General features: G+C 41.2%; 4 protein-coding genes across 6 annotated transcripts; 1 reads left to right on the top strand and 3 right to left on the bottom strand.

The window, feature by feature from the left end:
- Positions 1-65168: 65168 nt before the first annotated feature.
- On the bottom strand, positions 65169-72219 carry treh (trehalase (brush-border membrane glycoprotein)). The gene is given in 16 exon segments (XM_083985357.1): positions 65169-65772; positions 66114-66167; positions 66277-66312; positions 66316-66389; positions 67177-67288; positions 68455-68633; positions 68739-68772; positions 68775-68941; positions 69688-69722; positions 69829-69951; positions 70499-70591; positions 70757-70857; positions 71115-71202; positions 71292-71439; positions 71516-71613; positions 72113-72219. Coding segments are annotated over 16 exon segments (1566 nt in total). The 5' UTR covers positions 72199-72219; the 3' UTR covers positions 65169-65634.
- A 124-nt stretch (positions 72220-72343) lies between these two features.
- On the bottom strand, positions 72344-90178 carry ddx6 (DEAD (Asp-Glu-Ala-Asp) box helicase 6). The gene is made up of 14 exons (XM_083985216.1): positions 90061-90178; positions 88705-89291; positions 88533-88596; positions 87967-88071; positions 86957-87086; positions 85941-86087; positions 84446-84540; positions 84189-84311; positions 83933-84061; positions 83543-83659; positions 82959-83022; positions 78619-78720; positions 78332-78511; positions 72344-75636 (listed from the first exon to the last, which is right to left on the bottom strand). The coding sequence occupies exons 2-13, from the start codon at positions 88899-88901 to the stop codon at positions 78336-78338; spliced, it is 1449 nt and encodes a 482-aa protein (XP_083841342.1). The 5' UTR covers positions 88902-89291; positions 90061-90178; the 3' UTR covers positions 72344-75636; positions 78332-78335.
- A 4461-nt stretch (positions 90179-94639) lies between these two features.
- Positions 94640-97152, top strand: cxcr5 (chemokine (C-X-C motif) receptor 5; the record flags this gene model as incomplete). The annotated part of the gene is made up of 2 exons (XM_083984840.1): positions 94640-94710; positions 96070-97152. Exons 1-2 carry the CDS (start codon positions 94690-94692, stop codon positions 97150-97152), a joined length of 1104 nt encoding a protein of 367 aa, XP_083840966.1. The 5' UTR covers positions 94640-94689.
- A 157-nt stretch (positions 97153-97309) lies between these two features.
- On the bottom strand, positions 97310-123284 carry bcl9l (bcl9 like). 3 transcript variants are annotated; one of them, XM_083985458.1, is made up of 9 exons: positions 122919-123284; positions 107336-107409; positions 106592-107004; positions 103877-103999; positions 103313-103490; positions 103064-103148; positions 100267-102646; positions 99896-100150; positions 97310-99347 (listed from the first exon to the last, which is right to left on the bottom strand). In XM_083985458.1, exons 3-9 carry the CDS (start codon positions 106914-106916, stop codon positions 98155-98157), a joined length of 4539 nt encoding a protein of 1512 aa, XP_083841584.1. In that variant the 5' UTR covers positions 106917-107004; positions 107336-107409; positions 122919-123284; the 3' UTR covers positions 97310-98154. The 3 variants fall into 3 exon arrangements, with proteins under 3 accessions (XP_083841584.1, XP_083841585.1, XP_083841586.1); XM_083985459.1 differs by lacking the exon at positions 122919-123284 and adding an exon at positions 108547-108653; XM_083985460.1 differs by lacking the exons at positions 103877-103999; positions 106592-107004; positions 107336-107409; positions 122919-123284 and having other exon boundaries at positions 103064-103179; positions 103313-103414.
- Between the last annotated feature and the right edge of the window lie 20895 nt (positions 123285-144179).

The following is a 144179-nucleotide window of genomic DNA, read 5'->3' as shown; positions in this document are numbered from 1 at the left end:
TTCCCACTCTAATGATACAGTAAAGTCCCTTGTTTAAATAAGAACCACAGTGAATTCACCATCTTTAGCTGAGAACCTAGGACCTGTTTTATTTTATTGGGTGTAACCACAGTGTAGATTATAAACACTAAGGGAAAAAGGGGTTACATTAGTGGATCTGGTGACTTCTATTTTGAAACTATTACAGTCCATTCACATTTGAATAGAAAATACCTTAAGCTAGTGAGGTAACTGAAGCTAAAATTACTAAGACATGAATATATGTTCATTACATATTCAAGTGTTCTCCATTCCAGTTTTACAGATTTGATTGGAAAAAGTTATCCCATAAGTTTGTGCAGCAAGTTATTATGACCCATAGTTGTATTTTGTTGCTAAGTGACATAGTAACTGTAGTAATTACAGGAGCAGAGGGAGAGGCGCAGTAATGTGGTATAAAGAAAGACAAAGTCCCTGTCAGGAGGGGGTTGTGGTGGATGTGTGGGTCAATAGGATAGGTATGGCATAGTAGTTCAATTCCTATGTGAAAGCAGCAGTTTATTTCCATTAGCCAAAGTTTAACATATTATTTTTTTTAACCATGGCAACAGAGACAGAGAGTGTTTATTTTAACCCAAATCACTATCTTTACCTAAATCTAACAAGCTATTTTTTGTGCCAAAACCTAACCAAGCCTTGATAGTTACAGTATGAGTAACCTTAGCAACAAAGGATGGTAGCCTATGCTACTCTCAGTATAGTCTGCAAGTTGAATGTAACAATGACAACCAATATCTGCTATGTCTGCCACCAAAGGGACAATATTTAATAGGCGCTCATTCACCAGTAGGCCTACTCTCTGCTACCAACTACTGACCGCTCATCCAACCAATAAGATTATTTCTGACACCATTTCTAATCTGGCGCATCAAATACTGGTACAGAATTGTCCTAATTAAAGTAAAGACTGCAAACTTTGATGCACTGGCAAAAAAAAGGGTGACCAACAACTCTGCTCCTTAGGTAATGGCTTTTACATGTAATTTATATTAGTTCACACAAACACTCTCCATCCATCTGATACTGGCTCAGCCCGCCCATCAAATTTTAAAACTCATTGTGGCCTGTGAGCCAAAACGTTTGCCCACCCCTGGATTATAGCAACAGTTGGCTATGTACAGTGTCTTTTATATGGTTATTTATCAGTTTGTGTAACCAATAGTTCAGTCTGATCATTCAATGTACATAAGGCCAAAGTAGGCTATGTTTTTTGACTGTTCATCACTATTAAAGGTGAAGGTAATTTCTTGAAGAACTTACTCAGTTTGAACAGCAGCCCACATTCTTAATATATTCAATTTTATTTAAAAAAAGAAAAGAAAAAACAAACAATAAAATTTGCTGACATTTGCGTTTTGCTCTTAGCGCTATTTTACCCAAACACAGCCTCATTACTCATAGCTGTGTGTATGTGTGTAGATTCTTAGAAATCACTGATTTATAAATTTGGAGGATTAATCAATTCATTTTATGTCTTTTTAAGTCGATTAACTTTCTATTGATCAATTAATAGACCAGTTGGTTCATCACTAATCCTGCGTCTGTCAGAGTCCATAAGCTTTATTTGACAGGACTTAGGGTGTCTGTCACCAGTTGAAAGTATCATTTCAGGGGACACACATTTCTGAGCAAGTTTGTGAGAAGCGAGAAAAGCCAGTTCTGCCAAAGGGATGAAGACTCACTCAGGGTAGTGGTGAAGAAAACGATGTTGCAGTCTGTTATTATGGACAATGTCCTCCACCCTCTCGATGACAAAATGTCAATGCAATGGAGCACTTTCAGTCGGCGGCTGAGGCGTGCCAAGAAGCACTTTAGGAGTCCGTCTGACTGCCCTCCACTACAATGCCGCCTCCCTCGACAACATCAGCTGCTAGCCCCTCGTTTCCCTTTATCTACTTGCCTGCAGTCTGTCATTTACTTATTTCTCCAGTGAGTTGCATTGTGATTTCACCTTGTCACACACACACACAAGTGCACACACATGCAAGCAGCAACACAAAGCTTCACCATCCCCATCACAAACTCTGTCCCCATCTTTTGGACTTTGTGATGCTGTTGCTCTTGTTTGCCCCTTTCTTATTATTGTTTTGTTTTTTTTGAAGCAGAGCCCCTTGTGGATCCATAAAGTAATCGACTCACATAATCGTTCATTTAGTCACTCCTTCACCCCAACACACACAAACAATTAGTCACTCTGCCCCCTAGTGTCCATTAGCAAGCATATGGCACATCGACAGACAAACACACTGAACCCACATCGTTCACTCCCTCTTATCCAGCCGGGAGGTTGTTAACTGTTTGGTCTTGTACACGTAGCCCATCTCTGTCTCTGTTATTCCTCGGGTGAGGAGGAGCTGTGTGCCGTCTGTCTGCAGCTTCAATCAGCTGCTAATCTGGACTGCTCTGAATGCCACTGTGAGTTAGACGGTACGGTGGCCTGGAGGTGCAAACCAACATCACAAAATGTGAAACACTTTCACAAAACCTGAGACAAATTTACATTTTGGAAACCATTTTTATTATCTTGAAACAAAATGACATTACCATGTGTTGAGCTTTGCAGCTTTTACTCACACTGAACTCGGAGAATAAGCTGACGGAGGCAGAGATATTCTTTAGCTTCTTCAAGGATGTTTATTTGAGACTAGCACACACTCACACATTTCTTGTGTCATGGCGGAATTCACTTCCAGCTCCCCAGAACAGAAAACAACACACTGGGCGTGGCTTAAACAAAATGTGATGACATAGCATGAGCTTCTGGCCTTTACACTTACGACTCACATTAAAAAAAAAAAAAAAAAAAACTTACGACTCACATTATTACAGTCTTATGTGTGTGTATCATAACCACTGAGTACACTAAATAAAAGAATGTCCCTTAACACCCCCACTTGTACTCAGGTTACTGAAATCCAGAACAAAAATTTACACACAATATGACTATGTCTGATCTCTTACACCCTTTAGACACCAAACATAATACATTTAATAACTTTTTCAGTTTTGATCCAATGACAGGTTTTGTCATGACGTCTGCGACCATATCTTCAGTAGTGCAATATACCAGGGTTACTTTTCCCTTGTTCACAATGGATCTTATAAAATGATATTTAATATCCACATGCCTGCACCTCTGTCTGCTTACAGGGTTTTTGGCTATAGCGATTGTCCCCTGGTTATCCTACTGTTATGAAACTAATGAACTGTTCTCACTTAGGCCCCGTCCAGACGAATCCGTTTTTTTCGAATCCGGATAAATACTTTATCGGATTGGCCTCGCGTCCACACGAATCCGGCGTTTTTGGGGGGTGAAAACGGTATTTTTTGAAAACGGGTCCCAGAGTGGGAAAATTTGAAAACGCCGCCCCAGCGTTTTCGTCTGGACGGCCAATACGGCTTTTTTCTGAAACGATGATGTCATGCCCCCCGCCGCTCTACCTGTAACCTGAGACACACACACACACACACACACACACCGCTGCAGCAGCAGCTGCACACTGACAGTCTCGGCCGACTACCGTCAGGTCGCTCAGACGCTGCGGCTGAATCGCGCCTGTTTAATCATCACTGATCGTCATATTTACTCTGACACGACTCCCTGTCAACATTTAATCCCATGTTTGAGTTTGAATACAGCGGGGAACTTCTTCTATTGAATTACAGCGGGGACTTCCCGTCTTCTTCAGCTGTCTTAAGTGTTTATGTGTGGCAAGCAGCGCTGCAGCGCCACACACGCTCCACACACACGCCTGCAGTATGTAGGTACTACAGCGTTTTGGGTCGTTTTCAGGTGATGCGTGTGGACGCAGATATTTCTGAAAACGATGCCGTGTTTACGGAGATTTTTTTCAAAACGATTAAGAAAAAGATCGGATTCGGTGAAGCCGCGTATTCGTCTTATTCGCCTTAGGCTTACACAGTAACCTGTGGTGCTGCGTCTGTCAGTAGTATCAGCAGCCCAGTCTGCGTCACTACTGTATAAGCTTAGGCCTAACTTCTTACTGTCATTTTTTCTGAAACACAACTCTCTGTTTGTTGTACCTCTGGGGTATCTTAATACCTGCTTCACAGTTACCCACTGTTCCTCTGTTGGTTCACAAAAATATTGTGATAACTTGCTTACCACAAAACTTAAGTCTGGACGTGTACATGTTGTTAAATATACAGTATAAGGCTGCCTACTGCCACTCTATACATTTTAACATCAAACATCTTAACAGCATCTTCTGTATAACACAGTTTTTGATCACAAGGAGTTTCCCTGGGTTTACAGTTTTGCATGTTAAACCTTTCCAATATAGCCTTTCCAAAAATAGACTTCCATTCATCGTAATAGCGCTGTTTCCTATTTTTTCTAAAGACCCTGCTATTCCAAAAAGGCTATTGGGGAATACCCTCCATTCAGAAACCCCCCCACTCCAAACGGACAGACGGATGCAATCAGAAAGGAAACGGAGGCTGCACATTGATCCTTTTTTCCTTTTTGGGATCAAACGGAACATGTGCATAATTAACTGCAAAACCAGCACTTCATATGCTTCTAGTCTGTCTAGCTTCTACCTGGTCTTTTTTTAGTAAACATAACCAACTCCTTTCTTCATTGCCTAAACCCAACCAAAGCGAAATTGATTTATTATTTCTTCCTCAGTCTGCTGTCAGCAGGAGCGGTGGCTGTGGGTGCATTTATTTTGCTCTGTGGGAGGGATTATCAGTCTACGTCACTGACGTTCTACTGCGTATGTCGCCTGCAGAAAGATCATGTCTTAATGTGCTGTTGGTTGCACTAATTGTTTTGATAAAAATACCAAAACACGCAAATTTTAGAGAATACCGTAAATTACTTCATGACTTTATTTTACAGGATAGCACCCCTTGCCTTTAAAGGCAAACGAGAAAACAGTACATTGGAGATTAATTTCGAGCAATATAATGGGCCCTAGTTTGGTGGCGCAGCGCAGGTGGCGCAAGGTAGCGCAGCTGGTCTAATGCAAGTTTCGACCAGCGCAGCCTAGCGCAAAGTCAGATTGGCAGATTTGTAGATCGCGCTGCGCTGAGATAGGCGTGGCCGCGCAGCAGGGGGAGGTGTCACAGATTCAGCTTGGTGCAGTGGAAGTTTCGTGCGAAAATGTCTCGCCGAGGTTGCGCTGAAAGCTCGCCACCTCAAACCAGGGCGGAGCGCAGCAGGTGCAGTGGAAGTTTGGCTGACTGACGTGCAGTGCACACACATCACCAAGACCTCACAGGCAGATTTCCACAGTTCCAGGCATATTTCAATGCAATAAATATCCACAATAACCACTATTTAATGCAACTAATGGAATCAACACGTGAATTTATATCTATATAGATTGTCCCGTCACATCTGACGTCAGATCAAAGCAGAGATCAAAGGCTGTTGGCACGCGTAATGGAAACTCCACCTGAATTAACACAGCAGGGACGAACTGGCACTGAAAAGCAGCTGTGGATGTCCCAAAAGCAGGACTGAAGGTGGATGACTGCATTTTGCTGCCGTGTTGAGACTACGCACTGTGCCCTTGTGATGATCCCCTTTATTTATTTATTTACTTATTCATCTATTAGAGGGCGAGCGACTGCGTCGTCACGCGGCCGTAATGAAAAACAAAACACAAATCATCATCTCTCTTAGCCCACCACAACAGCCTCGGTATCAGATAGTCAGTATATAGCCTACTACAGTATACTCAGCATCTCTCATCACAGAGAAAAAAGAGAGGAGGACAGAGAGAGGGAGAGAGAGAGAGAGAGAGCGTCCTTTACGCTGATTTCATCCCGCATGGTGTTTGTTTATGTTGTGATTAAATGTGAGTTTCTTTATTAGTTTATTAGTTGTTGTTTTTTACACTGGGCAGTGGTTCTCAGTGTATCAAATCAAACCTGATTAAGGATGTTAGTAAACTCATTATTCGGCCACTCTGAGCTCGGACCTCCGGACCAAAACAGCTGTTTCCTCCTGGGAGAGGTTCAGCCTCTGGCGTCGCTGTCTCCTCCGTCCATGTCCAAGTATAAAATGACAAACTTGCAGTGCGCATCGCCCGTGGCGCAATTAAAGGTGAGGAGAGGAGCTCATTTGATTGGTGAAGATCCGAATCGGCTGTGTTAATCCCACTTCTCCTCCTCCTGTCTCCCTCCCGCCCTGTCTCCTCCCCCTTTGCCGTTTGCGCCGGTAGGAGGGACGAAGGGCGGGCTTGTGCTGGCGTAAGTCGGACTGCGCTGCCCACCAAACTTGTGAAATGGACCTGGACACGCCTAGTTGGCGTGGCGAAGCTGCGCTGCACTTAGACTTCGCCCGGTCTAGGAAACTAGGGCCCAATGTGTTAGACACGTTGGCTTGAATGGTGAGAAAGCAAGATATGCCTGAAAAGGATACATACTAATGTAAAGCAAGCTAAGATTAATTAATTACGTACTCAGCCATGCAGGTGCAGTTTGCGGCCAGGATGCAGGTGGAGGTGTTTCGGAATGGAGGGCTGTCCCTGTGTGTGTGTGTGTGTGTGTGTGTGTGTGTGTGTGTGTGTGTGTGTGTGATCTCAGCAGATCATACGCACAATTTTACCAGGAGCACGGAATTTAGCGCCCCTTATCTGGGATCTTAGTAAATCAGGCCCTTTGAGTATAGAGTCATGGTACACCCAAGTGAAGTCTGTGGGAAACAGTGATAGACCATCCAAACCACAGATGTTAACCCCAGTAATGGTAGAGTCATTGGATCACTAAAGTCTATTTGATTCATCCTCTGTTAAATATTTCAGAAATCTAATTTAATGATTTCAGAAATCATCAAACCAACCAAAAGCTGTTGAAATATTAAACAATCAATGAAAGCAGAGCTATACCAGTTTCATGCCTATAATAATTAATTACTGGCAAACATACTACTATCATACATGCATGCAATGTCCACATAACCGTTAATTTTTAGTGTAATAAGAATGACATGCAGTTTAACTCGGGTCTTTCCCTCAGTACCTCAGATTACTCAGTAGGGCTCCTGGCAGTTTGTTTTCCACAGTCCTCTTCATATCCGGCCTGTTCTCAGATGTGACTATTGTAAAGTATCATTCACATCTTTGTCTGTAACAACAGAGTGATGTTTTGATTTCTGTAGAAAAAAAATATGATTCACAGACTTGAGTTGTCCCAAACAACATGGGCTTGACTGCTGCCTGTTTGACATTAGGATACCTGGCTGTCGGTGGGCACAGTTTTCCAAAACCATGCAATCTCTCACAACATATTTAAGTCTGTCATCCTCAGAAAGTTCAGTCATCTCCAACTGGAACACCGCCTCATCTGCCACCAAAGGGGCTTTCAAACAATCCCAGTGAGCAGCAAAAGCGTTGATGAGGAATCTGATCTCTGGTTGTTTTTGCTGCAGTTTGCAGAATCTGTCCTCAAAACTCTGCAGCAGATTTTCAACCAGTGTTACACAGTTTATAACGTTATTTTTCGAGACCTCAGCTGCTTCTCTTCCCTTTAACAAGAAAGGAAAATGTGTGAGCTCTCCCTGGGGAATGGAAGATGGGTATGGAAGAGTTTGAGTTGTTTGACGAATATGAAGACACTTTTGATCAGGTCAGGCAGTATTTTCAACTCCCCTCACAGAGCTAGATTTAGTTTGTTCAGATAATGCAGCATGTGGACCAGAAACCCCAAATCTGAAATCTGAAATCCACTGAAGGTCATGAAGCTCAGGACAACTCTTAGGTTTCTCTTGCAGAAACAGCTTCAATTGGTTCAATGGATTAAAAAAAAGAAAAGGTTATTACCTCTTGAAAAACATCTCACAATGCAGTGAAGAGGCAGGCCAGTGGGAAGTTTTTCGTCAAGTTCCTCAGCTATAAGGTGATGGAGAGCAACTGAAATTCACAGACAGTTTTCATGTGAATTTCTGGACACCAGCAGATGGATGATACAATGAAATCCAAAAATCTGGGAGACAGCTGTGGGCTTTACACAGCTCCAGAAGCCAATGTATCTTAGTTGTTTTAATAATTACAATGGATATCTTAAAGCCCCTACAAGGAACTTTCATTTTGTGTTGATTTTGCTGACCCCTTTGGACAAAAGCGGTAGTGTTTTTGCGGTAGTGGCTTGCACGTCAGGGCTCCAGACTAACTTTTTTGTGAGCAGTTTTAGGCAAATTACTTTGGAAAAGCATTTAAAATACTTTAGAACAGCCTCTAGCAGGACAGGACGGGTGTTCAAGAGCCGGTCGTGTTGTCTCACGACAGACGGGGCATCACGGCCAGTGGTGCACCAGGACTGCTGAGGTTAATGTGAGACCGAGCTGCCCTGCCTGCCTCGGCTGTCTCCAGTGCAGAGGAGCTTTTCACTTTGTGGCTTGCAGTTGTGGCAGGACACGGTAGTCTGCAGGAGTCTCCTGCTGCAAGAAGTTGCGCACCGTCTGTGTAGTGACAGTGATATGCGCATTTTCATTTTCCAAAAAGGTCTTTGTCCCGATGTGCCCCTGGCAGAGGTGGCAAAAGTACTCATATTCTGTACTTAAGTAGAAGTACAGATACATGTGTAAAAAATTACTCTGGTAAAAGTAGAAGTACTGATTCAACTCCTTTACTCAAGTAAAAGTAAGAAAGTACAGGCTCTGAAATGTACTTTCAAAGTAAAAGTAAAAAGTAAAAATGAATTTTTGCCGTTAATGAAACCTACAGGCTCTGAAATGTACTTTCAAAGTAAAAGTAAAAAGTAAAAATGAATTTTTGCCGTTAATGAAACCTACATCATTTGATAATTTTGTTGAACAAAAAAAGTTCAGACAGAATAATCAAGATTGAAGTGACCAGAGGCAGTGTTTCCCAACGTTTGGGCCGCCACAGACCTCACAAAATAATAATAATAATTTTTAAACAGCGTTTCACCACCTCTCATCTGCCAGTCAGTCCACCTGCCGTCTCTCTCGTGTGCGGTCGCACCCACGTACAAGTACGCGCACATACACGCACACGCGCGCGCACGTACACACAGACACGGGCACATGGACAGGTTGCTTTTGCCCCTCGTAAACGGTAAATGCGCTGATTGTACAGTGTTCAAACCCCCCCCCCCCCCCCCCCCCCGTCAGATAGTCCGACCACCATCGCTTCCTTCCTCCATGCAAGCTGTCTCCATGTTGCAGTATACAAGTTGGTAACTCGGTTCTCTCTCTACCGCCCCTCCTCCCTCCTCCGTCCTCCGTCCCTCTTCTTCTCCCTCTTTCCCTCTCTAGTTCACGTATTTTACCGGTGCTTTTACGTCGTGTCAAAAAAAAAAAGTAACGAGCCTGTTTTTGCAATGTAAGGAGTAGAAAGTACATATTTTTGCATATAAATGTAGGGAGTAAAAGTAAAAAGTCGTCAGAAAAATAAATACTCAAGTAAAGTACAGATACCTGAAAAATCTACTTAAGTACAGTAACGAAGTATTTGTACTTGCCACCTCTGGCCCCTGGGGTTATTGATTATCATCCTAAATACATATTCTTACGTCCCCAGGAGGACGGGATGGTCTTGAGCCCTGCCACGCGTGCCGCCTCCGGTATGAGTGCCATAAATTGTTTCGTCCGTGGACTGACCCGATTTCCCGGTTTCACTATTTGGAAATAGCTTATCTTCACACCGATGGGCTCATTTGCTGTTGCAGGTCACACAGCGACATCATCAGAAACCAGAGACTTTGGCATATCCAGTTAAACTTTCCTTGTAGTGGCTTTAACAACCATTTGACATTTCCTCCTTATTCATGCCATTTTCTGACGGAGATTGTACAAAAATTGTAACTGTGGCTTTTCTTGCATAGTTTGCACAATAGCACAAAACAACACTGACGTTCATCAAGATCTGTACCTACAGTAACTTTGTTTTCGATTGAGTAGTCATTTTCTGATTTTGTCTGTTTACCAGTGTGCAGTGACAGCTACACAGAACACTTCAAATAGTCATTTTCAGGAGTAAGAACACCAATAATATCTCTGAGGCATTCCCCTTCACTGCGTCTCTGACTGATGTTCCAACACATTTTATTTTATTTACCTTGTGCTTGCAGATTCAGGGCCTTTGGGAAGTTCCTGGGCCATGTTAGCATGAAGTGAGGTGAGATGGCTCTTAAGGTTTGAGGCATCAAAATGCAACTGTAAATCAAGCAGAAAGGTTAACCATTTAGTTCCACAATGAATATTTCCTCCCATTCAGGTAAGATTGTGCTTTGCTGCTTTTTATATTTCACTTTGGGCTGCATGATTTGTTGGAAAGTCCAATCAATAAAATGACGACAGAATTAGTTTTTGCTTTCAAAATATTGGCAGGTCTAGCCATGCAGTATCTGAGTGGATTTTTATTCAGTTCTACCAGCCTGTTGCATCTTAAACCAAGTGCCGGACCATTGTGCCAAAAGCTTGCAGCACAAATGGCAAGTGACAGAGTGCAACAGACTCTTGGAGATCACCAGTTTCAACCAGATGGAGGTTATGCAGAGATATGAATATGGTATGCATTAGAAATGTATGATTTGTGGAAACATTTTGTGCCAACACATGCAGTAGTGTGAAATTCATATTTTGTGGTAAATGAATGGAGGCTGTGACATTTGGGGTGGGAGATGGTTGCGCAGTTTTCAGCAGCAGAGAATGTTTTATTAATAGTCAGTATTGGCATTTTTTTTATTTACTATGGAAGTGTATTGCTGCCACACTGAGAAAAAAAGTTTATTGTTATAACATTATCTTTTCCCCGTTTTAACAATATCATATTCACATTGAAACGTTAAAGTACCACGTTATTTCGAAATATGATATTTTCATGTTATAACGTGAAAATGTACAGTGTGGTCCTGTGGAATATGAGACCACTTTTATTATAATAGCCTACCGTTAACCACAAAAATCCCTTGTAAGACTGTAGGCCTACACCCAGACTGTAAAAAATATGGACGTAGCATCCGTGACGTCACCCATTGGTTTTGGGGAGTCGTTTTTGTGACTCAAATATGGCGGCCTGAACAGCGCCATGTTGGATTGGCCGGCCGAGAACCCGCCCACTGGCCTCGAAGCAGCCTGTCTCCGGACCGCTCCGGACCTGTCACTCAATGTTTCCGTGCCCTAATTGGCCAGAGTTTTAACCTAATAATAGTAAAATGATAGAGTTAAAAAAAAATTTGATTGAGACCAAAAAACGTTCTGACACCAGGCTTTGATCATGTTTATTGAGGATGTAAAGTCGGCGATTTTAACATGAGGGTCTATGGAGAATGCTGCTTTCTGACACCAGCCCCCAGAGGAAGCCGAGGGGATTGCAGTTTTTTGAACGCAGAAGTGAGCTTCACTTCTCAGACCGACAACTGCCCCCTTGGTCCTGACATGACACTGAGGAAGGCACTCATGGAAGAAGAGTTGATACCTGTCTCTAAGAGAAATATTCATCTGTGTTCAGAGCATGTTTTGTTGTGGCCAGCTGGCCACGGGCAGTTGAACTAATGGCGGTGTCTCTCTCCAGTTCATTGATTTTGGCCTTTCCCTTCCCAAGTCCTGGCCCTGCATGTTTTGGCAGCGTTTCAGCCCTCGTCCCACAACGTTACACTTCTCAAATTAACATTTTATATGATGGCAACATAGTGTGGGTGTGTGATAAAGCTTGCCAGCACAGAAATGAAGCAAGCTGGCACTGAATGCACTGTTAGCTCTCTCCCTCTCGTTCCCGCTCTCTTGTTCTGTCCCGCTGCAACAACCTTGAACCAGTTTGTTAGCATCCCAAATGAACAACAACGGTGTTGAGATTTGAAAAGCATAAATAAATGAACGAGCAAACAAACCAGCACAAGGCCGACGCCGCTCTAGTGGCAATCTAGGGCTTGCACTCCCTGTGTAATGATCTGCAAATAGCTGGCTGCTGAGATAAAATTCAATTGAAACTACAAACTGCCACTGATGGCCACATGGCAAATAGGCTGTTATAATTTCAACCAAGAGATTTGCCATGCACCTGGTAAAATCCAAACACTTCAAGTCAATAGGGCTGCTGGGTAACATCATAACAAGACCACATGTTGCCACGTATTTTGCCTCCCTGCTACAGTCTTCAGAAGAAGCTAACAAGTCTATTTCCACAGCTATAGAGTACGAAGGAGTAGAAGTGGGACTGATGTAGAGATATTTATGCCATGGGAATTTCAATACAAGCCATTTTACATAGTGAAGTGGAAATTATTGTAAATGCACATGACACGCAACCTTTAAATTGTCTTGACTGATTAATTTGATTTAGCTCTTTGCACCCTGGGCTGTTTGTGTTTGTTTTTATCTCCTCCTACAGACTTACTGTAATCAGGAGGCGGTGCTTGCTTTAGCACTGGACTTTTATTAGGAGAGTCACGAGAGAGGCCAATTTACAGCAGTTTAAAGTTATAAAGTAGTGTTTGCATTTGCATTCATTGGCTGTGGGAAAACAATTCAAAGTAATGGTCTGGAGCTTTCATCTGCATTGCTTTGTTCATTATGTTGAGAGTAACATCAAACAGGTACAGTACATGGCTCCATACAGTAGCTTCAATATGGGCCACCTCAAAAGACTCTCAGTCATCTTCTTATTTCTAGTAGTACACCCACTGTCACCCACTGTTTTCTATCACAGTGACTGGGGCAAGGTTAATACAGTGACCACCCTGATTAGTCTCATATTCAGCAATAAATAAAGATGGACCTTCATATTACAAGGTATGAAAGAATGCAAACACGGGGAATGCAGGGGAATATAATTAAAGCAAGACATGACAATCACAGAAAAATAATCCATCTAGTAGAAATCAAAAGGGACACCCATTAAAGCTATGGTCTACAATTTGAAAGAGGATGAGAAAAATTTGAAAAAAGCACCTCTCACACACACCCGCCCCTCCCCTCCGAGCTCGTATGGCCCGCCCCTCGGGGCCTCCTCGCGACACGCCTCCCCCCCTCCCCTCACAGAGCAGAGCGGAGCAAGCAGCAAGCCTGCTGCCTGCAGAAACCAAACGAGGCTTTGAATGCGGAGTAAAAGGTCATATTCACAGTCACAACTTCCACAATAAAACCAAAGATTACCTGTTCAACATAAACTCAGCACCGCCGCTGCAGCCTGAGCGGGTCTGCGCCGCGGAGCTGCAGGCCCCGACTCTTCCTGCTCCTCTCCCCCACACACAGGACCCTGTCCTGGGTCACCCAGCGCGAAGAGTCTCCGTGTAGCTCGGCTGTGCTAGGCGCTAGCCTACTAATAGCGGCGGCGCCAGTCCCGGTGCCGCCGCTGCTTCCAGCTGCCGGTAATGAGGCGGTGCCAGTTGCCGTCGTCGCCGTCCCCAGCAACGGGACCGCGGCGACCGCTGGTACGAGCAGCGCCGCCATTAGCACAGCCTCATGCTACAGGGAGACTCCTCGCGCTGGGTGACCGGCCACAGGGTGCTGTGTCTGGGGGAGAGGAGCAGAAAGACCGGGGCCTGGAGCTCCGCGGCGCCGCAGTGCAGACTGCAGAGAGACCTGCTCAGGCTGCGGCTGGGAGCAGCTGTGTGTCGGGGAGAGGAGGAAGACAAGGCTAGCTCAGCAGGGCCGCGGTGTGCAGGGTGCAGAGCACCCCGGTCAGGCTGCGGCTGCGGCTGGAAGCGGCTGTGTGTCGGGGAGAGGATCAGGAAGACTCGACGCGGCACCAGTACCAGTAATAAGGGCAGCAACACATTCTGTGCTTCTGTACTGTTCTTCTCTGAATCCTAGTGGGGCTTTTTTTCGGCAGACCGACCGGGGGTGGGGGGCAGCAGGCGCTGAATTGGTGGGTTCATGTGTCTGTGGCTGAGCAGCGCAGAGCGGTTACAACTACTTGTAGTTTCTAAGCGGAAGGGGACGAGGCGGGTCGAGGAGGAGCAGGCGAGATGAGGGGATTGGACGGAGGGTACGAGCCAAGGGCGCATGACGTCTGTCCGACTACCCATTTCTCCGACCATACATTTCTTTATTTTTGCGTCCATTAGTCCGACCTCCCACTTCTCCGACTTAAGTAGCCCTAACCCTTAACCTTACCCTAAACCTAACCGCAACACTGTAGAATGGGTAGTCGGAGAAATGAGCCGTCGGACTTTTGGGCAGTCGGACTGACGTATGCTCCCCACGAGCCAATGGGAGCCGGACGGGGCACGCGGCGCCCATTGGTCAATTTCTATGCAGGCCCACGGCTGATAGACTGAATGGATTTTTTATTTTTTTTTGCTATTTATATTGTGTATATCGGACCACAGGACCATAATCGCTGTATAAACGATGTTAATAATAATTACCAATGCTCCAAATCGTAGACCATAGCTTTAATCTTACATCAGGCATAAATGCTTAAATTGTGCTGATTTACAGCAGTGTGTTTATCTGTGTCTATTGATTTCAGCCTGAATAAAAGACAAGCACGCCACATTTATTCTTAATACCAGCCATTATACAGTGTGTTGCGCTATAAAAGTGACCCTCACAACACTGCCTGCTTAACATGGCAATCATTGGTTCTGACTGCATCCTTAGACTCCACAGGTTTCTAACCTTGTGATTCATAGAGAAAACACCAAGGTCAATGTGTGAGTGAATGTCATTCCTGAGGGAAGACCTGACTAAAGGTGATGCTGAAACAATGTGATCTTTTGGGGTGATAAAATACCATAATTTCAGCTGCAACCCCAAATAAATTATCAAAAAGGAGGGGTGCTCTTGCGCTTCAGCCGGTGAATCGGTGCTCTCAGACAGGACTGGTAATAGAAAGGTGCAATTGGGTCACTTCAACGAGGACTAAACCCAAAAGAAACAACTGGAGCACTTGATATAATGCAGAAGTTTAATGAACCTTCATTAAACTTCTGCATTATATCGAGTGCTCCAGTTGTTTAGCCCTCGTTGAAGTGACCCAATTGCACCTTTCCCAAATAAATTATGTTAGGTCAAAGTCTGCAAGGAGTAATGGTAGCTTAGGCAGAACAACACACATATCAAACCTTAAAGAGAACCTAGAGATTTGGGGAAATACACATATACACATACACAAAAAAACGGGCAATAAGGATGGCAAACTATGAAAAAATAATTAAGTAATATACAAAAAATGTTTAAGGAAAGAAATTGGCGATATGAACACGAGACATGCCAGACAACAAGACGAGGCTGTTGTTCACTTATGATGGACCAATATGGGCACATGTACAGACACAGGAATTGGACTGCAGCTCTGTAGCCTACTACTATCTGCTGTATCATGTTATGTTGGACTGTCAAAAAAGAAAAAGAGAAATAAATAAATAAATACATTTGATGAAGAGTAATGTATTCTGAGGGTACCGGGGGCGGGACTAGATAAGCTTTTGCTTCTCCCGCTGTCCCTTTTGGCCATGTTGCTGTATTACTTAAACTGAGATGATGTGTGATGAAGTCTGATTTAAAGCAGAAGTAAGCGATCCGGTCGTTTTGGCCAACTTCTTGTCAGCCGATGGAGTTAGCAGTCCCCGCCCTCGTCATGGATCTATTGGTCCTCGTCCCTACGTCATCACATTCACGCACATCCCTTGGCTGCACACATAGAGAGGACCGCCCCTTTATGCCGTTCTCTCTCCTCATTGGATAAAGGTTGTAGGATAGGAAAGTTTTCTCCTCGGCTTACAGCAGAGCAGAGTGACTGACAGACCCGTGTTTCGGACCAAACACTCTATATAAGTGATTGCTGTCGGAAGATATAACTATTTAAGACTTATATTAACACAAACATTCCGCTTACTTCTGCTTTAACTAACATGTCCGAAATGAATGAATACAAAAAAAAGAATAACGCCACTGAATCGCCCGTTTATGGTCAGAACTACGGCGGTATGTGATCGTCTTCGAACCTCTGACTTAAATTCTTGATGAATGAAAACATGAGTCTGTCTTGCGCCGGTCAGAGAATTTCACGGTGCGCGCGGAGGCTCATAAATGTAGTGTGAAAACGCTTCGCTTTTCCAAAACTCCTCGTTGTCCCTTTAAACAACCAAGCTTTCATACTACGCTAAATACTAATAGCTTCAGCCTTCTCTTTTTTTGATCTAAGAAATAATATGAATTATGTTATGAATGAATTGCCGATTGATTGATTGATTGATTGATTGATTGATTGATTGATTGATTGATTGATTGATTGATTGATTGATTGATTGATTGATGCATGATGATTGCCTTGCAGTTTTCTGAGCACATTGCATTTCAATTATAAAAAGGTGGTAGTACATACAGGAGTGTTGTAAAAATAATACAGCATTGTTGTGGCTTCTGTTTTTTTTTTTTTTTTTGTACCAGAATATAAATTATTTTATTCTTCTTTTCCTCCCCAGTCTTTCTTTTGCTGTTTTTTTATGTATTTGTTTGCCATCCTATTTGTGTCTACAATGCAGCAGAGAAAATAAACATGATTTCATTTCCCTCAAAGTAAAAAACCAAAGGACGTAGAGACAAAAATGGTAATGAATGTTTGGCACTGGGAATCTAACTATAAATGAAAAATCTGTGAATTTCAAGCCTCTCTCCCTCACCCCCTCACTCTCTCGCTCTGCCTGATGACAGATTACAAATTATCCTCCCAAACAGGCTCTGTCATTATCTGCTGCTTGTGACTCATCACTTTCCCAATGACATAGTGCTGTGAAAGGATTTCCCTTTTGCAGCTGAGCGCTCAGAAGATGACTTATAGAGGCAGGAGTACCATCAGCAGCTTTAGATTGACATCCAGTGTTTAGAGCACATAATGGGCTCTTAACGGGTCTCATGGTATAGGACATTTTCTGAGGTTGTGTTATTTATTCAGAGGAGAAACGAAGGGAAATCTAAGACATAAAGAACAAGAATCAGTAGATTTATTCCCAAAATGAAAAGAAATATAGCCTACCTGAATTACTATCCAGAGCATGTACTGTAGGCTATTTGATAGGATGTAGATTATTATCTTTTATACCCTATGCTTCCCCCTTCAGTAGATGTCTCGGTTATTTCTCATTTTATGCTAGCTGCAGTATACCTGTTCCACCCCCAAATTAAAGTAAACGTCCATACGTACTACCCATCAGGGTCACATGGGGCCTGGAGCCAATCCCAGCTGACACTGGGTGAGGGCGGGGTACACCGCATAAGTCTATCACAGCCAGGGCTGACATACAGAGACAAATTACTTCACACACTCAGCCCACTGAGTAGTGTTTGAGTTTACTGAAATTGACTAAAAGGGTTTGAGTGTAATTGAGTAACTTGAAGGTATTTTTTGCCACTTAAAGGGGTATTCCTAAACTTTAAGAGTAGTTTATTGAAACTTAAAGGAGTGCTCTATATATTTTGGGAAACTTAAAAGTGTTCTATTCAACTGAAAAGGTAGACTACTCTCTGGTACATTGGTTAATTTAATAACTGACAGTGAGTCAGATCCTTTCATGGTTTATTTGACACATAATTTCAGTAAAAGTGTATTGCTGTGTGTTTGAATACATTTGAAATTCATAGTAAATCATTGATTTGTTTATTTTCTAAAAAAGAGTCTTGTGCTATTTCTTTGTCAGAGTAAAAAAGTTAAAGCAGATATCAGCTTCACGGCCGTTTCGGCTAATGCTGCGTTCAAGGCAGGCTTTTGAAACCGTAAGTTACAGCTTCAAGTCACAACTACGACTTGGTAGCGTTCCAGGTAACCCGTAGCTCGTGTTTTTACCATCCTGTTGTCTGTGAAAGTTCCCTATAACGGCCACTCGTAACTTCCGACCCGTGAACTCGTACCAGATCGAACTGGTATGACTTCACAGGAAGGAAAAACACAAAGTACGAGTTTCTTTGAACGCACCATGAGTTAGCAGCCCCCGCCCTTGTCAGGCATCAATTGGTCCTCGTGCTACGTCACCACATTCACGCGCATCCCTTGGCTGCACACACAGCCCTTCATGCCGTTCTCTCTCCTCATTGGATAACACTTGTATCCCACAAGGAAAATTTTCTCCTCGGGTTACAGCAGAGCAGAGTGACGGAGAGACTCGTGTTTAGGCTGAAATACTTCATGTAAGTGATTGCTGACGGAAAATAGGACTATTTAGGACTTATATTAACAAAAACATTCCACTGATATCTGCTTTAATTCATATAGGTGTATAAATTGAGTGTGCATTAAAAACTGAAATCCAACTTGCCTTTAAAAAATTACTTTTAAATCAGGGTTAAAATTAGAACACATGAACCCAGAAGCCTGCCCTTAGTAAAAGGTCTATTGAGGGGAGTGCTACAATATTATTATCCCTAATCTCATTTTCTCTGGAAAAACATCCCCAAATATGAGGTTGTCTTGTCATATAGGACCTGGGGCCCTGAATAATCTTAAAGGGATACTTTACCCAAAATCAAGAATTCACCAATTTTCTACTCACTGTCATGCCAATGAAGGGTTTGGAGAACTTTCTGAGTTATCAAAAACACTTTTGGAGTTCCAGGGGGGGTCCGGCTGGCAACAGATTTTCATATAATGGCGGCGGATAGAGTTCACTTTTGAATCGTCCAAACACACACTATGAAGCATCCAAATACCTCCACTGCTCATCTGTACTGACCCAAGTGTCCTGAAGCCACGGCATTGAAAAGTTGTTTGGAAAAAATTAATTTGATCTCTGTTTGTAGTAGTATGACCCAGTGGCTCTGTTGATGTTTGTGTGCATGTGCGAGATTTGCTACGAGATTCATTCGTCGTTGTAAACCATTGGATGTATGATGTAAACACGGAAGAACATCTCCCAGCAAATCTTGTGCATCTCGCGCAGCCACTGATGAAGCCAGAGAACCCACAGACACATGGGAGAGAACATGGGACCAAGGTTTGAACCCAGAACCTTTATTGTGGTGACCACTGCATCAAAATATATGAGTGAAATAAATGAGAAAAAAAATCAAAATCAATCACAAAGCTGACTAAAGTAGGTTCATCTCATTTCGCTCATCTCTCTCATCAGCTCCATTATCTCACTCAACCCATTTTATCCCTTTTCTTTCTCTCTCTCCATCTGCTCTCCCTCTCTTCTCCTTTTAAATCAGAGATAAAAACATGGGCTGTCATTATTGTATATGTATGTGTATTTTCACAGTTCATAATGTCAGGTGCAAATGAGGTGTAGGTGAAGTTTTTAGACAGAACTCACTCCACAGCTGAACCAAGGCAGTCAAGAGTTTGTTAGTGTGTCGGCAGAGAAACTGGTGTTTACTTACCCATTTGAGGTATGATCTCACACCCTGGCGACCGTGTAAAGACACAAAAGCATTTTTGTTAAAACTGCAACAAATCCTGAAAATAACAACAAATCTAATTATTCTGTGAAAAAACAGACTATCTATTGAACTCCAGCACATTCACGTTTTTCATTAGAGAAACTTCTTGCTGGGTCATGTGTACGTTTCTAATATACCCCTGTGTGAATTTAGTGGAGACTGAGAGATTAAATCTTAATAAAACAGGATACGATTACATTTTATTGAACTGTGTGGAGAATTTGAATCACTGCAGAACAAGTGAGAGGATTCAGCCTCAAATTGAACAAATAGTGACGTTAACAATTACCGCAACAAATAGTGAGGATAACAATTGGAAATATAAAAGACATAATGAAAACCATCCAAGCTGTGCTTTCCAAGTTTCTGAGACCATCAAATAGCATCAGACCATCACTTGGTTACATTAAAAAAAAGGAGAAGCTGGTTTACAACCTGTCTGATTGTGTGACTCTGATGTGTTTCTCACCACATCTAACTTTATTGTGGCGACGAGCATATTCCCAGACCTCAGAAGGAGTTACTGCTGTGAATAAAGTGATGCCATAACTGATGGAAACAAAAAATTAATGAATCCAGAATTGTCCGTTCAGCATCTATTTACACTAAAAACACATGCAAATGGATTACTAAGATACAAGACTGTGTGGAGATGTGGAGGTTGATTCAGTCTGTGTGTTTAGTTCAGCTTGAATGTCACAACCACTACATGATTACCTTCTGCTCCCTGGAAAATGAATAATACCCTACTTGCCAAACAAATGGTATTTGCTCTCCCTCAAGCTAATTAGACAATTATAACACACTAAGATGGTGAACATAGCACAACTGGAAATATAACAGCAGCAAGATAACAGCGTGGCAAATGAACACTGATGTTTTAGCAGTGGACATCTGTTACAGTTCTGAACTTGTGAGAGTTTCAGAGACATTGTCTTTTATAGTTAAAGCATTCCTCCTTATCATCTAAACCTGTTGTCTAATGCAACTTAACTGCTAGCAGATCAGGTTCAAGGCCATTATGCTAGCAACAGCTAATGTAGCCTTGAGGTCTTGCTTTCTAATAGATTTTTGTCAATGCCAGTGTAGCAGTGTAAAACAGCTCCTTTCTATACAGTACAACTCGTTTTACTTATGTAGCAGTAGTAGCAATGATGTGTAAAATCTGTGCATTTCCCACAGTCCCTGAGAGCATGCCGGCATGGTTGTACCTATTATTTTTTTGTTAAATTGTTTCTTTATTTATAGGTTGCTAATATGCATGTTCTGAAATTACAATTATGACATCTGAAATGTCATAAATATTTGATCAATATGACCAAAGAAATGCAAAAACACTATTCAAGGTATCAGTTCAAGTAGCCACATTGTTCTATTGTACAGCCTTGTGAAAAGCTCCAATCATCTTACTCTGATGTGTTAGACATTCAAGTCTGACATTTTTTTTCTGTCTCACTTAATCTTAATCAACATAAAGCCGTCTGTCATTAATCCTCTTTTTCTTCACTCACTCAGATCAATGTTTCCTTTTCCAGAGCAAAGATAGTAATTAATCCCGAGTCCAACAGAGCCTTCAGGCATGACTATTCGTCAAAGACTCTAATCAATGCCTCTGCCTATTCTTCTACTTTCTGAAAATGAGTAGCCTTTTTTTTTCTTCTTTGGATCATGTTTTACATTCCATTGGGGGGAATCAATAATCTTATAAGAGCCGAATAATTAATGCTTGAGCACAATCCTGCAAGAAAAGCTGAACTCCGGCAGAACGCTTTTGGTTTTAAGCCTTTCGACCCTGGAGCTCATAAAACAGTGTTTGGATGGGGTTTGAATTGAAGCACTTCCTATTGTGCCTGTTAGAATTATTTCAACGGTAAATGGTCTATACTTTTCACTTCATTGCTCCCTCGTTGCCTCTCTATTAATGACAGATGTGAAGAAAGATGAATAATAGATGTTATTACTGATGAAACTTATCTGGAAGGGGTGAAACTTGGAGGAGTGGAGCAGGCTAAAGACTGGTAATGCCAGAGTGGCCTGGCCACAACAGATAGGAAAGGGACTGAAGGAACGAGGGGGCCACTGCCTATTTATCAAGAGTAAGGTGCATGAAATTGGCTCTTAACCTCACAGTTAGAAGGTTTAATTAGAAATCATGCTTTTGCCACAGGAAGGGGGGAGGAATGGGTGAGTTTTCCAAACAGGGTGATAAATGGCTTGTGGGACAGGAGGCTTCACAGGGACAGAGGAAACAGGTTGGTGAGAGTGAAATGTAGGTGACAGCTCTGGACGCAGTAGGAGGTGAGACAACGGGTTGAAGTGAAGAGGAGATTGCAGCTTGAAGTGCAAAACCGCACCTCGAGACCTGTAGGCGCTGTTATCGACGCCGGGGTGACAGCTTTGTGGTAGACAGGGGCCACGGGCAGCAGAACGAACAGGCTGACAGAGGACTGACCTCAGTTCTAAACATTTGAATGCTCAGGGTCATCGAACCTGCAGGGCTCCCAGCTAGAGGGCTGAAAACGTGACTCCAAAGCCTCTCGTACACTTTGAACATCTAAAAAGTCCACACTGTGTCTACAGTTGATATCATTGAAATAAACTGTTGGAATCCATGTAAAAAAAAAAAAAAAAAAAGAATATTTTCTGATATTGAAGTGATCAAAAACAAGTGGCTGGGCATGGAACCTTGAACCATATTAGTATGAGTATTGAACTGTGGAGTTATGCACGCTGGCCTAAGGCCCGATTTGGGATCTCATGTATTTTTTCAGGTTTCTGAGGATTCAAATAAAAGTTTTGCTGAAGCTGAAGTTTGTTGTTTATTGAAAACAGAATAATCTATCAACATCAAATCAATCCATCTGTCTGTCTACAAAGTGCAAATCATAGTACGGAGCATAATATAAAACATGCCTGTGTTAAATTCAAATGGATGTTCATTGAGTGTGCATGAAATACTGTACTTATATATATACAAAGGTTCTTAACTGCCCATTTCTGAGCATGTGAACGTTGTTTGTCTTTGTATGTCTGACCTTTGTTAGACCAGTGACCTGTCCACATGTACCCCGCTCTCACCCTATGTTAGCTGGGATTGGCTTCTGCAAGCCTGCATGGATAATCAGTATAGCCAATGGATAGGAACATTAAAAAAATACCCTCTCCTTAAAATAATGTACTTATATTTTTTACTAACTGAATAAGTAGTAATATATAGTATATACGTATATACATTTATATGTGTGTGTGTGTGTGCGTGTGCGGCATGTATAAAAGTTTGGCCAACTTGCTCATAACTTTATTAACTCTGCAATAATTGACTCGTTTGGACTTGTGAGGCAGTAGTTGTTAGCTGATGATACATTCTCTAACACTTTGTGCTAACACGCACCACTGTTGGCTAGTCTAATAAACTGATTGAGGATTTGAAAATGAAGAAATGGCACCTCAGAGAACTGGGGATGATAACTGATGATAACTCCATATGACTGTAAAGGTTCAGGGTCACAGGCGGTGGTGTGCCACAGGCTGATGCACTGATACTGGTCAACAAGGTCCTGAGGGGAAATCTTACCTGCCACCCCATCACCCACTGTCTGAGTTATCCGGTGCGTTATCTGGTTACAAGTGCTGTGGACGGATAAAGTTAAACCTCAACCCTTTGGCCAGAATATTTTGTTTTGTTTGAAAAGGAGATTTTTAGGCAACATTTCATGGCTTGCACAGGAAACTGCACAAATAGAGGGAGGAATACATTTGTGCTAGATATAAGTAAATTCTAAAGCAAATGTCCTGCAGTCAACTAAAAAAAAAAAAAACTGAAGAGAGGCCGTTCTACAACACAATGATCTGCACCTCAACAGCCCCACAGTCCTTTGACCTGAACATCACTGAAAATCTGTAGGGAGATCTTAAACTCGCTGCATGTGAGAGACTAAAATATCTCCAAACTGTGATCTGCTGAAGGAAATGGTGAGACATTTGCACAGTCGCACAGTGTCATAAATTTACATTGCTGATGAAACAACCATAGCTATTAGGTGATATAAACCTATTAACAGTGTGTAAGTATGGGCCACCGCCAGCAGGTGGGTAAGTGCTGTATTTACACATCACCATACTTTAGTTTCAGTTATGTGAGAAGGTCAGTTAACCCACTGTGCTTTGTGGCACCCCAGTGGTAGCATCAAAAAAACAAAGAAAAAAAAAAAGACACTGTGCAGACAGTGCACATCAACACACAACTGACCTGAAAGTAACACAAAGGGCCCTAGTTTCTTAGACCGAGCTAAGTCTAAGCTCAGCGCAGCTTCGCCGCGCCAACGGGGCGTGGACCAGGTCCATTTCGCAAGATTGGTGGGCCGCGCAGTCAGACTTAGACCAGCGCAACCCCTCCCCTCGTCCCTCCCACCGGCGCAAACGGCGAAGAGGGAGGAGAGAGGGCGGGAGGGAGACAGGAGGAGGAGAGAAAGGCGTGGAGTGGGTTTGACACAGCCGAGTCAGATCTTCACCAATCAAATGAGCTCCTCTCCTCACCTTTAACTGCGCGGAGGGCGATGCGCGCTGCAAGTTTGTCATTTTATACTTGGACTGGACGGAGGAGACAGCGACGCCAGAGGCCGAACCTCTCCCAGGAGGAAACAGCTGTTTCCCCGGAGGTCCGAGCTCAGAGTGACCAATAATGAGTTTACTAATAATAATACAAATATCCTTGTTTGATCTGATACACTGAGAACCCCTGCCCAATGAAAGAAACAACAACTAATAAACTAATAAAGAAACTCACATTTATTCAAACCCTGTGAAGCAAGATGAGAGGTGTAATCACAACATAAACAAACACCATGCGTAACGGATGAAATCAGCGTAAAGGACGCTCTCTCTCTCTCTCTGTCCTCCTCTCTCTCTCTCTCTCTCTCTCTCTGTCCGTCTCTTTTTTTCTCTTTTTTTTCTGTGATAGAGATGCATACTGTAGTAGGCTATATACTGACTATCTGATACCGAGGCTGTGGTGGACTAAGAGAGATGAAGATTTGTGTTTTGTTTTTCATTACGGCTGCCTGATGCGCTAATGAATTAATAAGTAAATAAATAAATAAAGCGATCATCACAAGGGCAGAGTGGTATCTCAACATGGCAGCGACATGCAGTCATCCACCCTCAGTCCTGCTTTTGGGACATCCACAGCTGCTTTTCAGTGCCAGTTCGTCCCTGCTGTGTTAATTCAGGTGGAGTTTCCATTACGCTGCCGACAGCCTTTGATCTCTGCTTTGATCTGACGTCAGATGTGACGGGACAATCTATATAGATATAAATTCACGTGTTGATTCCATCAGTTGCATTAAATAGTGGTTATTGTGGATATTTATTGCATTGAAATGTGTCTGGAACTGTGGAGATCTGCCTGTGAGGTCTTGGTGACGTGTGTGCACTGCAGGTCAGTCAGTCAAACTTCCACTGCACCTGCTGCGCTTCGCCCTGCGCTGAGAGTAGACCTGGTTGGAGGTGGCGAGCTTTCAGCGCAACCTCGGCGAGACATTTTCGCACAAAACTTCCACTGCACCAAGCTGAATCTGTGACGCCTCCCCCTGCTGCGCGGCCACGCCTATCTCAGCGCAGTGCGATCTACAAATCTCCCAATCTGACTTTGCGCTAGGCTGCGCTGGTCGAAACTTGCATTAGACCGGCTGCGCTACCTTGCGCCACCTGCGCTGCGCCAGCAAACTAGGGCCCAGAGACTGTAAATTTTCAGTGGGATCAAGATGTTATTGTGTTTTCTTTTCTTCATGTCTGCCTGTCTTCTGCAATAGTTCAGCAAACTGCCCAGAATATAATTGTTAGGTTTAGATAATTCATACTATGTAGTCGAATTAATCTACTAAAATGATGTATAAATGATGCTATAATATTTAACTTCAGTCGACCTCTTGAGGAATTTTACATAATTAAAAAAACACTACCGGTGCTTCAAACATTGTGTCTGCGGCATCTTTCCTCATACCTCTGATTGGTTAGTTTAAAGGGATAGTTCAACATTTTGGCAAATTGGCCCATTGCCATAATCGCTATAGTCATAGCAGTAGGTTCATTACCTTTATTTGTCGGTGTAAGCTATTTTTAGAACGGCGGAGCGGAGCAGCAGGTTGCTCAGGGCTATGCTATGGAGGCTAAAGGAATTTCTTGGTTTCCCTCATCAAACTCATTACATACAAAATCCCAAAACTCCAAAACGCTTTCGTGGACAAGTTGTGACCTGCACAATCACCATGCTATGAGATAATAATGGAACGTTACGAAACGGAGCCATTTTCGAGGTAAATACAGGGTAAATACAGAGTCTGCTTGCTGAAAAACTGTCCCTAAACGCAACACGCATCAGCTGTTTTGCATGAATTTACCTCTAAAACAGCTCCGTCTCTAACCGTTCCGTTATTATCTCATAGCGTGGTGATTGTGCAGCTCACAACTTGTCCACGACAGCCTTTTGGAGTTGTTGGGTTGTGTATTTGATGAGTTTGATGAGGGAAACCAAGAAATTCCCTTAGCCTCCATAGCATAGCCCTGAGCAGCCTGCCGCTCTGCTCCGTCGTTCTAAAAATAGCTTATACCGACAATTAAAGGTAACGAATCTACTGCTATGACTATAGCGATTATGGCAATGGGCCAATTTGCCAAAATGTTGAACTATCCCTTTAACAGCATGTGAGGTAGAGACAGGCCTGTCGGAACACGAGAAGAAGAAGAAGAGGTAGAGACAGGAAGTATTTCTGTTCTGAGGCAGAGAAGTGAAACTGCCACTTGAAATGTAAATCCATCTCCATCCAGCTGTTTCTTTTACCAAGAGTGATCCAAAGCAAGGCTCATGCGTAATAGTATTCAATAGTGTGTTGGGGGTTTGTCATTGATTATTTTGTAAAATGTTGTTTATCTGTCTTTAATACCAACATGAAACTCCTACAAACTTGTTGATAAAGAGGATCAATGAGATTTCTCAAGTTATAGGCTACATTCAGTGCTTTCAGGGGCCGACTGGGATTTAGACGTATGGTTTATAGCAACTTTAAACTTTCAGAATAAATGTAAGTCAATAAATTACTTGATGCCAAGAAATGCTATCCATTCTTTGTTATATTTCTGTTGACTGATTCTGCTTGACATTTAAAAACACACCCTCTAAAAGGATTTCAGTGACCTGAGCTGCTGGAGCCAAACTGGGTCACCACCTTGACCAGCTCTCTGTGGAGAGCGAGAAGAGAATGAGTGCAGAGCTGAAACCATCAGCAGCAGCAGCAACAGCAGCCGCCTGTCCAGAGCCTACTCTCTGTTTAATTCTCGCTCAGGGCTTTAAATCCTACTAATAGAGGCAGGCTCATGTCAAATAGATCTTTGGAAAGAGAGTCTAAGGGATTAACAGGTCTGTCAGGAATAACCGCCCAAAATGAGGGGTGAACGAGTTTTTGCTGTTGGACACTTTCATTCAGCTCATGTTTGAGGAAACTTTTGTTGTTCTTACAAACTTACAGATGGAGCTTTTCCACTGTTCGACCCAGAGATGACTCTGATCTCTGACACGATGCACGTCACATCAAAAGGTCGGTGATTGCACAAAAGGGCAGACTGGTGATACGACTTCCAAAAGGAGTGACTTTTGTAGCACTGCCATATATCTGGACGTGATGTTCTGCTACTTTGATTTACAGCGAGACAGTTAATAATGAATCTCTGAAGTCAATATTAAAATGGTCATAATAGAGCCGTTATTTTAGGGCCATGATTTATTCATTGATTTGATGATGATATCATTATTCTTTTTTATGGTCATTGATATTAATTTTCGCACCACTTTCAAAGCCAGCCAGACACTAAACACAATTTAAGCCCAGTTTTGGCTGCTGCTCGGTCTCTCCCGACTAATTTTATGATGGGCTGAATTTAAGCACACAGTGTCTGGCCAGCTTAAATAAACAGGGAAATTCATGCCGTAAATAGCATAATCCACAGCTGGTTTGGCATTGCAGTAATTCTCCTCCAACCTTGTCCCATCCCTGTTTAATTTTGCCTCCACCCCCCAAAAAAGGCTTTGCTTGCCTCATCATTTAACAGAGGACGTATCCTTGAATCAATGCCAAAGAGTAATCTGTGAGTCTCGTATCAAGCGGAGCCTCCGGGAGATAACTGCGAGGCACCGATGACAGAGAGCAAAGCCAGTGATTTTGATATAAATATCTGACTCCCCGAACCTCACCAACTTTCTAATTATATTAGGATTAATTGGCTGGTGTCTGAGGGACCCCAGTTGCTGGTGTTACAGTGTTAATGCACAGCACACCTTGCTGGGTGGGCCCTGGACTCTCCTGAAAAGCCTGTTAATTAGACCTGTGGTGAGGTGTGATAAAAAGGGAGTAGTACATAAACAAGCCCCAGCAGAGGGGGGGATGCTGAGATCACCTGCTACCGGACCTCTGACAACCTCGGCCTGTATCGCACAGGGCCACATGCTGCTGCTCTGTCTCCGGGGATGGCTGCCAGGGAAACCTTTCACACAAAGAAGAGCTACAGCCTCTCCTAATCTCATACCTGTCCAACTGATTTAGCTGGAGGTGCGTTTCCCCTGCCACCGACACCTCCCTCAATATGTATCTTCATGCTGCAGAAATCTAATGTCCATCATAAAGTTAAACATCAGCAAGCCACATGGAGATTTCTAATGAGCCTTCCACACTTTTTCTTGTCCTTTTCTCTTTTTCCACCCCTCTCTAACGCTCCCCACTCCTCTTCTTCCCTCAAATGAGAGAGCTCTTACCATCAATCAGTCTTTAGCTCCTGTGGACTGAGACAGTGTCACGCTGGGCTCTGTGTGTTGCCAGATAGGACCACTGTGCCCTCAGGTTACCCTTACACTTCCAGTTTGACACCCATGATATTTACTTGCTTGGGAGAAAATTGAAAAGTACACAGGAGTTTAAAGGGGGGCATGCCGGAGTCATAGTTTGGACTTTTAGAATTACCGTTTTCTATCAGGGCTTGGAATGAAAGTGGTTGTTTCTGTCAATCAGTAATCGCAGCCCTTTGCAGCGCGCACTTCTCGTGTTCTCTCGTGCACTCAACGGAAAAATGTTTTATTGAGATCAGTCATGTGGTCCACAGAGAGGCTGTCATAATTCATCACTTCAGCAACACAGCTTTGGAGCAAAATTGGATTTTAGTTGTTTAGTTGTTGCAGTAGAATTAACTAAAATTAGGTTGTCAGCTTGATGTGAATGACTCAAGTTTGGTGATGAGAAGCTGGATAAAAGGAATGTTTGCTAAGAATCAAATGTGTTATTTCATCACACTGGAAATTAAAATTAAATTAAAGTTCAACAGCTATGCTGGATATTATGTAACCAAAACACACACACACACACAATTTCTGGAGGGATTATACACTCTGTGAGGTATTGTCTTATTGTTTGGTCGAGATTCTTGGTGCAGCCAGAAGGAAATCCTTCACTGAGAACTGGCTCAAGAATGATGCACCAGACTATAAATGATGACCGACCGTCATCGATAATATCCGACTGAGGAAGCATTTCACATACAGGCTACAAATGAAGGAGGAATATTTTGTAATTATAATAATATTTAAGTCAGGAAAGGCTGAAATATTAATGATAATCATAGAATATAATATGTAAAACGTGACATTTTCCTCCCCACAGGCTCTGTTAACCTTTATTGTGAAAAATGTCTTGTACTTTTTGTATATCTTTTTTTTCTTTCCCTAGCAGTCTGAAAGAAAGCCATCAGAGAGAACTGGCTCCTTTTTTTGTGTGTTTACGTTGGGGTTGGATGGGAAATTGGAAAGTTGTTTCAGTAATAACAATGTTGATGGGTTGTGGAGGTAACGACATGCCACTTTTAGCTAAGTTTGACCACTGGGAGTGATTAGCAGATCACTACCAGACGAGCTGAGAGGCCAGGTGGTGGTGGTTGGGTGCATGTCTGCTTCTCCAAAATCAAGACTGCATGTTTAATATATTTACTCCATATGACTGCATTGAATTGAAATGGCAGATAATCAATTGTGTTTTATTGTTTGTCATATGATTTCTTTTTTGTAAACCTGCTGTTGATTGTCTAGATGTTACTATCTTGTTACTACTGTCTTTTCTGATCGACTTAACGATCGTTAATTATCACCCTCTTATTAGGTTGTCATTTATCCTAATTTCTCCATTTACCATAACTGAATTGAATCATCTGACAAGACAAATCCTGAAACAAACCAATAGATATCAGAGTCTGTGCAGACATGGCCTACACACTGACAGAGTTACCACATTGAATCCAGTGCCAGAATACTTCTGCTTTGGACAGGCTCCACGAATATCCTCCATTCGGTAAAACCATTGCCGCGTGTTTGTCAAACGTGCACCTTACAGAATTGATTTGGCATCAGTTTTCCGGGGTGAACCAACTGGAGGTAATCAACCCCCAGTCGTTTCCACACAACATGTAGTCCACTGATTGCCCCTCTTGATCTGCAGCTATTTTCAATCTGTAGATTCTCTGTGATGCTGTTGATGGGCCTCCTCCAGTGCACATTTGTGATGCAAGGGGAGCTGCCTGTGGGATTTTTATTTCATCAATGATGGCTATGGATCGTCTCCCTGGCCATTCATGGATCCTGAACCTTAGTTTAAGTTGCTTCACACTCCAGGAAAGATTTTAATCTTTTCTAAACTATTGTTTCAGTTCGGATGAGATTCAGCTTTCCATGTGATTCAGTTTAAATCACACTGTCTTGGCTGGACTGTAGGTTTTTTTTTTAACAAGGGAGCTCAGAGGGAAAGGTTAAACAGGGTTATATCTGAGTGGTGAGCTTTTACTCTGGGCTCACCTTGGGGTTTTTGTCCTGCTCTTGTCCCTCTTTACACAGACGCCCACAGGAGTTTGTATGACAGGGGGCACATTCAACTGATAGTAGTCAACAGAGGCTGGTTGCAAAGCCACAGTGGTTTTACAAAGTAGCTCACACAGCCTTGGAAAGCTATTATCTGCTATTATAGCAGCTTGAATTCAGCCATCTACAATTGATTCCAATTCTGGCAGGTTTTCACAGTAGAAAACTTAAAATGGCTATTAAAACTTCTCAAACCATTCATAAGCCACTTCTCTGTTGTCCATCTGTATGCTCAGCATGTTCACCAACTAAATATGCTACTTCCATGTTAAGCTGTTGCTTTCATCAAAGCTCAGAAACTCTGCCAGAAATAGATAGAAATAGAATTTTTTTTTACAAATCTTTGAGTGTCTGCAACACACTGAGCACAGAGATGGACAAATTGAATCAACAGTTTCAAAGTGTTTTGTAAATGAAGACAGACATAAAATAAATAACAGAAATCAATAAGCTGCCAGAAGGAAGCATGAAATCAACTGATGAAACTGAAACAAATCTAAACTCAGACAGAAACATCAAATATATCGTTAGCAGCAAGTCCTAATGCATTTGGATTCAACAACCCAAACTCTGTCTTGGCATTCTTCCATATGAGATACCTCTGTATCACGCTGACTTTGATCAAACAGAGGAGGAATTAACCTGCGTTGGTGCTGCTTGGCCTTAAATAGGGAAAAAGACACGAACAGTGATTAAACCTCATTTTAACAACTGTGGGGATTGTGGATGTTTCCTTATTTGGGGCTGGACGAGTCCTCTCATCTCCTCAACTCCTCAACAACCTGCTGCTTAGCTGTCATGTTCGGAGCCAGGAGGCTTGATCTGTTCCTCTTTGAACTGACTCCACGTATAGTCAAGGGTTACAAAGCGTGGAGCCGTCTTTATGGCTTGAAGCTGTTATATTCAACATCACGTCACGCTCGCATAAAGTTAATAGGCTGAAAAAACATGTAAATATATCATGTAGACATGATAACTACCTCAGAAAAATGTAATATTCTGCATAATGCTTTGCCCCGTGGACAATCTGCACATGTCTGGTGTCAGTTGTGTCAAGAATTGGTATCAGTGTTAAATATATTTATATTATAAACTGTAAAAGATGTCCTCAATTCTCCATTTGTCCATGTTTTAGATGGATGGGTACATAAAGACTGAGGACCCCATCCAAAGAAAGCAAGGTTTTTAACTTAACTTGCCGTCCTTACAGTATGATTTTTTTTTTTTAATAAATGAAACCAGACAAGAAGTAAACGAGAGAGAGAGAAAATCAGTCAGCACCATGACCATGAGTATTTCAACCTTGATTTACAGTGAATCAGTGACAGCCTCATGATAACAGATACAGACATCCAGGGCTCCTTACGCCAGCGACCTACTGAACCAACCGAGAAGGGCGAGCAAAATAAAACTGAAACCTTGTCAGTAGAGGAGCGAGAGTTTACATTAGCATAGCCACTGACACTGTGTCAGTCAGTTACAAGCTACAGTACCAGACAACATAAACAAGTAACTTTGCTATCATTCTGATTTTATTTTGCAACAAACTCCTCAGAAACTCCTGATTGTCTGAGTGTAAACATGTGGCTGAGTGTCTTCAATATTTTTATACTGATGCTCTCTGATCTTTCCCCTGTCTACCCAGCAGCGTTGGTGGGCAGGGCACAAGACTTGATCCAGATTGAAGAAGTAAAAGTAGAGTGTTAAGGTGCAGACCAATTTTTTTCTTTGTTTTTTTATGTGGAAAAACTATATATATACTAAATATCCATCATAGCAGAGTATTTAGTTTATGTCTGGAGCCTAAAATTACTATTACTATTAGCTAAAAGAAAATGTTCATACAAAAAGATGTGAAGAAGTATGCACTCATGTTAAAATCCAGTAGAAAGCAACAGAATAATTGAAAACAAGAAACTAAAAACAAGACAGAATTCAAACTGTGATGTGCAGGAAAAAAAAAATACTGAGGCTGTTCATGTATTAGTTCTTTCTCCTTTGGGCAGACAAGCCTCAAGTGTTTTCAGGCCCAGAGTGGCTGTCCACAGGTCTCTTTTGGACTATCTTCAAAAACCTCTGCCTCTCTGTCCTTGAGGTTTCAGCCTCCTTTCTTTTGCCTGTGTTCCTAATGTTGCAGTGCTCCATGGGTTCATTTTTCTGGGCTCCCATGGGTCTGTGCTCTGCGGGGCCCCAGGGGAAAACACAAACACAGCCTCCAACAGCACAAAGAAAATAGACACTCTTCAAACGCCCAGCCTCTCTCTCTCTCGGTGTTGCCAATCCTTCTGAGTCCAGATGCATTTAATTGCAGAGCTGCATTGCCTGCGGTTTCAGGATAACGGCTTGTGTAGATCAGCACTTTTTGACATTGCTGTGAGCAAACTAGTCCTTGTACAACCTGATTGAGAACAAGTCAAATATGTTCTTTGTGGCCATCGGCCAAGGTTGTACTTCGTCAATGATTTTGTTTGTAATTACACAGAACGTGAAACAAGGCTCATATCTCAGGTTTGCTGATGATGCAACTCAGTGGGCCTGAGAAGAAAAAAATATGGCTAATTTGCTAATGACAAAAGCTAGTACTCAAGATGTGAGGTCATACTGTACTCTATTGAAAAAAAAACGGTTGTATTTGGTGTTTGAAAGGTGCCCCAGGTAAAGGAACCAAGCAGACCTCCAACCCAGACCTGGTCATGAGCTCTGGGTTGTAATTGAAAGAATAAGATCACAGGAGCAAGGGGCTGACAAAAGTTTCCTTCCTTTACCCTGAGGTTGAAGTGGTTTAGGCAGCTAATCAAGATGGCCTCTGGACACCTTGCTGTGGAGTTTGGGGTTGGTTGGTTGGACGAGTCAGTCAGACTGAAGACTGCAAGAGAGTCGGGTTGGAACCCCAATCTACTACCTTTACGTCCTAAACCAAGTAGTGCTTCTGCCTCAAACTAAATAAGTTTTGTAGTGACTATGGCAAAGTTCAGTATGCCACAATTGTGCCGTGTAGGTGCAGTATTTCAGGAAACACTCATTTTGGATTTATGAAAGAGTGAAGAAAAAAAATGGGGTGGTAAACACTTGTTGAGTTTTTCTAGACATATCCAACTAGGAGAAGACCCAGGGTAGATCACTTATGTCATGAAGCCACTGCATTACGTAATATCCCTCATATAGCTCATAGGGGTTATGTTGCTATTTTGTAAATTACACTTGGCCATTTTAAATTTTCACCACTTTAATTTTTTTTAATATTTCACAGTGAAACTTCAAACTAAAAAACATCCCGATCAAACACTTCTCCTTGTTTATCTTTAGTAAAATCCACCGGTTCTGCCATCACATCACCAGCTATGTAAATCAGCATGGATTTGTGAGATTCACTCATTTTAATTTGCACATAATTTCTATATCTAAGACTCAGAGGGAGACACAAGATCCATGTTATATTACATCATAACTCTAAATAAATCTGTTTTGCCCTTAAGATTAAAACTGTAAACAAATGTAAATAAGCCCCATGTGTAGCAGAGATACAATAACATCAGTGCTTCCAAGAGCAATTGACGGTCATAATTACAATTTTTGTCGTGCAGGTATGCCAGCCATTTTAAATAACTTGGTATTTTGTTCTCTTGTTTAGAGGAAAAAAACAAAAGGAGCTGCAGCCTGGAGGAGCAGGAACATTTATCATCCTTGCTTAAAAGGTCGTAACCATGGAGTCAACATTGGGGGGGGACCAAATCTCTCTCTTTCTATTAATTCGCTAACACATGGAACTCATGGAATCAGTTAGCTATATATTGGGGGGGGTCCCCGAATATATAAGGTAATTTCGGCCAGTTTTAGTATACCTATATATTGAAATTGAATTTGTTATTTTATGGTCATGATACCTGATTTTATCAGGATCTTGCAATGCGCTGAGATTATAACTCTCTACTATTAAATAAAACGTATTATTCTTAATAATTAAATTTATATCTGTTACAATTTAGGGAATTTTGAACATGAAGTCAAATTACAGCATCTTTAAATTATTATTTTATGATTTTATACAACAAAATATCTAATAACTGTTACATCCATAGTCATTTGTCATTAGTCTGAAGGTATGCAGGATTATACATGTAATAAGACATTGTAAACAGAGGCATCACATGCATCTCCTGAAGATATAGTGTACAGCACGGCTTCAAAGAGAAAATAATTACTCTTCTGTTTGCAATTTATCTTGCCGTAAACCAAATTAATTGTTTGCAGTGGCCTCCCAAATAGGTTGCCAGGAAGGTATGTACATTGACCCATCTGGGAGATATTTGTAGAATGTAAGCAGTGAAATTAGAAGAATTCAGGGAGAAAAGTGCTTTGGTAAATAACAGATGGAAATAAATAGTCTGCATTTAGTTCAACATTATCTGTGCTCTGTCTATTTCACTCTCTTCCTCTGTAAATTAGCTCAGATGAACTACAGTTGAGTCCAAGTTTGATTACTGAAAATGATTTCTGCTGTCTGTTTTGTCTGGTTCAAATCTGTTTTACAAAATAACATGACTGGCCTAAGGAAAAGGTGGAACTGTCAGCAGCATTTTTCTTTTATATGAGTCTGTCCTCTCTCTTCCCTCCTGCCTCCTGCTGCTCCTGACACCAGATAATACACTGACAGCCCATTACTGCTTATCACATGCTATCCTCCTTAATCACTGATGTCAAAGCCACATCAAAATACCTTATGATGAAATTGCCGCCCTTTCTGATAGTAGTTTTGTCACATCATTAGAACACAGCCTGAAGTGTAAAGTTTTGCCTGTCTCTCTCTTTGATAACAGTGTTTTTCCAACTTGTCTGATTTTGTTAAATAGTAAGAGCAAGCAAACATCTACTGCAGGCACAGAAAAAAAAACAGCTGATAACAATACTTTCCCCACAACTTTTAATAAGACTTGCAAAGAAAACATTAGCTAGTGTAGTGACTGATGTTACTGGAGCTCAATGTGGTGCTATGTGTGTCATTGATAAGAAAACAGACACTGGCAATAACCGTTACACCTTTGCTTTTTCACACTGGACATATTCATTGTCACAGGTTGAAAATGGCAGATGTAACATTATAGTGATGGTTCATCTAAATTGAATACAGCCATTGTTTAGTAAGTCAAACAACTCAAAAGTAAAGTTTATGACAAAGAAAGAGTTGACAAAGCAGGGAAACTGATGATCCTGGCTGCAGGTTGCCAAATAGAAAAGACCCTAAGAGCCTCTTTAATAGGACAGTTGTCGCTGTTGCCACTCTCAATGTCATAATAATTGGCAAATTTTAGGAGTCAGTATTTACTAATTGCTTGAGGAACTGCTCTGATGGTACTGTAATAAACTGCTGCTACTTACAAGCAAACTTACCAACATCTAAAGTTATATGTGCCTGTATTTTGCACATTCCATTACATAAACTGTAAACTGTCTTGTCTGTAACAACATCTATTGCACGTCTGTCCGTCCTGGGTGAGGGATCCCTCCTCTGTTGCTCACCCTGAGGTTTCTCCGATTTTTCCCTGTTAAAAGGGTTTTCCATGGAGTTTTTCCTCAGTCGATGTGAGGGTCTAAGGACAGAGGATGTTGTTACAATGCCATGTAAAGCCCTTTGAGACAAACTGTTTGTAAAAACGGGCTATACAAATAAAATTGCCTTGCCATTGCCTTGTATTTCAAATCAAACCAAGGTAGCATTAGAAACAGTCATTAAGTTAATCGTTGTGTAGCACACAATATTACCCAAGCAAATACCACAGCCCAAACAGAACCTGAGACTTTAGTGAATAGCAAGAACAACAAATTCAAGTCTTCACACAAAATGAAGTTACACAACCACCACTCGACAATACAAAAGCTGCGTCATACACTTTAGCAGAGCACCAACTTCAACTCCTCTAACCTACTAAATCATCCATAAGTGAGCACATCAGCAACCAAGTCCCTGGGCGCTCAGACATACATAACTTATACTGGAGCATACAGTACTGAGGCGTGGCAAGCTCAAGGTGGCTCTTGAATAAAACCTTCAGTGAACCTCAACTATATGGACCTAAACACATTATCCCCATCAGAGGCCCAAAAAAACAAAGAGGGCAGAAGTAACCAGGGAGGAGTTCTGCACTCAAAACAATACTACTTATCATATACACACCAGGAGGAGAAACATGGCCATAGTGTTATACAACACATCACTGAAACAAACACATCACTGAAACAAACACAGGATTGCTCAACACACACACACACACACACACACACACACACACACACACACACACACACACACACACACACACACACACACACACACACACACACACACACACACACACACACACACACACACATGCACAGTGTCACACACACACACACACACACACACACACACAAAGTGATGATTCTGCAGGGATTCACTTGTTATTCAGCAGTTTTAACTTCAAAAGTCACAACTGGGCATTGAAGTCCCAGATAGGCTCATCACCTTTTTATGTTTTTCCTTGAAAACACTTTGTGTTTGAAGCATATGTGTTGTGAAAGTGATGAAAATGTTTTCTGCAGTGTGTTTTTGTACTGTGCATTTGTTTTCTTACGTAAGCTGCAGTGCGCTGAGCTCTCAGGGTCACCGTACCTATGATTTGTAAAGCAAAAGAACAACAACAAAAAAGACAAAGGGCGTAGAAAATGGTGGCTGCCATTAAAAATTAAAAATTGGTGTAAGATTTTAAAGGTCAGTTAGAAAGTGCCAGTGACCAGAGGAAGAAGTTTCAAACTTGCCTGCAAAACACAGCAGACAGAGCAGCTCTGGACAGCATGTGCTTTTCTTCATAACTCCTGAAAAGAGCCCCACAGACAATCAGTTACTTTAACAAAGATGCAGCTGAAGCTTTGGCTGTTTCCCAGTGGGTTTGGTACTAGCAACCCTTTCATGTCACAGCCATTTGATATGATGCTAATATCACAACTGTAGCTGAACAACAAACAACATCTTACAAATTCCTACTAAAATATTTAGAGCTATTTTCCAGTGCCTCAGTTCTATTTCTCACAGACACTTCTCTGTGGCTTTATAAAGCAGGGTGAGTTGCTCACTGCTCCTCATATCATTTTGTATAAAATGATATCAATGAGATCATTTAAAAAAAAATCTATATTGAATTCTGGGGCGGTAATGATGAGGATGGTGCAGTTACATACAGGGAGAAGAGAGGGTGTTGACCTGAAGGTTATCGCTACTGAGGCAGAAAGAGCAAATCAGTGAATCTGGAGAGAGTGAAGGTTGCCCTTTGTAGGCTCGCACACAGTAAAATGAACAATTTAAATCCAAATCTTCAGCCATTTTTGCTTTTTCTCTGGGTCTTTGTTTCTTTCTTTCTGTCTGTGTGTCTGTCCATCTGTCTGTCACCTGAGACACTCGGGTTTGAGTTTCTGCATGTGCATTATCTAATAATGTATTTGAAGGTTTGACATTGATGAAACTTTAATGCTATAGCACAGTCTCAGCATGTTGTTCTATTTGTTGCTGTGTTTGAAAACGAGGCATAACAAGGCAGACATGATTCTCTTGTCTTCTGACACTGTTATCCGTCCTCTGATAATTGTATTGAAGATGTTGTGTCATGTTTGCTGGTTTGTTCACTAGTGTTCACTAAATCTTCAAACATGTCCAGGCTATATTACAAATGTTTTTTAGGAGATATAGATACTTTCCATCTGAAACAATATTTTTTAATGCTAGAAATAATATGGTTTTACATGTGAGACAGACAAACTCATCAAATCTGTGTTGGTCCACAGATACCAACAGTGTGACAGCACAGAATATTTGATGCCGTCACTCTTGGTGCTGTGGACCCAGAGATCAAATCCTCTTCATCGCAAGAATGGATAATGTGTCTCAGTAGTTGCAACAACCAAAAACCTTCACTGTACATTCAGACCGAAAGACGGAAAAAGTGGCTCTGGCTGCCACAGGCACTGTTGAAGTTTGTGAGTGTTCTGATGTAGATGCAGCTAATACGTTTATTCAGGACGCTCAGTCTAGAAATTCTCTCCTATTATCATATAATAAACTTCATCAACTCTCCTGAAACACCTACAATGTGAGACACCTTAGGTCCAGGTCCATGCATCATTTTGGTCCTGTAAGCAAAGCGGGACACATTGTAAAGGATGGGAAATGAGCCACTATGATGATTGATTTCTCCTCTTAGGCTTGGGAACAAATGTTTGTTTCTCTGTCTCCTACTGTTCTCTAGAGTGGAGCTCTTTGGCTGCTGCTGAACTTTCAGTTGATATGACATCTCAGTCAGAGGAGAGGCCCGAGCCCCTCCTCCTGTCTTTGTTGTGACATCATGATAACACCAACTTGTTTTATGTAAGGCTCTGTTTTCTCTGTGTACTGAGGTTTCGATACTTTCACATAATTAGATTAATTCAAGCCTAGACCTGCTGTATAATCAGAAAATACACTATACAATATGGGACCTTTAATCCTTTAGCAACAAAATCTCACAGAAACAAAACTTAGAGGTACTGTAGATGTGACTGAACAAATCAAGAGTCTATAGCAGGGGTCGGCGACCTTCGTGACATGTAGTGCCAGTTTAAAATTTTCTTGTCAATGAGTGCGCCACTACAATAACACAATGTTAAAATATGACACAAAATACAATAACCTGGGATTTTAATCTATCCATAACCTATAGGCCACATTCAATCATATGTTGGAGATATTTTCCCATTATTCACAACAGGGACCTGGATCCCATTTCAAAACAATGCTTTTCAGAAACTTAGCCTATGTAAAACATATTGCACTGTGAGGAAAATGCCGAAATAGAGACTACAGTGCATCCAGAAAAAACATCTATTATATCAAAATGAAACAGTCACAACATTTCAAAGACATGGGCAATCCCTGAACACTAGTATGGTCAAACAGTCAATCATTTAACAGCTGTGTAGTTGGGTTGCAGCGTCATCGCCAGGTGTGTTTATTGACAACACAACATCATGTAGTGAGAACGTGAGTGCTGAAGGAGCGGTGATCATAAACTAAAGAGAACACGTAAGCTCGTCGGTATGGTTACGGTAACAGGTGACTGTTCTTGTGCATCTGCCCCAACTCGGAAGCAGGGATGGCGTTAATGACGCAGCATCAGGTCGCTCACCGTCACTGAAACGCTTGATTGAATCTCAGATTAAATAATAAATAAAAATTGTTTGCCATGTTCATGCTACGGACAAAGTCAATATGGTTCATTTTGAAAATGTCTGTAATATCTGTGACAACTCAAACAATAATGTTGAGCGTGACAACATGTGGACATCATGAGTAGGTTACACTGTCTGAGAAACATGAATGTCAGAACAAAATTTCTGACAGACAGATATTTCCATCTCCATACTGTAGCTGTGCTGTTAGCATGTCTCACAGCACAAATCTTACAACTAAGAGCCTCAGAGTGTTTATAACCTTATAGAGTTTCTGCCAAAGTCTATCATTATTTGCAGCAGCAGTTTAAATTATACTTTTCAAGGTGTTGCCATAGTCACACAATACAGTAGGTGGTCACAACAAAGGGACTGATTTGTAATTTAGGGTTCTGCCATTTGACAAAAATTGTAGTGGATAAATAGATGATAATGTGCCACATTCATTTTTAAGTAGAAATCTGAATTCTGCTAATGTGCTCTTACATTTGCTTTGTCATACTGAAAAATAAAAACTGTAAAAAGAAAAGAGAAAAAGAAAAAGAAAAGGCTCGGTCAGGAAATTGGTTTGCACAAGGTGATTGGAGCCTTTCTTGAATTGCACCTGGAACACATGGAGATCTGCACAAAAAAGCGCAAATTGACCCACCACAAGGAGTCTTTCAATACAAGTTATACATTTAAACTGGAACTATGCAAGATTTGTACTTTAATTAAACAGCTTCGGAGTAATTGTGATGGTTAAATGACTTATTACATGGAGAATAGAGGCTCTCTGCCTTCCACCTAGCGTCTCTTGAGCCTCCAACGAGGTGTCCTAGATCTTGTCTCACGAGAAACATGGACTGCTTTATGGCATTACACACACAACACGTCCAGGAATCCTTACCTACCTCGGTAGGCAGCGCTCCACCTATTGCCTTCTCGCCGACTTTGTTGAAAACAAATGCACATGGCCAGGGGTGGATGGAGGAGGGTCAGTGGAGAGTTATTACAGTGAAACTATCCACTCTGAAACTGGGAGCTAGAGAAAAAAAAGTGACCAAGACAGAAAAAAAGTAACTGACTTGCATAGTTCCCCTTTAAGTTTTGTCTCAAACTGATGAAGCACATTCAAAATGACTGCAGGTGTTGAAGTGAACGAAGAGGAGAGGGGTTCAGATATTAAATGTGCATTTTATAACAAAATCAGAGAGAACATTTGTGTCTGTGTGAGTTTCCTTGAAAATGTACATCCTAAGAGCTTATTGCCACATTTCACCAGAGAGCATGCCTCGGGCTTACAAAACACCAAAGAAGTGTTTCTGCAGAACTTGATTAAAGCTGACATATTTATTCAATCAGTACTCAGTAAGGATGAGCAGTGTACAGCAGCTGTTATGGGAACGTGCTCAGATGGGATGAATGTTTAATAAATTGGGCTTCATGTAAAATCTTACCTGATTCTGCAGTGTCTGCACAGCCAAGTACTCTTTCCCCGTTGTTTTGACATCTGGTTATTGTGAACTTGAAAATGAATCATTCTGAGTAAAACAGACTGTGGCATGAGCAACCGTACCATTAATTTAATTAATTACAATCTTGATCCAAATGCCGTCCAGACCCCCTTTTTGACTGCTGGATATTATATGGATAGCTGAAATCAAGTTCAGTAGACAATGTGACATAAAATCCAAATCACTGTTTGATTTGCCTTTTTAAACGTAATCATATCTTTATCACTGGGATATGTAGATAAGTTGTGAGGAGTTATTCATGGAGAACTCATTTAGTGGTTTTGGAAAGTAATGGCAAAATGCCTCACTGATTTGCTATGAATACTTGTACGGCAGAGTCTGCAGGGATTGTCAGAGAAAGTTAATCAAGCTTAATTCATCCTCATATCTGACTGTGAAGCATCAGGTAGGCTACATATTTTTAAATTTCAATAATGTAGTAGAAAAATTTAAGTTTGTTGCTGATATAGTCTGAATTATAATTAAAGGACACAGGAAACACAGGCCCAGACAGAACAGCTCAGAGATAATTTCACTTGAACCAATTATGACAATTCAATAGAGCTTAAATGATCCTGCATCTTCATTTAAACTGCCCTCATGACTGTGTGAATAAGCAGCCTTCAGAGCAAATACAAGGGACTGTATATCATTTTCAAACCAAGAATTTTTCAGTAAATCCTCCACTTTCTTTCCTGTGAGCCTGTCCAACTGTAGAACCTGTACTATGTCTGTCAGTTCTGCCTCCTCCAGGACTCAGATGTGGCTGAAACTCTCCATGAACCCTCATGAATTATTTATCAGCACATATAATGTTGGCAAATTATTTTATATAGTGGGGAAAGATTCATCTTTGGAGCAGGAATTGGGTAGGGAGAAGCTAATGTGTTTATTATGCCAAGATAATGGCATGAAATAGAGGCCAGGGGTGTAGAATTTGGAGGAGTGTTTATACTTTATATTCATTGGAGAGTAGCATCTGAATGCCTCTTGGTCACATGATGGCAGATGTCTTTTGAATGCAGTATGTGTGTGCATGTGCCTCTATGTGTAGGCTACATGTGTGTATATATACATGCAGTCTGAGCTGTGCAGATGTTTTGCATGTGCACGTCTTAATCTGTGCGCGTGTGTTTACGTAATATATAGATTGGCCCATGCAGTCAAGGCTTCAGTTCTCAACCAATGTGGTCTGCTTTTATGGTTGTTGTTGAGAACAGAATTCAATAAACATCACCAAAGCACTTCTGTCTGAGTGGCAGAAAACACCATTAGAGGAGAGAAGAGGGGAGAAAGATGGTTGCTCTATAACAGCTGTTTGCCTTGCTTAGCTGAGAAAGGTTAAAATCCATCCTCATAGCTAATATCAGCGCCATAAGGACATTACACTACCGAGAAGATTGGCTGCATTTGAACTCAAGGCTGGTTTTTGTGTTGAAAAGCAGAGACAGGAACTCTATACAGATGTGTCAGGAGTCTCATAAGGGAAATTGGATCTCACAGTTCAACCATCTGGAAATACAAGCTTTTGTTTTTCATTCATTTATTTATTTCAGATGCAATTTTTGTCTTTTGATTGATACTTTCATTTGATCTACACTTGACAGTCATATCACAGTTTGTGCGACTAGATTGATGAGAGACAACTGCATGTTGCAAGTATTCATGAGCTTCCTTGCATCCAAACAGAACCGAGCACTTTTGTCTTATTTAAGTGAAGTCTGCTTGGATTTTCGGCACATCCTTCAATATAATTCTCAACCGCTGAATACAGGACATTTCAAGATGATAATATATTCATATTGTGCTATGGGGATGTGTCTCTTCTGTGCCTTTCATAAATTGGGGTCAGGTGATATCTGTCACAGCAGAGAATGTGCTTAGTGCTGACAAAGTCATGTTGACATTTTCTGGAGAGGAAAGCATGAAAATATAAATAAATAAATAAATAGTCTCCTAGGAGACAGGGAGGAAAAGAAATTAAATTGCCTCTCCACAGCTCCTGTTAAGAGTGAAAACCAATCAGGCAGCCCTCAATTCACACTCACAGCTCCACAAAGATTGTGAGGAATATTGATATTAGTATTAACAAATGCACTGTCCTTTTCAGGTCTGGCGCTATGGGGCCAGTTGCAACTTTACTGATAAGATTTTTTCTCCCATTGACATAAACAGTTTCAGCTTGAAGGATTCATGGGTATTTTACAAATATGGCTATTAGCCATAAGCTGATAGATATTGTGAAATCAAATAAATATGAATCCTTTTGCCAATGTGTTAAACTTTGTATCAGTATTCTACAAATTTGTGAATTTGATGTTGAAAATAACCAGATCCTAAACCAAGAAATAACCTAATTGCAAAGCTTTGGGTGGGATTTTCTCATTGAAACCACTGTGATAAGTCTCATTTCAGAAAGAACAAATCTGTCAGCACTTTTGACTGTATCCCCAGTGGTGAGCTTTGTGCTTTTATTTGGCCTAATTTGGGAGTTATCAGACTTATTTCCCCATGAAATCCCTTCCAGTAACATGAGCACACATTCAAAGCAGGGGGAAAAGGAAATAATGAAGTGTATGGACAGAAAGCCAGTCACAGAGGCTTGAGAATGTGGTATTAGTGGTTGTTATCGCAGCTAATTTCACAGTGATCAGTTCAGAGAAAATTCTACATGAATTAAATTGCATGATGGTCAATATGTTGCTCATTATGGTGCATCGTGGAGGACCGAAAGTTTGTTTACAGGCGAGAACAATGAGCTAGTGTAAGCAATTCTGCTTGTAATATATTAGTTGGAGATTAACAGCCTGTTTTACAAAAAGGTAATTTGGAATTACTTTAAACTGAATAACATAAGCACAGCTGGGACGAGTCAGTGATAAGAGAGGATCTGCAGAGGAAAGTGAAAAGGCATGTAATTTAAATTGAAAATGTATTTGTCTAAGGAAGTTATTTTTAAACAGCATAGTCCCAATACACCTGCTGCTAAATAGATCCAAAGTTTAATATTCAGCATAATTAGCAGAAACTTCTGTGGCTAAACATAGATTACTGAGGTGTGCTCTTATATTTTTTGTGAGGCAGGATTTTTAAAACTTAGAGTGCAACAACGTTAACGTTTTTTAGCTGGGATCTTTTTAGCTGGAATAGTTTGCTTTTGGTCATTGGAACATAGCCTGTTGTCTTCAGCCACACTTGTGGCACTGTAAAGCAGTACATAACAGTGCTTGGAGCTAAAGGCAAACAGTGGTACCTTGCTGATTTTTAGCACTACAGGGTTTAGCTTGTAAGGGATGTTGAACCATTAAATGGATATAGCCTCCGAAATATCATCCATATGATTCTGGACAGTAGTTTTGAATCTGTGCTGCCGTCACCATCTTGGGAGAGCCCGACTTCACCTGACAAACAGCTGGCAAAAATAGGCAAAAAGGTGGTATGTGAAGAGCTGAAACTTGAGCAAATTCTTGTTTTTCAGCAAACATACTGAAGGGCTGACTTACACAAGATTAATTTTCCAGTCCCGGAGGTTGCTATACCTGGCTAGCAGATTCTAGTTAGTACTAAAGCACAGCTCAGACTGATATGATCTTCATTATGTATATTTTTGCTCATAAACCAAATATTGTGCAAACTGATTTAGCTGTTTTAGTTTAGGTGAAAACTCAAGTCATAATAATTTATAATTGGGAAACCTTATACCCCACCACACCCCTTTATATTTGTAGGTGGATATGAGTCTAACAAATTAAAGTATGTGTCACATAAATTTTCCCCATGAGTTTCAGTCATTTAGGTAGTTTTTATCACACTTCGTAACGTCATGATTGACAGCTGTGCTTGACTCAGAAATGGTTCAAGTGGGTGTAGCTATGGGTGGTTCTGCTCCCTGATCACCACTGCACATACTGTGGCTCCAAATGGCACCACCACCAGTACAATATGGCATCGCTCGCATTAAGGATATTCAGGCCTCATTTTTGTGTTCAGGAGGAAGTGGAGATGTGTCGTCCATCTTTATCTACATTCACTGGGCCGACCAATGACTCCTGTGCCTGTCTAAGGACTGTGAGCATGATGAGCTCATCATTGCGCTCATTTGTATCCCAGCTGAGAAAGTCTTTCTGAAATTGTCCTCAGAGAGAGCCAGTGCCTCTTCTGCTCATTTAGATTTATTTCATTTTGTCTGTATCACGGGAAAATGGTCTGCCTGTGATGTGATGAGAATCCAGTCTGGACGCTCTGTGAGACCTGAGGGTTTGCACAACACTTTGTACACAGATCTCATCATCATGCTAATTTGGGATAGGTTAAGCAAACTCCAGGCACAGTCAACTGTTTACACTGAATCATAATTGAGATGTTATGTTGCACTTGTTATCCACGCGACACTAGCTAAAGGGAGATGGCGAGGATAATCCATTTCCTGGCATATAACTGAACATATCTACAAGAAATGGACACGCTTGAAGTCATTTCTTAAGCTTAAGATATCAATTTTTAGCTCTGCATAACACAGAGTGCAGAAGCAGATTGTGATGTGAAAGATCTTCTTTCCTATTTTGTCAAGTTAACGTGGCACCATCTTCTTGACCTGGCAAACAGTGCACAAGTCATTGAAAGTCCTCTTCAGATAACAATGCAGAACATGCTGCAAGGACTTCAGCGAAATCACAGATTCCTCAGATACTCAGCATGATCTCAGGTTGGGTCGTAGGAGTTGGAACTTTGGAGGAGGGGGGTGAGGGGTTGCAGCAGGCTGGGAGGAGCTGATATCTACCCGGAGATCAAGCAGCTTAAACGAGTTCTGAACCAGCGCACTTGTCAGTCATAATTGATCTTGAGTAGTGTGGGTGGTGAGAGACGAGGCTGAAGACACGCAGAGAGCGAGACAGAAGAGAGAAGGAGAGCGAGCATCTTCCCTGGAGGCTACAAGCACCTTTTAAGAAGCCGAGGCCCAGAGGACTCCTACTGTACGCCCTTTCCCTGCTTCAAGATCAAACCCATTTCTCCTCCATCCCTCTCGCCTCTCCTCATCTTCATTATCAAAATTCCTCTTCATTATAATCAGTGTAAAAGAACCTCTTAACAGCTGGAAATAAAAGCCACGCATTAGGAAGCATATTGGACAAACTTCTCTTTAGAATTCATTCTGAAGTCACAGGGGGGCAGAGTGGAAAATAAAGCATAGACTGGCTGGCAATGATTTACTTTTATCTACACATTTAAATTCACCCCTATTTTCTAACAAGTGAATGGCTTGTACAAATGCATTAGCAACTGCTTTTGTTAAGCTGTAGTCTGGTGGAGGAGGCTTATTATCATAGATCTTACACTGTCACTGTAATTATCTTTAAGAGAATCTCTGTCAATGGCTTTTTACCCCCTAGTGTAGTTTTTTTTTTTTTTTTTTGCTCTGTGAGGCTTTTTCAATATAGTCTACAAATGTCAAGCTGTTAGAGGAGAGTTGTTCCAGTGTTAGATTGCAAATCTGCATCAGAGACACCATGGAGAAAATATAAGTAGAGAACGATGACATGGGCCGAGAAATGACTTTCTTTTTAAGTGCATGTACATTCACTTTTTATAATATGTCCATCAGGGTGTGACTGCAACAGACAGTCATTACGTTCATTTAGGTCCTCTCTTTTATCTTAGACCTCATTGTTCATGTAAATGATTCAGCATCTCTTTCTACAGTTTGGCTGAAAGTATGTGAATACCTTTGTTCTTCTGTCCTTGAGTTCAGCACATAACTTGTCTGTTTTTCACAGATGCAACCGACAAAATATGATGTGTTAGTGAGCTTTGGGTGTATAGGTAGGCAGATTTTATTATGTTTTGAAAGAGCTGTTTACCCCTGTTTTCAGTGTTATGTGAAGCTAAACTAATCTGCCACTGGCTATAGCTCCATATTTAATGGCTACAGCAGTGTTGATCTTCAATGTCAAACTATTCCTTTAAGGGAAGGCTACAGCATACATTTATATTTTAGACAATAATGTGCCTCTAACATTGTAGCAACTGTTTGTGTTTGGCTGTGCCCTGTTTCATCATGACAGCTCCCTCATGCCCTAAGGTGTGGAGTAACTTGACCTTCCTGCAGAGCCCTGATCTCAACTCCATCCAACACCTTTGGGATGAACTGGTGACAGACTTATCTCCCACCATCAGTGGCTAATGCTCTTTCTAATGTTCTTCTAGCTAAATTGGAGCAAATCCCTGTAGTCTGGTTCCTGCTTGAACATTCTTTCTAAAAGAGTGGAGGCTGATGTAGCAGCAGAGTATAGTGACATGATGGATGTGACCTTCGGGTGGATGACGGGAATCTTCCATTATGAAATCCCATTACAATTTCCCAATCACTTGGGGTGGGTACTAAAATCTATCAAAGTTGATATAATTGCATAACTTGATATTTATACAACATTTTATATAGTAATGTAGTACACATTCAATTGGGGGATGATTTAGAGACAACTGTGAGATGAGAATCTGCTTTTGGCTAAACTAGAGAATTAAATTGCTGAAACAGTAAAATGCTTGATCTCATTGTTGGGGGAAAAAATCCAATATTTTCATAAAATAGTCCTGTGCATCCATTGGCATGTTGCCTGCAAAGGCCAAACAAAGCGATAAATATTAAAGGGCCAGCCACTGACTATCAGGTTGCAGTCTGATACAGCACACAGAAGACAGCTTCATTTCATGTAACTACTAACAGAAGGTTTCTGGGTATAGGGATGTGAATCATAGTGCGTCACTTAAGTCTTAGACAGTGCAGCCTTCATCTTCAGGAGATGCTGCTGTTCACTTGTGTTTAACATTTGCTTTAACTTCACAAGTTGCCGTTTCAAACAACAACTGCATGTCAGTATAGCCTACCCATCACTATGTCCACTGACTCAACATTTGCAATTCAGAAACATGCAGAAGCAGAACTAAATTAATCTGAGCCAAGTAAATGTGTTTCCTTTAACTTCTTCTCTCACAATACAGTTGTGTTCTGCAGGTTGTTTTGCTGTTAATCGGGGTGGGGGGTAAACTCAAGGCAGATGCTGGTGAAGTCTGGTGTTGGCTGCAGTTTATTTAGCCCGGTGCCACTTTGGCAGCTATCCAGCATTGGTTTGGAGGTTATTTTTAATCCTAAAGGTCAAACATTGCTTGTGAATTTGGGACCTGGAAGCTGTTTTGGCCCATTAGCAAAAAATGTTAATTTCTTGCCCGATGTGATGTATTTATGCAGATGAGTCATTGAAGGTTCAAGCTGAGTTATTCTAAGGAAACTGTACTAGGAAATAAGACTGAACTGTAAAGAGTGGTGCTGGTCAGTTGCCAGATCCACACGGCGAAGCCCATTTTATTTTCTTGTGCCCCTTTGCTATCCCTCAAATTCCCACAAATGAAATGACCACTGGCAGGGATCACGGAGGATGTCATTTATGAAAGAGTAATACTGTTGCAACATAAACAGAAGAAAAGTTCCTGCCAGTGTCACCCCCTCCCCACTCTCTCCTCCTGGTTAATTTCCTTGGAGCCTGCAGGGCCAGCCAGTAGGGGGATTTGACAGAGGACTTCTGACAATCCTGAGGAGAGCTGACACCGAGAGCGCCAGTCTCTCCATCGCTTGCGGCCAGATTGGAAGATGCTCAGCATGCAGAGAGCAGATGAGACAAACCAGAGGAGCCAGGAGGGCTGTTCGTGCAGAGCTGGCTAAGCTATAATGTCTGAGAGGGACACTGTGAACACACACTGCCACACAGAGGCTGCAACTTGCACCTCAGCCAGAGCTTGCAACTAAGTAAACCTGCGGCCAATTTTGACTCAATTTCTCTGTCTTTCAAAAATCTGATAACTAATTATTGAGTATCAGAATATGAAAGCAGGGATGCCATATAACTCACTGTGATTTTTCCGGAAACAGTTGAGTAAAATGCAGCTCTGCAGAAATGCCTGGGTGTCACCTTCGTCTGATATCAAAGGTGACGTGAGGCCAGTAAATGTGTAATTTAGCTTCTGGAGGCTCAGAAGTAAGGCACCAATTGGCAGTCTGCAGCGCACATATTTCAACTGTGTCTTTGTGACCTTTCACAGCAGACTTTACATTTGAATTTAAATAATAGGCATGATCACAATTTCAAAGTGATATTCTGAGGCGAAATTCATCCCAACTCCTTTCTCCACTCTGCCCACCATTCTGCCACTTACAATATAAATGGGACAGAGGAATATGTGCATGAAGCCATTTGCCCCGATCAATGTCAAATCACAGTGCAGTATTCCTGAGTCAAGGGAATGAAAGCCGGGGTTTGGTTCAGACAAATGTACAGTAAAGAGAAGACAGACACACTCAAACAACAGCATTGGGAGATGCTGAGGGTCTCTGGGCAGAAAGAGGAAAACATGTCACTCAAGTTTGTTTGAGTTTAAGATGAATTTTTAGTGCCGTGGTGAAGCTTGGCAGATCGCAATCTACATGTAATAGAAAGTGCTGTTTTGATTCCTGTGAAGAAAAGCGGAGAAATATCTTGACAATGATTCGAAGTATTTTTTTCTGTCACAAAGTTGCATTCTGTATTCAGTGTACACCACCAAAAATGAATAAAAAGATGGATAAAGAAAGACCTTGACGTGCCAGACAGTCATGAAACTCCAGTCGGGGCAATCATCGCCCAAGCCAAGGACAACTTTATCATAAACCTATACCCAATATCTTAAGGTACTTCGAGGCCATAAACTGCTCTTGGAAGGAGATGGAAGGCTGAATGAGTTCTCCATGTCTAGAGTAAATAACGATCCAGTTTCAAGACAGAGCAAGGGTTTTTGTCACAAGCTGCGGACAGAAGTGTTGTTGTGTGTAATTTTGCTGCAGTGGTTAAAATATACCTCTACCTGGTCACTGAGAGAATGTACAGTAGTTCTAATTTGGACCAGATGCGTGTTTATGCAGGTTTTTAGCCCATTTTCTTTGGACCACTTAAATTTTATGTTAGTGCCAACTATTTTCCAAACAATGAATTTTGTGTGTGTATACTGTATACCTTTGAGGTAAACCATTAGTTTCCTCAGGGCTGAAAAAGCTTCTACAGTATGATTCAGCACAAATGAACCCTGATAATGTCATAATTTGTGTCCAAATTACGTTGTACATTTGAGACATTTTAAAAGTTCCAGATTTGTACAATGTACGATTTTCAGTTTTTGTCGATTAGTGGGTCTAGATGTTGTATGAATACTGTTAAAGTATTAAAGCATTCATTCCCCAGAAAAACGCCTACAGCCAGCACAGCTCAACTGGACCCAGTCTTTCAGGATTTGGTTTAGTGTTTATCTGAAATATGTTTTTTTGTTGTTGTTGTTTTTTTTTGTCTCTAGTACAGAGTCTTACCATCTAAGCATTTAAATGCATTATGTAGCTACTGATCATTGGAATAGAATTTAGAATTCTACCTAACCCATGTTTTACCGTCTTTCTCTTGTCGAGTAAAATGACATCCGGTTGGTTTGCCGACGGCGTCATTCAGGTGCCTGACTGCACCTGAATGCAACATCAGTGCCTCCGTCCTTCCTCACACTCAACCCACACTACACAGTGGTGACAGTTTTAACAGGCGCTAGCTGGAAAACTTTCTCCCCGAGCCGACAGCTCCAGTGAGTTTCTGTGGTTACTACGGTCACGCTGCCACTGAACGTAACAAATGGCGATGCAACATGGCAGCCAAGGTTTGGTGCGCTCCCCTTTGTATGTTTGTAACGACTTGTAACAACTCATTCTAAAGTACAAGAAAGCTTTCATTTGTATGCGGGTGTGATTCGACAGTGAAATACGTATTTATGAAAGCAATATTTGATTTTTGCTAATAAAAAGTCAAATAAGTTACATGGGGCTTTAAAATCTTTGTCTTCATGACCTTTTTTTTTCACAAGGAAAATAAAGCCCTCAAGTGGTCCCCCCAAAAAAGGGTTAGGGTTAGGGAGCAGCTTATTACTCAAACCTTAGTTACTGTAGGCTGTGTTTGATGATGGGCACAAAGGAAGAAGTCAGGTGATAGCTAGCCTATACAGTAAAGAGGGACAAAATTCACATGAGAAGATGCAGGATGGGTGACGCAATAAAACGCAGAGTTCTCAAAGAGGAGAGCACTGGTTGTTTCTCTGGCAAAACTATTAGTCATTATTTATTTGATCCACGACTCATAGTCTTAACAGCGAGTTTACTGTCGTAACCGTGACAATAAAGGTCAACAGACCTTCAAGTACTTATTTTCACCCAAAACACAATTTTTCCCAAAACCTATCCAAATAATATCTGTGCCTAAACCAAGCCAGACAGTGACCATTACAAAACCTTGACTATGTGTTTTGTTATTGTTACCATGGCGATGGCGGTTGGGTTGTTTGTCCCTACCCTGACCATAGTAGTGACAGACGTAGGTGGTTGTTTAGCTTGGAGAGTTTGTTGAATGCTTTCTCTGGTTATGTCGTCAACTGTAGAACAATTTGTCTGAGGAAAAACTATGTAGACAGAGATCCCTGCTGTGTTTGTCTTTCCCTTTGCTGTGCCACTTGAATATTTATGCTACTTTATACTTTCACGCCATTGTTCAAAAGAAAAATATTGGTACTGGTGACTTTTTGTTGTTGTTGTTGTTGGGCTATTGTGCCTTAAATTTATAGGGCAGCCGCAGCTGTAGAGAGAGTGCCATTGGTGGAATCTAATCGGGGTTAAACGATTTTCTCTGTTTTGGTTGTGGGTTTTTTTTCTCTAAGCTCCCCCTATAGTTTCAGAGTGTATATTTTCACTGTCGTAAAAACGTACTTTTTAGTTGAAATTGGCTGCAGCTCCAAAAGCTCCAACAGTAACATGCTGCTTTCCCGCTGATGCTGAAGTATTAATCATCTAATAATGTCATGCATATGAGTCAGAGGGACTGAAGTAAAGGATCTAATACTTCTCCCAACACTGGATTTAGTGAGAATTAACTTTGGTCATCGTTAATGGGGAAATAAGAGCAGTATGGATGAAACCTCATTAGCATCCTCTTTCATTGGTCTAATTGTGGTCATTTCTAGTGAATTGAATTAAACTAGGCCTACTACTAATTTTGCCATAAACCTCCTGGATTCCCCTCCAGGATCCCTAGTGGGGATCCCTAGATCCCATCCACCCCCAACTCTTAGCTAATCAGTGAGACTATATTATTCATATTCAAACCTGATTAAGATCTGAGGTTGTTTCACATTCAAATAGCAGATAGTGTGGGTAACAGTCCTCCACGTGAGGTCGTGGAGAAGTCACTCTCTCTATACTCTCTCTCTCTCTCAACACTATACATTCAGATCTGGCTGCCAAGGTGAGAGAGCTGAAAAGAGCCAAATAATGAAGTGTGGGAGTGAGAACGTGGCCAGGGCAGCCCTGACCACTGTTCCCTCAACTAATGGTGGCCATGTCCAGCCTCTGATTAATTAAACATCCCTTGGGGTCATGGAGTCATGGAAGGCGATGTAATTTATCATCTGGCTGATGTGTAATGGAGTGTGGCCTACTGCAGAGTCTCTCATTAAGAGTGATAAACTCAGTCGTTGCATCCAAGGCCTCTCTACAATTCAGTTAGGCCAGGGAAGGCACGGCACAGGGACGTGTCGTCTCACAACTGCTGCTATTTGCTAATGGAAACCAAACGAGTGTAATCCTAATCGCCTGCTTTCACCTTGAACTGCTTGGAACAATACCAGCTTTTGGCAACTTCAAGTACTCACAATATAGTCTAACTGCTTTTCGCGGAATGTTTTGCCTCCAGTGACCATTTCCAAAAGCAATAATGTAAACACTAAATTTGAAGCAACTGGATGACCACATTTGGTTAAGTTGGACTTGTGAACTGTCCTCGACTGTGATGTTGCAGATTCTTTGTATTTGGTCCAGTTATGATATTTGAGACAGTTTGGCCTCATGCCCAATACTGACTGTTTTTATTTCTCGATTTATATAATTTTTTTTTCTTTTTGGCAACATGGGGTCAGTGAAAACAAGTTGTAAACAACCTCGACATATGATCCCGATTTCACAGAGACATAGATAACTTGGTAGTGTTCAGTTGCAGATTTACACGTCTTTCAGATACAGAGAAACATGATCGTTTTCTGTAATTGTGTTTCTGTTCGCCTGCTGAGTGCAATTCCAGTATTCATTCTCCTTTCAGCAGTTTTCAGTCTCCACTAAATGTGATAAAAAAAAATATTTTGTTGTTTGGTTGCTAAATGCCTCACTATGCTCCACAGCTACTTAGCTGACTAAGCTTTTTAGTGCAGAACCGGGATTGTAAAGTGTGTTTGGGATGAATGAGAGCGAACCAAAACAGTACATTTGCAGGATGACAGCTCCAATCATCCACTTCATGGCACCTTGATGGACGGCTCCTCTCTTTGCTGCAGGACGGAGAAATATAGAGGATCCTTTGTACCATTAGCCATCGGGCATTTTTGATTCTTTAAATGGTGATGAGCTGACAGACAGATGAATTTCCCTTTGGGGATTAATAAAGTAATTTGTATTTGTATCTGTATTAATATATGATTGTAGTGAATCACAGTTAAGGGCTTTAAATGCAACCTGCCAGCAAACCCCGTTAGCTCCTCCCACTGTCCACGTCAGTATAAAAGGACTTCAAATGGCTCCTTCAGCCTCTTGGTCCCTGGTGGTGAGTAGTTCCCTATTTTCTCCCTGGGTTTGATTTAGTTTTTTTTGTGTGTGTGTTTTGCCCACTAACCTGCTTTTTCACCAGTTTTGGCACTCTTTGGTTTGTTGAGTGGTTTTGCTTTATTTTTCTTTGTTTTCTGTAGTTTTGATTTGCTATATTAAGTTTAGTTTAAGTACATTTCTCTTTGATTGCCTGTTTTGAGTTTGTAGATTGATTTGAGATTGTTAAATTATCAATTGGGTTGTTGGTTTTGTTAACTTTTTTTGTTTTCTTTGTTTCCAGGAAGTTTCCTTTTGTTTTCTTTCTTTGATTTGCAGTGTGGCCTGAGTGTCTTCAGGTAGGAGGCTAGGCACCATGATGAAGACCTCACTCCTGTTGCATGCAAGTAGACAATGGGGCACCTTTGGTGTATTTTTTTTTTTTTTTTGTGGTTTCTGTAGTGTTGCATCCCAGACTAGGAAGAAGGGGCACTTTCCCAGTAGTCTGCCTCCCTCTGAGGCCCCAGCCCACTGATTCTCTGTCTAGTTTTTAGAGTTTACTATTGTTTCCGCTGGCCTTTTAGATTAATTCTGTTTATAAAATATTTTTTCTTATACTTGAGAGTATTGCGTGATGATTTCTCATGAATGAACGGGCAATATGAAAAAAACAAAACAACCTCTGATTGTATCCTTGAAGCAGCAGCTCTATATTGCGCACTAGGCTCATTTTACACCTTCATAACCCCGATGTGGCTAATTGTCCAATCAGACTTGAGTATGGAGTTTAGAGTTTAGCCGAGTGAGGAGTGACTCAGCCTGGGCTGAGATCAGCTGTTGCAGCCTGTGTCTGAGGAGCAGGGCCGGCCCTAAGGTGGCCCCAAAACACTCCAAGCACAAACACCACAATTACATACACTGCTTACAACGGAATGAACAGACACACAGAGACATGTTTATGTGTTAACCCTCTGAGGTCTGAGGCCATTTTCTCGACCTTTACTTACTTTCTTAAATTCATCTTTTCATGGTATTTGCAGATGTAACAATACTCAAGTGTTTTATGTCTAAATGTTCCAAACAATCTCAGCTATTATAGGCCTACACTGAGGCCCATTTTTATCCTGGAGCACTGTATACAGAAATAATTTGGGCCAAATGCTGGAAATGAAGTCCACTTTTTAAAAATGTTCAAATCCCTTGTGAAAACACACCTTCAGTTTTGACGATTAACTGTTTTGGTGCTTGAAAAAGGTTTACCAAAGTCTTGTCATCCTGTTTTCACCAAATGTGAGATACAATAGGCAGAATATTGACTTCACATTACAAGCTGCATGAGATGTGTGTAAATGAGAAATTAGCTTTTTTTCTGCAAACAAAAAATTTACAAAACACACAAAATGTACAATATTTATATAATGTCAGTCAATCAAACTTTATTTATAGAGCACTTTTCCTGCAAGGACATGCAACACAAAGTGCTTTACACATAAAAAAACAAAACAAAGAAAAGGCCCCTCCATACTTCACACGCACGCACACTCTCACCACTGACAACAAGGAGACATGGCATGGCACTGAGGATTGTCACTGTTTATTTTTCTCATATCCTGGGGTGCAAGTCCCCTGGTGGCGTTGTTTATCTTTAGTCCCCCCCCCTCCTTATTTATCTTTTAAACCCTCCACTATTGCCGCACAATGATTACAAGCATCACCTATAAGATGCTATGAAACTCTTAGTTGAAACGCTTAGAGGAACTGTAGAGCTGATAATTCTCACTGTCACACGGACTGCTCTTACATTACACTCATTTAACACATTTATCGTTTAAAATGTGTTAAAAAGTTGATTATATCTACTTTAAACTCGCTAAATTAACACTTGTCCAAAAGATTCCATTAAGCCAACTGTTGTAGATTTGCCATCAGTCGAAAATGGAGAAAGAGAATTGAGATAAAGCAGAAGGACAAGTTTAACATTTCTGAATAACGTGTACTTATAAACATATTAACTCACAAGTCCTTTCAGTGGCTGGCTTTGAAAACTCACATGCCATATCGCGGCAAATAAATGTTAGTTATTTGCACCTAACTCAATTGCAGCCCATTTTTTCTGCCAGTTTTGCCTCATTTTTGGCAGTATTGTGTCTATACTCTGTATTTAGGTGTTATCTTAGGATATTTCTAAGGCTCACATTCTGGATAAACAGCTTTAGAGAAGTCCAAAAAAAGTAGTCATTTTCCTGGGAGACAGAGAGAAGCTGTCTGACTCACTCAGAAACACCAGATTGTTAAAATCCTTCAGTGGACTAAAGTAGAGCTCATTGATCTGATGCTAGCCATGGCCATTTTCTTTCTCCTCTTTCAAAACTTAGCTCATCTACTCTAAATAATGGAAATGTAACAATACTTGGGCTGAGATGAAGAGATGAACTGGGACCAATATGATGTAAGTATTACAAGATAAGAGACATTGAAATCTCTTTCATCTTTGTGTAATGATGTGATGTGAGAAAAAATCTACGTAAATTGGAGGCTTCTCCCTGGTTGGGCTTGTCTGCATTATCTATAATATGAGTGATTGAAAATATTGATACGTTTTGCTTTTGTATGCAAGTCATGTCCACCTGTTGGATAGCCAAAACTCAGCAGTGGTAAACTAATTAATCAAGTCTCAGTTTCTATTTTTACTCTTTCATGTGGACTCAGATTGAACTCTCAGCCCCCTCATATGAAATTCATTACTTGGTTCCTGTTCTTTACGGGTCAGAAGGCAAAAAAAAAGTGTTGCTTTTTAAAATCTATTTGCACAGGAGCAAAGCACTGAGCGAGACAGAGACTTCCCGACACTCTGTAAATTAGTACAGACTGTGATCAGCTCTTCCCTCTTGCCCTCGTTGGTAAATGCAGCAACGTGACCTAAAGAGCATGCCGCTGCTCGTCGTCTGCCATTTCCCCAGCTTCTCCTGCTGAGCTGCGTAGGCGTGATTCAACTGAACTTCCCCCTGCCAGGCAGAGAACAGCCATGAGGCCCCACAGCTATATGCCTGCTGGAATATCAGAGCATCTGTCCCCCCTGCGGCTTGCCTTTCAAACAGCGCAAGGCCATCTTCTCCCAGCACCAGCATTTTTCAAAGGCAGAGCTAACGCTTGGGGAATATATTATCATCACATCCCAAGCCCATCTGGTGGCGCAACACCTGGGAGGGCGTCTTTAACTGATTCTCAAGCTCACACCATGGGAGAAACTCCTGCCCAGCAACACCAATAAGAAGATAATAAGAAACCCTCCATCAATGTGAACTGTTAATCGTTAAAATTAATTTCCATGCACGTTCTCTTACCGTCTTGCAGAGGTGACAAGTAAAGGTGACAAGTAAAGGTGACATCTGATAAGAGAAATGGTGGCTTTTTTTTTTTTTTGCTTCTTTTATCTGAGTGATGATTGCAGATATTAAAGAGGATGAAAGGAAGCAAGAGCTATTTCCTTGTGCCCATTGCACAAAAAATCACAAAGGTGCGGCAATGAATAGCATGCTAATGTATAATATGTCAGAAGATCTGGCAAATTTTCATTTAGAATAGATGACAATCATAAGCAATAAACGCTGTGAAACTCTAATATTTCCTTAAAATGAAACACCCCCTTTCTTTCCTCTTCAAGGATGTTTTGGCTGGATTTGCTGATTACATGGTTCACATAGCTTTGACAAAAGAGGAAATTGGTTTCCTCATTATTCGGTTCCACAGGGACACAATACTGTAGGTCTCAAGTGGACAACGATGGTCTTGACCTGACCTTCATAAAAATATTCAGATGTTGTGCATTTCTAATGAGAGACATGAAACAAAGGGAGGAGTGGCAGAAATCACCTCACCACATCTGTGTGTTTTGTTTTTTCTTCTTCCGGAGATAGAAGAAATTAGCTTCCTCGTCACCTTTGCCAACTGTGTATGTGTAATGAAGGGATAATACAGCTTTGCACATGAACACAGAAACACACATTTGTTCATTAACAGGTGCACAAGAACTGGAACTCTGATGGTGTATTGATTACCTGAGCTTGAATAGAAATCATCTGCCTCATAAGTCATGCTGATTTATTTCTCTCTGTGTGAAATGAAGAATATGATGCGATATGTTAGTTCAGATGTGTTTGAATACAAATTAGGTGTCAGGGACAGGAAAAGAGACTTCAGCTTTGTCGTGCATCCGTCTTTATGTCAACACTTGTTAACTGTGTGCAGGATCTACCCTGCATCCTGTGTTACTCACCCTCTACCAATTAGAATTTGCCAAGTTTGTTGTCAACCAACGCTGCTGTCACATGTTCGAAAATGTTCCTCCTCTGCTGTTTCTAGGTGTCAGCTCTGGGCTGTGGTTACATGACTCATCTCCTGTGTTTATCATGAGCCCAAGTGAAGTAGAGCTGCAGGTGCTGCTCATGATGCTTGTCCGGAAATTGCGCTCTGGGTCTATCCAGCCTTTTCAATTGAAGATCAACCCAGGGAGGAGTGTCTCCCCTCAGTACAGGGTCATCAGTGTGTTCCCAAGATTCGCTGTTCGCACAACACTCCCAATACGTAAAATGCTGTCAATTACCACCTGGGTCTTTTCTTTATCGGTTGTAACATCCCAGTTTGTTTCCTGAGAAGCTGCTGGCACGCATGGCCACCATGGTTTTTTACTTTTGTTTTTGTGGAGAGATGTGTATGATTCTTAGGTTGTTTCTTTTTTATTCTTTCAGTAATGGTAGTTTCTCATCAATTTTAGGTTGTGAAATCATCTCACAGTTGTTTTTCTGCTTTCATAGATTTACTCCCATCATGTTTTTAACCACTCAAGACCACAGAAGTGGACAGGGTCTGTGCTTCAAAAATGTGATTATTCTAGTATTCAGCAACAGCAAGGGGGTTGATGGAAAAAATGTGGAAGAGGGATGGAGGATGTGGAAATATTGTGTTATCTCCCTGTGCAAAGTAAAGCCTGCTGATTAACCCCCGTGGCGATTGGTGAGTTGGTTTTAACTGTTCATAAGTGACTCATATGTCTGCATGGTGGTAAACTGAACCTATTCAGTGTGTAATGGTCAAATACTTCTTTATTAGCCTTTGTGCAAAACTGTTTCACCTGCATGTGTTAACAAAGGTTGTATGTGTATATGTGTATATATTCACAACTGTAATGGTATCAATTCTATTATGAAGGGTACTTACTAATAATAAGAATCCAGATGTGATTTTATAATTGTATGTGTGTTTTTATTGCAGTGCAAGGAGGTGAGATATATGGTACATTTGACATCACCTGCTCAGTAAATGCAGACTGTATGAATATCATAATCGCAGCATGGCCTTATACTATTATATAACACCACATGTTTTAGCAATTTATAAGAGCTCCCATCTTTTGTTTTTGATATTGTCTAACACATATGTGTAAACATCTATTATAAATGATATAAACATGTATTTTTTCAATACTATACTAAAAACCGGATATGTGTGTGTTGAGCGAGCATGGAGCTGTTCTCAGTTTGAAAAGAAAAATGGTGCACTGAGGGAAAACAGTCCCTGGGAATTGTACAGTACTGTAGGTGCACTCCTAGAAGCCATATGCTCAGTTTATTCACCAGCAGTGTTGCAGATTCCAGTGGGATGAAATCATTAACTCTCCATGAGGTCCAATCATTGAGCACTATCTGTTCATCACTATCTCTGCACCAATGTCAAAAACACTGTCACACATCTGTGTACCCGTGCCAACACCATTCCTCTCTCTTGTTTCAAATGTAATTCTGATCTGAATCGAGCCTGAATGTTAAACTCCGTCAGAATAAACGAGAACTAGAACGTGTTATTTATTTACACCTAGTGTTGTTAGAGAAGGCCTTTTTTAAATACAAATGAGAAATGTCATCTCCTTCTTATTACCTCTGTATTTATCACTGGTAGAAAGACTGAATGGATATCGACTATGCCTGGAATAACAGCTTACAAAGCACAAAGTCTGGGCTATTCAAATATTGCTTCCCTGCAAATGCAGACTCATGAATCCCCCTCCCAATAATTTAATTTCCCTCCTCCTTTTCCTCCATTCCTCCTTGTGCGTCCTCACTTCTCCGATCCCTTTCTCGTCTGTGGAGCTGTGAACCCGGTGTTCTTTCCCTCAGGATCTCCCACCATATGCCGCTCTATCTTTCCTACCTTCAGCATCACACTTCTCTGCTATGGAATTAATATTTCACAGGCGGCTCCTCAGCCATTTTTCTTGCTGAGGAATTGGCGGAGGAAAGAAAGTTTCCGACCAGCCACAGAACAATAAATATTAAAGTGTTTCCCTTGGAAGTTCTCCAATCTAGCGCTCCTTATGTACACTGTCAAACACATGCTCTCGTGCCATTTCTCTCTTTCCCTGTCTTACTCTAGCTGCTTATCTATCCATCTACCCCTCCCATCTCATCTGCTGTACCATCTGTGCAGCTGTAATAAGCAGAACTCCTCGTGCACTCTCTTGCTTTCTCTTCCCTCCTAATTCTGGCTCATCCCCCCTCTCCGGGCATGGCCTCCCCCTGGCTGACTGTTTGACTGACTTGTCTGTGTCCCACGATATAGCTACCACGCAGTCAGATCCGCCGCGTGCGAAAGTGGCTCAGACACTGTTGTCACACACTACGTTCCTGCCATTACGCAGCAAGCCCCGTCAGTTGACATAACAATGCTTTCATCTTTCTGTGAGAGAATGGCTGCGGGCATGAATGTGATAACCTTACATGTGCTCTCTCTGTGGCACGTACAAGATGCATGATCACTCTCAATTACTTCAGCAAAACAAAGCCTTCTCCCTCTCATGGTGAAGAGCGGCAGTCCTGGAGCTGACAATTCAAGTGCTCACCACCAGCACACTATCGATCTGAGTTAGCCATCACACTGACATCCCACTCAGCTGGATAATGGGAAAATCAGTGTAACACATTGTGTGTGATTCTCTTGGCTTATGGGTCAAACACAACAAAACCATCTTCCAAGACAAACTCTTGAGTATATAATTAGTTATTTTCTTTAACAATGTAAAGTGTCTGGTAAGAGCCTTCCATCAGCAGCTAAGGACACTGTGCCACGCTGTAAATGGCTGATGGGCTTTCGTGGTGTCCATATTGATTGGATGTCCACCAGAGCTGAATTGCATAACTGGGAAAATAACATGTATCATACAAAACAACAAAGAGCTCTACTGCCTCACAGAGGCATGTTTGGGCAGAAGTCATAAATGTGATGGACAAAGAAAGAAAGAAATTAGTTGGTATATCTATTATTGATTTTATTATTATTATTATTATTATTATTATTATTATTATTATTATTATTATTATTATTATTGACCTTGTCTGCTTGCTGTGTTATTGTGTTCTCTTTTTAGATTGTACATTTGTGTATTTTAGGTAGTTGTATGACATTGTCAATTGTGTTGCTTGTCTGATAGCAGTATTTTAACAGTACTACTCTCATATTTGCAGTGTTACTGTGGTCATAAGATAATGAAGCAACACTCTAAATGTAAAAGCCCAACGAGACAAGAAGGGTTGAAAACTGGCACTAGCAAAACTCTTGCTTTGTACTGAGTGTTATATTGTGTTGTCCCTTCTCTTGTTTTATCAGCCTATGTTTCAGAAAAATGTAGTAAAAGTTTTCTTTATTTCACACATAGGAAGTTTTAATTGTGTTGCTGTGTGTCATGTTCTTGTTGGTTTGAAGTGGGCGAGTCTCAGCTGGAGAAAGTCAATAGTGAAATATATCCGTTCACCAATCAGGTTGTGGCTACATCTGAAATTAAAATGTGGATGCATTGGTGTTTGCTTGTGTCAATAAAATCTGATTAAATTACACCCACACAGTCCCGACAGAGCAGATTTTTTGAATAACTTAGAATATTTTAACAAATTTACATTGTTGGACAGTCATAAATACTTCATGTTATTTAAGTATTTCATTTACATTATTGTTTTTTATTGTTGTTTGTTGTTGTTTTTTGGAAAGCATAATTATAGATAGATAGATAGATAGATAGATAGATAGATAGATAGATAGATAGATAGATAGATAGATAGATAGATAGATAGATAGATAGATAGATAGATAGATAGATAGATAGATAGATAGATAGATAGATACTTTATTTATCCCGAAGGAAATTAAGTTTCTCAGCTGCACAAAAATGAGTATTATCATTACTATTATTAAAATTTGAAAAACCTTTGAAAAGAAAGACAGAAATGTATCCACAATTGACAATATCACACAGAAATATCTTCAGTAAGAGCCAGTCAGGAGTTTTGTGAACTGCATAAGCAAGGTGAATTGCTTTTGATACAGTTTTTTTTTTTTGCTTCTGCTTCTTTTCTTTCTTTCTGTTTTTGCTTCCTTGCAGTCTCAAGTTCAAGGTTGCAGATCAGCTAAGACAATATTACATTTTCTCTCCTCACTGATAGCTCTTCCTTAAGATTGGATTTTAAAATCTCCTCTTAAGCAGGAGAAATTCTATAGGAATGATTCTGCCAGAGTTATTGATTATAAAAAGCCTGATATCTCCGGACAGTGCAGAATCAATATTACTAAGCTATCTTATATCTATCTGTATAACGCCTCCAGTTAGCTAATCCTTCCAGTTTAGAGGTCAAGGAGTTGGTCAAATCTCCAAACAATTTAGCTACTAAGCCAGAGACAAAGCAATTTTTTTTTAGGCAGCCATGGTCATAGTTAGGGAAATACATTACACAGGAAGACATGCAGGCATGATGATCCCTCAATGAGTTATTGATTAGAGAATATTGAATGGGAGTCAGTAGTAGCTGAGGAGCCATCTCTGCCTCTCTCATTCCCCATCGGAGGACCAGCAGCCTCCCTGCACACAATGGGTCTTCACAGACTGCGGGGATGTAGGTGAGTGAGGAAGGGGGATTATCCTGGCAGTGCGGAGCAGGGTTCCTGCAGTACCGAGTGGGACTCGGCAGCACCACGTGGACTTGGTGGATAATGAGCAGTCTTTATGATGTGTGCTGCAGGGGCTAGTGAAGGCTGAGCCAGGGAACAGTAATGAAGTGCAAGCCTCCATCTAAAGCAACAGACATTCACAGAGATGAATCCACCTCTATTGTCCTCTGTGCCTATACATACAGTATTTCCTACTTTCATTCCTCTTTAATAACATTTCACATAACTCATTATGGAGGTCAGGCTCATCCTTGGACAGAGTAGTACTTTTTAACGAAGATGTGGAGATACTCTGAAGACAAATAAATTATTGTGTGTATCTTGTAATTATATGTTGAGATTCTAGGTTTGATTGAAAATGTGAAGCACTTTTAGGACTAAAGACTAGTTTCTATGTGCATGTTAGTTTGTATGCAGTGGCAGTTACCGGCTGACTGGTGAGGACGAGACACCCTGACCTTTGCTTCCTCAACAACATGTAACGCACTTGTCACAGCTGCTTTACAATTCATGGACCGCACATGGTACGTGCTTCTCACAACAACATCCTTGCATTTATGTAATTAATTGTGCATGCACACTTCACAAAAACGCCGTAGTTTCACCTCGCTGGGACTGAAGTGCCGGACAACTTCTTCCACACTTTACAGCTCAATCTCATTAACTGAACACAACACATTTCTGCTAAAAAGAGCATGGTAATGTGTGAGTTATCAAAAGGAGCAGGTTCTACTTGAGTTACTGCTGTCAGCCGGGGCTGAAAACATAATGACTGCTGTCTGCTGCTCAAAGCTTTCTAAACACAGTATCGCACTTGGCTGCTACTGTATGGGTGTCTCAGTTATGTATGGGGCTGAAAAAAATGCCCATGATATGACTTGTAGATGGAGGCTCACAATAGCATATTACTGGAGTGTGATGTGCAGGGTTGCACGGGCCGCTGCACCTATTGGCCCTTTGCCCATTTAAGTTGCACAGCCAATCTGTTGTGTGCACTCAGGCTAAAGAGAGAGATGCAGTGAAATCCCAGCTTGGGCCTCATATCTTCCGAGCCAAGAGGAATCCAATTTCTTCTTAAAGAAGCAAATTTCTCATCACTGTTTTTTTTGCCAATAATTTGAATATCTATATGGACTTAATTTCATGCTTGACCTGCACATTACCAGACGTACACACAAGTAGTAAAGACGGAATGACTTCTTCAGAACAATCAGAAATGGCTAAAAAAACTGCTGACTTGTCTTTGTTTCTTGTCATATATCAAATGTATACAGTGGCTTTATAATGTTTTCAATCCCTCGTTTTATTTAAGAGTCTGAGTTCAAATTGAAGTCAGAGTTGTTGGTCCAATAACCAGTGGTTCCCAGCCTGTTTGTTTCACAAGTAGCGCAAGTAGACTGACAAAATCCCTTCATTGTGGGGTTTTTTTTCCCTCACTGATTGCTAAAACATCTCATCAATGGCAAAAATTGAAATATTATGAGTAAAATATATAATTAAAGTCAGTCAAGGGATAGATGGTAAATCGACAAGTGATCTCTCCTCTGTCCAACAAAAAAGCAATTCTGAGCTTTTCCTGCTTCAGTTCAATCCTGAGTGTTCAATCTTTGTCATTAAAAGGCTTTGAGAGTGCATCATTTGGCCTCTGTATTGTTACGGGGTCAGATGTGGGCTGCCAACATTTCTAAGATTTTCCAGAGAGCTGCGAGTTGGAAAAGGTTGGGAACTGATCAAAACACAATAACCCGTAATGTCAAACTTTAAATGTCAACCGGTGTCACTGTGGTGTCCTTTAGGTGCAGAGCTCAACATTTCACAATATGGGAAAAAAAAATGGTACTGGCCATCTTTGTCATTTTTAAGGTTTTTTTCTTTTCATTAAAAAATGTATACGGTATTCAAATCATATTTAATTGTCATTTTTATGACTCTCCATTTTTTCTTTCCTGTGCACCAGGGATTCACACAAAGCAACATATGCATGTAATTCAGTGTAATTTTATCTCACTGATATCAGTCTTACCATTTACTGTTGACTCTGCACACCGTGCCAAAGTTGTATTATGTTGCCACTTAATGCAAACCTGGCATCCAACAGCTGCTGTTCAATATTAAAAGCTTAGGACTGGAACAGCCACAAGAAACTCAATCCTTTTGTCACAATGGTTAGCAGTGTTGTGTTCTCTCTGCTAGGGAGGGAACAAAGGTAATTTCTTTTTTCCCCCAAAATGCAGCGTTTTGGTAAAAGAGCGTTTATGCCTGATGAAGTGCTAATGACCAAAACATGACTTTTCAAGTAGCCTTATTGATGACTGTGTGCAGGAATCCATCATTACACAGGGTTTAATGTGACATTATACCACTTACATCATCTAAACCTCTTTGGTTGACTTGTAAAAATAATTGTATGAAAGCGTCTTGAGGAGTCACTTGTAATAAAGACTGTTATGTTTCAAACATCATTAATTCATTTCACAGTTTATTTCACAATCTTGTTTATAATGCAAAACATCAAGCCTCAGTGGGAGGCTACAGCAGAGCAATAAACTATGTAATTAAATTAAATAAATAACTTTTTGTGGTGTCACTTTAATATCTGGGATGACTTAATGTTGTGATCTGAGCAGCAGTCAGCACTATCAGGCTGCATTACAACAGAGTCCAGAAGTGCCTAAATGATCTGGATCTTCTCATAACACCCTGCTACCTCAAGGATAAATACTAAAATATTCATCAAAGCAATTCTGAGTTATGATAAATCCTGTTTTTTTTTCTGAAAATAAAAGTGATCAGGATGTTGAAAATATCTGATTTTGAACGTCATTTTTTTTTGTTTGTTTGAAGTCTTGTCTGTGGACATGAGCGATGTGGTGCAGTGAGACCAAGAATGATAAAATCCAGCCTCCTGTCAGGCTCAGTTGTCACCTCTGATTCAGTGAAGCATGAGGGCAGCTGAGATGACCAAAGGCAGCATGAGACCTGAAGACACACGTCTGCTTCCTGAGGTGAGAGTTGCCCCATACTGGTCCAGGAGTTGCAAGGCCACACCATTGGTCCAACCAAAGCCCAGCTATAGAAAGGGCAACACAATTGAGCAGAATCTCTCTCTCTCTTTAAAAAAAAATGTATTCAGCAAATTAGGAAAGCAAAATAACATGATGATAAAATCAATACTTAAACAAAAAAAAAATCTATGTGGATAGGAAAATGTATAAAAAGGAAAAACACACTGATGAAGCAGTAAAGAAGAAGAGTGAGGGTAAATGAGTATGGACATGAAAAAGTCTCATGTCTCATGTTAAGAAACCATAGGTAAAGTTAAATAGAATTGACCAGGCTTTGCATAAAATTAGAAAGACTAGTGACAATAAGAACATTATTTTTACACCATTAACACATGAAAGGAAATACCTGGACTTCATATTCTCCTCCACCACCAGGTTTGCCATCTCCGTTCACATCATACTGTTAGGAGGGAGAAAATTACAGATTCTGAGCCAGCTGTGTTTTCACTGTGCAGCACAAGCTCTAAAAGACTAAAACCTTTAAAACACTAAAACTTTAAAAGACTCACCTTTTCAAACATGGCGTCATACTTCATATACGCTAATCAGTTTGTCTTGATCCAGCGCTGCGCCAAGTCAAAAGCGAGTTGTTGAGCGTCCTCTGAAGGCAGTTTCGATAAACCTGCAAATTACAGGAGGATTTAAACATGAGACAAACCCAAGATAATCTTCTTAAACATGAGAGGAAGTATTAGAAGTCATTTGTTTTCTTTGTGTTGGCAGACAGGATACTAATAAGTATGTAGTGATGTCATGACCTTGTTAGGTTTGATTCCTGATAAAAGGTTGTTCCACCACTTCCGGGGACATTCATCAAGACAATGATCATACAGACCAAGACACCAAAAGGGTTTTATGCCCTGAAGGTCAGTAGATTTAAACTAAGGTGGCCCTGAGAGCTAAACGTACTGCAACCTAAGAAAACACATGCAAATACACAAACACACTTAAAATTCAGGAAACATTGTCAGAAAACAATTCAACAGAGATGTTTCCAGGGGAAACAAAAAAGTGATGAATCTGGCTGCATGGGACTTATTCATCTGCCCAATTGTGACTTTTTAAGTTAAAACCAACAAGATATTATTACAAGTGTTTCAGAGAGAGAGAGAGAGAGAGAGAGAGAGAGAGAGAGAGAGAGAGAGAGAAAGAAAGAGAGAGAGAGACTGCTGCAGTTAGGATTTCAGCTTCATAGCAGTTACAATGCACTGAGCTCTCAAGGCTTCTATATTTAACTTATTGGTTTCTTTTCAGATCCATTGTCCTGGAGCAGAAAACACCACCACAACCACCACCACTGCAATGATATAAGATATTATGTAAGTAATCCAAGACCCATAACAGTCAATGAATCATCCCTATGGGTTTCAGGAAATTCTCATGGTGGCAGATAATTCACAACCACCTACCAGTGATGAGCATGTGTTGTAAAGGAGGCCATGCGTTGGGGTAGTCCCACTGCTGCCCAGACTCTCTCAGTGATGTTGGAACTCCGTTGGGGAACTGGAGAGCACCACTCCCCTGTAAACACACACCAGAGAGTAAAGAGTTAACCAGAGGAATGAGACCTGTGTAGTCTATGTGTGCCATCTGCTGGTGCAAATGAGCACTGTTCATGGAGCACATCTCATTCTACAGGGAGTGGGAACAGAGGGGTGGGGAGGGGCATGGTTCATGACTCAAAATGCTGGTGAGGGGAAATCGAATGAGCAACAATCTCTCCACCCTTAATAAATGTCAAAAAGCACTTCAGCGAAAATGTTTAAAGCCTAAACTGTTGAGTGGAGCGGCAGCGGCCAACAGAAGAGGTGAGGAGTCACAGTGCACAGCTGTGTGCAGGGGTGGAAATGTGCAGCTGTGTTGACATTTGTGGAAGGAAATCATCAGCGCTCATTCAACCTTATCTTGATAAATACAGACTGAAGGGTTATTTCACACAAATACTATAAATACATAATTTCTCACTTACTCTTAATAGTAGTATCTAGACACTGATTTTTGGTTGTGAAGTATTCTGCTGCCACCCATCGGTAATTTTCCTTTTCTTTTTTCCCCCTCACTAGAAGAACTTTCCACTAAACAAATAGTCCCTTTAAAAACTGTTCACATGCTGTTCTATGATTCATCCTCATTCACTGGTGGATTGTTTGTGTAAGGGCAAGTTGCTGGTAAATGTTTTGAAATGCAGTTTTCAGTGCTTTGGATGCACCTCAAACAAAACCCTATAGACTTCCAGTGTAAGGCAAGGCAGGTTTGTTTGTGTAGCCCATTTTTACAAACAGTTTGTCTCTAAGGGCTCAAAGTGCACAGGGGCAGAGGCTGAATTCTCAGAGACAAATATTTTCACAAGCTGTTCAAAAATATAACCACCATCTGCAGCAGAGTATCTGCAGGGCTAGTTACTATTACATAAATAAATAAAACATTTAATGTGTTCCTTTGTTGCAACAAAATTGCAGTTTATTCAGTTATTATTCTCAGTGGTAGGTAAAATGTGTGTGTGTGTGTGTGTGTGTGTGTGTGTGTGTGTGTGTGTGTGTGTGTGTGTGTGTGTGTGTGTGTGTGTGTGTGTGTGTTTTCAGGTTTAATAATTTGGATAAATGAACACTTAAAATAAACAAACTAAACTATTCCTTTAGAGACTTTTGAGAATTGAGAGCACAATGAAGTCTACAGTGTCCACCAACCTTCAGGAACTGCACTGCCCTCTCTCCCATCTCAGGCCGAGAAAAGCACAAGTGCTTCGAGTGTGCCACCAGGTTGTAGTCGAACCAGGCTCCCTTCTCATCATCCCACAGCACAGCCTCCATCGCCCCCAGTCTGCGGGCAGCAGCCTGGTCATACAGTGCTGCTGAGTCACCATCTCCTGTCAGGAAAGAGCACATCACAATTATGTAACACCAGTTAGGAGCTAAATGCAGTGTGCATACCAACGTTGATTCCAAGGTCAAAAGGCTGCTCATGCAATCACCCAGTGTCCTGTGAAACGAAGCGAGAGTCCTCTCTCGTTGAGGCACAGCAGAGCGTTGAGGTCGGTGGGCAGGATCTGACTGGTGCGGGTCTCTCTGAGGCTGCCGTTGTTGCTCCCGTCACCATCTATATACCAGCGGGATGTGAAGTCCCAACCAGACTCTGCACCCGCTTTCAGATCCATCCACAGCTGCTCTTTACGGTCTGAGGGCAAGAGAAAACATGAAATTGCTGGTGGAGACACAAATCAGTATATAAAATTTCACACCAAGTATGACTTCTTTCATAACTAGATGTGAGTAAGTTAGTTAGTTAGTTTATTTGTCCACGATGTGGAAATTTGTTTTTGGTCTCATAAAAAACAACAGGCAGGACAATAACAACAACAACAACACTTCCACACAGACTTCTTCAAGGCAAAAAGCAGGACAGCAGTGGCAGAGGTGGAAGTAGAGAGAAAGAAGTAAAATACACAGCCACTGTGTTGCATTTTTCACCTCTCTCTCCTGACAAGGAAACGACTGAATGACCTTGACAATTTCTTAAAATCTTACGTGAAAAAGAAACACATTTTGGTGGCAGAGAAGCAAAATGATCTTCCTTTCAAACACTGTTTTGTGAAAGTATGGTCAGTAGGTTCACAGACGATATAAAAGAATGGATATTTCTCGCATTAAAAATCATCACAACGTTGTACTGAGGTATTTTTTTTACAGCAAACTTGTTGTGTACAGATCATCCTTGAATGCGGAGAAATATATTCCATTTTTCTGCAGAGAAGCAATTATAAAATATAAGTGCATTCATTCTAGGACTGAACACCCCACAGCATTATCTTTTTTCTTTCTTTCTTTCATGGAACGAAATGACCGTAGCAGGGTAATATTCCTCATGCTCATAAAAGGGAATTGCTTCAGCCATCAATGATATGAACACTAATAAGCCATTACCAGCAGTGAGTCCTGCAGCTAATTCCAGATCAGGCCTGGACGGAGCAGAAAACATGTTAGTGCAGGTGAAGGCGCACACCTACACAGTACACATGGTCTCCAGTCTTTTCTTATGAGTCAGTAAGTTTCTGTCAGACATACCTGGGCAAGCCCACCTGCACATGATACCTGTTCAGTACATGCTCTGCGCCATTTACTTTGACAGCCACGGAACGGTTCTGCATCCAAAAGTGGTACTCCTGCTCCAGAGCAGGTAAAGCTGCTCTAGACCGACAGGAAGCAGAACACTTTTCCACACTCTTTGATTTCATCACACACAAAAACTGGGGGTGTCACGTTCTAATTAAGCAGGTTAGGAGAAACAAAACACTGGAGGCAGAGAGAGACACGAGCACTGAGGTTTTTGATGTTTGCAGTGCCCTTTTTTCTATTCTGGGAGAGACAGCGAGGCAGCTGAAGAATGATAATGCGTCTGGCAGGCCATCAGCTCGGGCCTAAATATCACCTGAGGAAATCTTTATCCTTGGTTGCTTGATAGTAGCTCTCCACCATTAGAGTGAGGAATGGAGGCTGACTGCGCCTTTCATAGTAAATCCACCCACCATTTGGAATAAAGCCATACTTGCAGGAGAGTAATAGGAAAAAAAATATATTCCCCAAATCTTGAAATTACCCCCAAGTGCACCATTTCCAAAATGTACAACTTGAGTTGCTAAATGACTAATTATTCAAAATGAGTATGCCTGACCCACCTGCAGCGAAGCCGGATTTTTTGTGTGCTATAAAAGATGAAAGGTGCTTTAAGGATCACCTGTTGACAAGGTAGAGGAAGTTTTGAATCATCCCGTAGGCCGTGTCTGTCATCTCTGACAGCAGGAGGCCGTTGATGACCCAGTAGGAGTCCCTGCCGGACACACAGCAGCTCGCATCACTGTCTGCACACAACACTGAAGAGGATCTCTGCAGAGACCACAGGCTGGCTCTCTGGCTGTGATCTCTCCTCACGCTGACCTGGTGAGTGTTGTTGTGACTGTTGACTGCTGAGCGACAGCCTTCATCCTTCACTCACCAATAGTAGAGTTCCCTGAAGCGCCCCCCTGGCACGACAACAGGATGTGGGGTATATATCTGCGAGTAGCGCTCTGGGTGATCTTTAACATCGGTGTGGATCTGGAGGAGAAAGGAACTTAAGTCTATGTGTGTAGATGGATGGATGAATTTGAAAAAGAAGACAATTTAAGCTGCAATGATTAATTTCATTTTTTCAATTTCCCTTTTCTTTTTTTAAATCACTGGGTCCACAAAGTATTGGATTTTGTGCTTCACCATTTCCTAAAGCCCATGATTACATTGAAATTTGTTCAACTATTAGTAACTGGTGATTATTAAGTTATTAATCTGTACTTAATTGTGTTTTGTTTCATCACCTTTCTGCCAGGAGACTTCCACAGATGATGTATCTTTTCAGCCCAGTCACGTAGCTTTTGGTCGGCTATTCCTCCCAGGAACTTTGGTCTGCATATGAACGTCAGCTCATGTCAACCACGCACGATTTAAACACACAGTAAGATCTGAACAGGAGTCCTCAAACAGCTGGATCTCACTTGTCATGCCAATCCAGTGGTGTCCACGACTCAAACTCTGTCCCTGGTTTCTCAAAGTACACACTGAGGAACTCCTGCAGTTTGCCCGGGGGGACCATTGTATTTGAAGTTTCATTTGAAAGGTTGTGAAAAGCTGACAATACAACATCTGCAGGGAACAGTAGCAATGTCATAATAGACTCAAACAATAAAGGTTTAATCAATTAAAAATTACTTGGACTTACCAGGCATTGCCTTCAGCTTCATGTCAACAAAGTACTTATCATCAAACAGTTTAGCTCTCTGTACCTGATCCAATATGGGCCCAGTACAGTATATCTGACTGAAATAAATTAAACGAGTTGTGCATTATTAAACTGACATCATGAAAGGCACATGCTCACTAAAGCAAACAGAGAAGGAGTGCTACAGAGAAGCAATAAAACCATATCAAAGTCTCTAAAGTGTGCAGGTGAGGACAAAGGTCTGCTGACAACTTAATATCCAAGGGAGGTAATTGTACAACAACACAAATGAGAAACCTGTTTACTTAGGTTGGATTTAATATTTTTCCCCCTGTATATACACAGAAAGTCTTAACACAATGTAGGAAAGGGTGTTCAACCTCTAGACCAGAACTCACGATTCACTCACTGCAGTTCCATAGCATGATGGTAAATATGAAATTAAAAACTAAAAGAAAGGCTTGTTTTGGGTTAACTATTCACTAAATTAACAAGATCTTTCTTATGGAAACGACCGAAGGTCAAGAACAGGAAGTGGCCTCAATATAGCTACTCAGCCATGAAAATCTCTTAAAGAAAAACAGTCATTTATCTTACCTGTCACATGGTGGTGGAGAAGCACTCTTCACGCTGGCCAAAAGAGCAAATGTTGAAAAGCACAACTGTACAAACTGAAGTGGCATCAGAGTACAAGTGAGACTATGTGGTCTGAGCACAGATTCCAGGTCAGAGTTCATATAAACACATCAGCGCAGTACAGCCGCGACATACTGACACCTAGCTTTGACAGAAGTGTTCAACAAGGAAAACAAACCACTAAGGACACAATAAATTTCAGTGAGCTTTATTGTCAACAAAACGTCCCCAATCAAATTTATGACAGTCTTTAAACTTAAGTCCATTGTAAAACTAGCTTCACTGAAAACTCTGCCAATTAAGTAAGGACCAATTTTCTGACAAAAAACAAAAAAGAGCTCTTTAAATTTTCACTTAAATTTGGATCTCTTTTAAATTACGTGTACTCCACTTAACATTTCAGTTGAAAAAATAAAATAAAATAAAGAATCCAAATCTAAGGGCAACTTCTTTCCCGACCTTTTCATACCCATTGTCATAACTTTGGATCATTAGATCTTGTCATCTTTTTTTTTTTTTAGGCCAAAAGGCTCCTCCCCATGTTATTTTTTTACTGATGCATCAGTTCCAAGAGAAATACCTGAAGGACTCCTCATATCCTCCTCAATAGATAAGTGACTGAAGGGCCAATTGTTTTTATTTTTCTTTGAAGCACAAAAGCTGTGTGATCATGAATGTGTCACAACTATTAAAGAGGATGAACATGTGCATCAGGGCAGCAAGTACACTAATTTAACCCACCCACAATTTTTCTTTTGATTTTTTAAAAAGACCTTAAAGAATGAGACAATTTGGTTGCACAAACTCTCCAATTAGTCACCCAATCTAGGGCAAGATGCTCTTGTCTCAGTCTTTAAGGTTCTCAAGTTGACAGCCACAGGCAGTAACACAGCATCCAATCAAAAGGTAACAATTCATGAAACCTCAAAAGGTCCTTGATTTTAGCCTTGGAAGCATTTGCTGTGGCAATTACTGCCAGTGGCCTGACAACAAAAAAAACAGACAGCTGCCAAGTGCCTGCACAATTAGATCCCTGTTCTCTTAACTAATGCATAATTAATTTGAATACTTTTAACAGACCCCCCCACCCAAAGAGAAAATAAAAATCCTAACAGCCGAATTAGATGTGCAAGTATTTCAGGGGCAACAGCAGAATTAAGAGAACAAGGATCACAGTCCTAACCAATGAGAAATAAAAAGGATCAATTTTGACTAATCAACATTGTCACACTTATCTTTTAAAAAGAGCTTAAATTAAATGTGCAGCAACACTTCTCATTGATTAGAACAGTCAAGAGAGCATCTCACCATAATAAAGGGAACCTCATTTGCAAGAGGGCTCGGACTGGCCAAACAAATGGTCAGGGGGGCCTTAATGCAAATCAAGGCTGTTATGTTGCATACGGATGCAGACAGTTAACCCAAAATATACACAACCCTAACCCAAAATATCAAAGCAACAGAGGGCAGGAAAATAAGCCTCAGCAGTCCGAGGTGCCCAATTTCTTTTCTTTTTTAAACAAGCAGTCCGACTAACAGTAATTTTGTATTCCTTCATGCCCATTCCCCCACAATGGCATTTTTTTTTTTTCAATGTTCTGCACCAACGTACACTCGTCTCCCCTTGGGACATGAGTGTACAAAAAGCAGTGCAGTCAGTGTTATTGCCTGAACCCATCTCTGTGCGTTAAGTGCAGCCCAACCTGCTCAGGTTGTTTCTTTTTTTTTTTTTTAGCAAAGCATCTTTTGTTAGCTGCTTTTAGGAAAGCCTACTAACTTGCAATGCACAGAGAATGAATTCCTGCTACATTTTAGGTCAGATGGTTCATTTTGATGCATTTGGCTGACATTCTTCAAAAAAAGGGGGAGGGGGGGGAATAAAACCACGGCATTGTACCCAACTTTTGTGAAGTAATGTAGCTGTGCTTCAAGAGCACAGATAAACGTAACAGTTAATACCTCCCCCAGAAAATCAATTCTCTGCCAATTAAGCTGCACTGCAGCAAGTAGTACTACTACATGATAGAATAATATTTTCTCTTCCAATAATGACACTCACTATAACAACTGGAGATGTGAGTGTCTCAAGAGTCAGTTTCACAAGTTAAGGCTGGTGACAACAAAGATTTCATTACTCAAATGCACAAGCTTAACAAAGCCATCTGCCTAGAACACTTGTTAACACTGGTAGCAGGAGAATAAGGGCGGCAGTTTAAACAATCTCAGTTTAAGTGCAGCTTTGAAGAATTGCACTAGCCATCAAAGTTGGAGGGGCTAAAAGATTATCAGTAATGAACTCTGCCTCCAAATACATTTCATGCACAAGGTCATTTAAATGTTTTAGGTTCTAATAAATTCTGCAATTTTTAAAATTATAAATAAAGTCACAGGCCAATATTGCAGATCAAACAAACTGGCAGTTAAAGAAACAAGTCTCCAGTGCTAACAAGAGAGAAGGGGGGAGAGCTTTGCAGTTTGTCAGCCAGCCTTTTGTACTTGTTTAAAACAATCTTAAAATGAAGGTATATACACAAGGTGTGTGGTGCACCCCACGCCTGCTGCACGTCTTGCAGAATTAAGTATGGCCATCCATAGGAAGGTGAAACACAGGACAAAAAAGGAAAAAAGCGTTCCCTCCAAATATGCACCACCAAAACAGGAATCCTCATGACTCATGGTGTTGAGAGGCTGCTTATTCATTTTTAGTGTTCTGATGCTGAAGACAGAGGAAAGGGTCTGGGTCTTTAAGAAGCACACACTTCTTCACAAGCAACTGGACAGTCTGGCTGTCTCTTGGAAAATATCCAGCATCTCTGTCCATGGAAAAATCCAAGTGTGTCCTCATTTATCAGCCAGACTCAAGTGCAGCCAAGCCAGCAAAAAGGATAATTTGGACCAACCTCCCTCCTAATTATCTCCATTCCTTGCAAACGGATGACACAACCAAAGACAGTTATGCATTCACCTGTGTGGTCAGACGTTAACTTAGTGTAAAGACTTTTCAATTAGGTGAATGTGTATGTGGTATGAAGTGAGCAAGATGGTGGATAATGCAGAGTTATTACTTTAGAACGAGTTGAACTGCTTGTTAAGGCACTTGATACAAATTGGTTAAAACTTCCAAACTAAAAAGTGGAGAATGGAGGGTGTCATATAGGGGTTTGTTGGTGCTGGCTTTGTGTCATTGATGGATATGAATCATCACAATGTGCATTTGATATTTTCAACTTGGTCCCATGCTTTCCTCCCGGTGCTTATGTCTTCAGATGTGGTGGTGCAGCACAGAGCCCTATAGAAAGGCAAATGAGTTCTTCCAAAAATCGTCCATCAAAATACACATTCCTCATGGTGGCGTCCAAGAAAGGAAGACAGACAGAAACTGTACATTAAAAAAAAAGGGGAGGGGGGGGGGGACTCCAGGACGAGGGGGGGCTGGGTGGGGGATGGGGAAAAAAGGAACAAAGGGGAATGGAGGATGGACTGATCTGGAGAGAGGGAGAGAGAGAAATGGGAACATTAGACCAATTAACTTATTGAAGCCCCATTTACATCTGTATGCCTTGTTGCCATTACTAAACAGTTTTAAGTGCTACAGACCAATTCCAATCATTTATTCACTGCTGTTTAATGAAATCATTTCAACACTATTGTGTTTCTTGCCATAAAAGAAAAGTAACCCCAAACACTGCATTTACCCATTCTGTATGTGAACCCTCTGGAATTACATTAAGTTATGTAGGTTTAATATATGGTCAGAATATGAACAATCCATGTATTTTATCCACACAAATCATTGTTTTGCACTAATCCATAAAAGAAGGTAAAACCCTCACCTAATGGAATCAACAAAAACCTATTTGAGTTCAAACAATGAAACAGGACTGCAGCTGTGGGTAGGAGCCAGGCCTGGACGATAATTCAATAACAATATATATTGATGAATAGACACGTGGTGGGTCGATAAAAAGTTTGATAAAAAAACACAGTATCCCTTCCTTTTTCATTATAGCCCATCATGTAGATTAAAAAGGGATAGTTCAGCTTTTTGAAGTGGGGTTGTATGAGGTACAAATGGCCATTAAGTATAATATCTGCAGTAGAAAGGTCTCTGCTCCCCCCGACTGAGAAACACCGGCGCATCGCGCTGCACCGAGACACAGGCAGTAAACGGCTCTCAATGAGGGACAATTAATCAGCGTATTTTCGCCGCCTACGAGAAGTTCCGTCTCAAAATAATACACCTGTTCAAGAATATTTACAATGCATCAGCTGGTCGGAAAAAAGTTTGTTTATCTGGAACTAACCAACTCACTCAGTACTCCACACAGGTAGGCTCTGGGACGCGCTATATCACTCCGCCCATCAGCTGTTTGGATCAGCGGTGTGATGAAGAGGCAGAGTGATACCAAAACCGTAATTTTATGTTTGATTTTTTTTAATGACGACAATAGACACCAACACACCGTATGTGTGAATTTGGGAATTCTATGATGAACAGAAATGAAGTAGATGACGATCAAAAACTCATGAAAACTCACGATCCGGACATTTTATCACAATTCGGCTTTTGATGGTTGCAGTGGCGCATGCAACCCTGTAGGCACCAAACATTGCTCAATAAAACAGGCCATATCTTTAAATCTACTGCCTTATGTTGTTACGGCTTGCTACCACTAGTGAGCGAACACGTTCAGCTTCAATCCTGACATCATTTGTGTGTTGTGTTTTTATGCAAAATATCTGAGAAAAAAAAAAAAAGAGTCTGACTGGAGCACAGCCGCTCCGCTTTCAACTGCGAGGCTCCCGCAGTATGTTTTTTTTTTTCTTTTCTCTAAATCTATATGATTCTTTTCTATATCGTCCAGCACTAGTAAAAGTAACAAACACATCGAGTTTGCTGTTCACAACAGCCTGATGTGAACCATGGCTCACCAACAAAAAAAAACAGAAAAGAAAAAAGAAATTTCAGAAGTGGACTTGCCATTGACTAAAATTTTGCCTGGGGGATACTCTCCCTAAAAGTGGGTGTCCAACTAAGAGACTCATAAAGCAACAAACCAAGATGATCAGTAATGTAACAAAGAACCTAAGGTATTACATCACAACGTAAAGGACTGGTGAAATGTTTATGAGTCACCTATATGTAAATCATGGAGCATGGTTTTCAAAATACATCAGTGCACCTCATGTTTGCCAAAGAGCAGTTTGACTCGGCACTGAGGAAGTGTTTCATGTGCTGATGAAACTACGGTTGAATTACTGGGGAGGAACATTTCGTACTGGAAAAAAATGTCACTGCATGCCAACATGAAAATATCATCCCAAAGGTGAAGCACAGTGGAGGCAACATGGTGGCATGGGCCTTCCCTGCCTCTGGGCCTGGACAGCTCTCCATCATTGATGGGAAAAATAATTTGAAGTTATTAAGTTCAAAACATCTATCTAACATGATAATGTAAGTGTCTGAACATTGTGCAGAACTGGGATCAGCTACTGGAAGCTTCTGTTTGGCTTTAATGATGCCAAAGGAGGTTTGACCAGTTACTGAAAACAAGGGCCCTCTTTCCACTGTCAATGTTTAATGGGTGTGTTCAGTAAACAGTGCCAGGAGGTACTTTACTGACAAGGCAACAACTCATCTGCCACATTGAATAGCACTGAATCAGAGCCTCCAGACTAATGAGACTCCTGAATGCACCATGTTTCGGATGCATTTTTAAAATTCAACAACTTATGTGTCACATTAAACCCAGTATAAGTAAATAACTCATGTGTGGAAAATTACTTAGATCAGAGCTAAAGAAAAAACTGAGACCCACCCCCCACTGGTAATTCTAATATTTCTGCTCATCTCCTTTTGTCACATAAAAAAAAAAAAAAGGTAAGGCACTTTTCTCACAGAGCATGTTTAACTTGGCAAAGCAGGAAAACCTCAGCGACAATAATGATGGATAAATTACTCATTGATCAGCGCCCAAGCATGAGCAGAAAGCAGTGCACAAGCACAGCAAAATGTACTGGCTGCCATTGATCAGTCAAAAGATAAAATCTTTTATTCTGGCCTGTGTGTTTAACTGGTTACAGTGACAGAAGGGCAGATGAGGAGGAACCAGAAAAGCAATTTAATCACCCTGAATAAAAGTAACTATGTGTGCATGGTCAGTCAATGTCAGTACTCACTGGCTCATGGCTTGACTTCTTCACCACTCTCACTGTGGTACTCTGCCACGTATAAGCTCTTGTCAATGATGCCAGGGATGGGCTTGATCTCTGTTCCAAGCTGCTCCTCAATCCCTTTCAGGTTGAAGCGATCATCATAAGTGATGAGGTTGATGGCGAGACCCAGATGTCCAAAGCGGCCTGGATATTTCGAAACAAGGTGAGGGTTAAGGAATTTTATTAGAACAATTATTTACTTGAGAATGGCTGAAGGAATAAAATAAAACATAGCAGATATGGGCTCTTACCAGATCTACCAATGCGATGAAGGTATGTTTCTCCCAGCTTGGGAAAGTCAAAATTGATCACAACATTCACAGCTTGAATGTCAATTCCTCTTGTGAAGAGGTCTAGAGGAAACAAAACAAGAAATCAAAACCTAACCAAACATTTCATAGGAAAAATGTAAAATGTACAGCTGCCACCAACATAAAAAAAAACAAAAAAAACAATGCAGGTGCATGTATTGTCACAACCCAACTAAGGGTCTTAGTGGGGTCGGATGCATGTGTAATTTTTCTCAGTCATTTCAAATTGGTGTTAAAAGTTTGGTTTTCACTTCCAAGTTGAAGTTAAGGGTCTATAGAACAATTTGAGTCTGAGTGTCAAACACAGATAAAAAAAAATGACCTCTAGGGGGCGCCGCAAAATATGTAAATTGCTACAACTTTTGATTAGATTAACCAAATTTAACATATGTCAGGGAAGGTCCACTGCATTTTTTTGCAAAGTCATAGAGGGGTTGGTCCACTTCCATCACAGGGACTTGTTGTGGGTTGAGGTGCTCAGTGTATTTTTTTCACCAGGTTCATTCCATGGTGAATCATTTCTGGGGTTGCTGCTTTGTCATGAAAAAGTGGCAGGAGGGCCTCAATGCTTTTTTCCGGCTGTCCAACAACATCAGATCGAGCAGCATGGAATTGTGACAGTTGACGGGTCCTGTCACTATGCCTCCAGTTGATCATGCACCCTGGCTACATGGCCGAAGGGATGTCCCTTTGGCCAAGTGGTTAGCATGCATGACTCTTACCCGGGAGTCTGGGGTTAGAAGCCCGCCCGGGCCCTCTTAACCTTGCCACAGGATGAAGAACACATTGGAGTGCCACTTTCTAAATCAGAATTGACATAGAACCTGGGGAACATAGGAACGCTCCCATGACACCCTCTATGTTCCCCTATAGGGGAATATTGGACCCTCTTTTTGAAAAAGGGTCCTATGTTCCCCGTTTTTTCCAAAAAGGGTCCTATGTTCCCCGGTCGCAGTACATACTGGGGAACATAGGACCCTTTTTCTGAAAAAGGGTCCTATGTTCCCCACTGTTACCTGGGAATATAGGTAGGGGTGCACCGAATGGCATTTTTTGGCCGAAGCCAAATACCGAATAATACCGAATACCGAAAGTAGTTATAAAGTTTTTAAATAAAATATTTTTTTAAACTTAATTTTCAAAGAAAGTAAATGTTTGACTATTCTGACAGTTTTTGAATATTCCAGTTGCTCATCAAAAAAGCACAACAAGTTATATAAAGTTTTTCATTTAGGCCTATATCGGCCCATTGTGAGTGCTGAAAGATATGCAAGTACATTCCAAAAAAAACCCAAGTGTCTTTTAAAACAGTGGTTCCTAACCTTTCTTGGTCAGATTTTTTTCAATTCATCAATTAGGCTACTAGACATTTCAGGCGACCTCATTTGAATTTCAGGTGACCCCACGTGGGGTCCCGACCCCAAGGTTGGGAAACACTGTTTTAAAAGCTGTCGGCCACGGACAGAGTGGGCGACATGCTGGGACGAGGAACTTTCGTTTTAACTGCTGCAGCCGTCTCTCCCTTTCGTAGCCTACTCAGCATGCTGTTCAGGGTGTTTTGGTTTTTAAATGATTCATTAAAAGGTGCGTTCCTACAGGAACGGTCCCCTCACTCAGCCTCTCAGTGGCCGTGTCTCAGCTGCAGACAGGACGCACCGGGCTCTTGGAGCGACGTGCAACAGTGCGCACGGTCGCTGTGCAGCTTTCCCCCCACTGCTCTTGTTGCTATTGTTTTTCCAGCAGTAGGAGTCACTTACTAATAAAGCTGGGGTTTAAGCTGCCGTTTCGATCGTCGCACGACCGCGTATTTATCAGACTTTTTTTTTTTTTTTTAATATTCGGCCTTGCTTTGTGCTCATTCCACCGAAGGCTGAATGTTGCTTTTTTTGCAATATTCGGCCGAATATATTCGGTTACCGAATATATTCGGTTACCGAATATTCGGTGCATCCCTAAATATAGGACCTTTTTTCAAAAAAAGAGTCCTATGTTCCCTGCTGTTTGAATTTGAATTTATTGGTTTAAATATACAGAGACAATGCACATTAATAAACATTTCTGTAAACATGCCGGTTTAGCCATGTTGGCTAATTTTCAACCGTAGTCTGGCAGGTGACTTGAGCACTACAATAATTAAAAATGCATTAAAAAATAAACAAACACAAAACAGTACTATGCCTACTTATAAAGTACAGTATACAATACAATATATTACAGTGCATACAATAAAATACCTTCATTACAGTTTCAGAACAGATGGTCACATACTTGACCATCTCTCAACCATAGTTTTAAATTTCTTTTAAACCAGCACTAAGTAACTTTTCAACCTTCATACAATATTTTCATAACTTTTGTGATGATACATCGACTTACAACAAGTTGAATGACACCTCTGTCATGGTCTGAGGGGGTCTGTATCTCTTTCTCTGGCACTAAGCAGCTTTGAGGAGCATGGTAGGAACCCTGCTCTCACTTTACTTTCACTTGCGAGTCACAACAAGGAGGGAACAGGCAAAACGGCACTTTAGCAATGGATTATGTTTGTGTTTTCACTTTGAAATGATCCACTGGAAACAGAAACTTAGTTTTGATGTCTGTTAATTTTAATGCAGGATATTTACAGGGCTTCACGCTAATGTTCATGGGAAATTGAGTCTTCCTTCAGGCAAAACACTACCGCTTTGGTCCACAGGCGCCGCCAAACTCAACCAAAACTGAAAGTTCTTTAGTATTGCTTTAAAAGAAAGATAAGTGTCATACTCCCTGAGCTGCACTGGAAGAGTATTCCAGGTGTGAGTAGCTCTCACCGAGAAGGCTGCCTGACCAAAAGCAGTCCTTCTTGTTGTTGCTGGTTGATGGACTCTCTCTGGACTCTATCTGGCCTGTCTAGCCTCTACCTGGTCTTTGTACTAAACTTAACCAACCCCCTTCTTCATTGTCTAAACCCAACCAATGGGACAATTACACTTCTTACTCAAAGTCACAACTCAACTTCTCACTCAAATATAGGCAAAGTCACTCACAACTCCTCTTCCAGATATGGGTACAAAAATTGCATGTTCCCCGGGTCCTTTTGGGGAAAAGCGGGGCATAGGACCCTTTTTCTAAAATAGGGTTCTATGTTCTCCGGTCTGGACACGGAGGGGAACATAGGACCCTTTTTTTTAAAAAAGGGTTCTATGTTCCCCGGTCCCACAAAGTGGGGAACATAGGGATGACTCCAGGTGTCATTTACTGCATTCATCCATGCCTCTTCATGCTTTCTCTCTGTATCAAATGAACCTCTCACCACTGGCTGCACAACTTTAACTGGAGGTTGGGTAACAAGATTTCGGCCCACAGGTGGTACAGATTTATACGAATGAGGCAGGATGGGTCCTACTATGCTGCTTTCTCCTGATTTCTTTGAGTTGATTTTCAGACATTCTTAATGCAACCCAGGGTTGATAGCAGCAAAATAATTAAGAAGTGCAACAATAACAAAAGGCATGCAAGTTGGGTGCTTCATATCACGTCGTAGGCTATATGCAGCCATATTTGTGTATGGGTATCCCAGCTATCTTTATGCTATAGGGATATTCTGAGCACCAATCTTAAATCCAGTTGAGTCATTACACAGCCTTCATTTACAATAACTTTAAAAATCATGTTTCATAGCAACTTTGAGGACATTTCCAGACTTTATCTTCAAAAAAGCACAATTTTGCTTGTGTCCATTTAATATATTGGGCTAAAAGTGTATTTATTTTTAATCTGATCACCAAATGCTTGATCAAAAGTTGTAGCAGTTTACATATTTTACGGCGCCCCCTAGAGGCCATTTTTTATGTGTGTTTGACACTCGGACTCAAATTGTTCTATAGACCTTAAACTTCAACTTGGAAGTGAAAACCAAACTTTAACACCAATTTGAAATGACTGAGCCTTAAACGACCCCACTATCTCACTTTGGTTTCACTTTCTTTTAACTCACAATGTTATCATGATAGCAAAACCCTCCATTTACTACAACAGACCAACAGCACACTCCAAATAATTCAGTGCTGGTGTGCTGCCCACAGGCAATGCGAGCCCAGCATGGGCAAACTGTGACACCTTAACAGGATTTGTAGCAGCCTGATCTTATTTAGGCACCTATGCCGCTTTCCACCACAAATGTTATATTCATTCTGTATAAACAGTATGTCCTGCTGCAACCTTGATTTGCCTTGTCTGACATTTTTCTCTCTGCATGTTTGCTTACATTTGTGATTTAAACAAATAACTTTGACACTTACCAGTGCAGACAAGATTCCGACACAGGCCGTTTCTGAAGTCATGGAACACACGGTTGCGATGCTCCTGAAAAGAGCAAAGTGCATTCAGAACCCACATTCACCCATAAAAGATGCACAGCAGCATGTTGTGTAAGCCTCATAAGGTCCTGCACTGTATTGACTGTGTGTAGCTCCATTAGTACTCTGTTAAACCTTTATACAGTAATAGCTGAACTGAAAAACAAGGCTGTGAGGTGAATACATTTGTTTTCAATGTGATCTATAACAGTAGACGACAAACAACGTGGGGCAATCCCAAAGTTGTTTGTGCATGTTGTTCAGTTACCCCAGGTGTCAACACGAGTGTTTCTCATCATGGAAAAAAAAAAAAAAAGGCAGTGGCAGCACTGCTCCAAAAATAGAGCATACGTGTGAACTGTATCTGCACATAAAATAAAGGCACATGTATGTCTACTTGATGCATTTCTTTCATGCACACTGACACCAACAGTAGCAGCTGCTCTGGCATGCATCTGTTGCCACCTGTGTATTTTGGGGCCTTCTGCTGGTAAACAAGTATTTCTAAGGCAGTACTCTAGGCTGACCTGTCTCATCTTGGCATGAATGTAGAAACATGAATAACCAAGCTGGGAGATTTTCTTGGCAAGGAGCTCCACTCTCTGAGAGGAGTTGCAGAAGATTATAGACTGGTTGATCTGGAGCTGGGAAAAAAGGAAGAAAAAAAAAAAAGAAGAATATAAATCTTGATGAATTAATTTCTTGAATTGAAGTTTCCAATCTAATTAACATTTCTAAAATACAGTCCAATGTGATATAAATGTTTAGAACAAAAATGATCTTTAGACAACATGACATTTCTGCTCAGACATTAAAAGCCTGCAGTTTGCCTGGACTTTTCTGGTGCTCAACTCTTGACACAGCTAAGGCCAGTTAATTAAAAACAGCTTCATGAAGTGCACAGAGGCAACACTTACCCTGGAGAACAAGGTGTTAAGGCAATGGACCTTTTGCCTTTCAGTTACGTAAGCATAATACTGAGTCACACCCTTCAGTGTAAGCTCCTCCATTAGGTTGATCTCATAGGGTTTCTGCAAGTGCGAATTCTATAACAGGTAAAGAACAAAACAATAGCAGTTATATTCTGGTTGTGCTAAACATTATAAAAGGGTAGCTTTTGTATCAGCCAATTGAGATGACGGGCAGTCAAATAAAAATCAGCAAAAACTGTACCATAAACTTCTGCACACTGAGAGGAAAGGTTGCAGAATAAAGCAGGATCTGCCTCTGTTTGGGCAGGAAGCCCAGTATCTCCTCCATCATGACCACAAAGTCCTGAGACAGAAGTTTGTCAGCCTGTTGGGGACATGGAGGGAAATACAGGTCACCTGAGAATCATCTACACTAGTTTATTTAGAAACAATATAGGTTAAACAAAATGAAAAAAAATAATTTAGTAATATTAAGTAAATTTAAACAATTTAACTCACTTCATCCAGAACAATCATCTGCACTTGATTGACTTTTGCCACTCCTTTCTTGATGAGGTCGAGGATCCTCCCAGGAGTGGCAATGACCACATGTACTATAAAACAGATTTTAAAAAACATTGGTGAAAAAAAAAAAACACAGTAAAGGCATCAGGGATTGGAAGTGTTGTCTCAGTCAAATGTGATTTTTTATTTATTCATTAATTTTTTTAAACAATCATATTGGGAATATTTGACCACTGACAACACTGCAATACAGAAAGCTGTATCCACTTCCAAAAAACCCTCAAATTATTTGGCAATGTTCACACATGACAAAAGACTGTAAATCTAAAATCTAGCAACCAGAGACATGTTCAAAAATGTTTTCTGACACCCGAGAATAATGAACACTGTAGTGAATAATTAGGGCTTTCAACAAGAAGAAAACACAACCTCATTATGATTTCATGATGACACCATTAAGTAGTACAGTCCAGTTTCCAACCAAAAATGACATGGCTATGAGTGTTTGATAAGCTCAGACTACTTTCCAGAGTTAATGTATGAGACGGTCTGATCCATCCCATGGGCCTCAAAATAATAAAAATCTTTGCAGAGATCAGAAACAGAGCCACAAGATATAAAACCACAGCTCATAGTTCAAATGATAATGCCTTCATTTGATAGGAAGCACAGAACAGATGGAGTTTCTATCTGCTTGCACGGCATATTATGCAACAATCAATCAACACTAGGGCTGCAACTAACGATTATTTTAATAATTGATAAATCGGCCGATTAATTAATGAATCAGATTTTTTAATAAGCATTTTTAATTTCCATCTCTTCAACATTACAGATTTCATCTGGCTCTAAACTGACTTTTCTGCTGGTTGCACTCCTGCACCAGCACATGATTTGTTCATACTTAAAAAACAGACTCTGTAATTATGCTAAACAAAAATTTTAAATTATGTGAGAAAGTTACAAAGAGAAACAGACACAGAGCATCACGGTTACCATAGTAACTCACTCAGCCCCGTCTGTGTCGCCACTTCTTGAAAGATGCAGCAGAAATTACAATGTACATCTATGGATATTTGTCATTTTGCCTTGGTCACGTTTCAAAATACTGGCGGTCTACCGGCATGCTCTGCTCTTCCTTTATGGCGTTTTAAGACAGTTGCATCCGTCGAGTTGCATTAATGCCTCGTGCTGGTAGGTACAACTCGTCACTACACTCTTAATGCTTTAATCTACATGAAGTGAACAGCTCTGCGACATAGTGACACATTGAAAACGCGTTACAAAACAAATCGATATAATGAAATTCATTACCAACACTTTAATAAACAATTTATCTCGTTGTTGCAGCCCTAATCAACACAGTCATGTTGAGCTCAAGTCAATAAATTAGTCTGTTTAAAATGTTGAGTTTATGTACCACCATTAATATTTAGAGTATTTGAGTGTCAACATCATGGGGACACAATTTGTGTAGATGGTTAAGTACCTGTTTCATCAAGTCTCATGATGTCATCACGTAGGTTGGTTCCACCTGTGGTTGCCATTACCTTCACTCCACCCATGTGTTTGCTGACCTGGATACATATTTGGCTTACTTGCAGAGCCAGTTCTCTAGTGGGCACTATGACCACAGCTGGAAAAAACAGACTCATTCTCATGAGTATTCACGTTTTTTGAAACTCAGTCAAGTTATAGTCTTAAAGCAGAAGTAAGCGATCCGGTCGTTTTGGCTAACTTCCTGTCAGCCGATGGAGTTAGCAGTCCCCGCCCTCGTCCCTACGTCACCACATTCGCGCGCATCCCTTGGCTGCACACACAGAGAGGACCGCCCATTTATGCCGTTCTCTCTCCTCATTGGATAAAGGTTGTAGGATACAAGGAAAGTTTTCTCCTCGGTTTACAGCAGAGCAGAGTGACTGACAGACCCGTGTTTCGGATCAAACACTCTATATAAGTGATTGCTGTCGGAAGATATAACTATTTAACACTTATATCAACACAAACATTCCGCTTACTTCTGCTTTAATTTGTACACATTAAAAATATAACCACAACAATTACAGGAAGAGTGAGATTACCCTGATGATTTGTATTATCAGAGAAAGCTGTGTTGCACACAGCGAATGATCTTGTAATTGATGATGAATTTGTTTATTTGAATGTAATCATGCAAATGGGGTAACTACTAACAATTATTTTTATTAAAATTAATCTTTAAGATATTTACTGTGCTGTCAAAGCAGTCCAAGACAATCAAAAAGGTTTATGAGGTTGGGACATAAATTAACATTCAACTAGTATTTTGGTGTGATTGAAGGACCTCAAAAACATCTGTGAATGGTTAGCAGACGTTGGCATTATAGATTTTATTATTTTAATCTGTGTAATTTTTATCCCATTCCATCCCATCCCCATTTCCTGAAAGGACTGAGATTAGATGCGTCTTAGGTATGGTCCTTCTGACATTTACTGTAAACTACAGCAGAAAACTGTCTCTCTCACCTTGTATGCAGTCCTTCTTCAGGTCGATGCGTTCAAGTAAGGGAATGAGGTAGGCTCCACTCTTTCCCGTGCCATTCTTGGCTCTGGCCAAAATATCCCTTCCTGACAGTGCAATGGGAATGCTTTCCTCCTGTACACAAAGCAGCAATAACATGTTGATACACAACAATACTTTTTATGGCTGGGTGAAGTCTGCATTTTGTGCACCTGCAAATGTCTGCTCAAAACAAATATGCTCAGAGACTCAATGCCAAGGTGCCTCCAACTCAATTACATATAGTGACAGGATGAAATGTCAATTATTAACTTTTTAAGTTACAGTTCATTGGTTAGAGCGTGGGAGAGCACACACAGGCGATCACATGTGCTTGTAGACGGACAGGGGAAAGATATAGTTATTCTAGTTCATCATTCATTTAGGCTGTTCTTCAGCAAATTGATGCTGCTGCCTTCATGCCAACATACAAAATGCATGCTGATAATGCGAGTATGTCGATAGTTTGTTGGTATGATTGTGACATTCACCAACTTGAGACAACAAAAATTACAGCCGAGGCTGATGGGAATATTTATAGGCATTTTGTTATCAAAACAGTATAGATTTGATAGATAGATTTGAGGCAGGTTTGACAAGTGATTACAATTTGTTTTAATAACTATGAATGGCTGTGTAATTGTACCGATCAAAATTGACACTGACACAGGAACTAAAATTCTAATCAGAAAACTCCTGTTTTCTATTTCTGCAGCAACACGTTATGTATTGATGTAGTGAAAAGAGTGAGACAATCAGTGGTAGACAGCAATCATTTATCAAATTATTTCTTATGGTTTTAATTTAGCAAATACACCACAGAATATTTTTGGTTAATGGCCTAAGAACTGGAAGTGCTGGCAGGATGCTTCAAATACATCCGACTATAATGATCAAACCATGCACTTCTTTAAAACACATCAACATCGCCTTTAGGTTACAAGCGGCAAAACAGCCATGTTGTGTCTGAATCTACCTGGATTGGAGATGGCTTTTCCCAGCCCATCTCAAAGATTCCCATGAGCAGCTCCCTCTTTAGGCAATAATCCTCAAATTCATTGCCTTTTGTTGCAGTCACGTCCTGTAATCATCACAAAACGAGTATTTGAGTCATAAAATGAAAATTGTATTAATGTGTAAAACAATGACAATCCAATTAATGAATTGTCACCGTTTAATAACAGTAAGCCATATCATATCAGTTACACAAAGAATAGGGTAATAAAGTGTTTGAAAACTACAATTTGTTAAAATTGCACAGTAGAGTAGCAGGTCTTCAACTCCAGTAGATGCAATGTTGACCATAACCGAGTACACAAGTGGCACTGTTACACAACCTGCCACTTAACACTTGATGCATATATTACTGGAGGGAATTGTTTTCTAAATAAACAAGACAATGGAAAATGTTTGTGTCCAACACCTTTATAATAGTTTGCCTTTTGAGAAAAATGGACAATTGATTTCTGACTGGACCTGTGCAAGCCACAATAAGGAAAACAATTGGATAACTTTCAGATTGGTAACCAGTCTTGTACTCACCGAAGTTTTCATTCTCATATCTTTAGGTGGCAATTTTAAATTTTTCTTCCAGTCATCTCCAGGCCTGTGGAAAAATACAAGTTCTTTTGAGTAACAACACAATTGGTAATACTTGAGCCAACAAAAAAAATCCAAGTCCAAATTTGTGTCTCTCGACTATCAAACAACTTACTTGATGACAGCGTTTGTTGTTGGGGCTGGCTGGGAATTACCATTGTTAATTGTGCCTTTCATCTGGTTAAGTTGCTGTTGCTGGGGGCCTCCTCCTCCTCCACCTGGTGCTCCAGCAGGCTTCACTGAGCCTCTGAGCTGTCCGTTCTGATTAGACAAGCCCAAAATCACTGGGTTCTCTGTCCTGGTGGTACTCATGTTTACTTCTCTGTCCCAATAGCAAGTAAAATCTCTACCAGTCTCTGGATGAAGTGAGTCCACTCTGCTAGGACCACTGTAAGATTGTCTTTCCTTCTAGAGACTTTTGTTAATTGTTTTGACTGTCAAGTGTCCAAATATTCTGTCTCTGCAGGTTCTCAATAAATATTATTTCTCGGACATCAAGTGTCGAGAAACTCCTCTGTTCGCTTTTCACAAGACTCCTAACCATAGACTCCTTCGGTAAATTAGGTCTTAGCATAGATCTGCTGATGTTCTCTGGAAACCATACAACACCAGGAGGGCTTAACTAGCGCTGACCAACTGTTCAGCTAGCCATCTCATTGAGCTACACTGAGCCGCCGCGTCCTTTCTGAGGTTCTTCCAACCCTGAAACATAAAACACAATGTTAGAGACCGCACACTGGCTGAGGAAATATGCAACTAAATGAAACCATAAGGGGGAAAGACTACTTTCATTCCGAGAAGATGGAGAGACGCATCAAGACAATATTTAAACCCAATCGATAGCTGTAACAGTGGAGGCTGGCCTACGTCAAAAGTTAGCCGACGCAGTGGTAGGCGGTGATGTTGTTTAGTTGCCCTTTGCTAACAATATGAAAACTGCGTCGAGATGGGGACATTCAAATAACATCCGTCATCAGATTATGTTACCCCAACTGTACCGTGGGAGATGTCAAGTGGACAAATACACAAATAAGCGATATTTAATCCCACTAACTAGAAGGCAAACTAGCGCTGAGCTAAAACACCGCTAACCCCGACATCTGGCCAGCTAACTTAGCACACGAAGCTTAGCCCCATGCTAATGTTGAGCTCCTTCGGTAATCGATGGTATAATGCCAGATCGAGGGGGGAAATATTTACCCAGGCGACATGTTACGACATTATTGCAAATGATCGATGATACACTTTCCACTGATAACAAAAAAAAAACCCAGAGGAGATGTTAATCACCAACTAATATCGGCCGATTCAGATGCCGTGCTAGGTCTGCTATCATGCTAGCACACTGGCTAACGATGGCGAATTAACATTTAACTTTTAATATTAATTGTACACAGTCACAACGAAATAACAATGTATTTTATAAAGAACTACATACAACTACACATCGCGTTGATGTGCATGTATTTACCTGGGGTAACTGAAGTAACCGGTCTCCTATGTGGCGTTTGAAAGGTGTAATCAATTTTTTAGCTGACTACGAAACACTCTTGTCAACCAGCCGTCCAAGATGGCTCCCACTATTTGAGTCCGCCCCCCTCCAGCTAATCAGCTGATTTCATTTCAAATCAGGGTTTTTTACCTTAACCCTTAAATGGGTTCTGTCTCATTCCGTGTTATAAAGTATTGTTTACAATACATGTTTTAATATGTTTCCTATACCTGGGAAAACCCTTCACATGGTGGGATTTTGACATTTTCATTTTTTGGTATTTCCATAAACTAGAAGTTTTCAGCCATTCATAGCGGTTTGAATAACTGAGCCCTTTCAGAAGTTATGGGCATTTTAATCAAAAAACTGAAAAGTGAGAAAGATTGCTTTAAAGCAGAAGTAAGCAGAATGTTTGTGTTAATATAAGTCTTCATGTTATATCTTCCGACAGCATGCACTTAGAGTGTTTGGTCTGAAACACGGGTCTGTCAGTCACTCTGCTCTGCTGTAAGCCAAGGAGAAAACTGTCCTTGTATCCCACAACCTTTATCCAATGAGGAGAGAGGACGGCATAAAGGGGCGGTCCTCTCTGTGTGTGCAGCCAAGGGATGCGCGTGAATGCGGTGACGTGGGGACGAGGGCAGGGACTGCTATCGGCTGACAAGAAGTTAGTCAAAACGACAGGATCACTTACTTCTGCTTTAAAGCAGATATCAGTGGAATGTTTTTGTTAATATAAGTCCTAAATAGTCCTATTTTCCGTCAGCAATCACTTACATGAAGTATTTCAGCCTAAACACGAGTCTCTCCGTCACTCTGCTCTGCTGTAACCCGAGGAGAAAATTTTCCTTGTGGGATACAAGTGTTATCCAATGAGGAGAGAGAACGGCATGAAGGGCTGTGTGTGCAGCCAAGGGATGCGCGTGAATGTGGTGACGTAGCACGAGGACCAATTGATGCCTGACAAGGGCGGGGGCTGCTAACTCATGGTGCGTTCAAAGAAACTCGTACTTTGTGTTTTTCCTTCCTGTGAAGTCATACCAGTTCGATCTGGTACGAGTTCACGGGTCGGAAGTTACGAGTGGCCGTTATAGGGAACTTTCACAGACAACAGGATGGTAAAAACACGAGCTACGGGTTACCTGGAACGCTACCAAGTCGTAGTTGTGACTTGAAGCTGTAACTTACGGTTTCAAAAGCCTGCCTTGAACGCAGCATTAGCCGAAACGGCCGTGAAGCTGATATCTGCTTTAACTAGAACGTTGTTGTTTTAACCCTCTAAAGACAAGTGTTTTACAAAACATTAAACAACTTCTGAACCGTTTATGATAGAGACGAGCTGTAAACAGCCTGCCGGAACCAGTCTATGTGGGGAACATGAGAAGAAGACGAAGAAGAAGAGATCTGTCTATGGATCTGATCTGCTTTCCGAGGGTCCTTGCCTCTACAAGAAGGGACCTGCGTGTAATCACGTGGGAACAGATGCTAAACCGAACGTATCATCGGCGCTTGCATGTGTTTTACAAAACATCAACAACATAACTTCCAAACCGTTTATGATAAAGACAAGCTGTAAAAAAGCATCTGAATCACGGGATTCTCTGCTTTCTGAGGGTCCTTGAATGGTACCTAACAACGGACCTCCTCTCCTCCTCTAGCCTGTTGCTGCAGCTCAGCTGTGCTGTGGCTCAGCTGAAAATTAAAGGCCTTACTCGCCACAAAAACATAAAAATAAGTACTTTACGTTTTGTTTTCTTAAAATATTGATTCACCACGATGTAGTAGGGAGTTCAAAGTATCAGAATCACACAAAATATCAAATCCACCTATTTTGGCTCCAACGGGTTTTCCCAGGCCGCCACATAGCCTACGTATATATCCTGGAGGATACATTGCCCAAATAAAGGTAGGAAAAATAATCATTCACCCATATGGAGGCCTGCTCTACAGATGCCTAAACTAAAGTGTAAAATGTTAATGACTGTTGAAAGGCCTACGATTGTAAAGAGAGCGAGAAAACCATAGCCTAAACAAAGTAGGCTAATAGGAAAGATGTTTAGAGGAGTAGGCTACTAGAAAATGTGACAGCCTACATGGTGAATTTAAATGTTAAAGGAAAGAAACGGGAACCTAAACTCCCCAACCTCTCTCTCTCTCACACACACACACACACACACTCACACTCACACTCGCACTCGCACACGCACACACACACACACACACACACACACACACACACACACACACACACACACACACACACACACACACACACACACAGAATCATGTTTCCATGACTTCATTTCATTGGGCATCACAATGACTTACTTTCATTTTCAGACTTACTATCCTAACCCCTATAACCACACCACTTGTCCAACCAAAGTTACCTAAAGGTCTTGACCCTGCCTTTACCCATACAAAAACAAGAATATGTTTTGTTTGTTATCACATTCTTTAGTCAAATACATGATTACAACTTTCAAAATATTGTTTCGGTTTTTACCTAAAAACTTAAAAGCTTTGTAATCTATGCAAAACTGTTAAAAAAAGGAAAAGATTAATTTGGAAAACAGAAAAAAAATATTGTTCAGAAAAACAGAAAAAAAATATTCAAAAAAAAAACCCAGCTTTTTTTTAAAATCTAGTCATAGCTATAGGCTATGACTATGACTGGTTGAATGACTGACTGAATGATAGCTATAGGCTATGACTGGATAAGACAACACATGAGAAAATATGTTTTTATTTTTGCCCTACCCTGAATCAAACAAGCCACCAATATCTGTTTGTTTTTTTGTTTTGTTTTTTTGTAGCTGGGACCTGATTGAAATCAGGTATCGGCTATTGTTTCTGTGTCATTATTACAGTAAGAAAAAACACATCCAAAACAACAATTGAACTGAAAGAGAACTAGATTTCTGTACAATTAAATATAGCCTATATACAGGTATATTTTTTGTTTGTTCAACATATTCATGTTGTCTTGAGTCTGTCACATCAAAATTTAGATATTCAAATCCAGCAAGTGTGCTGCATTTTGTAATTTCTATTAAGAATGAGTTAGCCTACAGTAAACAACAGGTCAAGTCAGAATAAGTTCTTTAACTGCGAAAGGACACCTTCCAATAATCTATTACTGTATTTAAGAAAGTACAGTTGTAATTTATTTCAATTATATTTTCTAAAACAGCAAGAGGTCTAAGGGTTTGAGCAAGATGTAGCTCCCTCCTACGATTCAGATTCAACTAAAGGATTTTTAAATTGTTATGAAACTGACACTACCCACAAATGACAGAAACTGACTTAATTACTGATCCGTTGAAGGCACTAAACGGGGTTAGTTACATCAAGTGTGAACTGGTTCTTTCCTGTTGACTCATCAGGGAAATCAGCGGGGAAGAATTTTAGTGTTTTACATCCTACATGTTTATCATGAAAAGAAAGCAGGACAGTATGTTCTATTTTTCAACTTTTTCACAGGTTTTCAGCTGCTTTAAAATAGTTTTTGTAGAGAACATTATGCAATCATATCACCATTCATCTAATTTCAAATTATAGTGGTTTACTGCAAATAATCAATCTGGTGACCTACAATAATAAAAACTATAAGCTTGTTGTGGAGGAAGTAACTTTATGAAATGCTAAGCAAGCGGCAGGTCCAGGCTGAGTGACAACTTTGACATTGATGGCAGCAGCAACTCTAATCACTTTACATTTCACAGTGACAGTGAATATAGGAGCTTGTGTTGTCTAGACACAGTTAAGTAAATTATGACTAATTCTCAATGGAAAGTTCACCCACACAGTGAAAAGCGGGAACGAGTATTGTAGTTTCTAACTGTAAATCACAGAGGGAAATGAGATTGTTGTCAGTAAGTATTCTCATTTCAGTGGAAACCTGAAATTTAACCTCAGATACACATGAAAATCAATGCATTTTAGTTTAAAAAATATGAGCCCACTACGGGGAATTTAAGACTGCAACCCCTTTATACCTTTTCACACCCACATTTGCTTGGTGAACCAACTTGCAACTGTAGCAAATTAACTGTCAGCTCATAAGCCAACTGCTCTAACCGGAGCCAAGTATCTCCAAATTACTTACTACTAAGTTGACTTATTAAAACATGTAGGTCAAGTTTTACCTCTGCGATGTGTTTGTGGTAAATGCTAGAGTCAGGAACATGGAAGTGTTTTCAGTGATAAAACTGGATGATGATGACAGGTGTTAATGGTCAAAGTAATACAGTTGTTGGATGGCTGGGTCTTCAGGTAAGATTTGTAAGGGTGTGTAGTTTTTTTTAGAAATACCTAAATTAATCGGACTAGTTCAGTTTAGTTGCCTGTTGTTTGTCAAAAGCTACTGGGGCGGGGCTACATGAACCTTCATTCCTGTTGTTTCTTGCCAATTATGAGGAGCCTGCCATGAAGTGTTTGTCGGTTTCGAGATGTTTCTACCAAAACACATCCTGAGCTGCAACAATACCCCCAGCAAAGAAATCAGCGAGGCAAATATATCAGAGGAGGCAGCAACAGGAAGTAACACATTTCACCACGCAGCAGTTTGAGATACTATATACATTCAAGTGACCAGGATTAACCTACATGGCACTGACAACTTTTGAGGTAAAACAAAATTAGAAATTGTTAAATTGAAAAATTACATTTCTGTAGAACTCTTGCCTCATAAACAGGTTCATTATATTAGCATAGCGGGTATTTAGTTTTAATTTAGATATTCAAGTGGAACATGTAATAATGTTGAGTTTGCAATTTCATTGACTGAAAAATAATGTGTGTTATAGTAAACAGGTTGAGTCTTCTTGTTGTATAGTCTGTGGTCAAATGTTTGGTTGTCTAATGGCTAGACCCTATACTATTTAAGACAGAAAGTAATTCTAACATTTTCTATATCTCAGCAGCAGCATGTGATTTTAAAGCAAGAAGTTTTAAGTTACTGAGCAACATGTGGCTGCTTCATATGATTGAGATTTAACTACAACATTTTTAAGTTGTCACTGAGTTGAGAAATATTACTCATAAATAACAGAAACCTGAATTTCCAATCCATTGAAAGCACCTAAACATTATGCGGGTTTGTCACATAGGGTGCAAACTGTTTTTTTTTTTTCCTGTTGAGTCATTAGCGAGGAAGAAATCTAACATTTTTCTAAATTTTCATAGGTTTCAAATAGTCTGATATTAATTTGTCATCACAGTGATGTAGAAAGTAAAAAACACATAAGTTATCTATCTAATTCCAAATCACAGTGGTTTACCCACACATATCAGTCTGATGATCTGCATTATTAATATCATACAAATGTATGAATTTACTGAAGAGGAAACAACTTTATAATACAGTTGAACCATTCAAAGAAAGTAACAGATCCAGGACCAGTATAACACGATAATGGCTGCAGTGATGTAACGCTAGTTTATATAATCTAAGTCTCAAACGTTTTGCTTTATCAAAATTTCCATTATCCGTTAAAAGAGGGGAAACTGATAAGAACATTACTACATCTTGATATAATATTTACTCTCCTATCTAATTCAAACATTATTTTTTTCTGTTTACATGATAATATTGTACACTCTGCTACTAAAATGGAATGCAAAGTGTTGTGTAAAATTATGAATATAATTGTACAAAATCACAATTATTCATATTTTTACAATATGTAAATTTTGGGTTTGGTGTTCAAAGATTATAGTTAGTGACTTCTCCATCACATATAATAAGATCATGGTTGGTGCGTGGGGAAAGAAAGTCATTACTATTCACTACTGCTATTATTACACAGGCAAAGTGGAATGTTTCACCATATTTGTTCAGCCACTGTGAAGGGGAAGTGAAAAAATCTGGCCTATTCCAGGGTTTCCTGCCAAACAATAATTTGACTAAGATGTGCACACAAAGTGATTCTCTTACTGTGATGAAGAGGTAACTAAAACTTCCCTCACCCATTTTATATTTTGAAGATGCCAGATGATCCTTACAATGCCACATACAACGATGACTGGAACCTGACCGACTATGATGATGACTTCTACATCTGTGATGAGGAGAATTTGGGTCTGCAGACCTTTGATGCTGTGTTCCAGCCGGTGTTTCACAGCTTGATCTTCCTGCTGGGTGTAGTGGGGAATGGCCTGATGATAACCGTCCTCCTGAGACGTCGGCGCCTCCTGCGAATTGCTGAGATCTACCTGCTGCACCTTGCCCTGGCTGACCTAATGCTCCTTTTCACATTTCCCTTCAGTTTGGTTGACAAATTCACTGGCTGGGTATTTGGAGTGTTTCTCTGCAAGCTGATCGACCTGATGAAAAATCTCAACCTCCTCTGCGGGAGCTTACTTCTCGCTTGCATCGGGTTTGATCGGTATTTGGCAATCGTTCATGCTATCCCTAGTATGCGAAGTCGACGTCCACAAACAGTGCATCTTACATGCATCATACTATGGCTGGTCTGTTTTGGTTTATCAATTCCAAATGTTGTGTTTCTTGCTGTAGTAGATGACCACCAAACCAACTCATCTAAGCTCTCTTGTTTCTATTATAATTATGAAATCAATGCACACAACTGGGTTTTGACCAAAAGAGTCTTGGATCATGTTTGCTTTTTCTTTCCTCTGGCCATCATGAGCTACTGCTACACAGCACTGGTAGTTACTTTGTGCCACAGTCAGAAAAGCCAGGCAAAGCAAGCAGCCATTCGACTTGCTTTACTCGTCACTCTTGTCTTTTGCTTCTGTTGGCTCCCGTATAACATCACCCTAGTGATTCAAACTATGGTAGACCTTAAGGTTATCTCATATAAAGATTGTAGATCTTACAGCCAACTGCAAGTAGCTCTCGAGGTTACCAAAAGCCTGGGTTTGTCACACTGCTGCCTGAACCCTTTCCTCTATGCCTTTGTTGGGGTGCAGTTTCGCCACGAGTTAATCCGGTTACTTTGTGAAATGGGCTGCAGACGTGTGTGTCTGCCTTTCATCAGAGCTCAGGGTCACAGTCGGCCATCCATTTCTGACGGAGCAACAACCACAAGCGCAATCCTCATCTAATAAACTGTCACACAATGTCAGCTGTAACTAAAATGCTTCTGTTCCGTTTTATATTTCACTTGTAATGTTACTATTTTTATCAGATGTTCTGACAATATATTACCCACTGCTAACTTGATTGCAAGATGTTTTATTTACCCAAGTCAAGAAAAAAAATTGTTACCGTTTGCTAAGACCTGTTTTTGCTTGTATTTTAGCAATTGCTAAATGAATTAAATAAAGATATCAAATCTTACACAACATCAATGTCCCCTTGTCAGTGTTATCAAACAACAGTAATTGACAACACAATAACCAAAATAAAACCACCTTAGAGATCAGTATTATTCTATTTTTAGACTTCTATTAAAACACAGTTATACAGAACAACTGCAAACAATCACAAATTGCATCTTATGTACAGCAAGTATATATTATATTACACACACACACATACACACAGACATATGAATGTATTATATGTATATTTGATAGACACACTTGAAGAGATATGTGACTGTGCATGTGTGTGCCAGTGTGTGTGTGTGTGTGTGTGTGTGTGTGTGTGTGTGTGTGTCTGTCTGTCTGTGCATGTGTGTTTGTGTGTGTGTGTGTGTGTGTGTGTGTGTGTGTGTGTGTGTGTGTGTGTAACTTCTCTTCACAACAGTTTGGTAGTTGGAGAAAATAAATCAATGATTTTAAAACAAATATAAATTTGAGGCACTCCTCTCCTGAATGCCACTCTGTTCCCACAACAAGTACACACATCTTTGAAATATACATATTTTACAGTATTTTAGAAAATGGCTTCAGATTTGTTATTGAACCATGATACAGTGCTTTTAAATATTAAATGTTTTAATCAGTTGTAATCCAAAATTTTAAGATTATCACTGATACATTGTTTTTACATTCTTCTTTTCAAATAACTGCAAGAATAACATTAATGAAAAAAACATTGGACACAATGGGAAGTTTAACTAGTGGACACTTTTTTTTTTTATACAGTTTATGGAAGCTGGATCAGAATGGCATATTGGCCATGCCTCCAGGGCCATAGCCAATGGGACTGTCCAGAGACATTCCCCGCTGTCTGAGAGACTGGGGACCCATCATACCAGATTGCGGGTGCGGGGGGCCCATCATTGGACCCTGTGGGGACATTAGAGGACCCTGGGGGCCAAAGGGATCCCCTGGAATTGACATGCTTCGCTGCTTAGCCTGCATCATCATAATGTTCTGCTGTGCCATGAGATTGTGTGGGTGCTGCTGGGAGGGCATCATGCCTGGGTATGGATTAGAAGGATGGTGAAGAAGGCTGTTGGCCATCATGGCTTGCTGTTGCTGGAGTTGCTGCTGGGGAACCATGCCTGTCCTTCCCATTATATGTCCAGGAGGGCACATGGGCCCCATGCCCCCACCAGAAACCATACCCCTAGAGCCCCCCTGAGGAATGCCCATACTTTGGCGTATTCCACCATGTGAGGGGTGAGGTGGCAGCTGCTGTTCATCCATCATATTCTGTAGGTTTGCTAAGTGGGGGTTGGATGAAGGACCGCTGTTGTGTGGAGGGCCAGAAGAAGACAGCTGTTTGAGGAGCTGCTGTGGAGTAGGTTGCTGGGAGGGTGGCCCCTGATGTGGATTCTGATGTGACTCACTTTTGGGGAAATACTGAAGGGTGCTACTGGGCTTATCGGAAGGAATGATGCGGGAGAGATCAAATTCAGGGATCCCTGTATGAGTGGGTCGTATGACTTCACTCAGATCCGGGCCTTCCCCCATGGCCAGAGAGGCAAATGAGTCTGAGGGGTGAGAGGAGCGTTGGTGAGGATGGCCTTTGTTTAGCAGGTGTAACTGCTGGGGGGGCAGAATATCCTCATTGGCCTGAGAGAAATTCTGTGACATTCCGCCAATAGGTGAGTGCATGTTTCCATGAGATGGTGGCTGCATACGAGGAAAACCTGCCATCTGGTTCTGAGACATGGGTGAAACGTTGCAGGGCCCCATTCCATCAGGCCCGCCACCCCCCATCATGGCAGAACTCATGGCAGGTATGCCCATTTGGTTTGGGGAAGAAAGCACAGGTCCTGAGGTGTCATGTGACAGGTGTTGCTGAGCTTGGCTTACAATAGCCATGGGGCTTTGTGGATCACTGTGAGGACCAATGGAGCCTTGGGATACTAGGATCTGGGAGGACTGAGGATTCCCCATGTTTCCTGGAGACAAACAAGGACAGCATGTGAAAACCTTACATTAGCATTTGAAAACAGACTGCATTTTTTCTCAATCTATTAGACTTCTGGAATATTAACAGAACATCTTTTAATTCCTAGGCTGCGTACACACCAAAAGTGACTTTATTTGTGGCTGCGTGCCCCTCCACAGGATGTTGTGCGGCATGTCGCATCATTCCATTGACTTAATATGTTATTCTGTCGTGCCACAAATAAAAGTCGCTTTTGGTGTGTACACAGTAAGAGAGAAGGTCAAACAACACACATCTATGAATTAAAGCATCATTAAGTATTTTATGTAATGAATCAGCGCCACTCAACAACTTTCTCTCTGATGAGTTTAAAGGTTATGTCACAATATGTCCTCACTGACTATGTGTTATCTTAATTATTATCATTACTATAGGGTCTATTTAAAAAGAAAGTCTTATTATCCTTTATGCTGCTGGCCCTGAGTAACACATTTTGTTCCTTTATATTTTAACATGAATTACAATAGACTTAACTGAGATACTGAGATATTGTCATACCTCCAATGCTAACACCAGATAAAAGAGGTCGATCAGGCATCATCTCATCATCGGAAGTGGCGATTGTTTTGATTGCATCATGGTAGAGAGGAGTAGAACTAGGCATGGCATACTTGGACATCTGAGACATAATAAGCGATAAAGGATTCTGAGATGGAGGAGCATCGGGAGAAGAAGTAAATGGCATGCTAGGATTCATAGAGCCTGGCTGGCTGATGGGCGTAGAGTTGGAGCTCCTGGGGGGAAGTGATTGACCTGCAAAAAAGAGAAAAATGATAATGTCCCAGCCATATGAAGAAAACCATTAATGATAATCCAACATTTAAGATGAAAGGCTAGAATCTCTGCTTTTTACTGGATTCTGATTGTACCTGTCTCAGTGGAACTACTTCCTCCATTGCCCACTACTTTCCCACTTGTTGGACCACCTGGACTTGGAAGAGCTGTTTTAGGAGACGTCCATCCTGGCGAGCCCACAGCCATGACTGGGGACTTCAGTCGTCCAGGAGAGGCAGTTGGAGAGTGCAACCCAAGGTTGGAAGACCCCATTACCTGGGGAGACTTCATGGAAGAAGAAGAGGGAGTCCCAGCACCAGATGCAGGAGGAAGAGGGGGGTGATGTCCTGCAGAGGGTATCTGTGAGGGTGACTTCAGTCCTGGAGCGGAGGGGGAGGGTAGGAGAGGAGATGGCTCTTGGTTGAGGGATGGTGACTTGAGTTGATGAGGAGGAGGCACTGAAGGAGAGGTCAAAGGGTTAACATTGATTGATAGATCAGAGGGGTGCCTAGAGCCGAGGTCTCCCCTGAGGCCTCCAGTCATTGGCATGTGACTAAGCCGCGATGTGCTGCCCATTTGATTAGGACCTTGTTGGTCAGGCCCAAACATCCCAGGGCCGGGTTGCTGAAGATAGGGCCCATCTACCTGTCCCCCAGAAAAGGGACCTTGATTGGGAAACTGAAAAGGGCCATCAGGTCCTTGGATCATTCCTTTGTTTCCTCCTCTTCCATTCTGTGAAGCCCTTATTCGTGAAATCTCTCCAGGGCTAAACATTTCACCTAAAGATACGCCACCAGCAGGACCTCGGAGCTTCTGAGATAACATCATCTGCTGTTGTTGCTGAACACTCATCTGAGGGTTCATGTTCATTGTGAGGTTGCTCCCCAGAGGAGAATCCACCAAGTCTCTCATTTGAGGACCCCCTCCAGGAGAGCCCATAATATCCCGTGATCCAGGAAAGTCCATAGGATCACCTCGAGTAGAAGGTGGGCCCCGGCCCATTCCCAAATTGGAAAAGTCTGGGCCCCCAGGATTATCCATGATTCTTGAGCCCATATTGTCCTGTTGTTGCTGTTTTGCTAATCTGTCCAGTTCAAACCTGGGAATCCCCTGCATTTGCTGTTTCTCAATGATGCGAAACATTTCCTCACGTGTTAACAGATGCTCTGGGTCACCCTGTAAGTGCTGAGGAGGTCCACCAGGGTAGCAGCCATGAAAAGGACCTCCACCACCAATGTCATCTAGCCAAATCATTCCGGGTCTAGTGGGCCTTTGGGGTCCTAAACCTTCCATGGATAAAATTCCCCCTGGACTACCAGGAAATCCTCCTCCTCCTGGTGGGCCTCGCTGCATCGGCCCCAAGAACCTTGGGCCACGAGGTCCTTCTTGGTGCATGTCTATCATTCGTACATTCCCACCCATCCCTCCTCCCATCATATTGCCTGGACCCCACTGCTGGTCTCCAGGCTTGCTGTGGTAGGGAGGAGGAGGTCCTCTCATCATCATGGGACCCCCATGTATGTTCATCTCATTCACCATCCTAAAGTGCTGGGGATGTGTGGGGGGTTGCATTTCCTGTTGTCGTCTTTTCTCTTGGTAATATTCTTCTTTAAGTTTTCTCCATGCCATTTGCTCTGGGGTCAGCCCTTCTGGTCCATGTAAGGAACCCATGTTGATCCCAGGTGAAGACAGCTGGTGATGGGGGTGTTGTGGTAGGTTATGGTGAGAATCCATTTGAGGACTGTCAAGGGCAGGCCCACCAAGTGACTGTGTTTGAGAAATGATGGACTGGAGGGGTTCTTCATATTTCTTCATACCTCCCATTGGAGGTAGCACATTACCACTACTGCAATTTCCAGGATTATTAGTACCATTGTCACTGTCCTCAAGAATACCACTCCTATCAGTATTGTTGTTATTATTGAGATTGGAGGGGTTATTAGTAGCATTGTTGCCTCCTGTGTCTCCAGAGCCTCCACTGGCTCCACTACGCAGAAGCAGCCTCTCTATGTCTCTCAGCGTCTGCAAAGAGCGCTCCCTATGTTCCAGCTGCTCTTTGGAAAGACCATCTGTGTTCACTGGGCCACTCCTCTGGCCTATGTCACTTTGTAGGTGTGCAGATAGAATGGAGGGGCTCTCTGAGGGAGAAACAGTAGCAATAGGAAGAGGCATACCCCCTGCACCCTCCCCATCTCCAGTTCCGAGGACTGGGCCTGCAGGTGTCGTTGTGGTACCTCCCTCTGACCTATGGGCAACAATGCTATTATTGCTGGAGGCTCCTCCGGATCTGGTCTGAGAAGATTCGTTATCTGAGTGTCCTGCTGATGATGGTGTCCCTACAGGATGCACTGGGCCTCCAACTCCTGCAGAGGATGGCCGTGGCGTTCCGCTTTGGGATTTAGGGGTGCCTGTAGGTGGAGAACTGCTCGAGTTTACTTTGTCTGATATATTAGGAAGCTTTCCTGATGGGTGACCCTGTGACAAACAAAAGAAAAAGAAATGAGTTTAGGCCATTAAGAAAGTAGTAGTAGTTATTGACATGACATAGCATAGAGCAACATAACATAACTTTATATCATATCTTGTATTGCCTTTCAATTTGCTAAAACAACAGAACACACTCGCTCAGTACAGCAGTCATAACAAGTGCAGATAGAAACAGGAACAAGCATACATGCTAGACCAAAATAGCTATAAAAAAAAATTGACCATCCTACATTCATTGCACCTGTGATATTTACTGTGGAAAACACTTTTACCCCCCTATGGTTAAACAGGTTCTCTGGAAGCGTCTTTGGGTTCTTGAAAAGCGCTATACAAGTCGAATGAATGAATGAATGTGTCACATAATCTGAACAGGTTTAATTTGCCACTGCGGTATGGATGTCTGACCTGCTCCAACTTTGTGCGTGAAACATTTTGCTGGTGAAACAGAAGAATGGAATCAGTCTGTCCTTTCATAACTGCCTCTGCAGCACTGTCAAACACATAGAGAAAGAAACACAAAACTAAATGATTACTGCAGTTGCATAAATCAGTGCTGAAGTACGCAATCAAATCCAAATCAAGATCAACCAAATGTAGACATGTACTTGTGACAAGAATTATCACCTGCATGTCAGGCCTGCAAACAGTTCTTACCTGTTGGCTAGGTTGGTTGTGAAAACATACACCACTTGCTGCGAAGACTGAGGTGGCTCTGCTTTTAGCCCTGGTCCCACTCCACATCCCATTACAGGGCCTCCCCCTGGTTCGGAAAGGGGCCCGGCAGACAGGCGATCAGAGAGCCCTTGGAGAGGACCTACCAGCCCACGCTCCCCTGTGGGGAAAAAAAAAACAGGAGTAAACTGGTTTAATTTATCAAAAGTGGTCTCCACATTTACAATTGTACTACCAGTATATCCTTTTGGCTACATCTAAACACTAGATGGAGCTAAAACACATGTTAAGTCAAGTCTGTTGAAAGGGATAGTCTGACATTCCAGGCTGGTATCTTCTTCCCTTCAGTGTAAGCACAGGATCTAAGAACAGCATAATTTATGGCTTTAACCTGTTGTATTCATTGAAAATAACTTTGAGACATGGCTTGGGATTTCTATGTGTAATTCGAGTAGTCCTCACAGTTGTGGCCACAATGACACCATTGTTAGTGAGAACTGTGCTACATTCAATGTGTATCACGCCCCGTGGAGGGAACACACTCACTGTGGGTCGTGGTGTGTGGCTTGTCTTCATCTTCCTCTGTGTCAGGTCCAGAGCACCACTCATCTCCACTATATGGCTGTTTCTTCTCAAGAACACAGCGCCGCTTACTGCGCATAACACCCTCTAGGAGAAAATACACATACACACACATCATCACTTGGGCATCAGCTGTTACAGTATGCTGTTTAAAGGGGTTTATGAGTTTTATCTATTTAATTTCAATTTCCCTCTGATGGGCCAGACCCACCACTGTATTTTCCAGAGCCAGAGGCTAATGTGCTACTGTCTGTTCTAATGCAGTTTGCTCCACCTGCTAATACAGGGTTCCTACAGCTTAAGCCAGCTTAAATTTAAGACTTTTAAGACGTTTTTAATGCCAGATTAAATGAAATTTAAGACCGACTTCACAATAATCACAAATGCAAAAAAAAAAAAAAAAACTGTCACCACATCTATTACATAGGGTTAGGGACAATTTTACCCACTTTCCTATGTGGTCCAAGGTAAAGTGACTGCTACATGAATGATTGGGGGGGAAAAAAAACTGATTTGGGAGCTGGTGGCGGTAAGAAATTTAGCAGTGACGGCCGCCACCAACTTCTCTATGTCGGAATGTTACCAATTATTTTGAGATTTGAGACTAATTACAATCATAAAATCCCACTTACCAAGTGTTAACATTTTTAAGACCTTTGAAAAATTGATATAAGACATTTTAATGCCAATTAAGGCCTTGTTTTTAGATTAATGAATTCAATGCCTTTTAAGACTTTTTAAGGATCCGTAAGAACCCTGTAATAATGAAGCACATGGCTTCATAAATGAAAACCACTTTATATGAACACAATGTCAAATGCCAAATCACTTAAAATGAATCATAAAATGGTTATAAATTGTTTAATTTTAGGGTTAAAATAAACAAAAAGTAATATTTTTTTTCAAGAAAACATGGATTTAGGCAGCCATGTTTGTACCACGTCCTCTACAAACATGCTCTTGTTGTGATACTTTCGTGGGCAGTAATGGCAAATATGTAAATGTGCAGGTCTCAAACATTCATAAATAGTGAAAAACACAAGCTGAGCTGAATATAAATGTATTTTATCAAATTAATTTAAGTGGAAAAAATTCAGAACTGGAAATTCAAAACTAACAAGTAAAAATAGAACCCAGGAAATTCTATGTTTCTATGTTTCCATGTTTGTATGTTTTCTGTTTTTCCCCTCATCAATATGCCACGCATGCTAATCACATCTACAGATGCGGTGTTTTCAGACTCAGGTGCTCAGCCCTTTTCACACGGTGCACTAATAATTTTGTGCTACTGTGTGCAAACAGCTGCAAGAACTACGGTATGCTGCAGCGGTCTGTGCAGTATGAGACTGAAATCAAATGAAACAGTGGCTTCCTACACCTCAAGGTGACGGGAAAATAAAACACTCAGACAATATCTCAGATTTGTGTCACATAGGTCATATAAACAAATCTGTGAAGATTTTTCAGGTTCATTACTCAAAATGTTACCAAGTTTGCGGCAGAAAACTGCCTTCACGTAAACACATCAGATGAGCTTGGGTAACCACAAACATAAAAGAGTGAGAATGTACAGTAAAGGAGGAAGGAAGTCTGCAGTGACAGTACAGACAAAATGACAGCAGAGGGAGGACTTTTGCCTCCGGACGCCACAGAGGCAATATGAAGCTCTATGAAGTACAAGGAGCTGACATCTTGTTTTCTGTTTGTGATCTTGTTGCCACCAGTTACAGGTTTAACTTAACAAGAAAGTCAGCTATGTCTGCTATACCCTGATCAGACTATCACCACTTGTGCAGGGTTTCCAGGTTTGGGGCTGGGCTGATTTTGCATTTCATATGAATGCCCTCTTGTTTTTTGACACACAGAATGAGATCACAGGTAGAGAGGCAAGAGGAGTGGAGAGGGGAGGTCAAATGGAGCCAGAAGGAGTTTGCCTTCAAATGTCGATCCACCCTATCTTTTCAGCTTTTTGTGTTGGAACCACACCTCTCCTGTTTTTAGTGTGTCAAGGTGTGGGATTATGTGCGAGTGTGTGTGTGTGTGTGTGTGTGTGTGTGTGAAGAGGTTCACATCATACACAGGAAGCCCTGATGAATTGCACAACATCGCATTAATGTCATCTGCAGTTAACCCTCACGTGAACATGTCTAAATAAGTAACAGCAAAAAAAAAAGCAAATAAAACACTTTGTACTGAACCACACACGCACACTACTACTGTACTCTATTACTGAGACTCTCTCAAAAGGAAGCTTCATGCCCTTCCACCCACTTATTATCTTCTGCTTTAATAAGAGCCTCTCTCCATTTACTAAGTTTTCACAACCTCATGACCCGTCTCTCTCTCTCTCTCTCCCTCTGAGCCCAGATGCTTCTTCATCTGAGAAACGTCACTGCAGCACAAGCATGGCACAAACTATCAAAAGCCAGGGGGAAATTCTGACGCTTCACTGAAAGGTCAGGGCATTTCAGCAAGAGAATAAACAACTTCTTGTGTCCTCTCAGTCCTTATATTCACTTCCTGCTGTGGAGGCGGCGAATGCACGTAATCTGGTGTTTCGGGTAAAGATATGGCTGATAGGAAGGTAAAGGAAGTGAACTTCAGCATACTTCGAACAGAAACACACCGTCTATACGGCTCAGATGCTGACACAGTTTCTTCTGCGTGCGCCTGCCTTACCTCCTTTGGCATCTGTCTCCAGGGCTGGAGGAATGGCATTTCTTGATTCACCAGAGTCGATGGAGACGCTTCGCTCCCGCTTGGATTTGGTTTTCAGCATCCCTCCGACACTGCTCACTGATTTGCTGACTGCCTTTAGCCCAGGGTTGCCAGGGGAAATCTGGTTGGTTTTGACTCCATGGCTCCCAGCACTGACGCCCTTTGGACCCAGGTGGCCAGCTGCTCCCGGCTGCTGCTGAGCCTGCTGGTTTACACCTGGTATTTGGGATCGGCTGTCACTGGTGACCTGCTTGCCATGATTGGCCAGTTTATTGTCTTGGTGCATTTGATTAGCTGGTGAATGAGGCGGAGGGCCAGTATGCAGAATAGCTGTGCCTGTTTGTCAGTGGAGCTCACATTGCTTACAGCCAACACTGGTGAAGAAAAGTCAAATCATGATGATCAGTATTTCGTAGTTATGTTATATTCATATCATGTCATATTAATACAAATTCAGATTTATATATCCAGAGGCAATGCAAACCTGGCCACCAAAAAAGCAGCAACTTGATTTATGTAAAATAATTGATCAGAAAATTGCTACTACTGAACTAAATTTAGGAAAATAAATTTAGTACAAATTGATTTTTTTTTCTTTCTAATTTTCCATTAAAACTAAATATTGAATCTTGAGTGTGTCCTGTGCCGATGATTGGTGGTACACTCTGGTCCCAGGTTAGGGCTCTAAAGCAAACTCTCACTCACCTCATCTCACCCAGATGTTCAGCTGACACACTGCCATGCTGCTCCCCAGTACACTTCACTGACCACACATGGACCTGAGGGGACAAGAACAGAGTAATATCATCAGTGGAGGCAGATAGCAACCCTTACAGTCAGTGCTATCTGTGTGTCTGTGTGTGTGTGTGTGTGTGTGTGTGTGTGTGTGTGTGTGTGTGTGTGTGTGTGTGTGTGTGTGTGTCTTCAGCCTGTGGGGTCCACATCAAATACAGAAAAGAGAAAGAAAAGAAGAGGCCTAATGATTAAGAGGAGAGCGAAGCCAGTGAGGTAACTGTCCCTTTAAGGAAAACAGAGCAGAGACTGAGTTCACGCCGTCGGAGGGGGGGAGGCCTGCAACTCAGAAGTAGCTCAACAGTGTTTAGGTCCCTCCCCCTACCAAACATTTCACAAACCACAAAAACACCACACATTCCACAACACTGTCTGTGCTAATACCTGCGTCTCCCTCTTTCACTCAGTTGAAGCAAAAACCAGCAAAAAAAAAAAAAAAAATCATTACCTGCAAATTCAGATTTTTTAATTTTGGCATTTTCCAGAAACAACACTAGTAACACCAGTGGTTTGCTGTCAATCAACAGTATTTCAGGGTGAAACCACAGGTGATAAGGCCTTCACCTCTTCAGCTCTCCGCTTCCAGCTTCACTGAGGAAGCCTTGGAACTAAGCAGGATTTCAAGCTCAGCGTTAAAAATGACGGACACATGAGGCTTCATTCTGGGTTCAAGTCCATAGCTGTGACCCCCTTCTTGACACCGCCACCTGCCCACATCCTTAACCTCCCGAGTCACCGACTTTAGCCTTTGCAAACAGGGGGGTGCTCCTCTGTCTGTGTGTTGAAGAAGATTCTGTGTGTGCACAAACTTTTTCTTGGCGTCTCTCCCTCAGAAACTGCTTGTGCACAGAGCATTAAACAGTTCCTTAGCATTTGCAAGTCTCAACAAGACCCTATCCACACCTGTTGCTAGTGAACAATAGTTGGTCAAAACAGTCATCAGAGCCGGTTCAAAAGACATCCAGCCCAGATATTTGGCTGACAAAATGCAGATCTCATGTAAATATTTCCACTGGGTTCCATTTTTGGCCGATGACACAACCACCCGACCACTTCACACACAGCGCAGCCGGTCAGGTCAGTTGTGTTGCTCCGACAGAACCATTGGTACCACTCACTCTTACCTTGACAGGTAATGGTAAACACAATGCCGTAATTAGTCATTAACTAACACCCGCTCGAGTCAGCGTAGGAAGGTGCCTTGTTCACTGGCTGAGGACTTCATCACTCATTAACTCACACAGGGACAGTCAGACATCAGCCCTGTTGACAAAGTGTGACTCACTTGCTTTGTGCAAAACAAAGAGGAGGCGGATTATTGCACGGTGGGACGCTGACCTTCGAATGGGCCTTTAAGTAAAGATAATAGATATCAAGGAGACTCGCAGTCATGTCTGCTCTGACGTGATCAACGGGGCAACAAGGGGGGAAGCCTGAAGGTGCAGCCCAGCTTTGACTGTAAAAAGCCATGAAGCCTCTAGTAAATGTATCACACAGTCTACCTGACTCAACCAGTAATTCCATCTGAATTTAAGCAATCGGCCACAAGGAACATCACAGCAACTTCAAAACAGCAATTACACTTTTTACAACTACTCTAATCCGCCATTAATGAATATCAAACGATGTTACAAATGTTGCTTCTTGACCTTCTGGAGTAATAGCTACAGTAGACATGATGCTGGTTGGTTTTGGTTGGCATATTAATGTTTAACTGACCCATTCAAGCCAAGAAAACCTATTTGTGCAGCACTGTTACTGTAGCAGGTTTCAAAAAATGTATTTGGAAAAACCTCAGTCAAGAACCAATATGTGCGGCAATATCTGAAAAACAGTGCTTCAGTGGATTGCAGGCAGGAGGACACAACTCAATACTAAACCATTTTAGATTAGTCCTGTGACATGTAAAGTCTGGTTTAAGATAATTATTCATTTACAAGTACAAACAATTAACTTGAGTAAACATGTAAGTATTTTGAGGATACAAGCTATTACCTTGGGGCTGATTGTACACAGCTGCTCTCCTTCATATTCATTATGCAACCCCTTAAAACAACTTGTTCCACCAGTGATGATTCAGGCGTGTCACCGCAAAGAGTGTAAACGTGTTGCATGTTGTTGTAGCAGTGTTGTATTTTCATTTCGCAGTAATTTGCAACCATTTTTGTTTTCACATTATAGGCCAAATTACATTCCTGTGCCACTGATTGTGTTCCATCGGTCTCTGCCCAACAACAGCACAGATACAAGTTAGAGCTGATTCTAGTTGTTCATGAAAAGTTGTCGATTAATCAAAAGGCACCTGGACTCAACTCAGGCCGTGTCATCTGCATCTGTCAGATTCCGACCCCAACACACACGTTGCACCTGAGCCTTTTCGCAGCTAAACTTGAGAAATGATTAGTACTTAATGACGGTGACATTTGGATGATGAATAAATCAAATGAACCTGACTGCTGTGCAATTAATTAGCACTAAAATCGAGGTTGTAAAATCACAGTTAATGTCTCATGAGGGAGGCGCTCTTGGTTTTCCTCTTGTCCTTATCCAACACTTTCTGCCAAAGCAGGTGTGTGCATTCATTTTCAGTTAAGCTTTTGTGTTCATGTTGACAGGGTTTCAGCTCTCCATCTGCCTCACAGGCTGCAACTTTACTTGTCTCCTGTAGTTCTTTTTTAATGGTTTCACAACTTGTCAAAAAGAAAATATGTTGCTCTCATATATTTGTATTTGCAGGTTCAAAATGCTAATTGCATGTTTTCATCAGGAAGAAAAAAAAAGGTCAAAAGGACCAATATCAGAGAGCAGACACACGAGCCTTTGAAGAATTTCTCACCCAAGTTGAGCTGATCTAGACTTCATGCCACCGCCACCCTGAAAGGGAAGCGTGAAGCGATGCCCATACTGACTGCAGCTGACCAATTACTGAGAAAACACATTAAAAAGAAACCATGTTAATAATTTCTCACACGGCTGAAAGCTTGAAAAATAATTACAGCCAAAGTGAAGCAGGGTGACATTCTGACTCTTGGATTAACTCAAATGTACACTGACCAGTAAATAACAACACTCTGACCTGCAGGTTCACAGTGGCTCGATAAAAATAAGCACAAAATAATAAGGCACGAACAGATGGGTGGACTGCAAAGTGATTTGTTGGTTGATTGTAACAAGTGAGAGAAAATAATCCTGTGTGGTATGAAGAGACTCATGCAGGTCCTATTATGAAAGTCTGCTGTTCTATTGAAGCTGCTGAAATAGTGAAATTACAACTGTATATTGGACATGTATCAATGTTGAGCCAGTCAAAGTCAGTTAAGTAGATTGAAATGAAAACAGTCCAAGATTTAAGAACCAGCTGTGTCTGTGCAGGCCACAGGAGGAAAATGTGCCAATGAGATGACGCAGAACCAAAGAAGAGGATACTCATGTGATCAAAGTCTGTTCAGTGTTGAGCAGAAGGCCGGAGTGATCATAGTATATTTGCATTACATGCAGATGCAGGTAGACGGCATAGCGTGAGGGCCAAGTCCTGACTGCAGTGGCCAAGGTTTGAGACCGACACCTGACCCTTTCTATCTTCCCCTCTCTATCTTTCCGAATAAAGGCAAAACTGCTAAAAGATAACTTTAAGCTCATAAAAATAATAAATAAACAAATATGAAAATAAGACCTTTGCAGTTTTTCACTGTATTATGCAGCAGCACACCCAGTGCAAAACTGTGTCAAAGAGACAAATGGAGCGAATAAAGCACAGTACAGTAGTAATAAGAAAGTAATTGGAAGCACTCAGCTAAAACACAGTTAGGCTACTATGAATGAATATTAATTAAAGAAAAAAACAATATCTAAGGGTACAAATGTTTAGAGTAATTACTCTTAATTATTTTAAGCACTCAGTCAAAAAATGTTACCCTTTATCCAAACCTCTGTAAAGCCAAGTGAAATTCTCAGTGATCTGAAAATACCACTAAACGAGTTTATCTAAATGTACACTTAAAGCAATACTAAAGAACTTTCATTTTTGCTTGAGTTTGGCGGTGCCAGTAGACCAAAGCGGTAGTGTTTTGCCTAAAAGAAGACCCCATTTCCCATGAACACCAGCGCATAGCGCCGTAAACATCCCGATCTCCCGGTCGCGTGCAACAACTCGGTGCTGACCTGTTGATCTGCCTATTCTGTGATTTTACAATCAGTATCTCCTCGTTCATGGCGTCTGAAAACCTCTGACCTTCAGGCCGGCCTCTGCCCATTACAACGTTTTCAAGATGTAATGCGGGAAATATGCTCTGCCGTAAACACGTGTATTTTATTTTGAAAATTAACTGTGGTGGTACATCGACTATGGCGGGGACGCTGCTGAGACGTGCCCAGTGGAAATGCTCTCATTGATTAGAGTGGCGGCGATCAGCGGCGGAGCCCGTGGCACAGACAGACCCGGTGGAAATTGAGGGTTATAGATTAAAAATTTAAAAACAGAATGCGCTAAACATGACTGCAATTAATTAATTGCAATTAACGCGATAATTTGGCACCCCTACTTATTACATTAACTGTCTTCATTATGAAATATCAAATATGTCATATGGCACTAAAGTTGTGAAAATTCTAGTCTAATCAAATAGTGTTGCAATAATATTATGTTCCTTGAAAGCGTTTCAAGATTTCATTTGAGGACTACAGTGCATCATAGTGAGGGGTTAGCCTATATTTATTCTGTCTTTGATGATAAAAATTAGGGAATAAAATACAATCAACACCAGCAGCACATGACAAGAGCCAGCTAAGAATCAGACACTGCTGACACAGCTTTGTGCCTTAAATCTGACTTAATACCTGGATGTCACAGCCGTGAATGTGCAGCAGGTGAGCAGCAGAAGATATGGGCAGAAAATCATTCTGCCAGCTTTACTTAAATTTCCAGCGTGTCTCGCAGCACAACTGAACTGAACATTTTTCACCACCAAGGGCGTCATGTCAAGGTACAGCCAGTTCTAAAAAAAGATGTCTCCAGCAGAGACGAGAGAGATAATGGCTGTTTGGTAGGATCAAATGGTATCAAACAAGGTGGTGTCTTTGGTTGCAACAAAGAAAAAAGGTTATTGTCTTACACAAGGCAACGCAAGGTGTGTACGGTTAATAGAGACATGCACACCTTTCAAATCTTATTCATGACAATCTATCACTGCTAATCCACATGATGCACACTCATCATGCTTACACCTGTGGATGATGAGAAGCACCTCTTTGTGTCTCAAATGTGCAATCACAATTCAATCAGGAAAAACATGCAATCTGCAGGCTTCAGTGTCTCATTTCCAGTCATAGCTCTATACACTCCAAATCTCCGTTGCAATATTGGTATATCCAATACCAATAACTGTTTGCTCTCTCTGCTCTATTGACTTCCAGCAGCTCATTTCGCTTTATTTGCAAAATCTGCTCAACAGTGTGTTGAGGTTCATAAAAAACAAACAAAACATGAATGAATCTTGAGAACAATTAACATGTTGTTGTCCATTACTGACCTACCTAGGCTTTTATAAATTAGATTTCAAAAGAAATGATCCAACTCTCTCTTCTTCAAACATTCATTTTAAAAAAGGGAGTGAGCGGTATGACCGAAAAACAAAAATATGCGGACTGGCATTATTATTGCGTTCATGCCCGAGAGGACGCATCTTTTTCTTATTGACTTCTTTCAAGGTCCAATGACAACAATTAACAGATGTGTTAGGGCATAAAATCTTCTCCATTTTCCCTTTTCTCATTTGACATTTTCACAAGTTGTTTTGGGAAACAAATTCAATTTGGCTGTTGGACCTTGTCCAGATGCGTCTGATCACTGCTCCAAACAAATTAGGGAAATAATTCAATGAGTTTTAGAATCCATAGCACATGGTCTTTACATATGAAGCCAATTCATTTAAGGCCACAATGACAAGTGTATACACACACACAAAGCAAGCCAACACACACAAACACATGCCCCCATATTCCTTCAACATCAAGGGAAACAAAGATCAGTGTTCTGAGTTGGGCCTAAAGGTTTGATGAATGATTTCAAGGAATCTGGCAAACGGTTTTTGCCCTTCACTGTGGAAAAACTGATGTTCTGCTCATTTTCTTCAGCTGACCATTCGGGGATGTTGTACACCGAAACGCATTGGTGATTTGCAACCGTAATATGTGTGTGTGTCTGTCTGTGTGTGTGTCAGTTTGCCTACGGTAAGAGGTTGAGCTTCTATTTAGTCCCAGTGGGTCACACAGTACTCTGTATTTTTAGAGTGAGCTGGTATTAATAGACCCAGAGAGCCCTGGGAAGTCAGGGCCAAGAGTGAGAACAAAATACGGAGCCAAGGCCAAAACACAGGAGCCACAGTGCTGCTCTGTGGATCAACACCAGTAAACACTGAGGCCAAAGTGTTTAACAGTACTGATGAATGAATAATGTGTATGACGCAGGAGGCCACGCAGTTACACAGAGACGCACAGTTGGGACTTTTTTTTTTTTTTTTTTACATCAGCTGGTTAACAAACTGCATTTGCACATGGCGCCAGTCGAAATGTAGCCTAAGAGAAAGAAAATGAGTTAAATGTGCTTGGCCACTCTGCACGGTGACTTTGGATGAGGCCATGGCTAACACAATGTGTATGACTGTTAACTAAATGAATCCTCGGTGAAGGACTAATCGAAGTCAAAACTTATCCCATGAAGTTCTTCTTCAGTGTTTAATAATAACAATATTGGGCATTGCATGGCACAGCTACCATAAATATCTGAGTCAGGTTCACCTGAGGACATCAGCTTCAAGTTGGTAATGTGAATTGTGTGATAAAGTGCAGGATCTTACACCATACGTTTAACTTTGATAAAGAATACTGAAAGAGGTTATCTGCTGAATTGCAACAGCCACCAAATGTATAAATAACATTAATAAAACTCTACTGCAGGAATGATTCAGGGAAGTCAGTCCTGAAAGACAACTTTTTTAAGGTCTTATCCAATCAAAAATATTTTCATGGTAATCGTCTCATTTAAGCTCTCTCTGATTAATGTCTGGCATCATTTTCCTCAAATGTACCTTTGTCTTCACTGCAAATGACTTCTCATCTCCTAAGGTATAGTTTCCACTCAGCCTTATCATTAATATGTTCAAAGTACTCCCATACTTCACCTGAATGTCTAGTTGACATCCTCCAGAATGGCTGCATATATAAACGACATTTCCCAACAAATATCATCAAAACTGTGCATAGTCCCTGATTCTGAGTTGCATTGCGTTTTCAAGAGGACTCGAGGCTTACAGTGTACAGAGAGCTCAGTTTTACACATCACAATCATGAGCTACATTTCCCTGAGACTAATTGTGCAGTAGAAAAGCATGCAGTCTCCATGTATATCTTTATGTATGACTTTATGTAGTCAACAACTCAGTTTCTGCTGGCCACAAATTAACTATAGGTTTTGTTTTTTTTAGAAAAAGTATGAATACACATAATTCCTGCTGTAGTTATGTTTTATGTCTTTAACACCTTAAGGTTATTACAACCTGCAAAGTGAACACCTCTGATGGGGTTTGCTCACTTGCTTATGTGGGTGATGTGGCTGGTGTAATGGCTCCTTTCATGTCCACATACAAGGGTTTTCAAACAAGCACAAAATCGTCACCTTTATCACCACTGACCACTTTTTACTGAGTGAAACACACTGCACATTTCCTGCTGTGACTCTCAATGTGAACCATCATCATTCAATCAATCAATTATAAATTTGACTGTGATGAACTTTATGAAATGTGACTTGACATGGGCAACTTTGAAGTTGGATCTTAGAAATGCCCATGCCCATGATCACAGTGAAGCTGCGGTGGACGAGGACCATTTTTCTGGGACACATTGTGATATAATGTAATAAAAACAAGGGTTGGGTCTTGCTAACATAAAAATGTGTTTGGACTGCCTGGTAACTTTTCAAATTACTATTTACTACAGTGCTGCAGATTCACACCTACCCACCAACTCAAAATTACAGCTCTGAAGCATTTACAGCAAACATCTCATAACGCATAGGAACATTTTCATTGGAAAATTCTCTGCCATCATTGATTCTTTTTTTTTTGTTGTTTAATATGATTTTCTTTTTTAAAGTTATTTGTGGGCATGTTTATGCCTTTATTAGATGGGACAGTGAAGAGAGACAGAAATGACATGCAGTAAAGATCATCAGTCAGGATTTGAACCAGAAATCACTGCTTTGGGCAATGTCAACATGGGATGTGCATGCTCTACTACTTGACCACTGAGCGCCGTTCAATATGATTGTACAACATAAGAAGTTAGGTTGACCAGTGAAGGAGCAGAGAGTGTCAAGATGGTTAGCATTGGAGGAAACACCAGAGAAATACATGTTTCTCTCTCACAGTGAAGTCAAGTTCACACTATGCTGCACACACAAGACAACTTCCTGACTTGCAATCAGGGACCTTTAACTTTTAAAAAGTTCATATACGAATGAGGAGCTATGTGGAGTCATGCACTACACACTCTTTAACCCCTCATCCTCACATGTCCTGCACTCTGATTGGCTGCAGCTAGTCAGCGACAGATATACGCAACAGTAATCACATCTTTTAAGAGTTCACTCATATCGAGTGGTGTTTGCCTCTGATTGGAGGCTTTTGTCAGTGATTTCTAGATCCACAACGTCAAATTAGTATTTAAAATCATGCAGTTTGACTGTGGCATTAGAGTCAGAGCCAGACTCAGATGAGGAGTCTGTTCTGCACCAAAATCAGTAACCAGCAGACATACTGTATGAGAGCAGTTAACATAGTTACCATATTGTTTTTTAGCTGAAAATTGGTAGTGGTTGATACAGTGCTAGTGGTTGTGCTAAAGCAAACTCACACCACCTGTACTGACCATGCTCCTGGTTTATTTTTCTAGATCCCTGACCGGATTGCTTTTGTAGGTAGATGACGCATGAAACCAGTGAGCTAAGATGAGACAATTGTTACGTATGGAGCTTTATTTTTATTAGACCTGTAGACAAAACAGCAGAGCACTGTTACTGACTCTGTGGTTCAGCTGTTCTTGATGGGATTAAAATCACAGCACTAACATGTTTGAGAGGAAAAACATTAATTTGAAATTTAAGGCGAACACAAAATGGTTCTGTCAGCTGTGCTTGTGTCACAGGGGCTGAATTGATTTGCAAGTTATGCAACTTCAGAAACATCAACAAGGATGATGACAGGCGAGCAGTGCTAGGTTTAAAGATGTTGAATCAGCCGTCAAGCCCCTGCCAACTTTCACTCAAGGAGAACCAACTGGGACCAATAATGTGAAACAGCTTCCAAGTGACAGCCATCAAGACATTCTGAGTGATTATTGGTGCCAGCACCCAATAAATTACAGCCTTTAGACTCTCTTTGATGAATGAAGTTTCAGATTTTTTAGGCTGCTGACGGAATCAAAACTAATGTTTGAAAATATTTCACTCACGGGTCGCAACAATGTGACCACTGAAAGGTCATTTAATTAGAGAGCACCAACCCTCGATGTCACACAGTGGCAAATCACTGAGAGACTATGACCATCTTTGAGAAATGATCTGCTATTGACACACTGGGTATTTAAAAATCTTCTGCACAGAGGAAGAATATTCAAAACTCATAACTTTTATCTGGGAGAGGACTTTATTTGTATGCCGTCCGAGGCTGCAGGCAAGGAAAGGACACAATTGGAACTTGCTCAAAAGTCTTGCAGGAGGAAAAAATTTATAAAGCATACTGCATGTTTGACATTTTTTGGTCAGAGCACTCCACTGTGCTTGCTATGAGTATAATAGGCAGGGAAGCCCTGTTCATGGATTATTGATCACATTAAACCCTGTAGCTGTATCTATTTCTTGCTCTGTATAATCTTTGCCATGACATTTTTTCCTCCCTCATTCCTTCAATCATTTGCTTGTTCTTCTCTCCCGACGTCAAGTTTGTTTTTCTGCAGCCTGGTGTTGTAAGAATGTATTAGTCTACAAGCATAACAAGAGGTTACTCCAGGTCAAACTCCATTTGAACAAACATCTAAAACTGAGAGGGTTTTTTGAGTTAGTCAAAAAAACAATTATGTTTAACCTTTGCTTTTTTTTTTTTTTAACAAAGGGGGGGAGTTTACTTTTCAGGGAAGTTAATCTACTTTGCATAGATGCCTTTTCGTCAGCACTCACAATTCTCAGTCTGCTCATAGTACTTGTTGGGGGTAAACTGCAGTGCATTGTGGGACAGTACACAGGTGACAGCCAAAAAAAAAAATGCACACTGGGGGGTGGGGGGGTGTTGCTGTGGCAACAAAACATGTCACGGGGCTGAGTAAATATAGGCTAACCAGTAGGCGATGTGCAGAGAGGAGGGCCTGCAACAGAGGAAAGGCCACAGAAAAAATGAAAAGTGAGACATTTGTGAGTATCTCAAAGCAGTGCTGTCTTTTGATGTAACAGGCCTCTCTGTACAGTGACAACAAAAGAGATGACCCAAGATGCACCTTCCTTTTAACACTGAGGGAAAGCATTATGAATTTTATGAAAAAAAAGTAGTGAGCTAAAGCGGAGGAGGAAAAAAAATTTCAGCTAAAAGATATGAGCTTCAGAATGGATTCTTCTGCACATGCTTGTGACATAGTATGTGATCTAGACTGGACGGACTGAGAGAATGTCGCTCAAGGCATGGAAATATGTGGAAATTTACACAGGATTTTTTGGCTACTGCAGACAAACACAGACGAAGAACTCGGTAACAGACTGGAAATTTAGTGGTAAGAAGCGTCCAGGCACCTAGTTCATGGTTTTGCCTCAGCTCAGGGACAGAGAAGTACTGGACTCATTTTGTACAGAGGGTCAAGGGTTGTATCCTCTCCAACACATTCTGGGATGAAAGCCAACTAGATCAAGGAAAAAGATCAAACTGCAGCCTCAGTACAGACAGAAGGCAGGCAGTGCGACACAGAGGCAAGTTGGAAAACAGAAGGCTGATTGGACAAAAGCTTGTCAGTTTCAAGCTGAATACACCTCTCATTCTGCTCAGAGGAGGATGACCACTGCATCCAACCAGATAGACAGTGTCTCCGGTTTTAGGTTAAAGATCATTACAACACAGTGTGAATAAGAGTTCACTTGATACATGGTTTACTGTTCAATATTTTCTTAAATCTGACCCTTTTTCTTCGATTCTGTGGATTAACGAAGTTGTAACTAAAAGTGAAGCTGTTGTTCCCATGGGTAGTAGTTGGGGTTGTATACAGCAGCTTCTTCCCAAACAACAGTGAATTAACCATAAACAGTGGCAAAAACTTTAGTCTAAAAATAATCTGACCTTAACTGAAACCTCTTGTATCTCCCAAACTGTGCGACAGAAGGACCACGATGAGAGGGGGAAAAGAATTAGTTGACATTTCGATTAGTTTTCGCAGGTCATACCTGAACAACAAGGGGTGAAGGTACAGTAGAGGTAGGAGGGTTAGAGTTTGGGGCTGGAGAGATGATGCAAGAGGAGAGAAATTTGGGATGAAAAAGAGATGAAAGAAAACCAAGAGGAAAGTTCACCTGGATTTTTTTTTTTTTTTAAAGAAGCAAACTTGTAATTACTGGACTGGATATGAAGGAGGTGGGAAATTACCTCCAGATCATCAAAGTGTTTGCACATGTTTAGCCTTTGCTGGCAACTTTTCAGCATCTAGCCTACTCCAGTAGGCACTTTAATCTAGGCACCCTTTAACCAAAAGTTGTATTTTGTTCAGTTTTTGTTGTTGTTGTTGTTGTGTTTTTTGTGCCTCAAAAAAATGTCATTACTTCATATCCACTTTAAATAATGTTATGAATCCAAAAGCACAGGGAAATAAAACAGAGGACAGAGGTGCTGACAGCTGCAGCATCTGGGTGCAGAATCCTAGTTAGAGCCTGTTTGTGCATTCATATGTAATACAATTTGCAATACACACCGCTTAGAGGGAACAATGGTACACACTGTTTAAGCCATGCTGAGCTCCATGAGACCCATGAAAAGATAAAATACTATTGTGCATTCATACAGCAGGCAGTAGACGTCAAACAAGCATCTACCAAGCCCTGCATCTATCTATACAGCACCAGCAAGTCACTTGGTCATTTTCTACACTCAAAAATTAAAAATGTTATTTAGTTATTCTCCAACAACAGTCTACTTTCACTGTTCTTTAGTGATGAGAGGCAGATTATTTACATTTATACAACAGTTAGTTCTGACCGGTCCCAACCGAGCAATTTGATTGGACAAGAGACGTTCCATGAGTGCTGATATACAGTATAACAGCACTGCAACTTTTTACGGACGTTATCACTCCGCTGTTCAGCTGGACAGGAGCTAAGTCAGAGCCACGCTCCCCATACAGGAGCTGCCCCATCTCTCTGCTGCTACTACAGTTAGAAACGGACCTGAACATTAAAACCTGGACCTGACCTGGTCCGTCTAATTGGCGATAAATCTCTACTAAACCCGGCTGGAAAAAAATCGCCGCGGGGCAACTACGTTTTGACTTAAACTTTAAATCAACTTGCACAAAACACACATTTTATACAATGTATGTGAGGTAAGGGCAGTACTTGACCATGACAGGCACAGGCACATGAGTAACAGATATTACTATGATAATATTCTGGTGATGAGTTACAGTACATATTGTCTCAGAGCTTAGGCATCATGGTGGCCTCATTGGTCACAAAGCCTGTGATCACACCTACAGTTGGCTTTGTATCTGGAAAAGTTCACTTTGTTTCATTTGCCTGTTCGAGTCATCGTGTTTGACACCTACATGTTTCAAACTTGTAAACAAAAGTCACAGACCCACATGGATCTAATTTGTTGGCTATTACATCAATTTGGCAGAACATCAGAGTCCTCTCTCTCTATCGCTGTAACTATGATTTCCTAGTGTTTACATCAGTTACTTTGGACACATGGAGAAATATCTTAAACGTTTTACAACTATAGCATAAGTAGGCTACGGTAAGTGCTGACAAACAGAGGTGAACGTCTGTTCCCCCATGAAAATGTGTACGGTATCTGAATGTTGAATCCTGTAGCTGACTCAGATTGCATCCTCATTTACTACCAAGCAGGATAAGGGCCAGGATCTGCATATGTTCACAAGGTCTATGGTTCAAATAGCATTGTTCTCACCTGATCAAGTAAAGCAAAGAGTCTGAATTCTCTGTTCTCATTGGTGGGGCTGAATTTATTCATGTTATTTAAAAGGTTGAAGACCAGTACCAGTGCGGAGAGAGGCTATGCAAAAATATGCAAAAGACAAGCACATAGAAATGCACATAGCCACAACAGACATTGTGAAATTAATGTGAACCACAATGCAGGCATCATAAACTTGCTTATCACCAACACTTTCGTTTTAGGGATTAGACCGGGGCCTTACTTTTTTCACTAGTCCAGTACTTAAGTGTCTTAGTATATTCTGTCATGTGGAAATGTTCTCAATATCACATTATTCTTTCATAGCTCACCTTAGCAGCGCTCGCTGTAACTCACCCCAAAGTTCTCAGATCACCTAACCAGATAAGAAACACTTTGTCAGCAGCTCACCAAATCTGTCTCTGCTTGCATTGGAGCAGTGTGTGGACATGCAGTGGCTGCCACACGCTTATTTGTTAAAATCAACTCTAGACAAAGCAAAAGAGACAGGAAGCACGCTTAACATTCACACACAAATAGGTGTGAATGATAAGTGTGATAAGTTTCTGCCATAAGCCATTTCCTTATCTGTCTCTTATTTAAGTCCACCCAGTCATCTAAGTGTGCATATATATTAAGCACTAGATAGACTTAAAATAAAATAATATTTAGCCTAATGCATCCTCTCAAACAAGATTCATTTACATTATCCACTACAATCTCATTTAAAGAGGCCTCTGAGGACAAAACACACATAAAACAGGCTTGCACCAGCACCCACAGGTAGGCAGTGAACCGTCCTTTAAAAGGAGTTTGAAAAGAAAAAGATACTGTGAACCAAAGATGAGGGAGATATTTCACTTCCAGTGGAAAGCAACGCACAGTGTACTGTAGACCTGAAAGACAATTCAGATCAAGTTGCAAACTCTGTTAGGTGCTATATATAGCTCACCAGGATATTGTAGATACACACACAGCATGAAGCGCCTGTGCACGCACACACACACACACGCACACACACACACACACACACGGAAAGGCTGTGTACCAACAGAGAAAAGCTGTAGTATCTCTTCCTGTAAAGTGATTTCAGTGCAGCATTATCACACCATATTCAACAGGCTGAACTAGTAGGGTCATAGGTTGTCATAAGTTTACTGGACTGAGACCACACACTCATGCACAGAGAGAGAGAAAGCTATGGAGGGGGAAAAGGGTGTGTGTGTGTGTGTGTGTGTGTGTGTGTGTGTGTGTGTGTGTGTGTGTGTGTGTGTGTGTGTGTGTGAGTGAGAGAGACAGACAGACAGAGAGAGAGAGAGAACTTTGTTTAAACATTTATACCACACCACTTACAGGCTGCCTGGTAGCATTTAATTATAACATTTCATTAACTATAATTCTAGTAGAGGAACTAAAATATTAAAATAGACAATTAACTTTAACCAACATAACACTTGAGTTGTCGTTGCCTGACGTCCTGCTCCACAGCAGCCTGCACTTGTCTGTGGGTAACTGAATCACAGCAGGACAGGAAGTGCCTATGAAAATAAAATATTCTGAATTGATATATACTGTATGTATTTTATTTCTGCATTAGGTATTAAGGTAACGCTGAGCATGTGTACAGATGAATGTGCGTGTACGTATGAGTGTATGTGTGAAGCAGCGGCAGCATTAACAACATGTTGGTCTCCACATGCCCACGCTGAGTGTGTATTGAAGTGACAGGTATCGTTACGCAGCCTGTCACCTACTGAACACGGTTTAGCTGCTTAGCACAAAACCATTCAAATGCTGCTTTGGCTGTGTCTGTCAGATTAGCTAGCTGACAAGCTAATAATGGCAATTTACACCTATCTGGACTGAAATGTTCCTGTCGACAGACCGGGGGAAGGTTAATGTATAAAGTTGAGCAAGCACCGCAATGTTGTTAGGAGGATTTAAGGACACATGCCCCTGATGTGAACCCAGCGACTTGCTGCGCCAGCCAGGTCCACGGGCTAACTTAGCATGCTAATTCATGTCTCCGCTAGGCTACTTGCTCGTAAACCGACGTTGCAGCCGTAGCCACACATCTGCAAGCGAACCAGAGCTAGCTAACGGGAATTGAACTTTGTTATTGGCTTGCTAGCGACCCGAGGACTTCATAAAAAAATAAAAAGAAACAGAGGAGAAAGTTACAGGAGTCCACACATAAGGAAGACAGCTCCGAAATATAAAGGAAGAGCTAGCATGCCTCGGCAGTGACAGTGTTTGTGAAAGGCTGTGTACTCTACCCCATTTGGCTGGTGTGTCTGAGATCAGAAGAGGCCGATGTCAGGACTGACGGCCAGTCGACATTCCCCGGAGTGGCCGCCGCCGCCGCTGCCGCCACCGCTTGCTCCGCTCGCCGTAACACTGCGCAAGATGGTCCCGATCCCGATGTTTGATAAGAAAAGAAAAGGAGCTGGTGCAGTTTGACGGAGGTTCAGATGGTGATAAATAACAACGGCGTGTCTAGGTTGAAGTTTCGGTTGAAATCAGAGGACGTGTCACCTTGCAGCGGTTCATGACTCCCACTATTCAAGATGTAGAAGGGCAGGACGTTGCATTTCTCTGCGAGTCCATTCACTCCCAGCCGCTGACAATAATTAGTGTGGCCACACGGGCATCCGTATGTCACTGTACTGATATGACACACTGGACTTCTGTGCTGCTGGCCCCGGAGTTTTTTTTTTTTTTTTTTTCCCTAGTCTTTTCAAAATGACTGATGATAAATGTTTATGTTATCAGGCGACACTCTGAAATGTAATCTTTAGTCTCGCGGGCTTTAAGATTTCCTTAAACTAAAAAAATAAATAAATCAAATATTCAAAGAGTAGGGCTATTTGTTTCAGTTCCATTCGATTATCTGATCCAGCAAATCGCCTGTTCCCTCTCAGCACTCAGATCACATGGACTGGTTGCCATCCTGCAGCAAAAGGCTGAGGGACTTCAGATTCAGAGGAGAGGTAATTCACAGACACTGTAAACTGAGCTCAGACACTTCATGTTCAAGGCGACCATTATGAAGTTAAGTCAGAGCTAGGATCCAGTTGTTGCACTGCTAAACCTGTTCCCTTTTCAGATGAATACTCCCTCTGGTGGCATGGGTGGTAGAAAATGCTTATGAACGTATACCTTTAGGACAAAGGCATATTGTAGGCTAGGCTACTGACAGTGTTTTAAAAGGAGTTGAGGGTTTAAGTGGTGTTTAATGTCTCATCATGTGTGTTTTTATCTTCAGGCTATTAGGATATTATTTACAGTAGACATGCCTACATCTTGGAGCAGTGAAAGATATTTAAACCTTTCTGCTGCTGGCTACTGCTTAGTTTAGATCTAGGCTACTAAAATAATTGTTATAATCAAGAGAACATGAGATATTGTTCAGGTGGAGCATATCATACACCGTCCTTGTCCAGATGTTTCCACTGCTGTTAGCACTTGAAACTGCAGTGGTTGCTTCTTCAACCTAGGATATAGGTTTCTAGGCCACCCACAAGAATTTCTGTGCTCAAAGGGTGAATAAGAAAGCTTACTCTGCTTTTTTTTTCCCCTTTTCATTTTTGAGTTTTTCTGAGACAACCAGTTGAATGTTATCATTGCTTGAGTGCCAACTCCTTGAGGAGGAGGGAATAGGCTAGTGATTGACAGCACAATAAGCCTTATACATTTGTGTTGTCAACGAGATCCTTATACTACATGTACATGGGTCAGAATTGAGCAAGAGAATAACCATGATCCACAGAGATGACTTGCTGCGACATCCTGACCTAGCGACGTGGAGCAAGGTGCTGGCAGACTGGTCAAAGTCATGCATGGAGAGACCAACCACCTTCTAGATAACCTTCTGCTTCCAGACGAGGCAGTAGGGACTGGCATTAATCAGCTGAAAATGTGCCATCACACCTGTTGGCATCAGACATTTTTAATTATTGAGTAATTAAAAAGCTTGAGATTTTAATTATGCCATTAGGTGAGATGTGCATAGCACATTATTCTGTCAGTAATATTGCAAATCATAATGGTATAAGGTCAGACTGGATTTAGGATGGAGGCATTTTAACGAAATTGAAAGACAGGAAACATATATGTGTTTTTGATAGATTTTTCCCATTGCTCTTTTTGTGTGCTATATCATTGTGTAGGCTCACTAATACAGGAGAGTTTCATGCACGTTGTTGTGATTCAATAACCTTATATTAGGCTCAAGGCATCGCTCCATATGCCTGGGGATATTTAAGAGTCAGTAAAATAGCCCACAGACCAAGTGTTGTGTATTTGTTATATTATGATAAAAATGCAAAAAGATGCAGTGAATTCTATCCCACAGTATCCCCCCTGAGATATTTCTTATCCGAGTCCATTATTCTCTGCTGGTGTATGGCAGCACGCAGGAATGAGCTCAATTAGGTGAGGAAATGAGAGGAGAGGAGGAATTTGGACCGTGGTGTTTGGAGAGAAAGAAAATGAAACATCGGAGGAAGGTCAAGAGAACATAAGAAAGGAGCAGTGGGGAATGAGAGAACAGAAGAGAGACAGAGAGAGAGAGAGAGGGAATGAGACAGAGAGGATGAGAAAGTGAAACTATGTTGTCATGGAAACTGGCATGGATCTGAAGAGCAAAACAAGAATGTAAATTGGTTTACCCTTAGGGACTGTGACGGTGCCACAGGGAAGAAATAAACAGGCAGATGTATTTAAGGGAGGACCCTCCAAATAAAGAAATTTGGGACAAAAATAGATCTATAACAGTAATGACAATGCCATACACCTTTAAGGCTTCCCTCCAAGCATCTACTTCAGACAAAGAGAGTTGTTGCCACGACTAATCTCTTTTGGCAGAACAATTAATTACACATGACTAATTAAAAAATGTTTTAAAAGCATGCAGTATGTGAATTAGAACTATGCAGACATAGCCTACGATTTTATTATTTCATGTTATCAAAACATTTGGAGCTCAGTGATGGAGATGCTGTATACATTCACTCTCTCGCAAGAAATATTAGGCTACATATGGCATGATGCAAGCCCAAATGTCTGGTTTCTGTCTCTAAAAAGCCACTGTTCAGGAGCTGCAAGGAGTCTGTGCAGACCCACTGGTCATGGGGACTATAAGAGAAAAGTTGTGCATACCCCGTCATTATTTTCACTCTCACCTGTGTGCTTTTTTTCCTCACTGCCGAAGCCTTTGTCACCACTTTTCTCACTAACATTCCTCTTTCAGTCGCCCGCTGGAATCCCATCATTAGATTCGAATTTAGAGTCAGCAAGAGATGATATGAATGTTGCCAAGAAACTAATGGTTTCCGTGGTGACAAATGCTTCCCCTGTCATTGTGTGCGGCAATGTAGAAAGCCAAGTCCCTCACCTACAATCTCTTACTAACGCTTTCAGAGTGAATACGAGTACATCTGAGAACACCATGTACTCAACAGACAATAGCATGTTCTCTAAACTGCGCGTGTGTGTCTGTGTATGTGTTCTTGTACAAAAGACTTCTGTAATTTGTTTTCTCACGTTACATCCACAAAATCAAACTATTCTGGATGCAAATACTGTGAAATGTATATTCAAAGTTTCCCAAGGCATTGACACAGAAAAGAATTGACAGTGCATAACAAAATTAAACGACACCGAAAGACTGCAGTATATTGAATAATGAGTTATAATCCTAAATACATTTAGGAAATTATCCGCTTGAGAATGTACAGTATGACGCACAAAACAAAGCAACAGTGATGCCTCAGTGGCTGACATTGATAAAATAGATTGAACAACCTAATTACCAGAAACCATGTGCAGATATGTTTGCTCAGTCGGTTCAGCTAGTCTGGCCTGGTGTGTGTCTGTGTATGTGTTTTTGGTGAGGAGGGTAATTGTAATTGGGGAGAAGTGGTTGCCGTGGCATCTGGCGCAGGCACTGATGCACAGGAGCGGTATCTCAAACAGGTGGATTCCCAGATGGGCAAAGTCAGCAACAATCATGTTCTCCTCCAGCCCTTCCTTTGAAAGAATGCAGGCCTTTGATGGAGGTCAGCCAGCAGACATAGAAATGACAAACTGCTCAGAAAAGGAGGAGGCAGAGCTAAATCAAGCAGTGATGGATGCTGAGCAGATTTTCATCGACAAGAATTTGGACCAGAATCCGCGGTGACATGTTTGAGCTGTCTATTTTGAGACAGGAAGAGCATTTTTCAGTCTGACTGGAAATGCTCTCATCTGACCCAAGGGCTTTGATGTATTTTATCAACTCCACTGTGTGCACAAGGCATTGTCATTGATTACCAGGGGGAGATGAGAATATGGGATCTTGCAGAAGTGAATCTGATCTCCACAGTCTTGTTTGTGTTGTGATCAAGACTGTTGGCCCACCTAAACACCCACGTGGCCAGTCGTGCTTATGGCAGTGCTCATTAAAATGTGATTACACAACATTGTCTCGTGGCAAAATTCCCATGATCACATGAGTTTGAGCTGAGATCAGATAGCAGAGATCAAAGCAGTTCAGATTTTAGGATTCAGTGGAGGCCCAGCCTGACTGCATCATCCTCAGACAGGCTTCTGTCTGAGTGTCACAACAGATGATCTGATTTCAGATTGCTGCACTTTTGGGGAAAATTAGCTGCTAGACTCTCTAGCTATTATCATCAGTCGCAGAGCAATGTCTTCCTACTCATGTGTCCTCAAGTGAAGCTCTTCAACACAACAGGAAATCTCTGTCTGTGGACAGTAGATGGCAGTAGAGTCACTCTGATGAATTTTAATCACTTCACAGTTTTTCACCAGTTCCCTCCTTCAGTCGTAGTTTTTGCCCAAAACAAACACAGGTATGAAAGCAGACGTGAAGTTGGATTCCAAGAATATTCATCCCAGACTCCAGATGCTTCCGAACTCAGATTGTTTATCCTCCAAAACACAGCATGAACTGCACAAAAAAGTATTTTTCTGTGGATAAACCTTTTTGGTGTAGGCACCAACAACAATAAGTAGCCTATTTGATGAATTAATATAGAATGATTTTAAAATGTGAAAAGGTTCTACTTTTTTTTTAAATGTATCATTTAGACTACAAATATTAATATTCCACACATTAAAAAAGGAAAATGGAGTGAAAGGAAAAAAAAGCTTAAAATTAAATTTAAAAAAATACATAAACAATCGTCAATAGGCGCTGTTAATGTCAGACAGTGGAAAGTCACTGTGAGGATGTAATTTAGTCTAATGAGTTAACAGCACAAGTAAATGGTCTTTTATTTGAACTCAGCCCACAATAATCCTGTGCTACTTGTGAGAGGCCTACAAATCAAAGTATCACAGGACAATGACGTGTAACATCCGACCGGTTGCAACTGTGTGTATTTACATTTGTGGGAGACATGGAGCAGGCCATGCCTATGAAGTTTAATGGGGCCACATGAGGTAAGGTCCCGCACTATTTGTGAATTGAAGCTTGACCCTAGAAAAAGGTTATGGGGACTGGAGGTGTTGCCGTGACCTTTTGTAAAGCTGTGAATGCCTGGCCCTGCCTGCTCAGGTCTCCAACACACACACATACAAACACATGAACAGCAAGCATAGACATACATGTGGCAGTATCTCCCTTTGAAACAGTGAGAGCTCAAAACAGCCTGGATCCTATTAAATCTTTTGTCTTTCTCCCATTCTCCCCTCCTGGTTGCGCTGTCTGTTTTTACTTTGTGTTATTCATATTCATTCCATTACAACTCCCCACCCCCCCACCCCCGGTCTCAATCATCCCACAATGCATTTCGGTCAAGACTGCTTGGCAGATGTTTTCATGGATACGAATTTAGGGTATGGACAAGTCAGTAAAAAATGGGAATTGTACATAAATCTGGGAGATTATCATTAAAATTGAATAATGAACATATTTGTATGAGAGTGTTGAAGCTGTAAAAGAGACAGCCAGCTTATTCTATTGATCCTCACAGAAATCCCTGCCCCAGCCCACAAGACAGAGCAGCTGGCTGAGAGTGGCCTCATCTGGAACTGCCATCAGTCGCTTGTTAAATGCAGTGTGCGAGTGGGGTGGGAACATGGCAGCATGCGGTCTCAGCCAATCCATAACCAGACACTGGGAACTGTGCACACAAGCTACAGGTCACAGAGTAGTTTGTTTAGTGTGTGTGTGTGTGTTTGTGCTATCCTAGGCCAGACCATGATACACAATCTGCGTTCCCCTCCTCTCTCTCTCTCTCTCTCTCGCTCTCTCTCTCTCTCTCACTCTCTCTCCCTCGCTCTCTCTGAATCCTGTCTATGTAATTGATCCCAGACTGGACATTTGAGTTGCCAGCAGCGATTCATATCGTTTTTATCTTTTAGACAAGTCCTTTACTGCTTCCAGATGGGGAAGGCACTCCAGGGTTCAAGTTTGTTTTTGAAAAAAAATGTAATGCTTTAATGTCTTTACCTTATAAAAACCTTGCAGCAGGAGGAGAAACCTAGACAACCGAAGTGCAGCCTGATACAGATTTATGTCACTCAGTGAAACTCATTGGCCTTGCACTTCAGATAATTTTCTGTTTGTTTTCATGGCTACTCTATGTGTAAATGGAAGCACAGCAGTGTAGGCCAGCGACTTTGTTGGCAGTTTGACATTTTTAATGTGAGTGTGTGAAACAGAGTACGGCTCCATGTTTGTAATGTGTGCACAAACTTGAGCTGCTGATGAAATGACACTGTATCTTCTGAGATTTCCTTTGATCTTCATCTTTCAGGCACCTCAGACAAAACTTTGTGAAGATGCTTGAAAGTTATTCTGCACACTCCCAGTCTTCCAGTCTGCCTACACTAACCACTGTGTTAGTTTTGATTCCTCATTCCACACGTCATACATGTTTAATATGTTAAACCAATTTATTGTTACCTTTCCATATAACTAGCAGAAGCTGTTTCAGAATGAGCATGAAAAGCCATTAAAGTAGCCAAGCTGAAGAACGGGACATCTCTGAAGGTGTGAAGGTGGGTTGGGTAGCCTACATGTTACATTGAGGTGTTAAAGATAACAAGAAGCTGCAGAAATCACTATTCACAGATCATACAGACTTCAACTTTAAAACATAGTCGATATCAGCCTTTCTCAAAGTGTGGTCCGCGGACCACTGGTGGTCCGTGAACGACCCCTAGTGGTCCACAAGGTGACATGGTAACAGCCGTTTAGAGCCGGACGCTTGTGTTTAACAGCGCCATGGATCTTTAATCGAGTAGTTACGTTTCCAGTGTGATGCGCACAGCTGATATGTTTCCATGACAACAGACCCACATATTCAACGGATTCAGTGTGGACAGAGAGCATCAGATGTGACACGATTGTCGGTCACGACAATTTAGTCACATTTACATGAGTCCCGATGTGAAAATAACTCAGAGAAGCAACACTAAACTTGAACAATGGAGACATACATACGGCTGCACTGCCCAGCGAACTGGGCACATGACATAAGGACCGAACCAGCAAGTTTGAGAAACACTGGTGTATATAAGGAATAAAAATAACAGTGACAAATAAGGGAGACAATGGTTATTAGAAATGTGGTTAAACAAGTGTAGTTTCAGACATTGTACTGTATCAATGTATTTAGGCTAACTAATCATCTCTAAACATCAGCTAACCACAGCAGCCTTGGAGCCTCTCTGTAGGGTTTTGACTCCATGCTTGACTATGTGTTTTTACTGTATGTTAGTGTTACAGTTTTTCTCAGTCGCTTTGGTGCTATTCTCACATCACTCTTAACATTTGCACAACAGTTAGTGCATTTCTCAGAACAATTATCACAAACTGCAAAACCTAGTGGATGACCTGCAAAAGTGCGTCACTTGCTCAAAATGGATTGTCCATCCCTCAAAAGCAAGTACTCATGTCAATGAAACTGTCAGTGTCGTCAAAATGAGAAGTCCTGACACCATCGTTTATGAACGGGTGAAGACCTCCTTCACCCGTGCAGCCAAACATACACTCGTCAAAATGACCATCCTGCCCATCTTCGATTACGGTGACTCCATATACAGAACGGCATCTCACTCCACTCTCAGCAAACTGGACCCACTCCACCACTCCGCCATCCGTTTTGCCACTGGGGCTCCATTCACCACTCACCACTGCGACCTCTATAACCTGGTAGACTGGACTTCTCTTCACACCAGACGGCTGCATCACTGGTTTCTGCTCATTTACAAAACCATTCTCGGCATCACACCTCTCTACCTCTCTTCCCTTCTGCACCTCTCTCACCCTGCCCGCAATCTAAGGTCCAGTGCATTCATCAACCTCTCCATCCCCAAAGTCCGCACCGTCTTTGGACGCAGTGCCTTCCGGTTCGCTGCAGCCTTTGACTGGAACACCTTACAAAACACCCTTAAACTTTCTGTCCTCACGTCTCTCTCTGTTTTCAAACAAAATTTACTACAAATCACAGTCGACTCCTGCACTTGCTAACAGGCTTCTTGTCATGCCCCATTGATTAATTACATTGTATTGTATTGTATTTTATTGATTATATTGATATATTGTATGTAGCCTACTGTATTGTATAGAATTTTCTGTGTAATTTATTAACCTTGTTTCACTTTTAGCACTCCCCTCCCCCTTCCCCCTCAGGCTGCACTTGAAAATAAGAATTTTGTTCTTAATTTGCTTGCCTGGTTAAATAAAGGTTAAATAAAAAAAAAAAAAAAAATGAACAAGATGGTCAAATGGCTTTGTCATGTTTTCATTAGGACACTTTATTCTCTAAGTGTTTTCCAATGCAAAAAGTGATGATACTACCTGAAAATGCTCCAGACAGCACTATACACTACTTGTACAGCCATGTGAAAACTACAGTAAAGTTACACATTACTGTATTTAGTGGAGATACTGAATATGTAGGTTTCACATTTCCATATGCTCTTTGCAATTCTGATTTGTTCACAGCGTTGTGCAAAGGAAAAATACACTACAGTCATCTACAACAAACATTAGAAACACTCTTTGGGTACAACTTTACGTAAACAATGTTTCAGTACATATAGTAACTGAACCTACAGAGTACTGTAAATCATTCCTGCACATCCAGACGTTCCAGTCACATTGTCATCTACATCACTCTGTCAATTGTAGCGATTGAAACAGATTCAATATTCCCAAAGATACAGTAATGTCATCCTTACATTGTATCTCTTTCAACCTTATGCCATTGTTTGTAATGGGCTCAGTCTCTTCCACCTCTGTGAGGTTGTCTTGTAATCCTATGTGATGCAGAGTAAAATTACAGTAATGTACAGTACATGTACTGCATCAACCATTATTACTGTAGTGTACAATACTGTCAAAGTGCTTCCTACTTGTAAAATGCTGTAGTACCGTACTGTAAAGATGGGGAATCTTTACTGTGGTTGCTGTAATACATTACAATACAGTAAATCTGTTCTCTAGTGAAGCTGTAAGTCTAAATGTAAATGTAAAAAGTTCTTGTCCCACTGTATCTTACAGTAAGGCCTGACACAATGACAGCAGTGCAGATTGTTTAGTGCTGAATTACTGTCCAATACCATACATACCTGTTGTTCCTTAATGTTTCAATAATTGAATTCACAGTGCTTCTCCCAACATTTAAAACTAGTTTGACAGATTTTGAAAACTAGTTCAAGAATTTTGTATGTAATGACTCAAGCAATGAAATGAGGACTATTAGTTTTATAGGGAAAGACTATTCAGCCTTCAAAAGTATAGTTCATTTTGACTGACAGGACATAAACAAATGATAATGTTGTAAAACAGCAGAGAATTGTATGAAAGCAACTGATACATGTCCAAAAGCATTTGCAATTTGTTCAGAGGAAGGAGAAACTGCTACTATGCTGTGGACAAATGACTACATGTTGTGGAGGTTGAACTAATAGTTATGAGAACTTTCATTCTGATCTGAGAATAGCACCAAAGCGACTGAGAAAAACTATTCTTCTACATACAAAGTGGAACACAATCTCCTCTTGTCCTCTCTGCTCAAATATTTCTACAGGAAAAACATGGTGTATACTGTAGGTTAAATCCTGCTTTCACTTATACAGAGTGGCCGAGAAGGTTGAATGGTAAGGATCAATTGCTTTTCTTCCCTCTGTTGTGGAATATAGTGATTTCATTAGCATTATTTCACTGCATTTCATGAATATGTGTTAATGTGAGAGCTGAGCATTGACTAGAGCCAACAGGTGTTACACAAATGGTGCTGAGCTTAATGTCTTTTGAGACTGAGCAATGTGGGGGAACAAGATTTTCAATTTCTTAAAGGTAAAAAGGACACAATTGAAAAGACAAAAAGGGAATTCATGTTTTATGACCTGGGGAAAGCAACTCTGGATTACATCTGAGGTTACAAGTGTTTGTGTTTTCTTAGATTCAGATCTAAGCTTCAAGTGGTGATGCAAGCATATTTTTTCCACTTTTGAAGTGATGTCATTTATAAACCAAAAAGATGCTGAAAGAATGATTTATGCCTTCATTTCAAGCTCACTCGATTCTACAAGACACTTTTTACTAGTCTCTCAAGAAAACACACAAGAGGAGAGAGCATTTACATCCAGTTTGACCTGCTCTGTGTTGGTTTCTTGTTACATTCAGAAGTGATTTCAAGGTCTGACTCTATGTAAAGGCCTTAATAGGCAAGGACACAGCTACAGTTCTAACTCCCTGATTAACTATGAAGCTCCAACAACACAGAGATCCTCTTCTGCTGGTTTATTGAAGGTTCCCAGTAACAGCCACGGGGAAACTGGGAATGCAGCTTCTGTTGGTTATGGCCCAAAACAATAGAACACACCATAGATACCAGAAACCAGCTTGCTATGAGGATCTTCAAAATATAATCTCTTCAACTTTATTATGTAATTCACTTATCATAGTATATTATTTGTTTATTCTTACCATTTCAATGCAGTCATTTTGCATGTACAATATAACATATAATTTATTTGAGTTGATGAGTACTTTCGACACTTGCAATGAGAGGTATCACAGTAGATACATGTTCATTATGTTAAACATTGCACAACCTTGCAGCTGTGAAGTGATGTTAGCCAAGTGCACATCCTGACATTTCAACACTTTCTTTCATGCAGACATATCGGGTCTCCAAATTCTCATGAACTCATTATGTTGTTATGAATGTATTAATTCATTCATGAATTTGATTGTCAACTTTCACGTTTTCATTTTCAATAAGATGGAAAATTTGACAGAGTAGCCTATACAGACAGATACAGATGCATTTTTAAACTTAAAAAAAAAAAAAAAAAAAATTATTGCAGCACATTTGCATACAGAAAAAACTAAATTTTGGGATTCTGACCAAAGTTGCGAAACTCTGCTGGAAGAGCGATCAGACTTCCCTCAGCTGTGATTCTTGCCAGTCTTCAGCGAATCAGCGAGCATTGTGCCAACCAGCATCATGCACGTTCATACTCCCACTCATACAATTTAGTGGTGTGCTTGTAAATTACACACAGGACTTTTTTCTTTCTTTCTTTTTTCTCACAGTTTAAGGAGTTAGGCTAAACCATGTTTGACAACTCCATTACACCAGTGGAAACTAAATAGTAATTTCACTGTCATGTTTGAAGCAATTTGAAGCTAATTTTTGGTTTCAAGGAAACATCTCAACATTTTTTTTTAAACTGGCCTCTGTTGAGAGAGTTGAGAGAGATAATTTACTGCCATACATCTGTTGATATATTGCATTATAATACAGAGTGTTCCCTTAATACTGCAGTATTTAGTTTGAACAAGAAAACAGGAGTCAAAGTGAAAGTGAAATATATGCTCTTTGACACTGGAGATAAACATGGAGTTAGCAAATGCCCGAAGGAATTCAAACACTGCGCATTTAAGCTTACACACCACATTCAATAAAACTACTGTACACCATTACTGTAAATCGCTGCTAAATTGCATTAATATTGTCCTATACTGTGAATTTATTTATTTTGTTTTATTTAAATGAAGCATGTGATACACTTGTGTTTCACAATTGTCATAATAGCTTTAAAAACATTTTGACAATGACTAGAGATATTAATTAAGATTATAATTACCAACTTGAGAAGGAATGGGTCAGAGCATATGGGTTTGTCCTTGGTCACACCAAAACTGTCACCGGAGTCAAGCAACCACTCAGCTCAGCTAGGGTAGATGCAGAAGCAGAGCTTACTGCCAAGCTGAAACAATCAAAAGTCAAAGAAATTCAAGCCTAGCAATATCCTCTCAGATTAGAAAGTGAATGGAAACTTGTAGAGGCAAAAATAAAATAAAAATTATATCTGCTGCGCAGTGATGGGTCGGGTCTGGGCTATTTTTTGGCAGATTTGGGCAAATTCAGAGCAACAAACAGGAGAATAGGAAGACAATTGACCATATAGGCTAATGTTCATTTTGCACCAGTTGAGGCTTGAACACACATCAGCCAAAGACCGCTGTCTACTACTCTGAGCTAATTGGCAAGTGGTGAGTCAACAGTGGCTTCACAAATTGAGTAAGCTATTCACTGTCGTGCAGGCAGATTTGAAACCACTGTGAAAAAAAAATCAGCTTTTGAGGTAAAATTCTGATATGTATTTGTCAAACATCATCTACCATGACTCTAAAATTTTGTTAATTTTTTTAACAAAGACCATCTGATATTTTGATGTGTTATCATCACTGGGGAGCATACATCAGTCCGACTGTCCAAAAGTCTGACAGCTCATTTCTCCGACTACCCATTCTACAGTGTTAAGGTTAGGTTTAGGGTGAGGTTAAGGGTCAGGGCTACTTAAGTCGGAGAAATGGGTGGTCGGACAGACGTCATGCGCCCATCATCACTATTGGTGGGTTTGGAACCCACGTCCATTTTTTAAATTTTATAAAGTATATTTTTCGGCTTTTTTTGCCTTTATTTGATAGTGATGACAGTAGAGATAGACAGGAAAGGGGGAGGCAGAGAGAGGGGGTATGACATGCAGGAAAGGTCCGCCCGATGCGGGACTCGAACCGGGGACGCCTGCGGTGAGGACTGTAGCCTCTACATGGGGCAGTCGCTTTAACCACTGCGCCACGCACCGCCCCGGAACCCATGTCCTTTGACACCAATAACCAGCTCCTAACTCACTGAGCTAATTTACTGAAAGTGAGACCTGGTGGCTTCTTGAATAGACTCAGGGAGTCACAAGCCAGGCAGCAGTTGTCAAGGCAGATTTAAAATGGTCAAAATGTCAGAAATTCTGTTATCTAAACAAAAATCTGATAATACATAGGCTAAATTGTATCTTGACAGCATGGAAATGTTGGTGATTTGTTTTTAACGATAAGTGTTTTGCTTCATAAGAGAAAAGTTTAAAAATGCCACTCTTACATTGACTGCAGTTGTTCCCATGAGAGCAGAATTCAAAATTTTTTCAAAAATTCTGTTTTTGAGATAACATTCTGATATTTGCCAAACTTCATTGAGCATGACTCCAAAATATTCTCAATTTTTTTCAGGAAGATCTAGCAAGAATTGGATAGTATAATGTTTACAGTAGCCTACTGTTTACAGTCAAACATTTTGATGCAGCGGTTCGTGTGAAAGCATCTGACAATTCAGGTTTTGAGAACCATTATGAAGAGATAAATGACAAAACTAACCTCAAATTAATCTAGATGCTGCATCATTCCAGCCTCACCAAGCAGCTTCTGCAGTGACAATGACCCAGCACTCTCAGTCTAGCCCAAGCAATTACCAGCTGATTAAGCATGAGCCACTTGTTGGTCCCTGAACCAACTATATTCAGTGGCGATCCTTTAATGTTTACAGATTGTAAGATGTCATTCATGGCTCTTAACTTGCTGGAGAGACGCTGAAGTTTTCTTCTATTGAGACTCAAAATGCTTACAAAGGGGCTTGGGCAGTCTTACAAGATAGATATGGGAACCATCATACAAAAGGCTTTCTGAGATAAGCTCATGAGCTGGCCAAAGATAGGCACAAATTGACCCTCTAGCACTACGAGAGTTCACTGACTTCCTCCAAGACTGCACTGAGGACTAACTATCCTTAATGACTGTGAAGAAAACCACAAGTTGCTTAAAAAATTACCAGAATGGATCGTGCGCAAGTGGAGTCAAAGTGTTGATGCTGTCCAGATCTTGCATGCTTCACAGTGTTCCTGAACAAAGAGGCACAGATAACTTAACCCTATTAAATACACTCTTGATGAATTTCAAGCCTATAGATAAAAGAGAGCTAAAGCTGTCAATACAAATACACAGAGTTCTGCTCAAGGAGAAACAAGAAACAAACAGCAATAAAGCAAAATCACCTTGCTCCGTCTGTAAAAGTGAAGGTCATGGCATTGTAAAGTGTCCCAGCTTCAGTGTTGATGATAAAAAAGGCATGAATTCATATAAAGTTGGCTCTGCTTTAGGTGCCTGAGAAAGGGTCACACCTGACACACGTGCAACATATGCAGCTGTCGTCACCCAACTTGCTTGTACGAAGAGTGGAAGCAAAGACCTATGGAAGTAACAACGGATGGCTCCATTTCCACGAAAGAACATGCAAGCAACAAGGTCATGTCCCATATCAACACAATGTGCTTCTGCTACCTCAAGTATCGTTCCAGTCCTTGCTACTTCAGTACAAAGCCCAGTGCTTTAAGTGGGCTGTTACGCACTGGTACGGAGTAGTACCGGTACTTCTAGAATTGAGTCCCTGGTGTACCGAGACTTTTTACAGCGTACTTCGACTTCTCATGAGCTCATAGTACCCTGTCCCGTTCTATTTCTCTCTTAGCGATTTGTGATAGTTATACTCCTATGACTACACTGCATTACCCAGTCTGCACTAGTGTGCGCTGCACGTCTGTCCCTTTACTCGCGAGCATATTATAGAGACGTTCACTCGTGGAGTGGAGTCTGCCAAAAAGGACATGAAGAAAAAGAAGAGATCTCGTGGAACGTTACATAAAAGGATGATGTTCATTTCATGCAGTCCTCAGCGACCACATCACAGTGATTGTTAAAAAGTGGTCAACAGTTACACAACCTGTTAAAATCCAGAGTCCCCCAATTGGGGGACTTGAAGACATGCATAACAATAACAGAGCCACCACTGCACTGATTATGAAAGAATATGGTCATATTATAGGCCTATGTCAAATTAAACAGCAGAAGCTGGGCTACAACGTGTAAAAACCATGTTTATATGACCCAAACACTACTCAAACAAACAACTACATCAAACTTCATGAAGCACCTCTGTGTGGACCCAGTCGCCACATTTCTGGCTCGTATACTACTGTACATTATGCAAAACACATCAGCCACCGCTCATCTGAACGAGCCGGATACTAACATTGGGGCGTTCCCTAACAACCGCGGCTAACACAGCAGCTAGCAGCAGCACGGCAGAGGGAGAAGCCAACAACGAGCAAAGTCGAGCAAAAACAGACGCTGCGTGGCCAAAACATGGTCGTACATTTCCTCTTACCTTTGCTGTTTTGCCGTGAAAAGGATGTTTTATGGGTAAATCCACAATATTTCCAGTTGAACTCTGCCTAGTGTTTACATCTGAATCAGTCTGGCCGCAATCCGACGGCTTTAGGACCCGGGGAAGCCTGCACGGAGCGCACACAACCCCACGTTGGCCTGCACGTGGATCTGCTGATTCTGATTGGTTCATGGCTGGCTCATGGCTGCCAGTGCGGCCAATCACATCGACGTGGGTCTAGCGTCATTCTATGCTCTCTAATGGTTAGAATGAGCCGTCAATCACTCGAATCGACCACTCCGCTGCAGAGATAGATCAAATCAGAGATAGATCAAATAGACCTTGCGGTTGCAGAGATAATTTATCTGCATTAAAGGAAAACTTCAACATTTTGAAAATACAGTCATCCTCTTTCTTGATGAGTGTTATATTAGCTTAACACCAAATTCTCTGAGTTATAGTAATTTCTGAACTTTTAAGGTGTGTGCATGAGGAGGAACTCCACCCAAAAAATAGTAAACAGAAAAAAAGTGGGAGAAACTTCATATGGGGCAACAGGGGAGGAATCCAAGACAGACAGACCTGCTATAAATGTCATCTGCACAGAACAAAGTAGAGTTACAGTATGACATCACTGCACATCGTAAACTTTAATGAAGATGATCAGGAAGGATGTCAAGCCACTTCCAGCTACAACAGGGAGGATCTGAGTCACACAACCTCTCCACCATGAAGATGAAGAGAGAGGACAGACAAACACATACTGTAGGAGACTGTAGCTGAGAATATACCACTAAATGAAATTTTCATTGAGCTCACCAACATGGTTTTTTTTTTTTTTTTTTTTTTTTTTTTACCTTTCTATAAATCTGATTTAATTCTGGTTGAATAAATTAACCCAGGGAGGCATAGGAAGAAAAGGCCTATAAAGCACTGGATTGTAACATGTTGCTCTTGTTCTCTGCCCTCAGCTGCCATGGCTAATTCTTGAAAACAAAGAGGCCTATGACAAACCACCTGCTCAGAGAGGATTGTGGGTATGAGCTACTGTACACTAAACAGCTGAACCAGGAGCAGTCTGAGGGTCCCAAGGGAAAAGCCTGGAGAGGAAGGGGAGAGTGGGAAGGAGGTTGCCTGGGCAAGGTGGTCTAGTCTAGTGGAATTGGTTGCAGAGGTCATGGCTGTATGTGGCGTATGAACACTGATCGACAGTGGTCAAGCCAGTGCTCAGTACATAACTACTCCATGCTACATTAACCACCAAAGCCCTTCCACATGTTGTTTGCAGAAGGCCTCTATGGTGCTCAAACCCCGGTCCCCATCTGGCTCTTTCCAGGTCAGCTCATCCAGGACTTCATGCACACAACCTGACACGACTCCTTTCCTCTTCACATGAGGGGAGAGTGCCAGGCCCTCTGTAGTCCAGTGGTTTACATACCCAGCCTAGCATGTCGCAAGCTTGATCCACTCAGACCAGCACGCTGTAAAAAATTACCACGGCCAGACCCAGCGTAGCTTCACACTGAGTCTTAACAATGTGCTCTTTTGACACTAAAACAAAACTTCTGTCAGTGGAATGAGATAACTCCTGGTCGATCCAATGTGGGTGCTCTTGTTACAGAGCTATGTGAGAGTAAACATCTTTAAACAAGGCTGAATAAGCTGATCTTTCCACTGGTCTCAAGAGAACGACACTTGATTCAAGTAAATCGTTTACACAAGTTGATTTTAATTGGGAACACGTTGAATAATCTTTCTCCATGACAGAATTTTCTTCTTGTTTTGAGAAAAACAATATGTCAGTACTAAACATTATACAAAAGCACTTGCTATGATGTAACTTTTGTTAGAGTGGAAGTGATCAACAAATGCACTTTAGTTTGGCTCTGAGAGCAAATTTATCTACGGGCTTTTGAAAGCCAGTTGAGCTCATCCATTCAGAAGCAGAGCAAGTCATCTCAGTCATTACAAACATAAGAGGGCTTTTGTTTTCAGCTATTAACATTTATTTAATTTAGAGTAAAATCTTCTCAAAAAGCCTTTAAATCTGGAAATCTCCTCCATTAGTTGATCACATATTCCACCTGAACACACTACCTTTGATTAAAAGAAGAGTGATGTCAAACACACACACAATGGACTTCTCCATTGGAAATCTCCTTTAGGCCAATTGTTTAATACCCATAGACAAAATGTAATAAATGACACATCTGTCCATATCCATTGGGATGCTGCCATACAATGTATGTCACCTGTATGGGAATATCCTTTTTTTTAATCACACTCTATAAATCCTCAGTACATATTAAGATTTACACTACCCACAAAAAGCTCTGTATATTCAACTTTCTGAAATTCATGGATAATGTCAAAAGTTCACACTGATATTATATCATGAAAGAAGGGCATTTAAGTATAATTTTGGAATAGTAATTTCTTCATCTCAAACGAAAAGCTAAGAAATGTATACCACGACAAAAAATGTCATGTCTCATCAAGTTGTCATGTGGCAAAAGGACGTCCACTTCTCTGCCTTTCTGCGACTTCCAGTCTCTCTCTGTTCAACCTGCTGATTCTGTGACACTCTAAGCTCAGTGGACACTCTGAGAACATCCCATCTGAAACCTCGACATGTGACACTCTAAGCTCAGTGGACACTCTGAGAACATCCCATCTGAAACCTCGACATGGGCAGGTAGCCTACTGTTGTCACTGATGTCATTGAAGCAGAACATTTATTGGTTGATTCATGGATCCAACACTTATTGTGTTTTTAGCTGTGAATCACCTTGTTAGAGAACAGTACTGAAACATTGAACAGTTGGACATGTGCATTCAGAAAGTCTTTATAATTTATAATTTAGAGAGGGTCAAATTAATTTCACCCCTGTAACAGTTATAGTGCATTTTAGGTGCATTCTGAATTTTTTTCATTTTTCTGAGTAGTGTATGAATGTATTAACAATATTTGTGATGAATATGCATTTTGTGCAATCTATAGGCTATATGTCTCCATAAATGAAATTGATCCAATTTGTAATATGTTTCATATGGAATTTTTTTTTTTCATTTAGGCTACACATATGTCATAACTGGAAATTCAATATACATTTGCATATGCGAACATTTAAGAAAAGCACAAAGTGGGATAAGAAGATTAATACTGCTCACAATGCAGTATGTAATGTAGTGCAATGTAATTTAAACACTTCCTACTGTATTTGAAGTAGATGGTATTATCTCTGACTTATTTTGTCACAAAATTAAAATGTGACTACAGTACAAGAATGAACGTGAACACTTGTAGGAAAACAAACTGTGCAAGGCTGCTGAAGTTCAGAGGTTATCCGCAGCTATTCTGTAAGGCAATATTTTGTGCCTGCATCCTCCTGGGGCTCAGTTATATAGAAGAGAGAGGCCCCTTCCTGCTGCCCTTGTCCCAAGGCCAGTCAGCTGTGGCTGTACTCTGCTCTGTGGTTCAGGTAGGGGCCCAACAGGGAGCCCTAGCTGCAGAAAGGAGGCCTGCATGGCGAGGTCTGAGGCTGCGAGATGAGAAGTGAGTCAGGAGGGAAATGAAGGTCATGGGGGTTGGCCCCCATGCTTTACGAGCTCAAGCCTCTGCACAGCCTTGCTTACCTCCACTCTGGCTGCCTGGCAGATAAATGACGATAGAGAAGAAATATACAGTAAGCCGGCTAATATATGTCTGCCAGTATAGTACAACAGCTAACTCCACCCCCTTAATGTGTGGTCCCTGATACAACTGTCAGCTGAAGAAAAAGCACAGAGGAGGAGGAGGAGGAACCCTCGCAGCTGCAGCCAGCAAGAGATGTATGGTGCTCAAATTTGAGGACAGCACAGTACAAATTACAGCTGAACTTACAAACAACAGGAAGGCAATTTCAGTGGACAACAGTGATAAAAACCTGAGCTACAAAAATAAACACAGTGGCTGTACAGCACACTCAGTCAGTGAGGAAAAGAAAAGAAAATCATGATGATAAGTGGAAACATACATCCTCACTGTAAGCCAACACAGACTATTTTTCTTATCCAGAGCCTGAATCATGCTGTTAAGCTTTAGTAACACATTCCAATACAGGTGGTCTTCTGAAATGAGAGGTTAGCTTTGCCTTCAACAATGCCAGTGGTAATGACTGATCTAATCATAGGGCACATTCAAGGAACCCACCTGTTTTGCCAGAGTTGCTCTCACATAAAGTGCAGTGCTGCCAAGCTCTCACAGTCAACATGGGCGGGTGGCACATGTTGGGGTGGCAGTAATGTGTTACCCAGATCCCTATATAGTCCCAGCGATCTGGGTCTGATTCTGTTCTCTTATCTGCTGCCAAGAGCAAAAGAACAAAAAAGTTGCTCAAGCTTAGCCCTGCTGGATGTGCTCAATGGGGCACTGCACCTGAAACCTTTTACAGGGCTAAGAGGGTCCAGATAAGATGCAACTTTCCCCTTGTCGCTAACTCTCCCAACAACAAAGCTAGCCCCCTCCCTTCACCCACCATCCAAAACATTTTGTTTTTCATCGACTCACATTTTCCAGTCGCCTGGTCCTCTTCCTTCCCAATTTTTTTTTTTTTTAAGTTGCAAGCAGCCAGGCAGAAAATCAGGCAGGCAGCCAGCAGATGTGGCAGGCCCTTGTGTGCAGGACTGCAGCACTCCAAGAGGATGTGCTTCACCAGTAAAGAATTTGGTCAGCCTTTACTCCAACAGAAAAGGACTTACTGGTCCCATTAATGACAAATCACAGCCCCTCTCTCTTTTGTCATAGCTTGGACATTATAGCCTGGTGGAGCAGCTGCGAGGCGCTGGTCTCAGAGGCCGAGCTGCACTGGCACGGCCCTACGCTTTTACTGTGCACAGAATGAATGGATTATGTTCAGTATGATTTTATTGCTCGTCTAACGCCTAATCTATTGTCATCATACAATATACAGTAGATTCACTTCTCTGAAGTGGGGGAAGCAAATGTCAATAAACAATTTCTGTCCAATAGGTCAATGTATTTACTCACCTTTTCCCAGAGTTTTTGACCGTGCCCCACAGCCTTCTTCACTGAAAAGAGCTCTATCAGGAACCATCCGGTGATAAAACCAACATTGCTCTCTCTTGAAGAGAAACACAATTTTGTTGGATTGAAATATAAAATATTTTATCTTTGCAGTGTTTTCAAGTTAGAAAGCAGAGCCAGGTGAAACGCTTCCACTGTTTACAACAAATTTTAGAGTTAGCCAGGGATGCACTGTACTAAGTACAGCCTTCCAATATTTCTTTCCAACAGAAAGTTAAGAGCCTCCTAAATGTGTTAACTCCTTTGTTTGCTGTGTTTTCTGCAGAGGAACACAACATGTTGCACACTCCTTGGACCACCACCCTTTTATGAAGACATTTTACTCACTGACTCCTCCGTCTTGTTTGCTGCTCATTTGCAAACATGTCGGTTCTCTCCTGCAGTATATGTTCAGGTCAGTATTTCTTGGCACTTTTATCAAATAACATCATTGCCCAGCGTGTTTACTATCTTGTCAGTGTCTGTCTGGGACATCTTTAACTTCATTTGCCAGTCCACTCTGCACTCAGAAACCATGCTGTTTTATATTGCATTTTTATTACATCTGTCTGTCTTCCAGCAGCTTCTAAATATACCCCCACCCCCCTTCTTCTGAAAAGAGTTGAACACTAAGTCCCTAATTAGAGCCTTCTCCTCAGTCTGAGGTTGCCTCCAGTGTAAGAGCAGGTTTATGGGCCGCTTGCAGGGCCACGCTGCTCAGCCTCCACCAATTCTGTTGCAGCTTACAGGCTCAAACATCAACCAAAGGCTTTGGGAAACTGAGTCTTTACAGGCAGGTGCTGCATGGCACCACTAATGATGTTCACTGTTTGTCTCCTCCCTGAATCTAGTCTAAACAGAGAGGCCTTCTGTTGTTGTTGTTATAGCAACAGGGATACTACATGACATGAGTGTCCAACTTCACAAGCATTAACAACCATCCTACA

Source organism: Trachurus trachurus, assembly GCF_905171665.1.
Source record: "Trachurus trachurus genome assembly, chromosome: 13".
Taxonomy (NCBI): Eukaryota; Metazoa; Chordata; class Actinopteri; order Carangiformes; family Carangidae; genus Trachurus; species Trachurus trachurus.
Note: the sequence above shows the minus strand (reverse complement) of the source record. Positions and strands in the feature narration are given on the sequence as shown.

Bases quoted from the DNA above. Each gene is read 5' to 3' on its own strand.
- ddx6 (XM_083985216.1), bottom strand. From the start codon at position 88,901: ATGAGTACCACCAGGACAGAGAACCCAGTGATTTTGGGCTTGTCTAAT. The intron at 84,062-84,188 runs GTACAGTTTTTG...TACCTGTTATAG, and splicing joins TCAGTGTGCAGAAGTTTATG to AATTCGCACTTGCAGAAACC. The intron at 78,512-78,618 runs GTAAGAGCCCAT...CGAAATATCCAG, and splicing joins TCATCGCATTGGTAGATCTG to GCCGCTTTGGACATCTGGGT.
- bcl9l (XM_083985458.1), bottom strand. From the start codon at position 106,916: ATGCACCAAGACAATAAACTGGCCAATCATGGCAAGCAGGTCACCAGT. The intron at 103,491-103,876 runs GTGAGTGTGTTC...TTTTCCCCACAG, and splicing joins GCCACACACCACGACCCACA to GGGAGCGTGGGCTGGTAGGT. The intron at 99,348-99,895 runs GTATGACAATAT...GTTTGTCTCCAG, and splicing joins ATCTGGTGTTAGCATTGGAG to GAAACATGGGGAATCCTCAG.